At 38.1% G+C, this 134,575-nt stretch overlaps 3 protein-coding genes and 1 long non-coding RNA gene across 8 annotated transcripts; all 4 read right to left on the bottom strand.

Annotated features, from left to right (window-relative positions):
* Positions 1-46,592: 46,592 nt before the first annotated feature.
* LOC125742379 (uncharacterized) lies at positions 46,593-75,712 on the bottom strand. Of its 2 annotated transcripts, none has more exons than XM_049014319.1 (41): positions 75,509-75,712; positions 75,263-75,375; positions 75,006-75,106; positions 74,744-74,911; positions 74,405-74,613; positions 74,226-74,320; positions 74,105-74,130; positions 73,921-73,942; positions 73,797-73,824; positions 73,606-73,690; positions 73,326-73,472; positions 72,901-73,112; positions 72,601-72,704; positions 72,233-72,351; positions 71,887-72,042; positions 69,358-69,572; positions 68,983-69,068; positions 68,460-68,587; positions 68,214-68,339; positions 62,619-62,800; positions 62,295-62,386; positions 60,509-60,636; positions 60,096-60,220; positions 58,843-58,960; positions 58,495-58,701; positions 56,563-56,733; positions 56,220-56,375; positions 55,946-55,995; positions 55,718-55,844; positions 55,303-55,385; positions 55,020-55,149; positions 54,467-54,657; positions 54,208-54,298; positions 53,995-54,118; positions 52,576-52,754; positions 51,869-52,024; positions 51,633-51,769; positions 51,381-51,514; positions 51,102-51,196; positions 50,176-50,398; positions 46,593-48,733 (listed from the first exon to the last, which is right to left on the bottom strand). In XM_049014319.1, the coding sequence occupies exons 1-41, from the start codon at positions 75,673-75,675 to the stop codon at positions 48,657-48,659; spliced, it is 5,283 nt and encodes a 1,760-aa protein (XP_048870276.1). In that variant the 5' UTR covers positions 75,676-75,712; the 3' UTR covers positions 46,593-48,656. The 2 variants fall into 2 exon arrangements, with proteins under 2 accessions (XP_048870276.1, XP_048870277.1); XM_049014320.1 differs by having other exon boundaries at positions 72,901-73,109.
* Positions 75,713-75,768: 56 nt separating this feature from the next.
* Positions 75,769-95,038, bottom strand: LOC125742383 (uncharacterized). Its single transcript, XM_049014339.1, has 30 exons — positions 94,818-95,038; positions 94,619-94,711; positions 94,404-94,432; positions 94,174-94,195; positions 93,679-93,703; positions 93,433-93,499; positions 92,971-93,105; positions 85,167-85,366; positions 84,968-85,071; positions 84,770-84,888; positions 84,443-84,658; positions 83,163-83,237; positions 82,518-82,774; positions 82,325-82,406; positions 81,567-81,710; positions 80,995-81,194; positions 79,989-80,092; positions 79,724-79,842; positions 79,068-79,244; positions 78,939-78,970; positions 78,747-78,844; positions 78,592-78,614; positions 78,004-78,025; positions 77,728-77,755; positions 77,450-77,534; positions 77,184-77,330; positions 76,542-76,753; positions 76,339-76,442; positions 76,097-76,215; positions 75,769-75,989 (listed from the first exon to the last, which is right to left on the bottom strand). Exons 2-30 carry the CDS (start codon positions 94,668-94,670, stop codon positions 75,789-75,791), a joined length of 3,198 nt encoding a protein of 1,065 aa, XP_048870296.1. The 5' UTR covers positions 94,671-94,711; positions 94,818-95,038; the 3' UTR covers positions 75,769-75,788.
* A 4,753-nt stretch (positions 95,039-99,791) lies between these two features.
* LOC125742380 (uncharacterized) lies at positions 99,792-127,627 on the bottom strand. 4 transcript variants are annotated; one of them, XM_049014324.1, is made up of 32 exons: positions 120,929-121,065; positions 120,612-120,779; positions 120,296-120,495; positions 120,041-120,153; positions 113,505-113,611; positions 111,993-112,142; positions 111,583-111,797; positions 111,383-111,468; positions 111,131-111,258; positions 110,882-111,007; positions 108,845-109,035; positions 108,507-108,598; positions 108,240-108,370; positions 107,996-108,120; positions 107,430-107,541; positions 107,135-107,347; positions 106,369-106,539; positions 106,091-106,237; positions 105,526-105,575; positions 105,244-105,376; positions 104,976-105,058; positions 103,473-103,599; positions 103,118-103,308; positions 102,794-102,884; positions 102,591-102,711; positions 102,323-102,501; positions 102,020-102,175; positions 101,788-101,924; positions 101,563-101,696; positions 100,928-101,022; positions 100,394-100,640; positions 99,792-100,302 (listed from the first exon to the last, which is right to left on the bottom strand). In XM_049014324.1, the coding sequence occupies exons 2-32, from the start codon at positions 120,735-120,737 to the stop codon at positions 100,193-100,195; spliced, it is 4,287 nt and encodes a 1,428-aa protein (XP_048870281.1). In that variant the 5' UTR covers positions 120,738-120,779; positions 120,929-121,065; the 3' UTR covers positions 99,792-100,192. The 4 variants fall into 4 exon arrangements, with proteins under 4 accessions (XP_048870281.1, XP_048870279.1, XP_048870280.1 ...); XM_049014322.1 differs by lacking the exons at positions 120,041-120,153; positions 120,296-120,495; positions 120,612-120,779; positions 120,929-121,065 and adding an exon at positions 127,521-127,627; XM_049014323.1 differs by lacking the exons at positions 120,041-120,153; positions 120,296-120,495; positions 120,612-120,779; positions 120,929-121,065 and adding an exon at positions 121,216-121,322.
* On the bottom strand, positions 116,604-117,235 carry LOC125742415 (uncharacterized). The gene is made up of 3 exons (XR_007398095.1): positions 117,207-117,235; positions 116,907-116,991; positions 116,604-116,763 (listed from the first exon to the last, which is right to left on the bottom strand). It is a non-coding gene; the product is annotated as an uncharacterized LOC125742415 (long non-coding RNA).
* Positions 127,628-134,575: the final 6,948 nt, after the last annotated feature.

The following is a 134,575-nucleotide window of genomic DNA, read 5'->3' as shown; positions in this document are numbered from 1 at the left end:
TGCCCATGTGAAGGCAGCATCGGGACAGGATGCCAGCCAATGGCAAGGCACCAACACACTAACTAAAGACCAACTGAAATAAGGCCAACGGAAAGATGCCAGCTAGCCTTACAACTGTGGAAGGAAACTGTAGAATTCAGCAGAAACCTGAGAATTTGTAACATGGGAATGCACAAGCTGCACGGACACAGAAACCATGAAAGTATCCGGTTCAAACAATTTAGGAAAAAAAAACTACAATAAAAATCCATACATCTTCAATCTTAAGGCCAGCAGTGTGAGGTAAAGTTAAGTTCATGAACAATAACTATTTCTGAACTACTTTTAGTACGAAGCCTTGTAGCCCTATTTTATAGCACAATTGATTACAACTGATAAAATATGAATGCTAAGTTTTTTTGTTAATAAAAAACGTAGCCTTATATCGCTAATAGTACCAAAACATCATATCACAAAGAAAAATTGAACTTGTGTAGCCTCACAGTCTTGTAACATCCCTCTCAAACTGTGGTGGTTTCAGAGCAGTGGATGGTGGTTTAAACACACTTGTAGTATAAGCCCATTGATTACAAAGATGAAGGCTTGTCGTAAAAAGGAGATTGTCAAAGAATTCCTGTTAGTAATTTTTATACAGAAGCATTTTTCCTTAAAGATGCAACTTGGTCAGCTGACTGTGACCAGCTATAAGCTTGTTCAAACTGCAATTTTGTCTTATTTGCGTTAGTGTCAGGCAATATGACAGAACGCTCTGACAATGTAATTCACTCATGTAAATTGTTCTACTAGAGTTTGCTGTGACATACTTACTTGTCTGACATTGCATCACATGGAACTGATACATAACTGAAATTCTCGAGATAGTTAATTTGAACTTATTTGAACTTTTTTTTTTAACAGCACATTGCCAAAAGTGATCTCTGCTTGGCAGATTTATGCCAGATTCTGTCAATAGGAAGGCAAGTAAGCTTACATCTAGCTTTAAAGAGAATACTTTCTAAAGCTGAGTAGGTTTCAGTTACAGAAGTGCAGGAAAAACACTCAAACGGATGAGATAAAATGTTTTGTGTGGAGGTGGTGGTGTTGGGGGGGGGGGGGGGGGGGGCTAGTGACATTTATTTAATATTGATTTTAACTCCTACAAGCAGAAGGGACCAGTACATGCTTTAGTGCTTGGTGTCAAAGGCTGTGTATGCAATATATTTTTTGATTTAGTGTATGAAAGTTTAAATATACATACTCAGAAAATAACAGGGGTTAGCAATCTGTAAAATACATGCCACTTCATTTTTATGATTATACGACCTCACAAGTCAGGCAAGAGAGTGTACATTGCTGAATTTGAGTGGATTTCTATATATTGAACATTCCAATATTGTTTCTATTGGCATTGCGCAGGGATACTGTCTTTATTCTTTGGTGGTCTAAAATCATAACTCTTAATCAACAATGCAGATAGTGATTAAACGATTTGCACCAGGATGGATAAACTTCTTGTCATTACTGATTTTTCTGAGTTTGTACTGTGAATGAAACACAATGTAATCAACATCGCAAATGACAGCCTCTTTGGCCTATGAACTGTAGTCAGAAGTTCCAGATTCCACAGACTGGTTTAGATAAAACCATTAATGCAGAAATGAGCACCGCTTACATCACCTGAACCATGAACCCAAACATGAATATACATTTTTTAAAATATTCATCACTCATAATCGCAGACACTGTAAAATGATAAAAAAAATTATCTTTGGCACCAACGTCTACTCATGTTGTACTTTTAACTTTCAGTGAAACAAGGCAGGCTTGTCTGTATTTCACCCTCAAACGTTGTGTGTTCTTGAAATTCTCTCAAAAAATGCACATATTGTACACTTATTCTTATTTTCTAAGTAGCCAGAAAGTTTATTTGATAGCTGAATTGGATAACGAGAGGTAGACATTTGCACACCTTTATAGTCAAGTTGGATTTTGAAATTTTATGAGAGTTTAATTGACAATTCACTATTTACTTGAATTTCAAGTCAATTCTTGATTGAAAAGCGCTGCTAAAGATATTTTATTATACAAGGCCTGCGTATTACATGCCGCTCACTTTTTGCAAAAGTAATGTTTACTGAACTAAATCTTTATTTAAAGTCGTTTGGTGCTGATTTTACAGCAATTAATTTACTCATTTCAAGCTTGATTTTATAAGTGTTTCATATTTTTGATACAAATATGTAACCATTTGCAACAAGGAAACAGTCAGATCCATAATCTGAATCTTTCAGTAAGTGAAATGAAACAACATTAAAAATAGAAACAGAATCAGTAAAAAACTGCACCTGTTTTTTGTCCCTAGTATTTGTAGTATTATGTAAACCATTTAGAGAATCATATAGTGTACATCAAAACACAGTTGTACACGTAGTTGTATTAATCACGTGTCCAAATGTCATTACCTTATACAAATGTATATATAAAGTCTTACCTCGATGCTAGTAATAAATATATTACACATATCTCAAAACATTTTTAGAATAGTACGTTATACATGCAAGGCTATTGGCAGCATTGAGTAATACACCTTACAACCGTTAATAAAACAGGAGTTAATGCGCGGTTTCAAACTACCCCTTTGTCAAGGCCCACGTTGCGGTTTCAAGTCACCCACCTCCATTTTGGAGGCAGCTGAAAGAATACTAAAATAGTAATGAGTCAAGGGAAAAGGCAATGCCTGAATGTTACAGCCAAAGGATTTCTAATTTAAATATCAGCCGGGCACCATTTCAACTCCAATGAAAGGAGAACAACTTTTGAAAGACCTAGCATTGGATAGCTCCCAATTTAGCCAAAGGATAACCAAGAAAGAATGCGGATTTTTATATATATATATAAATAAATATATATTATGGGGGAGGGTTTGTGGCGAGGGAAAGGACTCTAATGCCAAAGCTTATGACCGCCTACAAAACGCGAACATATGTACAGTATATTGATAACTAATGGTGTAGCACTTAACGACAATCTTCACTTTAATCATTATGCTATCAATATGAAGCTGAATTTATAATTCACAGCCTGACTGTATCGTTCCGGTCATGTAAAACAAGGGAAATGCCATTTCTTTCGTAAGTCAAAATCGCCAGCTACTTCCAACATTGTTCCCAGATGATCCACGAACGGTTAACTTAATGGTATGTATAACGATTTCGCGGATAATAAGATAGTAACGGTTTTGTGTGTCGTTTTCTGAAGGTTCTACGATCGCCACACATACCCAAGTATGCACATACCCGATTAACGTATTCGAATAAACAGTAATTTGTCTTTAGTAGGCGTATATAATTTAAAATGTACAAAACTGATTACAAGGCGGTATTACAGCTGTGTTATGTGTTCACGGAAGAACAATGAAGACGCGTAATTACATATATACTTTTTTGAGATAGAGTGAAATCAAAAATAAAATTAATGCGGGTAGATTAGTATAATTCATTTGAATTCTCAGACCTATGTCATAAAATGTTATCCAGCGATACAGGAGACTACATGCAACTTTTATTAAAATTACGAATCACGCAGTTAATAATGTTCTATTCATTTTTTAAAATAAATACCCTCCTCTCCTCTTCAGCATTGAGAATGCAGTGTCAAAATTTAAGGTTTAAAAATATAATACACCTGGACCATATGCGTAAATTTTTAGCCTGTTCCATGAAACACATGCATTTGTTAAGCGTTTAAATAAATTACTTTAAACGTAAACTTAATGGTCATGCTCGGTTTATAAATTCCCATGTAGCTAGTTTTTTTTATGTCGAGCATAGTTTCACCGACAAGTGTTGCCCTATTTATACGGTCTATAACTGCAGGAGGCTGTGTAGGCCTAGCTATTTAGTATGATGTAGTATTACTATATAATTGTATTTGATAATTTCTTTTCATTTCTGTTTTTTTCTTTGATTCTTTGTACTTGAATACTTAGACCCCGCACCAAGTTGAAAGGTCGGCTTTAGGCCCACATCTTCAGCCTGACAGTTTTACAATTAAGTCAATGTTATCTCAATGGTAGGCATAATCAATTTCAGTTCATTTAATGCACTTTATATCAGAAATTAAATTACATTTGTACAGTTAACGTTTTAATAGGTCTAGAAATTACTGTAACATACAACATAATTTTCTCTACCTGCCATATTTAGGTGTTTGAATAGGCCTACAGAATAAACATGATGGGAACTCATTTAATATATGACAAATATTTAATAACCATCACATTTTTTGGCACTTTCTCAGTACTGAATTGGTATTTTACAATGTGATTACAGTTACAGTTTAATGTATTTTAATTAAGTATATGCCCAAGTATTTATAGGAATCATAGAATGCAAATATGCTTGGGTTGTACTCTACACAGTTTGTTATATTTACTATCTGTGCAATTTGTTTACATTGATTATTTCAAATGAGTTTTGGCACTAATAAACACTTAAAAATGTGTGTTGTGTTTGGTGTTTTTCTGCATCGTTGGGTGCAGATGTACATTCCACTGACATATTTTGTTTAATCATAAAATAAATAAACATGATCATGTGCCTGTATGGAGTGCACACTAACATACAATGGCATATAATACACATTCATGAACTATTTCACTTAAGTTAATTGTAAATGCAATAATAGTGTTTGGCATTACTAAAAAATAAATAATTCATTATAATTCTGAAAACACAACCGGGATGTCAATAATGGAAAACAATAAACAGACATGAAAATACTTTAAAAATTTAAGTAAAAAAATCTCTACATTTGTACTGTTAAACTGTTATACATACTGATATGAAAAATATAAAATGTAGTCCTTTAAAATATTTTATGTACAATTTGGAAATATAATATGAAGCAATTGATGGGGGTACAAAAGTAAAAAAAAATGCTTAAAAACTGCACAGCTATTGTATTCTCATATGGGAATTACAAACCCATCATCTAAAATGATAAAGTACTCTAGGAATTAACATGCAAGCAGAGTACTCTGATCTATACTCATCTCCAGTTCTCTCTGACATGTGTCAATTAAACTTTAATTTTTCAGGCAATGATATAATTAAAATTGTGGAAAACAAAAAAGTTTACCTTACATTAAGTGTTTTATTATAAAAACTCATTTTCATTTTGGATAATGCGAATGGTAGAAAAAGAGACAAGGAAACCATCTAAAAGTTCTTTACATAAACAATATTTCAGTATTTGAATATTAAATGTGAAAGGACATATTTCATAAAAACACAATAAAAACAATTTCTTTTAATATGCTGAACTAGATGTCTGTGACTATTAATCGACTCTCCCTAACTTGTTTACTAAACCATCACCTGTAACATTGGTGACCCGGCTACAAAGCATCATTTATGGGAATTAAAAATGCCCAAAGAGTAAGCCAGGAATCCAGCTCATTGAACCTAAAAAGTAGCTTAAAGGAGCCAGTGATGCCAAAACTACTGATCTAATAAAACATCTCAGCCAAGCCCAGCATCACTTTTGGGGTGAATTTTCAGGTGTTACTTGTAGTGAAGTGAGATGAAGCATGTAAATTGAAAGCTGAATAACAGGTAAATACCTTGAGGGTTTGAGCTCTTGTCACCCATATTCTGTGAATTCACTGCTTTGCTTAGCAAGGATGGGATGCATTGAAAAAAGGTCGAGGACTATTAGTGAAATACAACTTAGTCCAGATAATGTTCAATTGGTGGTTTTGTTGAAATTCTCAGTAAATTCAGCTGTGTGTAGAAAAGAGTGGATTCACCTCAGAGGCCCAATACCCAAGCTCTGCAATATTACATGCTTTCTCAACAACAATCTTGATTACAATGAACTTGTTAAATGTACTTTGAGTGCATCAAAGAATTTTGATGTGCATGCAGTTTCAGTGATGCCATGCCAAAGTGTAATCTGTGTTGCGTAATCTTTTAGTTTACAAATTATCAATGGTCAAGGCTGGTTCCATGAAAAATTCCGATTGCCATTAAAATATCATTTACATCAGTAACAGCATAAAGGTAAAATATATGTGGAACAATTGTAAATTTCCCAAAAATAACTCACCACTGAGACAGTAAATATATCGCTTAAATCGGATTTTATTCTTTGCATTTCACCCACCAGCAAACACTCTTTTATACATGCAGGTATATTTTTATTTAATTTCACTTCTTACAAAGTGACAAAATTTGCCACAATTGCCCAAACATAAAAATGGTTTTACATTGAAATGTTTAACATGGACTTTCTTTGTATGTGCTGTGTTAATGTTTATGAAACATTTACCATTTACACATCAAATAAAACTAAAAACTACTCATTTTCACATGTGCCTTAGGTAAATTTCAACCGCAACTCCAAAACCATGCATTAGCCAGCCTGCAAGATTAACCACAGTGATATATAAAACATTTGCACCACAAACTGGAATCAGGCCCTGAGGTAAAACTTAAGTTTAGTGGTGGAGATAACAGCATATGTTTAGCCAGATAGTTATGAATTTATGAGATTATAGACTGCAGAAGCTATAAAAGGAGTCAGTCTGAGGCAGAGGCTGTTGGTTATCTATCCAGCTAAAACCACACAGCAGATGCTTTTTCTTTATCTAGTAGGAAAAATATGCTCAAGGAGGGATTTCAGTCAGACTAGTCCCAGACATTACAGCCACCCTCAGACATACCCAGATTTTACATTACTTAGCTCGCTGCTACACTGCTTGTAGGTCATCAATAGGTCATTCCACTTGTGGAATGCCAGCTACTCAAGATTGTGAATCCCCAAACCATCCATCCATCCATTTTCCAAACCGCTTATCCTACTGGGTCGCGGGGGGTCCGGAGCCTATCCTGGAAGCAATGGGCACGAGGCAGGGAATAACCCAGGATGGGGGGCCAGCCCATCGCAAGGCACACTCACACACCATTCACTCATGCAAGCACACCTACGGGCAATTTAGCAACTCCAATTAGCCTCCGCATGTTTTTGGACTGTGGGGGGAAACCGGAGTACCCAGAGGAAACCCCACGACGACATGGGGAGAACATGCAAACTCCGCACACATGTGACCCAGGCGGAGACTCGAACCCAGGTCCCAGAGGTGTGAGGCAACAGTGCTAACCACTGCACCACCATGCTGCCCACATCCCCAAACCAGAAACTGCCTAAACAGAAGCTCAAAGCAAAATGACCCCCAAGCCACCCAAACCAAGTCAGGATCAGCAGGCAACTGACAGGCACAGAGAAAACAGACCTACTATATCCAGCAGATCTACTCTATCAATAAACAAATCTCTGATCTATGCTCCAAGAGTAACCGCAATGACCAAACAGTATGAATTACTTGATGCTAAGTAAGGTTAGGTTAAAATTGCCACCAGGCCAGAGCAGGTTCATTTAGCTGATAAGCAAATCAGGGGCAGGTGTGACACCAATACTTAAGAGTGCACATAGTCATTACCGGTGTGATTGTAGCGAATTAGAAAGTAAAAGATATTCGCTAAATCAGCATATACAGATGTGGACAAATTTGTTGGTACCCATCTAGCTCACCGAAACAATATTTAATTTCTCCTGAAAAGTGATTCAGTTAAAAGCAGTCGTCTAATGTATACCTGTATGCCCTTAGTATGTGATAGAATAAACCAATAAAATTGTGAAAAGAAATTATTTGTTGTTTATTTTACAAAGATATGCTTAAATAGTATGGACAGATTAGCTGGTACCCCTAAAGAGACTATTTATCCTTGCATTATAGTCATGCTTCAAACTGTTTAACCTTAATTAGTATCACAGGTGCCTTCAAGCTTTTTATCAGCTATTCAGCCCATTTAAAGGGAAAGAACATGCTACTCTGTTGATTGGTATCATTGTGTGCATCATACTGAACATGGACCAGAGAAAGCAACGGAGAGAGCTGTCTGAGGAGCTGAGAAAGAAGGTTATAGATGACCAAGTTAAAGGTAAAGGCTATAGACCATCTTCAAGTAGCTTCATGTTACTGTGACCATATTGCCAATATTACTAAAAAGTATAAGGTTCATGGAACTGTAGCCAACCTCCCAGGACATGGACACAAGAGGAAATGCAACCCCAGGTTGGTCAGAAGGATAGTGCGGATGGTAGAAAAAGAGCCAAAGAAACCATCTAAAACCATTCAAGCTGAGCTCCAAGGTCAAGGTATGCCACCTTCTGATCATACCATCTATCACATTTTGAACAATAACAGGCTCCATTTAAGACCTAGGAGGGTTCCACTATCAACATAAAAAGTCAGAGTGGAATTTGTCAAAATGCAGGTTGACAAGCCCCAAAATTTCTGTGAGAAAATGACAGAATGTCATTTGGACTGATGAGACAAAACAAGCTTTTTGTCCAGTCACATCAGCTCTATGTTTACAGAACGAAAAATGAAGCTTTAAAAGAAAATAACACAAAACATACTGTGACACATGGAGGGGCTCACGTTTTATTTTGGGGGTGCTTTGCTGCATTAGGCACGGGGCACCTACAAGCTGTGTAGGGGACAATGAAGTCTCATGACTACCAAGGCATTCTGGAGTGAAACATACTGCCCAGTGTCAGAAAGCTCAGTCACAGGACACAGTCCTCCAACAGGATAATGACCCAAAACATACAGCTAAAGGCACTCATGAATGGCTGAGAAAAAAACATTGGACTAATCTTAAATGCCCCTCCATGAACCCAGATCTTAATCCTATTGAACATCTATGGAAAGATCTGAAAATTGCATTGAGGAGACGCCACCCTTCAAACAGGAGCCAGCTTGAGCAGTTTGCTCAGGAAGAGTGGATGAAACTACCTGCTGGCAAATGCAGACGCCTCATTGTGAAGTACAGAGATCGCTTGTTGGCAGTGATTGCTGCAAAAGGTGGCGCCACAGAATATTTAATTAAGGGTACCATCTTTTTGTCTGTGCCATTTTCATTAGTTTAATTGTATAAAATATTCAGCTGAATAAATAACCAAAAGCAACGTCTGATTTGTGTTAAATATGGAATGAACAATAAGGGATGTCATTAAACTTTTGTCAGTTTCAAGTTATTTCAGAGGTACAGGTAGCTGTGTTTTTTTTCTGGAAGGGTACCAACAAATCTGTCCACGTCTGTTTTTGGGCCGCTGCTTTCATGCAAGGTGCGTGGTAAAAGGCACAACTACCCAGTTAACATTGGAACCGCCCAGTTCCTAGACGTGCTTCAGCGCATGCAGCCCTTTTGTTTGTGCTGACGTGCAGTTAATGTTCATAAAAGCAGCGAATCTAACACCTGCAACCAAAAACCCGTAGTGCTCCTAACAGAGTGGCTGTTCTGTCCTTAAATCGCAAAGCTGAACATTTTTCAAATGCAGTATGCATTTAAAAAAATGTCAGATAAATGGACGTAGTTAATTGATTACATGTTTGTCAAAGTTTACGTTTTTATATAAATCAAGTCAGATGAAACAATAAATAAAAAACGTAAGCCTACATATTCGAGGTTTTCCAGCTCTTGCACATCTGATGTGACGCAGCCTTCAGAATCTCAGGCTCACGCAGGAAATCTTACTGCAAATCTATATTATTCCATTATAAACCTAAAATTAGCTACATCAAAAGCACTGGGGTAGCTTGCAAACCCTGCAGGCAATTTACAAGGCAATAAAAGTGTTACATACATGTAAATGGTTGTGCTTCTGTATGTGAACTTGTTTCAAACTGAAATCTCACTCCAACCAGCTGACCAAAGCTGACAACACTGTATTTTATTTGAAATCAACTGTAAAATCCACTGTTTTCTGCTGAAGCAGATTGTCATTCCATCTGCGTTATTATTCCAACAATTATAATTATAGGAAAACATTACCTACTTTTTATATCCTTTTGAAATAATTACCCACCTGTAATAGCAAAGTGTACTGTAATGTATTATATATTTTTTAAATTTACATGAAGGGACAGGACATGCTACTCCTCTAAATTAATACCATGATATAATACTGTCACCGTCAGTGAAATATACCATAGTAATTTTAGGTCATATCGCTTACCCCTGCCAAAACAAGTGTAGTGCTCATAGCCAAATCAGTAAAATTAATGTATTATAAATTTAGTAAAATGTGTTCTCACTTAGAAGTCACATTTGTTTCAAAAATACAGAAATAAAAAAAAAAACTTTATACTAAGATCCACTTAGCTTGGTAAATTTGTTAACCAGAATGGGCTGTTGAGTGGATGTTCCCTGCCACTCCCAAATTACTAAATAGAGGACTGATTGGTTGAAGAGTCCTCACACCTGGGTATGAACAGCTGACCTACAGGTTATCACAGAAACCTGCATACACACCAGCCCTTTGACGATAACACTGCCTACTCTGCCCATAAAGTGAAGTGTCAATCAGTAGAATACTTGTTGCTTAGATGAGAGGGGCCAGATGGACCCGCTTCTGTCAAACACAGAACAGGGCTGGTATTATCTCCAGCTCTGACTATTTCACCATTTCATACCTGCTAGTTACATAAATTCAGTTTTAAAAAATTGTGTCATATGAGTTGCATATTTTCAGCTGTACATAAATATCAACGTCACAAAACTTAAAATGTTTAATATGATTCCGGTTAAATTTTCAATGGGAAGCTAGTTAGGCATACAATATATAAATAAATCAGTACAGAAAAAAATGCAATTAACCTTTGAGAGAAAATCAAGTTCCTTGATTTCCAAATGATAACTACATACAGCTGCTAAAAATAATTACAATGATAGGTTCCAATGAACCACCCAGTTCCATAGAAAGTAAGTCTCCATTTATGTGTGACATCCAGTGATAACATAAATCTATCAACAATTTACCTGTAGTCACTTTCACTTGCTTCAGTGTTACCCACAAAGTTCTAAATACCAGATAATTAACAATATCGTCATAATGGACAGCGGGCAACTAACAAGCATTCTACTATAAATGTGTGTGGGTCACATCCATTAATATACATTCTTTCTTTATATAATTTGCTATTATTTCGTTTTATTTATTTTTCTTTTATGTAATGTTTAATATAACGTTATTTTACGTTTCCCTATGCAGTGTACTGAATATGGTTGCACCAATATGGCGCTGCAAGACGACTGAACAATGCTACTTCAACCCTTCCAGTGTACCCCTAGTGGTCTAGCATCCTCAGGAAATGCCAGGTTTCTCTGTGCCACGCGCTGACCCAGAACTGTGCTGTGGGTCATGAACTAATAACCCCAGGCATCCAATTCTAGGATGCTGATTGACTAAATCTATGTTGCAATGTGCATATATTGTCAACAGTTTACTGTGCCGCTGCACGGATTGGGCAATTTTCTAGCTCCCCAGAAGAAATATTGAGAGAGAGAGAGTATGAGCTAATTTCCACCCAAACATGATTTATATTTTATATATTACACATTTATTGTGCATTTTAAATAGACACATAATTGAAATAAATAATTATTGTATATTAAAATAAAAAACAATTCCACCAGGGAGGGCATCATCCTCATGCCTCCTATTGGTCAGCTGCGGCTGCTTGCACAATAGATTATATGCTCATCAACTCCCACCTCTCCACTTCCCACACCGTAATACCCTCTCTGCTAATTTGTACCTTGTCACATCCTGCCTATCTGCCCCTCCTGTGTCTCTAACGAGCCACGCCTGTTATGCGTTAGTCTTACTCTTACCTGTTGTTCCTCCCCATGTGTAATGCATTTCAGCTGCCTCTCATTCTGCCCCCTTGTTAGCCTCTACATAAAGGTGCTTCCCAGTGCTGTGTTCCCCAGTCCTGACATTAATGTTGTTGCTCCTATGTGCTTTGGTTACTGTTTGCCCTTCCTTTTATTTGATCACCTGTAATCTAGTTTGTTTCTGTTCAGTTCGCAGTAAATAAATGCTGTTCTGTTTTGTTCAACTCCTATGCCTGCATCCTTCATCCTGTTCAACAGAACATGCATATTCCATTTTCAAATCAAAGCACAATTTTTTACTGATTGAACAAATGTAAAAATGGAATTGTTATAACAGAATTTGCTTCATTTATTTTATATAAAGGGCTTAAAACAACGTGCCTCACTGTTCTGAAATGACCGTAGCTCTGCACATTGTGAATGACTTATGAATTGGCAAATCCGCTGAAACACTCTTGCCGATTGGAAAGATGAAAAATTGACAGAGGAAAAAAGGTAGGCATTTTTAAATATTTGAAGTAATTACAGAATAGCTTTTCCATGTTGATTAATGTGCACATGCTTTACAAACGCTGGCTTTGCCAACTGGTTAGGGGGCAAAAGAGAAACAATTATAAAAATCCTCCGTGAAATGTGGTCCCAGGCGATTTCATTTAAAACAGAAGGGATGGCAGTTGACAAGACAGATTAGCTGATTTGAAAGTCTAAATCACAGGCATTTCCCCTATGATACATGTTAATAGTAACAGATTCCCCAGGTAAGTGCTGTTCACGGTATTTTCTCTGGGTCTTGTTACTTTAGACATAAAGGGGCTTGATGGAATATGGACAGCTGTGGTAGTGATTTGTTGTCCTTAGCTAGAAAAACACAAGGCTCATAGCCAGCTTTAAGGATCTGGAGAGCAGTCTTTCATACTAAATGACTGCAGGACCCTTTTTCCAAAACAACCAGGTCTGTTCATTGAGGCTCAAGCCACATGGAATTAAACTGATATGCTAATCAACAAGGTCCTGCCTCCTTTTATAGTTACCATGCATTGAGATATGCAAAATGAATTTAATGTTATAGCTTTTGGACTGCAATGGTCTTCTAAACTTCAAGAAGAAAATATTGCTTTTGACGGATTCTAAGAGACATTGTGGGTCAGGATGCAGCCCTGGAACCTGGAACCTCCACTGCTCATAGGACTGACATTCTGAAGAGCTCTAGAAGACCAAACCCTATTGGTTTGCACCTATTTGCACCACAACGTTTTTCAGCAACACTTTTCAAACATGCCTCTGAAAATAGACTTACTGAGCTATATTTATTATAAAACAATTAAATTCTGTTTGAACAATTGATATGTTGTCTTTGTTCTTTCTTCAGTTAAATTTGGGTTTTTATGATTTACAAATTTTTTTTTATTTACATTTTACTCAGCATCCTAGCCTTTTTGGAAAAGGGGCTATGTTTAAAGTATGGGTCATAAACCTTTTTTGCACTGCGACTCAATTTTTACCATGCCAGCTCAGTCGCAACCTTATATCAAGTATAGGTTATAATTAATGCTATAATCAAGCACACAATCATTGCTTGTTGCACAAATCTAATTGGATGTGCCACTGAATTTTAAATTAAGCATCTGTGGTTTGACTTCTTGGATTGGTTGAGTGTTCACTAGTTTTGTGCTAAGCATTTGCAGACTCAAGACCCGTTTATATAGGTTAATTCTAGGATTGGAGCTGGGAAATCTGATCATGGATCAGCATAGGATCTCGCTGGTTTTAAAATGGTTACATTTCCAACTCTGCCTCACAACCCTTTCAATACTTGCTGTGACCAAAATTTGGGTCATACCCCATGGGTTTGAAATCACTGATTTAAAGTATAGGTTGCAGTTGTAGCTCATACATCACTATACTGTATTTACAGCTCCCTCCACAATTATTAGCACCCCTTGTAAAGATTAGTAAAAAAGCAAAAATCCACTTTTTCATGAAGTAGCTTCACGTCACATTGAATTAATGAGAAACACCTAACCTTTAATTGAAATAAATTTAATCAATGAAAAACAAATCCTTCATCAAGAAGTTCCAACTAAAACAAATGGTTGGAACCTCTTCAGCTCAGCCCACAGGTTTTCAGTGGGGTTCAGGTCAGGGGACTGAGATGGCCATGGCAGAAGCTTGATTCTGCGGTCAGATAACCATTTCTGTGTTGATTTGGACATGTGCTTAGGATCATTGTCCAGCTGGAAAATCCAGTGAGGCCCAGTTTTAGTTTCCTGGCAGCCAAAGTCTGATTCAAAATGTCCTGGTAGCTCATAATGCCATGTACGCTAACAAGGTTTCCAGGGCCTTTGGAGGTAAAACAGCCCCACAACATCACAGAACCTCCACCATATTTTACAGTTGGGACAAGGTTCTTCTCATTATAGCCATCTTTCTTTTCACACCAAACTCACCTTGAATGTTTACTGCCAAAAAGCTCAATTTTTGTTTCATCAGCCCATAGAACATGTTTCCAGTCAAAGTTGTAGTAGTGTATCACAAACTCCAGGTTGCTTACGTTTGTTTTTAAGGGACAGAAAATGCTTCTTTTTGTCATACCTTCAAAATAATCTGTTAGCATGAAGGTGGCATCTAATGGTGGTTTTGGAGACGTGGTAACCCCAAGATTTTACTTGGTCTTGTAATTCACCAACAGTAATCCTTGGGGATTTTTTTCCTCTCTTACGATCCTCCTCACTGTATGTGGGGGAAAAATAAACGTGGGTCCTCTTCCAGGCAGGTTTGTAGCAGTTTCAGTTGTTGCCCACTTTTTTATTATTGCCCAAACAGTTGAAATGATCATTCTCAGGTGAATAGCTGTTGTTTTAATACCCATTCCCTGACTTATGAAGGTCAACACACTTCTCCCTCATTTGGTTTGTGTGTTTTCTTATCTCTCTTATGTTGATAGATGACTAAGGGAATTTGGGATCTGTGTCACCTCATGTTCGTATCCCAGTTAGTCATGGATTACAGTTTAAATGTTCCTACACACTCCAATCAACTCAAAGATGGTCAATTTACATGAGAAACATGCTTCAGTTACAGTGTGTTCACTATAATTTCCAGGGAAGCCAATAATTGTGTTTTTGTTAAAAAATAATTATTTCTCAACGAAGGATTTGTTTTTCTTTGAATAAATTTATTTCAATGAAAGGCTGGATTTTTCTCATTTTTTTTTCAGTGTGAGACGAAGCTACTTCACCAAATGGTGATTTATATATATATATATATATATATATATATATATATATATATATATATATATATATATATATATATATATATATATATATATATATATACACACACACACACACACACACACACACACATGACCCAGAGTAGCAAAAACAATGCAATCATCCATCCATCCATCCACCCATCCATCTTGAACCTTATCAAGAGCAGGCAGGGGAACTCTCTGATGGGATACCAATCCATTGCTGGAAACACACTTACACATTGGATAGTTTAGAGGTACAAATTTGTCTAACTGTGTATCTTTGGGCTGTGGGAGGAAGCCAGTACGCCTGAAGGAAACCTGTACAACACAGGCAGAATATGGAAACTCAGAGGTTGGATTTGTACCCCAAAAAACAGGAGGTGTGAAGCTACATTGCAGCTCACTGATCCATCCTTGGAAACATTTTCTACATCATTAGATGGATGCTTGAAAAACTACTGTTAAAATAAGATAACCTATATGTGGCAAAGTACTGCCGTGTTGCCCATGGAAAAGTCACATCTATTTTAGGAGCATCGCTGTTCACTCTTCTTGTTTTCAGACTTTATTTCACACTGATTTCAGTGTTATGTCACAACCAACAGCGACATGAGACCGTTCCTGATCAAACATACCTCTGAAAATGGACTTGCTGAGTTATGTGTAGAGGGCTTGGGTCTATTCATGTCAGCTTGTCAAAAGAAGGGGAATCACAAAAATAATAATAATAAAAAAGCATTATATAACTGCTAACTTTAGTTATCCTAGTTACTATGTAACATAGTACTTTCAGTTTATCTGGGTTTCTGGTTAGATTTTAGGTGATGCAAACATTCTCAGCAAACTGTCTGCACAATCAAAGACTCACCATCAGTATTCGATACTGATGGTACCCAGGGACGGATTACGGACCGGGCCAGCGGGGCCGCTGCCCAGGGGCCCTTGGGGTGCACGCTTATCAACAATGTATTTTCGTTTGTCTATTTTACAGGGCCTACATTCTTTGATCCTCTGCCTACAAGGGCCCCTGACCCTATAGGGAGGGCGTTTGGCTGCCAAGGGCCCTTGAATTGTGGTGGTTGTGGTGGTGGTGCTGGCGGTGGTGCGGGGGGGGGGGGGCCCTCGCGAACGTTTTGCCCAGGGGCCCACACAACCCATAATCCGTCCCTGATGGTACCATTTACAGGATTTGGATTTAGTACCACAACTAACTATTAATACTCCTGTTAATATATTACTGCATATTGCTAGCTACCTTCAAATACCGTGACCTCTAGCAGATCTGTACTAGAAGAACAGTATAAAAACCATTAAAATGAGCTCTAGGAATTGTTAAAATAATGATATATATATGAGAGCCAGCTTCGTAAATCTTCAGTGAACTGTCTGACTACATTTTATAGTTTGCACTAGGACCAAGTTGAACAGCAAAGTACTGTACAGAATTCCTCATGAAAACCATGAATCAGTAAGTCAGTCAAAAATGCTATATGTTGTCACATGAATTGTAAGTCACTGGTAAAAAAGTCAATTCAGCCTTAAAGGTGAAAAGAACTGGAATTCTCAGTGTTCTTATTGATGTTTAATACAAAAAGGTACTTAATTATCCATGTTACTTTTTATGTGAGAGCAAGGTTATGTAATTTAGTATCCAGGCCAGAAACGATTCATTTTGTAACTGTAGTTTAAGGATTTAATTAAAGGTAGGGTAGGCTAATAAACCTGTTTGCAACATATGATACATTTTTTGGGTCCCTACAAAGATGATTACAACAAATCTCCAATTATGACAATTATTAGATTTAACCAGATTTTGATATTTTTTTATTTTGATATTTAAAACAACAGACATTTTACTTTAACAGTAAAATGAGCAAATTATGAGTATAGACATGGGAAATCAGAGCCCCCCCACGAAAACCCACGTGAAGTCCACACAGAAAGGACCCCAGACCAAACCCAGGACCTTCTTGTTGTCAGGCAGAAACACTAATCACTGTACCAACATGCCACCCTGAGGTTGCTAAGGGACATTTAACCAAATATTAGAGGGTCTTGGGTACTGTAACAATTATATGTATATATTTGAGCCTTTATGTATAATTTTGACCCTGTGTGGATTATCAAAAATCCAAAATAAATTCAAACTTGTGCACCCAATTCTTCTTTTTAAAAATGTATGTTTAAAGATGTATGTTTCCAGCCTGGAAATAGCAAGGTTCAAATAAATCATTAAAAGCCCAAAATTAATATGACATTCATGCCACTGATGAGAATATGTAAACTGTTGACCACAAGTGCGGGTACGTGTGTGTGTGAATATATATATATATACACACACACACACACACACACACACACACACACACACACACACAGTCATACCCGAAATTATCAATACCCCTGGAATTTTTCCAGATAATGCACCATTTCTCCCAAAGAATTGTTACAATTACAAATGTTTTGATATTGTTTATTTCCTTTATGTGCATTGGAGCAACAGAGAAAACAGAGGAAAAAAAAGCCAAATTTGACATCATTTCAGACAAAACTGGGCAGGACAAAATTATTGGAACCTTCAACTTAATATTTGGTTGCACACCCTTTGGAAAAAACAACGGAAATCAATCGCTTCCTATAACCATCAACAAGCTTGTTACACCTCTCAATTGGAATTTTTGACCACTCTTCTTTTGCAAACTGGTCCAGGTCTCTCAGATTTGAAGGGTGCCTTCTCCCAACAGCAATTCTGAGATCTCTCCATAAGTGTTCAATCCGATTTAGATCCAGACTCATTGCTGGCCACTTCAGAACTCTCCAGCGCTTTGTCTTCAACCATTTCTGGGTGCTTTTAGAGGTATGTTTGTGGTCATTGTCCTGCTGGAACACCTATATGTATGACCTCATGTCATGGATTTCAGCTTTCTGACACTGGGCCCTACATTGCGGCCCAAAATCTTTTGGTAGTCTTCAGATTTCACGATGCCTTGCACACAGTCAAGGCATCCAGTCCCAGAGGCAGCAAAACATCCCCAAAATATCTTTGAACCTCCACCATGTTTGACTGTCGGTACAGTGTTTTTTTCTTTGTAGGTCTCAATAAGTTTTCTGTAAATAGTAGAATGATGAGCTTTAACCAAAAAGGTAAAGAGGCTTTACCTTGGTCTCATCTGTCCATAAGATGTTCTTCCAGAAGGATTTTGGTTTTCTGAAATACATTTTGCAAACTCCAGTCTGGCTTTTTTATGTTTCTGTATCAGCAGTGGGGTCCTCCTGGGTCTCCTGCCATAGCATTTCATTTCGTTCAGATGTCAATGGATAGTTCGAGCTGACACTGTTGCACCCTGAGTCTGCAGAACAGCTTGAATTTGTTTAGAAGTTGATTGTGGCTGTTTATCCACCATTTGGACTATCCTTCGTTGCAGTCTTTTATAAATTTTTCTCTTCCATCCACGTCCAGGGAGATTAGCCACAGTGCCATGTGTTGTGAACTTCTTCATTATGTTACACACAATGGACAAAGGAACATGAAGATCTCTGGAGATGGACTTGTAGCCTTGGGATTGTTGATATTTTTCCATAATTTTTGTTCTCAAATCCTCAGAAAATTCTCTGCTCTTCTTTCTGTTTAGTGTGGCACACACGGACACACAACAGAAAGGTTGAGTCAACATTTATCCATTTTTACTGGCTTCAGGTGTGATTTCTATATTGCCAGCACATGTTTCTTACCACAGGTGAGTTCAAACGAGCAACATACTGTATGCTTGAAATAAAACGATTTACCCACAATCTTGAAAAGCTGCCAATAATTTTGTCTGGCCCATTTTTGGAGTTCTATGTGAAATTATGTCAAATTTGGCTTTTTTTCTGTTTTTTGTATTGATTCAATGCACATAAAGGACATAAACATGTGTATGACAAAACATTGCAACAATGTGCTTGGAAAAATGGAATTTTCTGCAAAAATTCCAGGGGTGCCGATAATTTCAGCTATGAAATTGTGTGTGTGTGTGTGTGTATAGATGCACACATGTACATATATATACTGCATACATATCATCCATCCATCCACCTATCCATCTTCCAACCTTATCAAGGACAGGGTTGCAACAGGCATTGACCCTATCCTAGGATGCTCAGGGCACAAGGCAGGGGAATGTCCAGATGGGATACCAGTCCATCGCTGGGCACACACTGGATGGTTTAGAGGTGAAAAGGTCCACAACCTTTGTGGTTTGTGGTAGTTTGATGGCTTGATGTTGCTTTAATACGTCAGAATCTTGGATCATTTGCCATCATGAAGGAATCGTGAATTCTGCTTTCTGTTGGAATGCTGAAGAAGATGCCGGATCATCCTTCCATAAGCATGAGCTGAAGCTGAGTGATGCTGTGAAAGAATGATTCGAAATACACCAACAAATCAGAACGACTGAGAAAAAACTAATTTAATGTTTTGGAATGGCCCAGTCTAGATGTAAAACTAGGATTCCCAAGATGCTGTGGCACGATATGAAATAAGCAGTTATGGGCTCAAAATCCTCTACAGTGATGCAGATTGGTAATAAATTACAGGAAGTTCCTGGGTGCAAACATTGCAGATAAATGTGGTACAAATGATTATTAAGGTTAAGAGGGCAAATACTTTTCAATCAGGGGCAATGGCTTTGGATAACTTACTCCATTGAATAAACAAGACAAGCAAAAATAGGTTGTTCACTCAATTTTGCCTAGCATTTAATTTAATCTTTAAATCTGAAAGCATTTGCTACTAAAAATACCCAATAATGAGGGAATTTTCATGGCACTGTGTATACCTGTTACTGTGGGCATTGACAGGGTTTCTTAAGCATGTGACTGGTTAAATAAAGCACAAAGGAGAGATTCCAGAACAGTATTTTAGCAGTTTTAATGGGAAAAATGTTTTAAAGGTACTATATTCCCCGCTATTTCAGTTACATAATCTTCTTAAATCGAGTCCTGCAACAAAATATTTAAAGCCCCCACAATTTACAGAAAGACATTTAAAAAAAAAAAAACTAAAATCATTGTACACATATAAACCTGAACTCAACAGCTTATGCAAGGGCAATCTTCCCCTCCTTTGTAAATATTGGCAATTTAACGCAGTACACTTTTTTTTTTGTAAAACACAGGAGAAGGGATGTACATTTTATTGAATTTTTGGCTCTCGGTGAAGAAAAAGCTGAAATCCAAGCAGACTATGATACAGTCCCCCTCTGGCTTCAGTCTGATTTGCCTGACAGCTTTTCACTTGACAGGACGCCCAATGAGCCACCATGCAACTGAGCAGCTGTCCCAGGAGAACACAAAGCAAAGACAGTTTAATTTCAGCATGGGTGCCCATTGCCATGCCAGACTTTAATTCTCTTTGAATTCAATTCATTTCTCTCAAGACTCATAATCAAATGGACTACCGGGTATTATCATTTGTTCTCATTATTCGGATGCTATCTTCACCGTTCAATTTGCCCTCTTACCACTACCTTTCTACGTTTTCTTTGTTGCAATGTTATTCTGCTTAGTAGTGCTTATAATACACAATGAAGTGCACCTTCTATGAGGTAGACTGGAGACCATAATCTAGATCATAAACATGAGCATTTACTATCAGCAGTACAAGGCAATATTTATAAAGACCACCCAAATAAAGACTAGCCTTCACCCCAGATTGGAACTGAACTGAGTAGATGTCCATATTGATTAGAGGCAGTGGGGCAGAACTAAAGAATATTTTTCTTTGTAGGTAACACTTACGGTTTATTTAGACATCATTGGAAGATGCCTAAAAGGCACATCAGTTCCTTCAAGGAGAAAGAGGCCTTAATTTTATGTCACTAGTTGGAATTTTGTTGTTCAGGTTTTGCCCATCAGATTTAATGTCAAATTTCATTTGTAAGATGCCTTCAGGTTTTGAAACCAACAGAATCAACAAAACATTTAGCTACCTTTGCAATTTCATCATTACTGTAGGTGAAGTACAACTTTCTATGACAGTGTAGTTGTAAAGGAAGATATTGCACATATTTTTTGGATAGATTTGTTAGTGTTTTTCTGTTTACACACTGAGCTACTGCCATCCGCCCTTTGGTTTCACTTTTGTCCCACAACAGGTAACTATACGGCTGAATAGAACTGAAGAAGAAACTTCTTCAAAAACTATCTGGATGATCGCTCTTCAAGTACCAATAGCAAATGTTTCACGATGAAACTTCTTGTGCCTGTTTATTCTTGCATGAGACCTATCACACCTGTAAATTTAAGCACATTTCACTTCTCCAGCATTTTATGTTTTAAGTAATGAAATGTGATTGGTTGGGAGTGCTCAAATGATTTATCTCGATCAACTGAGCCAGTGAGGTGAAACTAGGACGCAAGGTTGACTTGATAGCAAGGACAATGAAGCAGTGACTCCAGCTGTGTGTAGCCTCAAAAAGTAATGAAGGCTCTCACTGATTCAATAATAATTTTAAGAATATTATAGCAAATGTAAGTGAAGCCACTTAGCAAGAGGTGGTTTCAGCTAGGGCAAAGCCCCTTATTATTATTATTATTATTATTATTATTATTATTATTAGTAGTAGTAGTAGTAGTAGTAGTAGTACTGTTGAATTTGACATCATTTAACATCATTTTACAGCCTTGTTTCTCCCAAACCTCGTCCTACACCTTCTCCACTTGCCTCTTCCAATGTCTCGGACAAATGCCAGGTGGGAGGAATCTCACAAATAGCCTATCTTTAATCCACTAGCTTTATCTAAAACCCCACTCTGGATACTTGACTGCTGTTCACATTACTGCTGCTGCCTGGTGTCATGCTGCCAGTGTACACTGCATAGTCACATACATTTTGAATCTTATTTTCATTTTATATTCAACAATCTTGTTGCAGTTTGTGCCATCTATCTATCTATCTATCTATCTATCTATCTATCTATCTATCTATCTATCTATCTATCTATCTATCTATCTATCCTGGGTGTATTTATTGTGTTGCATTTTACTTTACTGTGTTCTTTGCATATACGTACTGCACATTCTTTATACTATGGACACATTCTGGTTCTTATTTAATTTACTTTTTATCATCCTCCAAACTTCACGTCACTGCTACTGGACTAGGAAAAATCAATAATGTCTTCTAAAGTTATATAATTTTCCAGTTAGAACATGGCTCACACACACACAGGTATGTATTGTACAGTATATGATAGTGTGCTAACTCCAACTTACGCTATACTGTATCATCCAAACCTCGGCAAGCAGTGATGCAGCCTAAACTGCAAGCATTTCCAGCTAGCATAATTAAACATGTCATGTTTCATTAAGATGGTTAAGTGCCTAGCTTCACAAAATAAGCGAGGAACATTTGTATAGTGAAATATGATGCAAGTATTTTCACTTTGCATCGATTGAATGTTTGTACAATGATTGAGTCTGTGTGGTATCATGATATTAAGTTGATATTAAGTTGTTTTGCTTTGGGTCTTTGAACATCATTGTCTGATGCATAACGTATGGTGCCTATGAAACAAATGCATTTTAGCTGATGTTTTCTGTGATGTGTGTTTACGTTGCATTATCTTTTATCATGAGCTCAAGCCTATTTTTTCAACCATGAAATTAAATTCTGGCTTACATCTCTGAACAAGACATGCCCCACTGTACCACAAATACATGCAACTTCAAATATGTATGGATAACTGAATATATTATTGACCTATTTATTTTTTCTGTACATGAAACCTCCCGAAATCAACAAATATTTATTCCAAGAAGGTATTATAAACACAGCATACGTTAACACTGAAAAAATGTCCATATTGAGTAAATGCAGTTTATTTATGCTATACTGTATGTATATAAGCATGGTATGCTTAACAAAAAATTTTAAAATAGAATCTTAATTACTTTTAATTCCACTGTTGTCAGTTCATTGGCAAGGTATAAATTTGTATGGCATTTGCAGCTAGCATTTTGCTGTTTGTGATACATTACAAAAACAATATAGAGATATGATTAGAAGGGTAGAGCTTAAAGGATGCAGTGTATCTTTTTAGTAATAATGTCAAAATGTTTTAGCCATTTCATTATGATGGATTTTTGTTTGTTGTTTGTGTTTGTTTAGGATTTTTAGGTCCTAGGTAAATTTAGCAAAAACCCCATAATGTGAAAGCTAATGGGGTATAAATATTGTTTTGATGGGGGGAATGATGGCATTGTGGGTCACACTGTGTGTGGAGTTATAATGTTCTCCCTAAATTGTATGGGATTTCTCTATCCACTCCTACAGTCCAAAGACCTGGAATTAGGTGGACTGGAATATCTGAATTGCCCATAGTGTGTATGTACTGTACAATGAGCTGGTATCCCATCCAGGCTGTACCCCAGCCTGGTGCCCTATGCTGCCTGGGATTGGCTCCAGCCCCCACCTTTCTGTACTGCATAAGTGGTTGGAAGACAGTCCTATCTGTCAGCCAAGCTGGCTTTTATCAAAATCCTTACGTCCTTTGAATGGGGGATAGCCAGCCTTCATTAAACTAGTGGGAATTGGCAGAGGTCTGGAAAACAAGCATTCCAGCGACAGCCCAGTTGGCACACAGCAGTCCTGTATCCAGATGCAACCTCCCATCTGTTCATGGCTGATACCGGGAACGATGAATCTGCAATATTTTTACTGTATATGCATCAAAAGGTCTTTATTACAGTTAGTGGACAAAAATATTGAATGCCTCAGAAACCTTTGTCATTTATTCTCTTTTTCTATTACTCATCTTAAAAAACAAAATGACTTTATTACGTCAAGTGTTAATTAATGTAAGTAGTTACAGTATATCGAAACAAGTATGATGCACATACCCATGTAGAAATACAGATATGTATTTGTTACTAGTGTATCTATGAGCACACAAAGATGTCGGCTTTATCTGTGACAGCACAAGGTCTTGTTGGTTTCTATTGTTAGATTGCATTGACCTGGTTTATGATTTACTGTAATATTATAGTTAAGATTATCAGTCACAGACTATGAAAGGCCAAAATGATACATGGGTTGTTGCTGTAGATATTAGGACAGATGTGAAATCGGGACTCTCTGTATTTGGGTCACTCCCTGTTCCTTTAAAGATCTCTTACTGGCTCTTACAATATGAGCATTTCTTTGCATCAGATTTACATCGTCCCTTCAATACTCATTTTTACCTTTTTAGAATTGTTCATGTGAAGAGCTTGTTATACAAACAGATCTTGCTGCCCTTTCTAGTCATTTGTCCCAGATGACAAATGAGCAACTACTATACTATATATCAAGCTACTATATTACTAATACTAATAATAGACTATTTTGGCATGAGTGCTCAATATATTACAGCTACTGGAATACTATACTGAATACTAATACAAATTCAACTACAGTAGTATTATAAATAAATTGAAAATGAGTGTATAGTTGTATAGTTATAGTTGTATGATGTATAGTTAAACATCTTTCTGTTATACAAGCCTTATTATTGTCTTCTTATTCACGTAACCATTTATATATTGCGGATATAAAAACCAAATTCTCAAAAGCATTGCTTTGTAGAAGATTAATTAATTAAACAAATGAAACATTTTGGCTCATTATCATAATGGACAATATGTATGTACTAAAAACAACATAATCCATCCATCCATCCATCCATTTGTTATCTTCTGCTTTTCCGGGGTTCGGGTCGCAGGGACAGCAGTCTAGGCAGGGATGCCCAGACCTCCCTCTCACCAGCCACCTCCTCCAGTTCCTCCAGTGGAATACCAAGGCGTTCCCAGGCCAACCAAGAGATATAATGTCTGCAGCATGTCCTGGGGGTTTGCCTCAGGGCCTCCTCCTAGCTGGACATGCCTGAAACACCTCCCCAGGGAGGCATCCAGGAGGCACCCTAGATAGATCCCTGAACCACCTCAACTGGCACCTTCTGACGCTGATGGGCAGGGACTCGACTTTGAGCCTCACTCGAATGTCCGAGCTCCTCACCCTAACTCTAAGGCTGAGCACGAACACTCTGAGAAAAGAACTAATTTCTGCCGTTTGCATCTGTAATCTCATTCTTTCGGTCACTACCCAAAGCTTGTGACCATAGATGAGGGTAGGAACGTAGATTGACTGGTAAATCGATAGCTTTGCCTTGTAGCTCAGCTCCCTCATTACTGCAACAGAACAATACAGCATCCACATTACCGCCGACGCTGCACTGCTCCACTCGTTGATCTCCCACTCCCAACAACAAAGTGCATAGACATTTTTTTTTATACCAGTTTAGCTTGCTTTATCTACTCATCCTTATATGGGAAATAATTTTTATATTTAAAGTTGACATGATAAAATATTTAAAGCCTGGACTGTAATTGGCTCAAACAAGCAGGGTCAGCTCTAGCTATAGGCAAAATAGATATTAGCCCAAGGCCCTGGAATTACCTGCGTTGTGGAGGTAGTGGAAATGATCATAAATTTTTTTGGCCTCCGAAGTAAAGCTTTGCCTAGGATCCCAAAAAGAGGGCCTTGCAAACAAGCAATAAATTTCATTGTTTTTTTCCCACATACAGTGTTAAATCTTTTAAATTATGCTCCTTGCTTACACAATCTGATGCTGTATTGTGTCGAGGCAATTTACCATTTCAGAATTTGCCTCAGCAAGATGCCAGCTAGTGCTAGAAGCACCAACACGTTTGTCACTTTTTTTTTTGGTTTCGGTGTTTGGTTAAAGCCTGCACTGCAGATCCAGACCGAAGACAGACATTCTGGGGGAGTACCATCTGTATGGTCACCAGGATTTGTCACTCACTTGACGGCACCTAATAATAGTTTTAATAATAATTCCCCCGTAAGTCACATTTTGTTTTTTGGGTTGAGAAGCAGAGCACACTAAAAAAAGATTATGAAAGTATAGACCAGGAATAAGTCAATGTTTAATGTGTCATGAATTACTGTGAAATAGATGATAGGTAAACATACAGTTTGATGCAAGGGGTGGTGTGATGGTGCTGTGGCCAACACTGTTGCCTCATTCCTCTGGGACCAGCCTTTGAGTCTCTGACTACTCCAGTGTCCCCCCACAGTCCAAAAACATGCAAAGGTGAATTGTTATCAGCCGTTGGTGTGCAAATGTGAATGTTGGGTTGGTGCCCCATCCTGCGTTGTTTCCTACCTTGTACCCATAGCCTCTAGGATAGACTCAGACAACCCTGCATAGATTGGGTTTGATTAGATTCAATGGGCACAGAAAATGGATGGATGGACGGGTTTGATATTATATTAGACTTTATAAAATGTGATGTCCCTCCCTTTCAAAGTTATTTTCTTGTTATTGGAATTGTTTTCAGTTAGTTACTTTATAAAGGAAAAAAATGTGCCAAAAATGAAATGTATACTAAAAACAACTAAAAACAGTGGTCCATCATCTTATCACCTCAGTTTTAAAGTCACGTGGTTTTGATGAATGAAATCAATTTAGACTAAAATTCTCGTATAGCCTGACATTTCTGGAGCAACAAAGCTTTGCTTTAGCTTGGCTGCTGTCTTTTTGAAACAGCACAATCGGTGTCCGCAGAGTATTGTAATTCATCTGCCAGAATGAAGTGCAAGTATTCAGAGACAGAAGAGTGATCCTTTTAAAGCAGAATTCTGTCAGACAGGTGCTTTGGTGTAAAATAGCTTTGTTCATTATTAGAGAGCTCGGACTATTTGGTGTTGTCAGCTTTTAAACTAGACCATGAAAGGAAAGAATGCCGCGCTAGGCTTCTGGTGACTTCAAAACGCATCAAAACGTCAGCACTTTCTCAAGATGCTGACTGCCTCTTGTGAACTATTTTTAAAAATAAATACAACTTGCCCAGAAATGCATAAAACTAAACAATGGATTAAATAACGAGAGGCTACAAAACAGTGTTTGTTCTGTATATTTTATTTTATACACTGTATAATATATACGTAATATATGATTTGTGGAAGATCATATATATGATCTTTATATATATCATTTTTTGTAATATAAAATTTATATATGTTATTGTTTCAGAATGCTAGGAATATGACATTTTGCTGTGCACTGCATGTTACCTGGATCAGGAAATCTCGTTTTAAATTACACATGAGCATCTGCTACGTGACTGTCTGCGAGTACTGCATTGTCATTAATCAGCTTTTGTGGGTTACAATGTTTATAATGGCCCCCAAGCCCAGACATATTTTAAATATACAGCAGTTTGTATTTTGCTTACGTTCATCTTCATTGCAAAACTACAGTACAATACATCATACAGATTAGAATTAGTAAGTAGGTTTACAGTACCATGTCCTCGGTTTCTTTGATTACATGGTGAAACTTAAAGGATTTACAATATGCAAAGATAAACTTACGTCATCTGTGTTTACAGGGTGTCCAACCCAGCATACAGCATTACAGAGAGTTTGTGGAATTAGCTTTTGGTGAAGCGCCGGAATATTATAAGTTGATGTGAGTGCAATGCCTGCTTTGAATTGCTACAGATCGGGGACAGGGTGACCTGTTTAATCTAACCATAGGATATCTGGGAAAACCAACACATCTCAACATTGTTCATCCATCCTCCACTGTCTATGTCAACAAACCAAAAACACATAAAAGCTCTACAGCTACCAGCTGAATGCCACTTATTCTGCATAAGCCATATTATTTTATGCTCATCTGAATCTCAAGCCAACTCACACCCAAGTCCTAAAGTGCATTGATGGTGCCAGGCCAAACATTAGGCTTGATTGGGGGGGTTTATCTCCTTCCGAGGATGACAGTTCATGTCATATTCACAGTTTTATTCATTGTAGCAATATTTTTCTTTTGGCATCACTTAGTTCATAATGCCGGACAAATCGTACCCTTTGCTTAAGAAAACCAAGAAGTTTGATGGCCTTCTGTTTGTAGAGGACGTTCCATAGCCATATCAAAGACGCCGAGGATCCTTTTTGCACAGCTATTCAGTGACACACCTGTTTTTAAACGTCCACATTTTTCATTGGATTTCTCTCTTACTGCTGAATATTTAAGAGCTTTGATTCTCCAGTGGGCAGATTCCAAACATGGGCATGTCAGTCAGACTCACTTGTCACTTCCCTGCATTGTGTAACTGGATGCATGGTCAATCAAAAAGTCTGCAGAAACTTTGAACACATTACTTCTAACATTGCGATTCAGCATTCATATTCAGCAATTATTACTTAATAATTCCACATCTCCTTTCCCTTTTTTATGATACGGTAGCTTTCATTTTTAAATAATGGTTCTTCTCAGCTGGTGATTGTCCATCACATCTGACTGTCAGGTGTTATTCAGACATTTCAGTGTGTATTTATACAAAATTTGCTGACTAAATAAAGATAAGATAATTAACGTTTTCTCAAAAAGAGTCGTTACAAAACACCCTACAGACTTTGCCTCGAGCTTTCTTTAATTTGAGCAACATAATATCTAATTACAATCCTCGCCCGATCAGGGATTAACTGCCATGCATAATGAAAAGACCGGTTGCCTAATGCAAACATTTCCTGTAATGTCCGCCCTACCCCCACCATCCCACCAAAAAAATGTTCTGAACTGGAAAGTGCTATGCTTGACATTTGCATATATTCCTGTGCAGGCCCAACAAATTCCTGTCTATTCTAGATCTTCTAATGCATGCAGAGCCTCATACCTCTCTTGGACATATAGTTCACCTTCCCAGCAGCTCTTGTTGCAGGTGGTTCTGTACACTGGCGGTTCTGGTGTGTGCTGCTGAGGACCGATAAAGGTAAAGAGAAACACAAAGCTGCAGGCCTAGCAGGACTTTGCATGCTTAAACGGACACATTTATTTCCAGTGACACCAAGCAGTGCACAGTTCCACTTCAAATATTTTTAAAGGCAAATTAACATATAAAATAGGATTTTAAACATAGCCAATTATAAAAAGCTGCAAAGTAGGCAGGATTAATGTGACCCTGTAAGGTGTAGCAAAAAGTATCCCTAACAAAGTAGTTGCAGTATCACAACATTTTGCTCCCCCCCCCAAACTGCCCCCCCAAAAAATAAAAGAAAAGTAATTGTTACTCTGAATGATTTCAGCTGTTTTATTCTGCTCAAGTATTTGTCACATGATGAGTCTTGCATCTAGCGACTCGGTAGTGCAGTGGTCAGCCCCAGGGTTCAAACCTGCGCCATGGCTCCATGTGTGGAGTTTGCATGATCTCCCCATGTCGTCGTGGGGTTTCCTCCGGGTACTCCGGTTTCCCCCCACAGTCCAAACAGACGCTGAGGCTAATTGGAGTTGCCAAATTGCCCATAGGTGTGAGTGGGTGAGTGAATGGTGTGTGAGTGTGCCCTGTGCTGGATTGGCCCCCCCTCCTGGGTTGTTCCCTGCATGTCCAGGATTGGCTCCAGAACCCTGTGACCCTGAATCGGGCAAGTGACTCGAGAAAATGGATGGAGTCTTGCATTCCGGTTCTCTCTGTCTCCACCATCACAACAAAATAACATTTTAGAACAGTTACTCCCTGACTCTTTACTGAATTGCATGCTCACTGTATCTGAAAAGTAGACAAAGATATTCTGGAACTTTCCATGGAGCCGCTCCTTCTGGACATGAATCAGAGCCCCAAGCTTTGGTTAACAATCGAGAGGCAGGAGGAGTCTGAAAGCAACAAATTAGAAGAGGCATGAAGGACACACATGACAAGTTGATGTGGCCTGGGTTTTATAATTAGATGGTGCTTAAAATGATTTATAATATGCCATTACAGTAACAAAGCCCCCATTACATGCCTGACTGAGTGTTTTTTTTTTATCTGCCGCTGATACATCCACAGGTGTTGCTTTTCATGAACAGACTCGTCAAACATTTCTCTTTAATGGAGCACGGTTTGCAGGTCAGCACATAATTCTTTTAAAGCATTTCTGCTTGTCATTGACATCTGCTGTGCCATGCATGCTGCTCTGACTAAGGATTAAGGGTTACTTTTTATTAAGGCAGACTTGGAGATGAAATAAATATTAAATGAGTTGTTACTTAAGACAATTATGCGAAGGCGGTGAGGTTCCACAAATATTTGTATCGCAGAAAAATCTTCATTCTGTTCCTGCCAGGCCATTATAATTGACCTCCAAATAGAAATAATGCAGGTTTCACCCAGTGTATTGGAAATCCTTTGTGCTTTGTGGTAATAAAAGTTGAAAGCAATAAATGTATCCGAAATATTGAAAAGAACATTATCAAAAGTTATCAAGCACCAGCTCACTCAATATAAACATTAGCATGTAATCATGTTTCAAAATATTCTTGTAAGTTTTGTCTGGGGGATAGAGCAAGTTTATGGGTTAATAAAATCGCCATGAGTTGTACTGTTAAATCTACACCAAGCATAGTTACAGGACACTGATTAATAAAAGTCTGTCGCTGAAATCTTATATCAACAAATCAGAAGACATAGGTCTGAAATAGGTATTTTTCGATGTGAACAGCAGGGAATGGGCAAGGACTCTCATTCTGGGAGCCCCTTAATGGATGGATGGTACATTCCTGCTATCTTGCATACCATCAAATTGAATGGCAACACATATATATGATGTTAATGGAATGTCTGCATTTAAATACCTGTGGTGTAAAATTAACAACATGAGACTGTTAGGTTAAGTAAATTTGATTTCAAGTGTAATTGTTAAATGCTTCCCATTGGCTGCAGTTTTGTGATAATCATATAAATTTGGTGCCAGCTATAAGATCCTGCATTTTTTAATTAACTGAAATAATAGATATAAAGTTGGCGGATGAAGAATATTTTTATGACAGTTTGCAGAGTAGTTCAAATTAACTCAGTCATTGAATAGTATGTTGATTTGTACAAACTATTGTCTTGTTCTTTCTCAGATGATGTTTAAAATGATTTGTTATATGTGCATTACAGACTTTTCCATAGATATAACTAGCAGTTTTTTCAGGGTGGCCATTGCTGTAGTCACCTGAGAGTCAGAAATCGAAAAGGCAGGCATGTCTTTAACTTGCACAGAGAATGTACTTGAGATTTTCTACTAAAATTGCTATAGCATATTTCTTGTTTTCAAACTGTGAGTATGTAATTATTATATGTAAATATGTAATTATCTGTTTGACATTTGATTTTCAGTAACATTCATTTTGCTATAGTAATACTTCCTCATCAATATATGAAAAACTGTTTTTGTAATAAAAGGTTAGAGCACCATCTGCTGGTCAACAATAAAACTATCAACTTCTACTACGCAGGCATGTGTTTCCCAGAAGCTCACATTACCAACTTACACAGTTGGGCCCATTCACTTGCAGGAATACTTTTGGGAAATGCACCACAGTATGAGGGTACCAGATCAGCCAGTGCTCCATCCATCCATCCATCCATCCATCCATCCATCCATCCATCCATCCATCCATCCATCCATCCATCCATCCATCCAACACTCTGAATCTCAGTTATATTTTTACTGAGTTAATGTACTCATTCTTATTGTGCAGTACTCCACAAATCTACTCTTGTGCCCAAATGTCTATACTTATCTGTTGTATACTATACTACATGGATTAAGATATATGGTATGATTGAAGGATTTCAACATTGACATATTTTCTTTTGGCTTGTTTTTGTGTTTTAGGACACAATGAAAAAAGGAGCTTTATCCTGAGGGTGTTTGACACTGCTGAGAACTGGGACAAAGGTCAGAAAGATCCGTCACAATGTCAACTGAATGGCCACCAGGAGCCACCATCTACCTAACTGCACCTAATTATAATAATGTTTCACCAGATGGATTTAAACTGTATAACAGGAAAAAGAATAAATTATGTTCATCATCATCTATGAGACATGGTGAAGGTATGTTCTGTGCCGCCGAACCAGAAACACTAGCTATTAATAATGTTGCAAGGAATAAGTTGCACAATATATCTTGTACAACAATTCATCTCATAAGCATGAAAGTGCACAGATTTAATTTGCCAGTGTGTAATCCAATAAGTGTGTTACGATTACTATGAAATGCGCTGACTTCTAACTTGCTTTAGGCAAAACTGCGTGTTAAATAAATAGGTATAAAGTGTATTTTTTTAATTATTTCATCACTGGATTCACTTTAAAACATGACCGCAGGCAGCCCTGCAAACATTAAACATTTTATAATATAGTGCTTATAAGAGGTTTGTATATATAGTATTCTTGACTTACAGCTATATAAATCTGAAGTAAAATGGGATTTCTAATGGTAAGTGGAGGTGGCAGTGAGTCTTGGGAGTTATAATGGTTTCTTTCCTTCTAGCTGGTCCCTGGTTATACCGGTTATACAAATGAGCTTTTTTCTTACGGCCTGCAACGCAGACTAGATACATCTAGTTTTAAATTGTGTTTTGTTCCTATATAATTAAAACTGTAATTTAATATGTTAACAATTCAATATATATAACAGAAAATGGTCCATTTTATGAACCCATCAACTCAGAAAATTCTTTAATCAATTTTCAAACTATCTTCTACGTGTAACAAAATAACAAAACAAGAGTAAGATGTCTGAGACAGAAATTACTTTAATTAGATCAGTTTCAATTAAAATTGAGCTGTGGGTAATTGAAGGGGTTTAGAAACTGATTAGTGATTCGAAAATGCTTGCCTAATGTATGCCAATTCCTTCTAAAACAGATAAAACCAATAAACAGTGTAAACAGTCCACGATTATAGCATTCTCTTACGGATTACATTAAAATTAGCAATTAATGGACATCTTTACACAGAACAACCTACATAGTTGCAAGATCAACTGGAATAAATGCATGGAACATAAAGATGAGTGAGTTTCAATGGTATTTAAGTTGTCATGGTTGGTCTTGCGTAGTTCTGCATAAAATGCTGTCAACACATATTTAAGTCACACAGTCTACCTTGGCTTCAACATTTCCATTGGTGCTGGACTGTAACATGTGAGAATTTGAAGATCACCATCTTATCTTTTGTCCAGGTATTATCTGCTTAAGGGCTCTGGTATGAGGTCCATAAAAAGAAACAGGGTGTGTATGACTGTCTCTGCTCTCAGAAATACGCTTAACCGGTTCCCTCTTCCATTGTCTGTTATACATGCTATGCGCTCTTTTGTTTCTGGGAGTAAACCAAGGACACAGATTTTCACTGTTGCTGGACCTCATCAAATACTGCAAGAATGTAATAAGTACAGCTTTGATTATAGCTGTTTTGAAAAGGTCCTGTGTTTAGATTGATTGAATGGGTGTACAAAGGCTTGAATTACCTTTTATCTGCACATTATTTGCTCACAAATGCAGTGGCCATTAGACTGTGATGAAATGATCTATGACAAAAATCTATTTTGGTTTCTTCCTGCAAAGAACTACACAAGGTCTGGAATGACCTGTCTCTTTCAGAGATGGGATAGGAGTTGCAATCTTCCTTTGCAAGGTGCATTTATGATAGTACAAAAAAATACATTTTTCAAAAATCCATAAAAAAATTCTCGAATTCGAGGTTACATTTTAGTGTTGCCATCATACTTTGGATATCTGTAATCCCATATGTATGTATATGAAAACACACACTGAGCTGCACCTACCTAGTACCAGGTAGAACTTCATCTTTTCTCCTGAAGAGCCTGTAATTGTACATTCACAGATGCCTTACTGCACACAAGTGTTATTCTAAGCTGTTAATTTTGCACTTACCGAGTTTGGCTGTTCTTCTCTGAGCTCTCTCTTTAACTTTCTAATTAATCACTCTTGACGATATAGTATGTGAAAATGGCTGGAGAGATGTTGGAATCGCCATGTGGGACATCAACAATCATACCACTGTGAGGAACAGCATCTCTCACTTTATTTTGAAACTTTCGGCAGACAACCAGTAAAGGGGCAAGCAGATGTGTGTCATAACTGGAGAAGATAGCAAGCAGGGATCAAACTTAAAGTCGGCTCGCAGAGTCAGGGTCACGTTGTCCAAGGAGTCATGGTCTCCGGCGTGGTCTGTCCGGGGATGCAGACCTCACACATGGGGAGGAAATGAAGGGGAGGTTTGAGGTAGGGAATGGGGCAGGAGAAGCAGGGAAATTGGGCAGGGCAAGCAGGGTGGATTGGAGCGGGACAAAGACACAGGTAAGTACACTCAGTAAGTCTCCTTTACACTCGACAAAACCTTGCACTGACTCGAGGATCAGGCAGAGTTTAAATCTGGCAGAGTTATTAGTGATAGCTGCATGTCCGCATTTTCACGGGGGAGGTGTGACAATCCCATTGAAAGAGTGTGAATGATGCATGCCGCCCATTGTCAGACAGCAACTGAACTGCTTGAACTTGTATGCATTCTTTGCATATTGAGCAGTGTTTGTGTTAACAAGCATGGGGATCTAATACAATGGCCACTACACACACACAAAGCCCAAAGCATAATGCTTCCACCTCCGTGTTTGACAGTAGGGATGGTCTTCCTGGGGTTATAGTCATCATTCTTTTTCCCGAATAATTATTTCCCTCACTGTAACTTCTATGGAACTGAAGTCCAGACAGGGGCCAAAGCAGGTAATTTGTCTGATAAGTTTTTCATCAGATATTTCTTTCATAACTTCGGTTTCCCCCCACAGTCCAAAAACATGCTGAGGCTAACTGGACTTGCTAAATTGCCCATAGGTGTGCCTGTGTGAGTGAATGGTGTGTGAGTGTGCCCTGTGATGGGCTGGCCCCCCATCCTGTGTTGTTCTCTGCCTCATGCCCATTGCTTCCGGGATAGGCTCCGGACCCACCGCGACCCAGTAGGATAAGCGGTTTGGAAAATGGATGGATGGATTTCTTTCATATTTTTAAGGTGCGTTTTCTTACTGAAGTATGAAGGCCTACCTGACTATCCATAATTTTAATGGAATAAAATGCATTAGAAAGATGCGATGGTATTCATCTTGGTTTAGGAGTATGTGTCCTTATTAAGTAACTTTTTTTGCTTATGTAAATTAGGCAAAAGAAATAAAAAAATAATAATAAATAAATAATCCTAAGAATATTTTCTAGCAAACAATGTCACATTATTTTAAAAATGTATATTAATTAAATTGCAAGTTTCAGTGCTTTGAAAGTGTAATGAAAGAGTTTGGGGACCAAGTGTGGAACAATAACTAGTGATTCACATGGAAAAACAACCAATCCAAACCTTAATCAAACAATCAGGGTCAAAGCAAGTTCAGAAACTGATCCAAGAGATTTGTGAGCACAAAGCACTTCTAGCAAAGGTCAGAAAAGCAGGCAAGTGATCAAAATCAAGTAACGTGCAGACAAAAGCACAGCAAGTCAACAGCTGAGAAAAGAACAAATTCAGTATCTCATGAAAGGGTTTCATTCAGAGAATGTCCTCAGGTTAACCAAAGAATGAGAAACAGGCTTGTCTAGGATTCAGGTGAAGTGGAATATGGGCAGGTGGGCGTCACTTCAGAATTACTGAAAAAAAAATCACAGTAAAATAAAGCTCATTTAGGATTTTTAGTAATAGAATTGATCTAGGATAAAAAAAGTTTTACAAGGTACTTCATATGAATAAAATATATAACAGTATCAGATAAATCTCTAGTTTCCTTTGTTGCACATGGCAATTTTAAGAACATAGGCTTGTCAATGTGGTCCTAGATCCAATATGTATCCAATACACAGCCATGCGACATGAATGTCTGATTGGAATTCAAGCATTTTTTTTGCCTATATGAGTAACGACAAAAACATATCAATGTGTGCATGTAAAACTGTCACAGAGGACAGATGCAAACACATTACATTGAGATATGAGTCACTTGTAATTATGAGTGTGAACCATCAAGACAGGCAAATCTGATCTTTTTCTTCAAAAAAGTTGCTTTAGTTACACAGTCAATCTAATTCACTACAGACACATGAATGGACAGAACATCAGTGGACAGAGTACTTCTATTTAAAAATAATAAGACTAGATCTTTATTGTCACTGTAGAGAGTAGCAGTGGATCCTATTGTACATTGGTGTGAGGTGTGACTAGATATAACCTAATTTTACTGTGATACTACTGAACAAATAACACGGAGTTCTGACAGCAAGTACTTATAATACAAATGGATGTGCTATATATTGTTGATTAAATATTAGGTGAGAGACAGCTAACAGTTGGCATGTAACTGTTTTGGTAACTGTCCAATCAAAGTCAATTTATTTCAGGTACCAATGAAATTCAGGATATCTCATGGCTACTGATCCACTGCAGGCTCGCTCACCTAGGCACTCAGTTAAAGTGCAAACGGGTCTCTCTGTCTGTTGATGGACAACTGCCGCACTGCAGTTATTCTGTCACTGCAGTGATTACGGAGCGACCCAACAAATAGGATAATGTTGTGGTACAAAATACACAGACAGAGGAGTCGGGCCAAACAGGTTTATTACGAAAAAGGAAGGACAGAGGAAGTCGACAGACAGAGGAAGTCGAAAGCTGTAACCAGGTCGATACCAAGAGCCGTCCAATCCTTTCGCCGAATGCCAGGTCGTAATCCAAGAGACGGGTCGTGAATCCAAAAGCCAGAGGTGGATAAGCCAGGAGATCCGTTCCGAAAACACCGACGAACAACACCTTGGAACACACGGGGAACTTCACAGGAAGGGTGGAAGGCTCGGGGAGGGCAAGGAAGACCGACCATAATTGTGGGAGAAACAAAGATGTAAAGCGCTCAGTATATGCATAGCAAATAATACCTCACTCCGACTGACTGCTGGTGCGAGGCTTAAATACCGTTCCTGCCAATTATCCTCTGCTGTCTGTGCAGTGTTCACGAGGTGGGCGTGACAGATAAGCGCAATAAAGTCTTTAAGCTTCTTAATGGAAACAAACAAGAAAGGCTTTAAGTGTATGAGGTTGTATAGGGGTTTTCTGTGATTGCTTGTCATGTTTTAATGTTGTGTTTTGTCCTGTTTTGGGGAAACATGTAACCAAAAATTTAAATAAATTCAAGTTAGTGACCTCCTACCACTAATGTATGAGATAATGATGCCTGTTAGGACCAATATTTCGTCAGTTTATGAAACATCTCAGCATGCCTCCTACAGCTGCTCTACGAATGTCGGTCCTAGAATATCCACATACATTCAGTATTGATCAAAGCAAGATGCATATTGTGGTGGGTGGCTAGTTTCAATCCCCATCGTGCTCTTTTGGGTAGGTGTAACAGTTGGGGGTCTTCATATCAACACTCTACACCTCTGTCTATTTATAATTAGCATTGACATAAACACAGTATATACATCCTGCGAGTTTTCCTGTATGTCTTTACTTCCCAGAGGCGACATGGTATCCAGGTCAACATTTTGCACGACCTCGTACTTCTAGATTCCGGTTGGTGCATTTTTTATAGTGCTGAATGATGCATATCTGGCCGACCAAGAGCTGAAGGACCAAACATGCAGCTCTGTGCTGATTGAGAGAAGAACAACATGATGGACTTCTTCTCTTCAGTTTTTGCTTTGGGAAATAATTCTGCCTGCAATATCTAGGCACAAAGATAGTGACCTCATTCTCAGTGTAGCTCTTATTTCAGTTTCCTGTATCATGATTTTATGTACAAATTCATTCATTAGGCAGTAGGACTTCCACTGAGGTCTTAGTGGAATAAAAAAATAATAAACAAATCATAAAATCAATGTCAACTCAAGTTAGGTGCAAAGTCACTCTTGTTAACCAGTCTTATTACCACATATAATCCCTCTTAAAGTAATCCAATCAAACACTGCTGCTTCTAATTACTAACAAGCCCAGGGAAATAAACTATTGGTTCTAGGGAAAGATACTGGTAACAATCATTATAATGACACAATAAAAGAAAAGAATCTTATTATCCCTGGTCATCACTCTTTGTGTGTGTCGTTTTGGAATACTTCCAGTGTAACCATAGAAACTGGCATTGTTAGTTGCAAAAAGGTCACGACAAAGGACAGTAGACAAAAAATCAAAATGTGCAATTAATAATAGTAACGCTATGGTATTATTGTATAACAACACAAATAGATATTAAATCCACATTGTGCTACTTTTACCCATTTGAATTCCCAGAAAAATGAAACACTGTAAAGGGCTTAAATATAGAGGATTTTGTGTATTCTGGTTGATTCTGTGCTTGTGTGTCCAAGTGCCACTATTCTAAAGCCATAAGACTGACATCATAGACTTGCCAATAGAAATGGCACAAGAGCTAAGAGGTAACCAGCAGCATCTAACAGGCAGATACCTTAATGAAACTGGTTTTCTTGTATCATTCATGGTGAAGTGACTGCTCACAGCTTGCAACTTTACTGGCTTCTGTTGTCTGAAAATCACAATTATTTTGGAAATCTGACATATTCCCAAATTCTCTATTTTAGAACAAATGCAACAATTTTTTGACAGATACCACAAAAACACAACTTCTTAATGCCACTGTCCAGATAACTATATTAAAATTAGAGCTCTTATTTGTTCTGTTACTGGACTAAATGAACCTGAAGAAAGCTGAGTATGTTTACTAAATCCAACATTTTCTGGAACATAAAATAGATTTCAAACAGATAAGCCGCCATCTGTGAAGTCTTGTGATTTTCGGTATAAGCAGACTGAAATCTCACACCACACTCCTCCTGTAGTTTGGTGCTGGCCAGGACCCATGGGAGCCCTGAGTTAGCACTCTGAGAACCAGATAATTGTCATACAGAAAGAAGCACCCAAAAGTTATCCCGGCTAGCTACAGATATTATGCTAATTGAGAGGCAATATAACAATAAAAAAGACGTAAGATCACAAGGACAGTTAACGTTTAGATGGTTATAGAACACACTGCAATTTCCTGATCTTTTGTTTGCTTTAGGGAGGAGGATTGTCTTATTGGGTGCTTACATGTTTTCAAGTGAGTATATTGTTCCCATGCTTTCTTCCTATTACTTTATAGTCCATCATTGGTTTTTGAAAATAAATTACCCATTACACCATTCAGCACTGTGATCCACAGCCTCGCCTACATTTTGAACTCTTGTCTAGAACGCCCTACACTCCCAACAAAGACACGATGAATGTCTTTATTAAGGGATGTTGTAATACAGTGGTTTCTTGCAGAAGTCATGCTTCATTTTTAACAAATTTGCAAAGTTGCTCGCATGGATGAGTGACATGTATACAATTGTCAAATCCTGCCATGCACCATTCCTATATTCACTGATTACTGTAATCCTGGTGCAAAGGCTATGAATCTCAGCAAGAATGTTATTCAGTATCACAGCTCCTGGAACTACCAGTAGGAATGTCAAGCTCATACCAACACACAGCTGAAATTCCTGTAACACAAACAACCATAGCAACATAAAAAACATGGAACAGTCTTGAAGCCTGGCTGTTATTTTTACATGTTACAAGTTTTCAACAAAAGTTTGCATAAATGACTACACTCATGTAGTCAACCAAATCATTAATGTAAAATAAATGTAAAATTGTCATACACACACTGGCACAGAGCTGGGAAGCAGGGACAGGAGTCTAGGGAGTTGGGTGAACAAGAGGTTTATTCAGGGTAAGACACACTCGGGAGCATGGAACAGGCAGAATCGTTAATGACGTTAATGACCGAATCCAGAAAACGTTCATAGAAAGGCACTTAAATACATTGGACTAATTAAATACAACTAGAAACAGCTGATAAGAAGATTCCACATGAGGTAAATGAGGGGGCGTGGCACAAAGGAGGATCGGAACGAATTAATACTTAATTTAGCAGTACCTGTGTTGTGTTAACATGTAACTTGACGTAATTTGTTGCTGGCTTGTAGGGGATCAAATAACTACTGTAATGCATTATAGTTGAATGTTTTAAGTAAAGAGTTACGCACTTTACAAATAGGGCCGGCATGGTGGTACAGGGGGCAGCATGGTAGTGCAGTGGTTAGCACTGTTGCCTTACACCTCTGGGACCTGGGTTCGAGTCTCCGCCTGGGTCACATGTGTGTGGAGTTTGCATGTTCTCCCCATGTCGTCGTGGGGTTTCCTCCGGGTACTCCGGTTTCCCCCCACAGTCCAAAGACATGCTGAGGCTAATTGGACTTGCTAAATTGTCCGTAGGAGTGCATGTGTGTGTGAATGGTGTGTGAGTGTGCCCTGTGATGGACTGGCCCACCATCCTGGGTTGTTCCCTGCCTCATGCCCATTGCTTCCAGGATAGGCTCTGCACCCCCCGCGACCCAGTAGGATAAGCGGTTTGGAAAATGGATTGATGGGTGGATGGGGCACAAATAATGTAGTAGTACCCATTTACTTAATAATAATACTTAATTACTGATCCCCATGGGGAAATTGTCATGACCTGCTCGTCCAGTCCTCTTGTGTTCCACGCAGGGACGGATTATGGGTTGTGTGGCCCCTGGGCAAAACGTTCGCGAGGCCCCCCCCCACCACCACCACCAGCACCACCACCACAACCACATCAATTCAAGGGCCCTTGGCAGCCAAACGCCCTCCCTATAGGGTCAGGGGCCCTTGTAGGCAGAGGATCAAAGAATGTAGGCCCTCTAAAATAGACAAACGAAAATACATTGTTGATAAGCGTTGCAAATTGTTTTGGGCTAGGGGCCCCACGGGCCCCCTGCACCCCAAGGGCCCCTGGGCAGCGGCCCCGCTGGCCCGGTCCGTAATCCGTCCCTGGTGCCACGCCCCCTTCTTACCTCATGTGGAATCCGTCTTACCCCTGTCCGGTCATTGATGTTTGTGCTTGCGTGGTTTTTGTAATTTCTAAATAAATTCCCGTTTACCCAAATTCACTATGTCTGTGCTGCTTTCCCAGACGTAATCCATGACAGAATTACCAGATTAAGGAAGAAGACGTCTTCCCTCAGTGAGGCGGAATATATCGACCTCGCGGATGCGGTAACGTACAGGCTGTGTCAGGCCGAGGTTCGGAAGGACCCCACAGCTAGAATCTTCGCTTGCCGGTCAAGGGACATTTTGGAGGGGATGTCCCTATCCGAAGACTCGCACCTTGTAGGGGTGGTGTGCGGAAACTTACGGTGGCTGAGAAGCGGAGTTGATAATGAGGCAGGTGCACGTGGACTGTGGGATTGCTGCATGCCTCACCTTCATGCTCGCCCAAGCTATTCTCTGCCCCCGCAACTTCTGCCCATAAGAAGCAAAGAGACCGTAGGCGGAAGGACACACCGGGTGTCTGGGTGGAGTCCGTCTCTTTTTCCGCTGTTCCCTCTGCCGTGTGTTCGGAGGAACCCCTCCCGATCCTAAAACCAGCGGTGTTCACACTGGAAGCCGCTTCCAGTGCCCCGGAGGGCTTTCTTGCTGCTTTGCTGCCGGCACCAACAATGCACCCCTTCGCGAAGTTGCGCTTGGCTCTTTAAGGGGCCAGGGCAGTTTGGGATGCCATCCCGCGGGTCCCTGGTTTCCTTAAAGGGGCAACGCCTGCTGCCGAGACACAAACCCCAGCTCCAGTCCCCGTGGTTTCTGTGCTGGCGGTCGATGCACCGCCCCCCGCGGTGCCGGCTCCACCTGCGTCTGAAGTGCCAGCTCCACCCACCAGCTGTTCCTGTGCCTGTTGCTGCTTCACCTGTGCCCGACACCCGTCTGCCTGCTGCTGCATCGCCTGCGCTCGTTTGCCTGCTGCGGCATCGCCTGCGCCCAACGTCCACCTGCCTGTTGTGTCTACTCCACCTCCTGTGGTTCCTGATCCTCTGGACGCAGCCCCTGCCCTTATCTCCTAGGAGGTCCCGGACCATCGGGCCGACACTCCACCTCCATCTCCTGGGGGGAGGAGCTTGAATGGGACCCCTCGGGGATATCCCTGTTGACTGCCCTGATGAGCCCCTCTGGTGGGTTGCCCCGATCATTAACCCAGCATGGCAGATTCTGACCTGGTCCTCGACTCTCTGTGTCCAGAAGGGGGAGAGAACACTTACGTAGGGGTCAGGTCCCGCCCGCCCTGCCCCCTGGTTCACCTTCGGTCCCCCTGGCTTTGGCTCTGCGGTTGCCCGCGGGTCCTTTGGCTCCAGCTCGGTGGTCGCCTGTAGTGCTCCCTGCTTTGGCTCGGCGGTCGACTCATTGGTCGACAGCACCTTCACTGGCTGTGGCTGTGCCTTTGCCTGCCACAGCTTTTGCTCCTTTCTCACCTCCTTTGGTGTCCCCTTCGCCTCCCTTCTCGTCCTCTCCGGTGTCCCCTTCTGCTCCCTTCTCGCCTCCTCCGGTGTCCCCTTCGCCTCCCTTCTCGTCCCCTCCGGCTGTCCCTCCATATTTCTCTGTGCCCCCTTTGTTGTCCCCTCTGGCTTCTACCTAGTGGTCGCCTAGGGTCCCTCCTGCTCTGGCCTCGTGGTTGCCTGATGCCCCTGCGGCTCAAGTTTTCCCGGCAAGCCAGATCGCTTTTCGCCGAGGAAAAGGATGTGCTGGTGCGCAAGGTGAAAAGGCATGAGCAAGTCATCTACAGAAGCCACACTGTTCCACTCAAGCCTTTCGAGGTGAAGCAGATGTGGGATGAAGTGAGTGTGTCGTTTTCTGGCACCAATATATCACCTGCGCAGTGCTGAAAGCGGTATAATGATGTCAGAAGACGAAGAAGCTTGCTGCTGAACGAGAGCAGAGGCTGGGAAAGGGGACTTAATTATGCTTTTGTGTTTTTTATTTTAACTTTAGATCTGCAGTTCGCACAATATAAACAAAAGTGCAATCTTTGCTCAAACAAAACATAACCTTTAGTTTTAAGGTGTTTTTAAATGTTCTAATAAAAGGCAATAGGGCTGTTATTTTACTACATCTCAATTTAGATTCCAGGCTATAGACGATTCAATTCATCTTTTTTTTTCACTCTTGTCCTGTCCGGCAGCTATAGCAAGCAGAATCATGATCTGAATGCCCTGCTGTGCCAAACATGTTTGCTTTATCATGAGGGGCTCTATAAACTCTGTATAGGCCCCTCATGTTGATCAATGCTTTTTTGGTTATTTTATTTACTTATTTCATTTTTAGCACATGTAAAATATTGCAGTGGCTGAGATGGCCGAAGAGGAGGGACAGATTAGAAGGAGGGAAATAAAAGGAGTAAGTGAGAAACATAAGTCAAGAGTGATATGAGTAGAGTAGAAAACACAATCTCCATTTGCTGCATCTGTAAAGGAGAGGGAAGGAAAAAAAAGGCAAAAGATCAACAGCGTCTGAAAGAAGTGCAGAAATTGATCAATTCAGGAACTAACAAAAATAAAGAGTGAAGAAAGTAACACAACTATACAAGTATATAAAATCTTTGTGTGTGCTTGGAGGAGTACGTGCAAGTATATGTACATGCATGCTCAATTGTGTAGGGGAGATGGAACATGGAATGTACTAAATAGCAAGGGTGGGATGCCGCAACCACACCCCACAAGAGCCAGAGGTCGGCGGAGACAGGCCCAGGAGGCCCAGGACGTCTGCAGCCCCCGAAGAGCACGGAAAAGCCAGGGGCCCATGTCCCAATCACAGCCGTGCCCCTACTCCAGCCGGGGGAGGAGGGAGGTCCCAGATGCAGCCCCCACAGGCAAAAGGGCATGAGCCCCAGAGAACCAGAGGCAACAGGCAGCCGACCCTGTGAGGGGTGCGGCCGCTCCTGTACGAGCCAAGGCCAGGGCCCCTTAGACCCCAGACCAGCCCCCTGTAGAGAGCCCCACCCATGCCGGAGAGGCTCGAGCCCCCCCCACCCAGGCCACCACCCCAAGGAAAGGGGCCAACAACCATGCCCAGGATGCCAACCGTGCCCATGACGGAGCAGCAAGCCCTGGACCCAGGCCCCCACCATCCACACACACATCCCCACAACATACATAGACACCCATACACAGAGACAAAAAGGCATAAGCCCATCTACTCCGGACTGCCCTCCGATGTACGGGAGAACGGATGCGACTCCCAGCACCAGCCAAGCGACCACCCAAGCGCCCCCCCCCGCCCCCGGCAGGAAGCAGGGGTGTAGGAAGACCCACCCACTCTCCTTCCCCATGCACCTGTGTGAGAGGTAGAGTGTTGGATGCGTGTGGTGATGTATGTGACTGTATGTGGTGTAGGGGGTGAGTATGACTGTTGAGAAACTAAGATGAATTAAAAATTGACGGGGGAAGCGTAGAGGAGCGCTGCTTGTGAACAGCTCTCCTCCACATCACCCCCCCCCATGAAGACCCTCAATGTATATGGTGTGAGTAAAATTGAGGGGTGGCAGCAGCGCAGAGGCGAGTGAGACCACCAGCCTCCCCAAATGGCCCTCCCCAAATGGCCCTCCCCACCGTAGTATGCACGGCTTGTGCCCACCCCGAGATCCTACATGTGTGCGTGGCATGTTGTTGAATGAGGCGGGACAGGGGTTGGGATTCATAAGCCCAGGGGGCAGATTACGCACCCCCTGGCAAAAGAGAGCCAGCTAACCAGCTGGCTCAGTAGGCACCCCAGGCCCCCCACCGCCGTGTGGGAAGGAGTGGACCCGGGGTCCCTGGTGACAACACCCCAGGGCACCGCCAGCGGCAAAAGCCGCCCCCTCCCCCTACCTCGAAGCGCAGCCCACATTTGAACAGCCACTCACTAGACAACAAAAATGTGGCAGACTAGCCCAGGCCCGAGACATGCCACCCCCAACACTGCGCAGGCCGGACGCTCAGACATGGACCGACCCCCCCCTGGCGTCACCCCGGGGGTAGCACAGGCCACCCCGGCGCAATGAGGCACCCACCGAGGAAATGGCCAGGCCCCCGGGCTCCAGAGCCCCAGACCCCATACCCAGGCCTGCACCGAAGAGGCCAACCACCCATCCCTGGGCCAGCCCCCGCCACCACCAGCACTCCAGACCCCAGGCCCCATGACCACCAGTTAGCACCCGCCCAAGCTCCCCCCCACCACCACCAGCCAGGGCAGACACCCAGACATCACAAGATGGCAGCCACAGCCCCCCAGCCCCAAGAAGCCACTAGACGCCCATAGCTTGAGGGCCCAACCCCGCCACCCGCCCGGATCCCGAGGAGATGAGGCCACAGCCGACCACCCCCCCATATAATGGAATTGGTCAGTGCGGACCAGAGAGAATCCAATTCACCTAATTGTTTTTTCGGAAGGGAGCAGACATTTTCTCCAGACTTATGTGATCTAAAAGTAAATTTCTATACTGAGTAATGCATAAATTATTTTTATTATTTTTACGATTCAGCTCTTCTGCCAGCTGATCCCTCCCTGCCCGAACTGCCGGCATTTACTCTTCTGTTGGCATGGGCACCGTTCAGGAGTCCTCTAATGTGTCCTCATTTAAGTCCAACAGACATCCATCGCACGTGACAATGTTATGCAACATACAACATTCCACAGAGAATGCCGTGACCTTCTGAGGGCTGCATTGTAAGGTTCTCCCTGACTTATCTAAATATCTGAAATGCATTTTCAGCAATCCAAATGTCCTTTCAGTTGATGATTATGTGAAAGGACCAGTTGATAATAAAATGTATATAAATGAAAGATAAAATGAAATACCACCAGTGCACTTCGAGCGCGTATCTGTGTCATTCACGAGCGTTGTGCATCTACATTTCAAAAATGTGCCACTTAAATACCATTTAATAACGTGCAATTTGTGCCGAAAATATGTCAGTAGTGCATTGTTCATGTTCACTGAACATGTAACCCAATATTTGTCTGTCTGTTTAACTTTGAACTGTACTTCAGCTGTGACAATACTTTTTCGACACTGAGATTGTCTATTGATTGTGCACCTGTCTTTCAATTCAACTTTAAACTATACCTCTGTCATCTTAGCACATGATGCATCATCCTCCTTGCCATTTGAGAGCATCGGTATGTATGTTGTCCGGATGTGTCATCTGACTGTGTTGTTATTAATGTCGTCCTGATGTGTCGTTTGTCTGTGTTGTTTGTCTTGTAGTCCTGCTGTATTATTCCTCCTGTTGTTTGTGCTGTTCCGCATTTTGTCTTGTTGTAACATTTATAGGTATTCAACAATCCACAAAGGTTATTTTTGTCAAAATCAAGTTAGGATTTCTTTACCTTTTCTAGTCCTAGATAGTCACGTAGGTTACCTGCATTACCTGCACATCTTGTGTATGAAAACGTGCTACACAAATAAACTTTGACTTGAATTAGTCTACTTGAGATGTAAAGGACAGGGAGAATAATAAAGCAGGACGAGATGCAAAACACAGACAAACGAAATCAAGACAACATTCATAACAACACAGTCGGATGACACATCAGCATGACCTGCATAACGACGCAGTCGAAAGAGGAGGAAAATGACACGTTGAAATTACACTCACAGTCAAATGACCCATCAGGATGATATGCAGAACGACATAGTCAAACGACGAGGAGAACGACACATGAAAATGATATGTTGGCATATTTGGTCAACATGCAATGTAACAAACGACACGGAGTACTAAGATGAGAGAAGTACAGTGTAAAGTTGACAGGCAAATGTTTTGTCAATTAAGCAATCGACATAAACAATCTCATTGTCAAAATATATTTATCACAGAGTCGAATAGACACAGAAAAATATTTAGTTTCATAGTGAGCTATTGACATATTTTTGGCATATATGGGAATCCCATATGCATACCGACATCATACATAGGAACGGTATAGTGATCTCATGACTTCGAAAGTCATGTAGTGTGAACATAGCATTACAGACATGAATGCTAGCTAGCATTTCTTCTCTTCCAAACGAGGTTAAGGTAATGGAGCGCAGATCAGCAAAATCCCCATGGTCAATAGTACTTTAGAAAAAGGGTTAGGGCTGCCAACCGCATTTACATTTAGATGAATAAAACAAATCTTTGATATTAAAAAACAATTAAAAAAGAAATCTTTGAAAATAAGAAATACAATTGAAAAGAAATCTTTTTCTATTTTTCTATAAATCTATACATTTATTTGCCAACACCATGATTTTAGTAATTAATAAATACGTTAATGATGCATTATAATACTTTCATAAAGCATTATAAACACGCCTATAGATATTTATAAAAAGGGATAACACATTATTGCCATGTTTATGTCACGCCCTGGATAGCTGCCAACTTGCTCGCTCCCTAATGTGGCTCTAATGCACCACACCTGTTGATCAGTTGTCTTGCCTCTCAATTCAGCTACCCCTCGTTAGTTCAGAATAAGAGTTTCTCCCAGTCCTATGCTCCCCAGTATGGTCACTGATGTCATTCATTTTCTGAACATGACAATTGATGCATTATGGTTGCCTTATGTAGCTCTCATCTACAATGCACTATAGATACCTTTATAATGTAGTACAAAGCACTCTTAATGCTTATACTGACCATTATAATGATTATAAAGGTGGATTATAGATGAGAGCTTCATAAAGGATTCATAATGCATGATACAAGTGGTTATAATGTGTTATGCTTTTTGATAAATATTTATAATATTTATAATGTTTGATAAACATTTATAATGCTTTATGAATGCATTGTTTGTTATGAATGTGTATAAATTACGTGTTACCATTTATTTATCTATTGATTTATTTGATTATGTCATGTTTTTTCCTCCATAGTCCTACTTCATAATAGAGTTTATTGTCATGAGACATTAATGCAAGCACTCAAACATGGCATAATTTCTTGATCAGATACTGTTTCACAACGCTTCAGAGAAAGTACTACCAAAGTATATAGTGACACTAGAAATAAGCAAGATAACGATGCATAGGACCCATTAATACAAAGCAAACTGATAAACAATCTAAATCTCATAATGACAATATTGTATTTTCACAATGGACAATGAAAAGTTGAAAAAAAAATGTAACATTTGTCCATTTCATAATATTTTTATTTGATGTACAAGTTATAACTTAGTTGATAAAGATATAATTTTCCATTAAATAACCACTCCTTTATATGTTCTCAATATGTATAAATTTTTTTTTGTATATAAAAATCATTTTTGAAATCATTTACAACTTTTTCACTATGATTTCACTGAGTATACATGAAATAATTATCTTCTAATCAGTATGTGATCTGATTGTTGGAAAGGTTGCTGTCCAATGTCAGATGAAAGCACCTGTTATACACTGGCTTATTTCTGGCATTTATTCAGTTTTATACAGCCAGATAATCTACATTTTCCAGAGCATTTCAAGTCCTCTGTATATCGATCATTACAATTTTTTAGCTCTGAAACTCATATCTTTCCGAAAAAACAACAAATTGGTTTAAATTTACAAAATGTCCCTTGAGCGACAATTTAAATTTGAAAAACTATACAATAATATAGCTACATTTGCTGTAGCCAATAGTAAACATATAGTCATTGTTATATTCCCCAAATTGTTTAATTCTCTAGATCTCAGGATCATCTTTCCCCGTTACAGGTTGCAGATATTTTTTCCTGTTATGAGTAATGCCAGTAAAGCTCAAAGCATGGGTCCAATTATTTGAAAAGTCAGCCACGTGTTTTTCCACAATCATTGAAATGACAATTACATTACGATTAGTGTGTTTATCACTGTATGAATTATATTATAGTAACAGTGAAGAGAAAAAAAACCATACATTACATTTTATTAGCTATTATGTCATCTCCTTGCATACTCATTGTAGAAGGACAGTCATTCCCAAGACAAATAAAATAGAAAGCAGAATCTGAACTGATTTTGTTTGCACTCCACCTAGAAAGAAAGTAAGATAAAGATGAACTATTCACTTCAGAACAACAATAAACAGGAAGAGAATATCTATGGTCTTATATTCCCTAACATAAAAAAATATAGAACTACTTGCAAAAACGTGAAAACCATACTAATAATATTAAACCAGCCACATTTTATTCCAGATTTCAATGACCTAAATTGTCAGGGTGGCAAAAATCTAATGTAATTTCACTGGCAATGTTTTTTAGTTAGAAAAATAATATAGCATGTTACATAACTGTTTTATCTGGAACCGTCTTACAAACCAAACTGTGTACTATGAATGCTTTTGTAATCAATAAAATTATGTCACAAGTGGACAAGACAACTACAAAGGTAGGATAGTCTCACAAGCATACAGGATACACACACACACACACACACACATATATATATATATATATATATATATATATATATATATATATATATATGGAGTATAATGGCACATGTATTCTTACTGCAAATTTTCGTTATGGGTGTTTCGGTTCTGTACGCGAATGTACCGAACAAATGCAGCAAATACGGAATCCTTGTGTGTTTCCCCCGGGCAACACTCAAAACGGGCCGGATGAAGCAGCGTGATTATACACATGTGCTCCTACGATGTCCTCCTATGTGAAGCTGGAAGTTGTTAATGTGAATACTAGTACAGCACAAGTATTTTTAACAATGCTGCACTATATCGGATATTTATTTTGTTATGCTTTGCATTTTTTGAGACATTATTTGTGTTGCACGGATATGAAACTTTAAGCTGCTAATGTGAATACGGTAAAGATCAGGTACCGTTAATTTTCTTAATATGCACCTTAATGGACATTCATTTAATTTTTATTTACTTAAGAGAATATTTTTATTTACTTTTAAGTACTTTTAATTTTAGTTTTTTATTAGTAGTTTGCAGCAGTATTGAGAAAGACATTCATTGTTCTGTAAAATACTGTTTAAAGCAATAGAAAAATAAAGAGCAATTTAAATTAAACGCGAAAAATGCACCTAACTGTGACTTCAAAACTGAGGTACATACCTAACCGTGATACAGTACACTCTCTCTCTCTCTCTCTCTCTCTCTCTATATATATATATATATATATATATATATATATATATATATACACACACACCTTACTCTCCTATATACCTTACTTTACCTTGCTCTCTCTCTCTCTCTCTCTCTGTATATATATATATATATATATATATATATATATATATATAGAGAGAGAGAGAGAGCAAGGTAACATTTGATGCATTGGAAAAATCCATTCAAGTCTGACGCAATCTAATTGTTTCACTTATTACTGGAATGCAGGATGAATTCTTAATGGATATTGCATAGTTGATTGAATACTGAAATTTACACCTGTCCTGTACTCCCGCAATAACACAATACCAATTAGTAATAAATAGGTCCTTACCCGGTAATGTATTTGGGACTGCTCCTGATACGGTTGACTTTGTAGTTGTTTGTGGTCCAGTTGTAGAAGCAACCTTTCCCCCAGTTAGTCCCAGGCCCAGAGTATTGAGATCTGACTGATATTGCTGTTTGATCCAATCTTGTATGACATTCACATTGTCATATGTTTTCAATTGAGGCAAATTTGAACCCAGTAGGCTTTTCACCTCTTTCACAGTAAGAGCCTGGAAAGTTATAAATCAGATTTAGCAAACTTCCTAAAAAGTAGTACTAAAAAGTAGTCTTACATTAAATACAATTGGTAAATACATAGCTTAGGACCGTTTATGGCCCTACTTTAACAATCAAAAGTGTACAGTCTGAAGCACATGGTGCAGCTTTTTTAAGGTGTGGCCAATCCGCTTTTGCTAGTTTCATGGTGGCAAAATAGCTGCAGCACCAAGCACATGGTCCAGAATGATTGTACTTAGTCTCGTAATTAGTCATAGGCGTGTTTGGGCCATAACATATTGCATGTTTGTGTGCTGCTGCATTCCCTATGTGTTTAACAAGGAGTGTCTGCATGCTGTGCAGCAGCCTATGTAGCCACACACTGCAGGTATGATGTGAATAACGTGCCCTTTAGACAACACTGTGACCAATACTGCGTCCTTCAAATAACTGTGACAAATATTGCACCACAGACTTCAATCGCTTTCCACTGCCTCAAGATAGAAATGCGGCAACAAAGCATCTGACTCTGCCTCATTGTAAGACTGACACACCCATGGGTGTGCAGATGGGTGCAAGTATATTTGTGATTTAAATGACATGAGCACTGGATGGGAAAATAACAGCTGCATCGGGTTCACGCTAGAAAACACGCTTGGGTCATGCTTGGCACCACTTTGCACTGAGTGTAAAATAGCCCTTAATGTTTGTACGTACCAAGATAACTGATTTATCCAAACTTATAAAAGTTGGCAAATCCATGTTAACCGATGATTTAGACAAACTCCTTACGTAATCTATCGATGAACCACCTAAAGTCAGAAAGAAAATAAAATTCTTTACAAATGGTCAAATAGTGTTTATCTGTAAGCTGTCTCATAATATAGAATTTTCATATCAAGTTACTTCATGGATATATATTTTTGAGTAAGCTATTTAATTTCATGCAATAAGATAACCACATATTATTCAAGCCTAAGAGACATCCACACTCACCTAAATATGGTTGTATTTCTTGGTAGGTAGTCAACGATGTGGTATTGTCTCTTGGAGAGGCACCCACAGCTATTGTGAAAATTTCATTCTTCTGTTGAAGTGAACAATTCGATATATCTAAAGGATTGGCATTTCTGGAAGTGTAAAGGGTGAATTATGAGCAGAACACATTCATGGATAAATTGCAGTATAAAGTAATGTTTCTGTCATCAGAAATGGGACTGAATAATACAAGTTCATAGTAATTCCTACCGCAGGCTTATTATGGTGATAGAACTGAGAACATCAATGTCAAGAGAGCACAAGACTGTTCCTCCCATTGAATTCAGTTCAGGAGTCCCCAAGGTGTTACCTTTAGTACTTAAGTATTTTGTAATAATGGCGTTACTCTGAAAAGATTAATGGAGGGTATTAAATGGCATTAAAGAACACAAGTAATAAGAAGCTGTCATAAGAAAACAGTAAAGATCTTAAAGGAGAATTTTTACCTGAAGAGGGTCCCATGCTCCATCAGACGAATTCATCAACGCAGACAGAGTGTCGATCTTTGTGATGTTCCACTTACTGATGTCTTCTAATGAGGCCACACGGGAAATTGATCCCAGCAACTGAACCTGTTCTTCTGGAATGCTTGAAGGATATGCCTGTAAAAGAACCTAACATTATGTTAATGCTGCGAATTAAAGGTGTTTTAAGTTAAATTTATTTAATCATCATCTTTTTAAAAATCTTTTGATAATAGGGTCAATGATAGAAACAATTGGTCATTAGCAAAAATAAAGCTTACTCTACAAATTCCAAAAGACACATTTATGCAGTGTCATAATAAATGAAAACCAACTTCTAAATTAATGACTAAACTAAAGATTGCAATGGCTACATTATATCTGATTCACTAACCTAAGGTTCATTTAACTACCAAAATAATTTTGATGCAGTTTTTGACTTCTTTATACAGGTAATTTTTATAGGTCTTAAATCACTGGTTAAATTCATTGAGCCGTCTGTTTACAATTCCATGAATAATAAACAATTAAAGACACTTCTATTGTATGCTAGGAGTGATAAATTCTAGATATGTTCCAAAGTAATAAAGTTATAATCAATCTACCCACTTAAGAACATTCGATCATTTAATCAATTAAATTGCCCGTTTAATCTGTGATACATCCACACACATTTTGTATGACTTCACCTGATTTAACTTGTCCAAAACTACCATCTGAAAATTCTGACTGTAAACTTTTTCTGCGAGAGCTGCCAGATTATCCACTGCAGTTTGAGGACTCAAACAGGAAGTGAACTGTGTGATGCTATATGCAAAGGGGAACGTTACATCACTTATAATGACAGCGTTGATGGGCGCTGTGCAGCCTGAAAAAAATAAAGAGGTTATTGTATTGCTAAAATAGATCTATAGATATAATATTTCCTGAAATCATTACTCCTGATTCGAGATGCAGCAGGTTACTTCATAGTGGAAACATGCAGTTTTTAAAAAGAATAATACTGTATGCAGTGCAGCAAACAAAACTGCCTGCCAGATGGCTTTTTTAAATCAATTGTTACTAGTGCTGAAAATACAAAATGTATTTTGTTGAATGTGAATGGAAATTAGCATTGTCCAAATTATGTTGAACAAGAAATCCCTGCTGTTTTGTTATCCCCTCAATACAGACAGTTCTTGACTCATAGAAGTAATAATCAGTTCCACAAACCCTTACTTAAGTCAAATTTCATGTGAGATGGATTTAGCCCCCCATACAAAAAAATACATAAACCAGAAATATACTAGCAACATGTACAAAAGATCCATCCATCCATCCATCCATCCATTTTCCAAACCGCTTATCCTATTGGGTTGTACAAAAGATCATCAATTAAATAAATGAAAAGATAAGGTTCAGATATATTTTCAGTGTATGATACCTTTTTGCGTTTAGTAAATAATGGTAAGATTTCGTTTACTACTCAAGAACAAATCAAAAACTAATACTGTATGTTTCCTCAAAAAATACATGAACTGTCATGATTGATTAGATTAATGAACATGGAATCATTACTTAAATGCTTAGTAATTGGTTAATGTATTAAGTATGCATTAAGTATGTGTGTACTACTACATTATTCATGTCCCCTCAAGTGTTACCCTATCTTCCAACCATTTATCTAGTAGAGGGGGATCTGAGGCCTATCCCAGGGCAAAAGGCAAGGAAGCACAGTTGCTGGAATGCCTGTTTATGACAGAGCACGCAAACACATACAATGTTCAATTTAAATAAGCCTTTCACCAGATTGTATATCTGTGGACTGTGGAGTACGCAGAAAAAAATAAACTTGAAGAAGTACATAAACCAGTATACAAACATTGTAAACAAACTTAGCTTTTCATAAGTAAAATTTTCAGTATACACTCTGATCCATTGAAAAACACAATAACTTCTGCATGACATATCAAGATTTAGACATCTTAATCAAAATATATCTAAACTATGTACATAAAGTAATTATGTATTCTAGAAATGATTACTTGTAGGGTTTGGAAAATTACACTTGGTAAATTACATCTGCTAGTACTTTGTTCAAGGACAAAAGAGCTCTCTGAAACACAAACCTGCATCACGTTTGAATCGGGAGGACTTCTGGATTTCTGTAAACAGGTTTTTCAGTTTAAGCCTCTCTGTCCCAATGCTTCGCAGATATACCAGGAATGTTTTCAGGAAACTATTTATGTCAGACTGGAAAAACACAAAAAGATCAAAATGGTTCTGAAAATGTAACAGAATAGAATACATTTTACATGAAATGAATATTAATAGGGATGTACAGGTGTGAACTGGTTCCAGAAGATGCTTGTGAAATACAGGGGAAGAATGCCCAGGTCCTCCAGCGTCTGTATATTCCATGATGAAACATTTCTAGGAAAAAAATAACAAAGAAAGCCATTGATCATCAACAACAACAACAACAGACCAACTGAATTCTGCCTATGAGCCAGCAGGTAGTTCTTTACACCAGTACTTTTTTATATGAAGTAATAGCTGACTTCCCTTAATATGTATTTGAAAGCAAAGAGGTTTACATACCCATATTTGGTTGCACCAGTAAACAGCAGATTCTCCATAGCTGTGACTTGGTCCATTGAGAATTTGTTACAGTTCTTTAGTTTCTCCAGGATCAGTGAATCAGAGTTCTGAATATAGGACCCATTAAGTGTACAGACCATGTTCCCAAGTACCTGCACATTGTTTGCACTGAGGCTTGTGCCTGAAATGCCCTGTAATTTCATAGGATAGAATAATGGTATAGAATACCTGTATTGTCATTGTACATGTACAGTGAAACTGTGTGCTTTCCCACTAAAGCTACATATTATATATATTTTTTAAATTATACATACAATATATAGTATAAAGCTGAATAGCGAACTCGTGGATAAAAATTAACAGCACTGTAAACAGTAGATAGTTTGGGGAGCATTTATATCATCACTCTTCCAGTTCCCAAGGCATTTTTACTGTTTCTTGTTAAAGATCTACCCAATACTGATAAAAATATATGTAATAAATAAAATGGAATTTATATGGTAGTATGTACATGTATAAAAAATGTTGTTGCAAATAGCTCCGTACTACTTACAAGGCAGTGTTTGGCATTCTGCAGCAAATTGGTTTTTATGAATGACAACATATCTGACAGGACGTCAAACTTTGCTGCTCCGACATTCGTAAAATATGAGGTACAGTCTGATGTCACATCTGTTTCATAACTGGTAACATATTTCAATGATCAGTATTAACACTTTTTAAAATGATTTAAATAGTGTAGCATGATACAAAATGTTCTGTTCATTTTATTGTCAATATCAAAGCTCATATAAATTTGTTTTCACTATTAAAGAGTATTTCCTCATGTCACTTACTTGTAATACAACAGCATTTCGGGTGGGTATTCTGCAAAGGTATTTAGCTGACTCACTTTGATGTAATTATACATGCAGGTTAACTGCAAAAAAAGTTGAACAATCACTTTAAGATCTCTGTTTACAACATAAAATTCTATTTCACTACTGTGCAACAAAGTTTGCATGTACATTATTATATTTCTATAGCTATACAAACGGCAGAAAAAAATGATACTTTTTCCTCTGTATTTTGGTTTTGCAAATACTAACTTTGCATGTATATGATGAATAGTCTAGTAATGTGTACTTACATAAATGGACAGTATACGTATGCGGAAGTTGACAAAAACTAGGATGATGAATGTGTGCATGTGAGGATATGTGTTGAACTGTTTGCATGGGTACACACGGATGTACTGACTGCCAGACTTACTTGGGTTTCCTGTAGGACTACATTTTTTCTCTTTTTCTGACAAGCTTTGATGATTGTTACAACATTTTTGTTTGGTATTAGCTGTGCTCGTGTGCATGTAAATCCTTGTAGAACGTCTGGGGAAATGCTAGAACAGAACCGTTTGATGAATCGCATGTCACACACCAAACTCAAGCATGTGGTTATAATAACTGGCATAATTTCACACAAAAGACAATTAAAACATACTTATCAAGGGTGCTTATCCCATTTGCTACTACGTCAAAGAAGAAAATTGCCTGTAGGAGATCAACAAGAAATACAAAACATCAACTCACAAGGTGATCAAAATCTTTCCTCCCAAAACTGCTTAAATGCTTTACTTTCTTACAACTATTTCCATGTATAGTTTACATTCAGCATTTAAAAATTGTTCTTACATTGCAATAGTTACACATATGAGTAATAAAATCAGGAATTAAATGTCATAATGTTAATATAGTTCATTTACTGATTTAGGTACCTGGTCAGGTTTCCATGTTTTCTTGTTAATTAGTTCTATCGTATTTGTTTGTGTTGAAACTGAAGAAAAATCTAGGAGAGATCTTGGGATTTGGGTCGCCATAATATCAGGGACATTCATTAACAGTGACTGTGTGTTCGTACTTATATTAATTATCTGTAAAAGAAAGAAAGATGCTGTTGTTTATGATTGGCAATAACCATACCCACTTCTCTAAAATCAAATAAGAACAATAATATTCATCTTTTAACCAATCATCCTGGTCAGAATACAATGGAATTTCTGATTTTTAAAATACAGTTCTTTGATGTTATATCCGTTGAAAGATACAGTACATACATACCTGACTAACAAAGGTATACTGTATGATTTCTGGAGCATTCATGATATTGCTGAGGAAAGTTGCATATTGTGATATTTGTAAAAGTTGGGAAGATTGTATATTTCTGAAAATCACAGAAGGAACTCCTATTATAAGAGTTCCAAGTTGTAGCAGTTTCTGACCACTGTCTATCTGTTAATGGAGAGGGGAAAAAAATAATTTTCAATCAATTCTGGATTTTCAAATGACTTAAATGCACACAGTAAACAATTACATTGTAAAAATTTGCTTGTAAGCGTTTTGAAATGTACCGTATGTAAGTTCAAATTTAATAATACATAATAAATTCAGAAAAATTAGGGCTGTAATGGTACACGTATTTGTCACTGTTGTACTATTTGGTACACCATTTTTGGTATGGTATGCACAATGAAATGAATGAATAGATTTGTTGACATGGGCAGAACCTAAAGTCACAAGTAGATGTTCAACACAGAAAGTTGGGCTAATTGTAGCTCTGAGTTGGTTATGGTTAATACTAGTTACAGTCAGCATTATCAGCTGTCTGGGAACATTTTGGTTTCCCAATAAATTACCAGCACTGGATAGGGAGTAGCAGAAAAATTCAAGACTGTCCCTCGGCTCTGTTATACTGAATTCAGATATGTTGCTGGAAACATCCAGCGTACTAAATCATATGAGATGATACCATCTGAGTATGTGTACTACTGGAGCAAGACAGAAAGTTTCTTAGTTGCATTTTAAGTGCTTTTGCCAGGAAATTCAGACTGGACAATCAGTCAGTCAATCAATAAATCAATCAATCAGTCAACCAACCAACCAACCAAGGGGTGTCTATTGCTACAGACATAAGATCATACTCTGTCGTAGAGAACATAGGATTTAGTCAATAATGATTATGATTTTATGTTTTCGATTTTTTTTTATTTTATCATACATATTTAACAGTGTGCAAATAAGCAGTTTTGTTTTTCAGACTAGGGCTGGGACAATTATTCGACGTAATCGACGATGTCGATTATAAAAATTGTGTCGACATGGAATTTCAGTGTTGACATGTGTAAAACTACGTAAATGTTTTGTGACTGCAATGCACTACGTCATAAGCTAAACGTATTGTATGGGAAAGTATTTTATCCCCTCAGGAGTACGTTAACGCTGTCCCTTTAAGAACTGTGCAAAAAAAACAGTCTGTTTATAACTGAACTTTACTGTCCACCTGATGATCCACTTGAGAGCTACAATATTTTATTCATTGGACCTGCGGCATGGTTTTCATTTTCAATACAAAGTTATTCCGCTAATAAACCGGCTAGTCGTTTCATAGCTGACAGCGTTAAAACTATATCAGTTCTAGACTTAATTTGGCTGAATATAGTTTTGTCTAATATCGCCAGTGCCAGCAATGCCGCACTATTTTGTAAGGCATGTACTGGCTAATCATGTAGCACTTCTCTCATATTAATGAGTCATCTCCCACCACCATGCAAAAAGGAGATTGTGTGTGGGAGATGGTGAATTGTTGTATTAAATGACTAATAAATGTATCATCAGATCAAGCAAAAAATTAGTTGTTAGATTAGTCAAATAATTGAATAAAATAATAGTTTAAAAAATAATCGTTTTGGACAGCACTAATTCAGGCACATAAAAAGGCATTTTGCCTTTGGTTTGCAACTGTTTCTAAAGGTGTTTGTATTTGCAGCTCTAATAACAAATGTTTTCCTGCTTTACTGAAACTGCCAAAATTGAAGTGTGTACCAAACCGCTAATTTTTTGTGCTTTTACGCCCCTTTTTATTTTAAGATACAAAAGCAGTTCCAGCTACAGTTGTATTTTCTTTAAGTACAATTATTCATTTGTATTTCAGTTTTAAGGACTAACATGAGATGTATCATAACGAAATAAAAATAAATAAATAAGAAATAATACCTGGAATTGTTTGAGAAGAACTTGTATAACGCTTGCTGCCTGGCCTTGGTTCCAGCCATTCACAGCACTTAGCGTGCCCAAGGATGACATAAGGACATTTGGTGGAGCTCCCAAAATTTGTGTAGTGGTAAATCCTGCACATTCCTGGCCCAGAGCTGTAATCATATTTTCACTGACCGGCAGATTTCCAGCCAGGGCTGTGGTAATCTTTGGGGGAAAGGGTGGGGATTTATTTCAGAATGCTCTTACATTCATTAAGAAAAGTTTGATGCTATTGATTTTATTCACTCTTTAAGACAAGTAACAAATGCATTGAGAAAACAGAAGACAGTTAACTGGGATTCCCACCTCAGGGTCAATCTCACCACAGGCCTGATTTATGGTCTGGAGAATGACCAAAGTGTTTTCTATGCTCAGTTGTGAGTATGATGTTCCAGGGGCAGTACAGCGGAACTGCAGCGGAAGTCTAATGAGGATAAATCAACATTTACTCATTCAGTAAAACAGGATGCGTTTCAGAATAAGAAACTGAAGATACGTTTCTGTGTGGAATTGTTCCATAGTTGTTACATGCATTCTGTACTTAAATACAGTATCAAACCATCCATGTTAACTATCGAATATGTAACTATTAAACTTTCATATTTAGGAAAATAGGAGCCTTGATAAGACTCATGGTTTCTACAAAGTGTTCCTCTATAAATGCCAATTCAGCCCCAGTATACATTTCAGCATACACTCCTCTAAAGGCATACAGGGTAGGTGCTTGCTGTCTGTAAATTGCTCATGGTGTGTGATTGTGTGTATTCTTGCTTCATCTTGCTGAAAAAGGCTCCAGACTTGTTACACTCTGTATTATTTGTGTCGTTATGGTAGTTGAATGGATGCACTACAGCAGACCCCCTGTATCCCTGGGTGATACGTTCCACGATCTGCTGCGGACAAAAGCAAACCATCTGCGGACCCCATATATAACGGGATTGTGTACATATGTGGTCAAATTTATTTGATAAACTATGCATAGTAAGATATTACCAGCATTAAAAACAGTAATAATAAAGTTTATTGTGCATTCTTATACAGTACTGTACTCTCTCTTTCTCTCGAGTGAAAGGGATTCTGATGTTTTAGCCTAATTCTTAGGAGTCAATGGAGCAATGAAGAAATATCATGTTTCAAAGGATGACAGATCAATGAAAATCATGCTTTTTATACCCCTCTCTTACACATTTTACTATTTTTTTTCTGAGTGTGGATAACTGACACCACAGTTTCTGAAACTGCGGATATCGCAGAACTGCTATAATTCCTCACAGTGAGTTGTCTAAATGCGGTTACTATTTAGGCTGCATTTAGTATTTTAATACGTTTTATTTATGCCAGATGGTAATCCTGATGTCTTTGCAGTGTCCTAATTCAGGTCATTAATTAGGTGTTTGATTATGAATCAGTCAGCAATATAAGTAGTTTAATTTTGGGATTAAGCTGTATGTGCCTGTGGTTTTGGTGGGTTGGAAATATATTTGAAAAGATGTACACTTTAAAGAGTATAAATGCAAACTGAACAAATACAAGGTACAGTAATACTTTGTAACACTTACAGCAAAGGGCTGAAATTGGGATCCTGTTGGTAAATGAGTTCTGTGAAAAATGATGAAACATTCTGAGGGAAGCTATTTACACTGAAAAGCTGGAGGTTTGCAGGGTTCAGCATAAAGACCTGGAGCTGTAGAAAAAAAATTGAATATTGGTTTTACAAAGCAATTAGCTGTTAGCTTTGTAATCTGAATAATAAAAAAGGGTCTAGCTGATCTTCAGCACATTTCATTATATTAAGTTCAAAGTCTGAGTAGCAAAGCAAATCTCACTGTAAAGCATTATGTAGCTATGTTTATTTGACCCAAATAAGAAAAATAATACTACAGAGATGGTTTCCATGTTTGGGGCATTTGTTCATAGCAAGGACTGCAACAATTATACTACTGTAAATTTGCAGTAGGCAGGTAATTCATACCTTTGTAGAACCAAATTTGTTAAGGTCATCCAAAGTCATGAATTCGATAAATGGCCCAATGTAATTGACAAACCAGGCAGTGGAATTCAGCTTTGGGTCATTAGCCTTGTAACATTTGGGCTCCTCTCCTACAAAATCAAATTATGAATAAATTAATGTGCATGAAAAGCATATGGACATTTTATTAGAAGACAGCAAATTAAAAAACAAAACAATAAAAAAAAACAATTTTTTTAGTTAAATAATTTATCTTCTTCTACACATCTTCTCCAACATGATTTCAACTAAGCCTGGACTAAACTAACTTGGCTATAAGCTCCATGCCCACCTGGTCTAACACACAACAAACTAATTAAGCAAATTCTTTTATAATAAGCATAAGCAGCAAAATATACATGGCTATTATGTGCTATCCCTTTTGTTAAATAATTATAGCCATGTTTATAATGCATTTTGAATGCATTATTATTTGTTATAAATGCGTTTAGAAATGAATAATAATAATAATTATTATTATTATTAATAATAATGAGAATAATTATAATATAACAACAACAAAAACAATAATAATAATCATCATAATCCGGGGGGCAGCGTGTGGCTCTGTGGGTTAAGCCTGTGTGCCTTGAGCAAGGCCCTTAACCCTCAGCTCCCTGGGAGCCCCAGCAGAAGGCTGCCCTTCATGGAAAGCTTACTCTACAAAGAGCAATTTGAGGGAGGCATAAAGACAATTTCCCCATGGGGATCCATAATTTATATTATTATTATAAATGCATTTATGAATTACTAAAAACATGGCCTTAAGTAAAGTGTTACCACATTTTTTTATTCGTAATGAGCATAAGTGTCACGAACGAGCAGAACGGCGACCGTGCGGGCAGGCGTGCAGAAGACTAGGCAGGCAGGCAGAACATGGGGCAAACTGGGGGTTTATTGTGGGGCTAGGGCTAGGGCTAGGGCTAGGGCTAGGGCTAGGGCTAGGGCTAGGGCTAGGGCTAGGGCTAGGGCTAGGGCTAGGGCTAGGGCTAGGGCTAGGGCTAGGGCTAGGGCTAGGGCACTGACGCACAGCAACATCAATGACGGACAGGGCAAACAGGTAAGACCAGGACTTAAATAGGACGGGACTAATCAAAGTAAGTGGACAAAGCTGGAGACGATCAGGGAAGCACATCAGGGGGCGTGACACACACGAGGAGCCGACGAGCCGGGTCATGACAATAAGCAGTTAAATGTTTAACAAGTTTGCTTCAAACTTTCCATGATAAAACATTAAAAATATGAATGAATAAATGTATTTCTACTCAACATGAATGTATTAAATATTGTAAACAAATATGCATTTTCTAAATATACTTATTTAAATTTTACTGGAAAACTTTCTCAGTTAACAGGAAGCTTTGACATTCAATTATAATGCAAGAAAGTTCATTCCAGAAGTTTTCCCCTTATAAACACTTATAAATGTTTAACCCTGAGCTTCTCAGCTCTCCTTAGTTTGGATTTCATTCAGGATCTTTCTTTTCACTACAAAGCATCAAGAATTATACCCGTGGCAAGAAATCACTTATACAATAAATGAACACATTGTAAGCATATATAAATGATACATAAATTTCATAATTACATTTTATGAGTGTTTAATTTTTTGTATAATAGTACAAAAAACATCACTTTCTAGAACATTTTTATTTTAAACAAGAAAATGTGATTTTAAAATAACATTAGATGTACTGCAAAAATGATTTATACTAAGGTACCAAAATCAAGACAAATACGGATGACTCACCTATGCTGAGATAGCTCCTAATGGTGTTAAATACATCTGCCTGGTTGAAGTCTGTGCTGCTATAATTGAAACTATTTCCAAGAACTGAAATACTGAAAGAGCACATACATAATATGTTTAGCAATCAGACATCACATTTTCTGAAAGCTGCAGAAATGACTGATGTCACAATGTTTCTCAATCTGGTCCTCTGGGCCCTGCAGAAAGTCCACGTTTTTGCTTGAGCAAAAATATCGACTGCCTGGCAGGGAGCAAAAACATGGACATGGTCCCCTAGGACTGGACTGGGAAACACTGGCTGAGGAGAAAAAACTCAGTGCTTACAAGTTCTGAAATGCAAGACAGCTGGCATTGAGCATTACGGTGGAGCTGATGAGATCCTTGCTGAGATATCCCAAGTACTGATTCAGGGTTAAAGCATTAAAGCAAGCGTTATTTGCGCTGCTTATGGCTAAAGGCCAAACACATGGTAAGATATTTTGTCTCACATTATCAGGCATCTCTTCCTGTTAAAAAAAATATATATATATTACAAATGGATCAATATTTGAATTTCATAAGCTTCCCAGAATTAATAAAGATATATTATATATATTACTAGCTTCTTAACAGCCCTATTTCAAAAATATAAATATAGATATATTTATGTATATGTATATATATATGTGCGTATATACACACACAGTGGAAACCTCTTATGGTGATCAGATCTGTCTGGGTGAAATTGATCACTTTAAATGGATGATCATTATAACCAATTTTTTCCTCTTTATGTTTGAGGTAGATTACCATCCAATTGACATTTGTATAGTTATTGCATGAATACACAGTAATAAAACGGAGAGCGTCACTATTTACTTACGATTTCAAAATACTGTTCAGCTGTTTCAAACACTTTTCAAATTACTGTACTGTACAAATAAAATTTCTGAACAACGTAGAATTCAAATACGCTATAATATAGTACAGTACTGTACAGAAATATTCAGTTCAACTCAATTTTATTTACACAGCGAATTTTCACAATGTGCTTATTGTAATTTCGGTGCTGCATCTTGGTGGCTTGTTTTTGGCAGTTTATCATAAGTTTTCATGAGTCTATATTTGTCATTGAGAAGAAATTACTTTCTTTTTTCTGTCATGTTTTTTTTTGCATGCCAATTTAGCTTCTGGTAGCTAGCAGGAAGCAGATGGGTTATCGCAAGTCAAAGTAGGACTACTAAAGCAAAGTAAAATTGTTCTGTTTAAAAAGACCCCAAATGAACATTGCAAGTGGACTACTTGATTACTATAAGTGAATAATTTAACACTAGAACTGCCAAATCTACGCAAATTTGCGTAAATTCCCTGGGCCTAACACCTACTAGCATCCCTGCTGAGAGTTTCTTGGGCCATTGTCCTCCTGCTTTTGTTGTGCAAACACACCCATTACCTGTGAGGCCTGGCACATTTGCATTTTTTTACTCAGAGCAGCTAAAATCCAAGGCAGGCTAAACCTCTGTGTGTGACATGGAAACCTTCACAAAAGTCTGCCATATCTATACCAAATATCCCACATGCTGACTGACCTGCAAATATGAAAGACACACATTCACAAAATATATGGAAGCACAAGTCTGTTTTATTTATAAAAAAAATTGAGTGTTTCAAACTTTGCAGTGTTTGCAGACCCAGTGACCATCATCCCTGCATTTGGCGCAAGTGAATTTGTAACACTTTGCACTGGTAAACCTGCTGCGGTTTCTGTTGCAGTTCTCCTGTACCTGACACTGAGTTGTCCATACAAGTCCTGGCACAGCAGCAGCCTTCCTCTGTCCCCATAGCCTTTTGTGGCATAAATTGGCAATGGAGTTCCTTGGCTAGATGACTCAAAAATAATCTTCTTTTGCCTTCCCACCCTGTACATGCCTTGTACAGAACGTAGGAATTTGCCACCACCAGGTCCAGCATGTTGTAAAATACAGCTACTGGCCACCTGCATGTTGCTGCTCTTACGGAATACATGCGCGCCATTTGGTCCAACACATTTACACCACACTATAACAGCAGAGAGAGAGAGAGTCATGAGTGTATTTGCTTTTTTTCTACCTTCTTTCTATATAGGCCTGTATAGTACATATCAGAAAACATTGTAGCACTGATGTAAAATTATACACACATTCACATACCTTCATGTGGTTATAGTCTGTTATCGTGTTGGGTTTCCTCTTTCTGCCTTCACAGATCGCCACATCTTGGTCCAAGGAACTCAGAACACACACAATCTTGTTTTTTTAGGTGCATAAATTGTCAAGGAGACACTGCCACTTCTAAGCACTGACGCGGAGAATTCCTCTTGCTGTGCAGTGTCCTTTGAAATTGGAGGAAGTTCATACCAAACTTTATTCCCTGTGCTCAGTAGTGTTGTTTTGCGCTGAAGCAGTCTGTGTGACAGTGCCAGTGAGGTGAAGAAATTGTCCGTTGTGACATTTCTCCCGTCATCCAGAAATGGCTCCATCAGACTCATGACCATGTTCTCTGCCAGCATCTCCCTTTTCTGGTGACTGGGGTCCTTCCCCAAGTTAGGGGACACGTTGCAGACGTATTTGGTCTCCAAATCCGTGGCCATCCAGAACTTGATCCCAAATTTGTCCGGCTTGGATGCGATATACCAAGTGACATGGAATGGATCCACATCTACTCCACGTTGTCTTTCCACCGGTGTCCCTCAGGGCTCGGTTCTTGGCCCTCTCCTATTCTCCCTCTACACTAAATCTCTTGGCGAAGTTATATCCTCACATGGCTTCTCCTACCACTGCTATGCCGATGACACTCAACTCATCCTCTCCTTCCCTCCCTCAGACACTCATGTCTCCACTAAGATCTCTACATGCTTGGCAGACATCTCATCTTGGATGACCACTCACCAGCTAAAACTCAAAACTAGTAAAACTGAGTTGCTTTACATCCCGGCTGACTCATCCCCCCTCCAGGACCTTGCGATCTCCTTTGACAACTCCCTGATCCGTCCTTCGGTTTCTGCTAGAAACCTTGGAGTTACCATAGATGATCGGTTGTCATTTTCCTCACATATCACCAGTCTTTCTCGCTCTTGTCGGTTTCTCCTCTTTAACATCAGGAGGATACGTCCATTTCTTTCCACCCAGGCTACCCAGATACTCGTCCAGTCCCTCGTCATCTCACGCCTTGACTACTGCAACTCGCTTCTAGCGGGTTTACCACTGAGCGCCATCCGTCCCCTCCAACTGATTCAGAATGCAGCTGCTCGTCTTGTTTTCATCCTTCCCAAGTTCTCCCACACCACTCCTTTGCTGCGCTCCCTCCACTGGCTTCCTGTAGCTGCACGCATCAGATTCAAAACACTGATGCTCGCATACAAAGCCAAAAATTCTCTGGCACCATCCTACCTAAAGGACCTCATCACACCCCGCTCTGCACCACGATCTCTCCGATCCTCCAGCACTGCTCGACTGGTCCCACCTCCCCTCAAGGCACAAGGAAGACACGCATCTCGGCTCTTCTCTGTCCTGGCACCTAATTGATGGAATGAACTCCCCCTAGATGTCCGAACAGCTGAATCCTTGAATGTCTTCAAGCGACGACTCAAAACTTTTCTTTTTCAGAAATACCTGACGTAGAACTTCTATATTCTTACTCGACTCTTTTTCTGGTGTGTGTTTTAAAAAAATAAAATAAAATAAAAATTCTGCACTACTCAATGGCGTTCTCAGAGATAGTATTCGTAGCTGGGGTCCTTATTGAGCTAGCATCGGAAATTCATTGCAGAGTCTCAAAGCACTTATGTAAGTCGCTCTGGCTAAGGGCGTCTGCCAAATCCTGTAAATGTAAATGTAAATATACTGCATGGACAATGAACCTTGGTCGAGAACAGCTGTACATCTATGTTCATGTGTTCTCCTGGAGTGAAACTTTCAGCACAGTTCTTGGTGAAGGCTGGCAGAGAACGTGGTCATGAGTCTGATGGAGTCATTTCTGGATGACGGGAGAAATGTCACAATCGACAATTTCTTCACCTCACTGTCACTGTCACACAGACTGCTTCACTTTACTGGGCATGGTGAATAACGTTTGCCGTGAACTTCCTCCATTGGCAAAGGACACTGCACAGGGAGAGGAATTCTCCACGTCAGTGTTTAGAATGGCGCGCATGTATTCAGTACGAGCAGCAACAAGCAAGTGGCCAGTAGCTGTGTTTTACAACATGCTGGACTTGGTGGCGGTGAATGCCTACGTTCTGTACAAAGCATCTACAGGGTGGAAAGGAAAAAGAAGATTGTTTCCGATTCTTCTAGCCAAGGAACTCCATTGCCAAATACAGGGATGATGGTCACTGGGTTTTCAAACGCTGCAAACACAGACTTTGAAAGATAGACAGACTGTGTGGGACAGTAACCACTGAGACAAAAGGCAGAAAGATGACGAAGAGATGAACCTGGAACTGAGGCACGGATACATCAATTTTTACATGAACAGCCAAACATGCAAAGCTGGAGAGATCACACCAAAACAAAATTCACTTTTGGTGTTATAATTCAGTGATGGCCAATGAAAATGAAATGACATTTTATTCTGTATGTGTATGAGCATGTCAAAAACCATGGACCATGACTTCACTCAGCTTATGACATTTATATACAAACATGCATTGGAGACTGAAGTGTTAGCATGTTTTCATTTTATTCATTTCATTCTATTAGCAACTTTTCATTCTATTTTCACTCAATTTGTTTTATAAATAACACAGACTTGTGTTTCCATATATTTTGTGAATGTGCGTCTTTCATATTTGCAGGTCAGTCAGCGTGTGGGATATTTGGTATAGATATGGCAGACTTTTGTGAAGGTTTCCATGTCACACACAGAGGTTTAGCCTGCCTTGGATTTGAGCTACTCTGAGTAAAAAATGCAAATGCGCCAGGCCTCACAGGTAATGGGTGTGTTTGCACAACAAAAGCAGGAGGAGGATGGGGCTGAAGACCTGCGAAAATCACAGCAGGGGTGACAAACACCTTGGGACTCTCAGCAGAGAATAAAAACTCGGTAAATCTAGTGTTAAACCGTATTTGTACAGGAATGATTCTGTTCCAAGATTTTTGATCCATATAAGCAGTTGATCGCCATAACTGTGAACACTGTAAACTATGATGAAGATATTCCACTGTGTGTGTGTGTGTGTGTGTATGTGTCTGTGTATGTATGCATATTTGGTTAAATTTCAAGTAATATGCTCATTGTATAGAAAGAAAAGTAAGCTGTAAGTAACAACCCAGCCTGCACTACCCCTTAACCCCATTGAGATGATTTTGGATGAAATGGATAGTAAGGTCACTCCGGTTTCCCCCCACGGTCCAAAAACATGCTGAGGCTAATTGGAGTTGCTAAATTGCCCATAGGTGTGCATGTGTGAGTGAATGGTGTGTGAGTGTGCCCTGCGATAGGCTGGCCCCCCATCCTGGGTTGTTCCCTGCCTCGTGCCCATTGCTTCCGGGATAGGCTCCGGACCCCCCGCGACCCAATAGGATAAGCGGTTTGGAAAATGGATGGATGGATGGATGGATAGTAAGGTCAAGGCTACAGAGCCAGATAGTGAAATTAGTGCATGTACTTCTCTATCTGTTTAAAGAAGAATTTTCAGAGATACAGCTTTAATAGAATGTCCAGGGTTTGATCAGCTGTAATCACTGTAAAAAGTAGCTATTTCGATGAGTCTTAGATTTAGCCTGTTTCATGTTACATAGGTTGTGTTCATCATTTGTTTAATATTATCCGTAATTGCCATTACATAATACAATACATAATCGTATTTCTTTTGTGTAGCACTGTAAGTGCTTAAATTGTAATAAACCACAAGAAATTCCACAAGTTTGACTGGCTGCATGTACGTAACAAAACACCTACGGTTTCCAGGAAATCACATGTCCTGTTGTAGCAATTAAGAAAAGCACATAGCGCAGCATTACTGCCAATAATGTTTGGTCGCCTGAGAAGGCTGCCAAGGTCAGAAGGAGGCATGGAGCTAATTAGCTGTAAAATAGAGAAGACATAAACATGATCAGAACAGAGGAACATTCATTTCCCATAATCCCTGATAGTACAAATATAAATGCTAGTGCAAAACATCTGTTTTTATCTATTTTCATTTACCTGTGATTTCTCAGACCCTGGCATAAATGAAAGTATCGTACTTAAAGTTGGGAATGGAAATCCAAGGAACAAGCCATCCAGGAATGAGTAGAAGCTGTTGTTTGAATAGCAACGCAGTGGAACTGGTCCTGGGAGGGCAATGAAAATTAACTTTGCTGTTTGCAGTAGATGCATTTTTATTTAAACAATGGCAAATAATGTGGCTGTTAGTGTTATTGGCAGTGGCTGTTAGTGTTATTGGCAGTGCTATACTTGTTTTGATAACCAATACACAAAGATAAGCATCCAATGCAATGTAATATCTAACTTCCTATAATCCAGTCTGACGAAGGTGCATTATACAAACACAGACACATTTATGGTGTTTTAACTGGAGAAAAAGAATGGCCTTAAAGTCATTATACTAAGTTATAAGTATAGCACGAGTGACTAAATCAGTCATTAAATACAAAACAAACAGGGCGTTTCATTTATATGGAACCCCTTCATAGATGAAGAGTGTCTGCACTCAGTACCGTAATACCTTTTTGTAAACTCAGTATCTGATTGTAGATTTCATTTTGTGTCCCATCTTGCAGGGTAGAGCGTACAGAGTTAAGCTGCTGAATTCTGAAAATTACAATTCGTAAAAATACAATGGACATGAGATTAAGGCAGTGGGAGAAAAAATGTCAGTCCTAATTTAATATATATTTTACACAAAATAACCATAATTTCTTTTAGCTGGATATCAATTTACAGATTACTTTGTTGTCATTCATCACTACCTGTATAACCCACTGCACCATACGCTGCCCCCAATCAAACTAAATTAATGATATTTGCACAACTGATAATGGGTAAAATTGCTAACATGCTGGAGATGTACTAGAATGAAAATAAAAAAACATAAACTTACAGTGCTTGTATAGTTGCGCAGCTCCTGTTTTGAAAAACATTAAATAACGGTGCCACTAAATCCTCTGTCATGTTTGTTAGCAGGGGACCAATTCTGAACTGCAGCCAGTACAAAACCTCATTGTCACTAATGGACTGCCCTGAAAGTATGCCTCTGTCTAAGACTTGCTGGAGCATCGCAGAGAGCACAGAGGATGGGAATGTACTTTCTTGACCCTGAAAGTGAGAGATTTATAACATCTGTATCAAGCATGGAGATGTTTCCTTTTGCAGCTCAAGAGAGTTCATGATGAATAAATCAAAAATATAGACAGGAATACATGATAGTATACAGTCAGATTACAAATATATTATGTCAGGATTGGTCCCTGTTTTGCACTGTTCTGTATAGCCATAAATTAATGTGCATGAAAAGCGTATTGACATTTTATTAGGAGACATCAAAACTAAAACATAAACATAAAATATATATATATATATATTTGTTTATTTGTTAATTTATCTCTTAGTTTATCTTCTTCTCACAAACCTTCTTCTCTAAAATGGATTCAACCAAGCTTGGATCAACATAACTTGCCTGTAAACCCAATGCTAGTCTGGTCTAACACACAATAAAAAACTAATTACACAAAATACACATGGCTACAATGTGCTATGGCTTTTGTTAAATAACTAAAGCCATGTTTATAATGCTTTTTGAATGCAGTTAAATGTTGTTTAACAATTTCCCTTCAAACCTTCCATGATAAAACATTAAAAATATGAATAAGTTTATAAATCTACTCAACATCAATGTATTAAATACTGTAAATAAATATGTATTTTCTAAATATTTTAATAAAAATTTTGTAAATTACCAGACAGCTTTGTCAGTTAGTAGGAAGCTTTGACATTCAATTATAATGCAAGAAAGCTCATTCTAGAAGCATTTCCCTTATAAACATTTATAAAAGCTTCTCAGCACTACTTTGCCTGAATTTTGTGCAGAATCTTTCTTTTCTCTACAACAGCAAGAATTATAATCATACCAAGTAATCATTTGTACTAAAACATTTGTAATAAATGTTTACACTGTAAGGACATACAAATGATATTCGTAAATTTCATAAAAACATTTTATTACCTGTTCAGTTTTTGTATAAGTAATCATTTCAATGTTTGGCCATCAGGAGTCGCTGGCCATCCCATTTTTCAAACAGTTCCCAGCTTTGGCATTGTTTTATTCCCAGTGTGTTCCTTTATTCTGTGGGCTACTGTGTGGCTGAATTGGCTAAGTGGGTGGCTGCAAGCTTAGTATTTCCTGTGTTGTGGATTCAAGGCTGGCCAGAGGCCCGTGCCCTTGATTCTGTTCCGTATGCTTGTTAATTATGTTTCCTTGTGCTTTTGTATGGCTCCTTGTTTTGTAACTTGATCAGTTGTCTCTTTTTGTATCTAGTTATGTAATTATGTCCTGTTTCACCTATGTTCCCTCTGTCACCATTACAGCCATAGCCTCAGGTGTTTCATTGATTGTGATTACCCTCACTTGTTCCTTATTGTCCGTAGTCTTTTGTTTTGTGGTTGATTAGTTATAGCCTGCACCTGTCCCTTATTGAAGCCCTTGTTATCATGTGGATTTAACTGCCTGCCCTTACTCTATTCTATACACCTGTTATCCAGTAACCTATTATCCCCAACTGGGGAAAAGCCAGCATTTGTATTACCCTAGTTACAATGTCAGTATAGTGAGGATTAAGAGATTTAGTTGTCCAATATGACATCACTTGGTCTTTGGTATGACTGTTAAACAGCCATATAAAAATATCACTTGCAGCATATATTTGATCTGGAATTAATCTACGTCATAAGTACTTGAAATGCATTAACTTGCATGTGATCAGCAATTATAAATCTTTTCAGTACCTGTCCAATATGAATAAATAATAAGTGATCCAGAGTGGATAATGACTCAGTGTGGTGAGCTCACAATTACATCTTAACAGTTCAGATTTGGATTCAGTAATTATGTGCCCCATTTGTATATATATTCTCTGTATTTACATAATAATCTGCTGGTTTCCTACTCCTTTCATAGTTGATAAAATTCTCCTAACTGAATGTCTGGATTTCCTGCAAATGATTGACATGCCATCTAAAGTTCCTTCCAGAAGTCCCTGTATGTTTTGTGAACTGCAACACCACCATAGAAAGTGGCATCCTGCCCCAGTTAAAAGATATGTATGTTTTAAATGGACAAAAAAAAATCCATTCTCTTGAACAAAACCATTGTCCAGTTTTTGTAATTTGGTGTTTGAAAGACATTGAGGTGCAGCAGTAATCTGAAGGACTCATTACAGAGTAGAGCAGGCATATCAGCTGTTCAGCATATATAAACTGTTGAGTAGTATTGTTTGAACTACAAATATAATCCAGAGAAGTGCAATTGCACATATAAATTAGACTATTGAAACAGGAATCATTCTTAGAGAAATTGCTTTCCTTAGTATAACAATGTAATTATGCAAGCATTTTTGTATCTGTATTTGCTTACCTGTATGACTTCGCTGAAAACAGAGAAGAAAGTTGCTAACTGGAAATCATTCATGTAACTCATTAAAAGATCGACATCTTTAGGGTTCTTCAAAAGCCCGGGAGTACAAGCAACCTCTGTTAACTGTTCCAAAGTCAAACCACCCAGGGCATCCAACTGAGGAGCATAAAAAGATATCAGTGTTAAATATGAAGCTAAACACTGAACTATCTAACCAATTACTGGCAAATAGTCTGTATAATAGAAGGACAGTTAATGTTTAGATATTTTTTTTCTATTCTAATAATCTGCGTTTTATTCTGTTAAAACTGATTCATTCACAAGTTATGGCTTCAGTAAAGCATACCGGGGAGAAGCTACTCAGCAACCTCTGCAAAGCTGACACAGATGCAAACACTGAAAAATTGCCAAAATTGCTCCCAAGCCATTCTGCATTGCTAAGTGTGTTAGATACGCAGGCAGCATCTGAAAAGAACGACACAATATTTTTGTGTACAGATGGAATGGTTAAGCGAAAATATGCAATGTAATTATAACAAATGAAATGTAAAAAGTTGTGTAGTATGTTTTGCATTATCATCTAGAGAAATGTAAATTCTAGAATGCTGAGTATATATTTTTCTTATAACTCATATTATGTTAAAATTAATCCAATAGTTGGGAATCTAATTATTCATTAATGAAAAATATATAAAAAACTACAATAATACATACCTGAGCTATTGGACTGGGACAGGAATGCCATTATAAAATCCTGGAAAACTAAAAGCTGCTGTTTTTCTCTCATTTTTAAAAATTCATTATTGAAGCTCTTCACACTTAAGGAGAAAAAAAGCTTTTGATTACTTGCCTTTGAAAATTACATTTCCTTTATATATATCAAAAGTACATTTGCTAGACATATATATTGTAAATGTGCTGGTCTTAAAAGGCTGCTGCATGTCACATTACAAAATGCCTTTGTAACAGTGAAAAATGCTTTATTGTGCTGTACACAATAATGGCTATACATACACAGCCTGGTAGGTCTCACAGCTGAAGTTCTTTGTGCTGAGACAGGATAAAAACTCTTCAGACACTGATGGCAAGAACGGGTGAAGTCTCCTCTGGAACCACTGGTTGATAAAGCTGATGTTTTGGAGTTGCGTATTGCTGAAGTTATTAATTCTGACTTCTTCGATTGCATCCAGAACTGATGTTGCTATGGAATTATTGATATGAGTCTGCTGTAAAAAGGAAAGATGTTATCAGTGGGAGACCTTAAGGCCACCAAAACCAGCCTTTAAAACCATGGACTGCAGTATAGAAGGTAAAATAATACTTTTCAAATTGCTTTAGCTTTTAATACAAATTTTTATCCTTTTTGAATTGCTTTTCTCCCTCATTGCTTTATCTAATGCAAATATTTTCTTTAAGTGAAGCATAAGAATGCAATTTACCTCAACTGAATAGGAATCCAGGGCTTCATCCAAGACAGAGGAAAATTTGGCAAAGAGAAGTTTCCAAGTGGCTACTGAGTAATTCATGCTACTAGCTAGTTCACATGTCAAGAGATTGACCAGATTTTCCTTTGTGAATTCTGCTTCCTTCGAGGAAATAAAATAAATTGACACCAGGTAATTAATAATGCTCTTGTAAAAAAATGAGACAATAAATATATTCAGAGAGTGTTGGAGCTTGGTCCAATAAAATCTGTGCAAAAATTTAAAGGAAACCTACTGAAGAACAGACATAGTCTGCAATGCTGACATTACACAGCGTTCCAGAAGCAGTCCCTGATGTCACAGTTTGTGTAAATGCACTCCTATGAAAAAAAACATGCCATGAAATTATGAAAACAATTGAAACAGATGTCAAGATGCTCATATCATATATTCCAAAAATACAAAAAAACGGTTAACAAAACCCACCAGTCAAGTTCAGCACAAACACTTGATTCTGAAAATCAATTACATTAGAATTTAGATCATAATTAAACTCAAGTGAATGATCAGTTTGTACACATGAATGTAAAGATGGCTAAAATAGACCTACCAATTACTGGTGTGTCTTCACACTAAAGAAATAAAACAGAGAAAAAGATCTTCCATTTAAAAAATCTTTTAGTTAAAAACAAACCATAATTCTCCATAATCCATAATGATTTTTACAGATAAAGTACAGTTATTGGGAAGATATCTGAGCACTAAAGTGCTACGGGGAAAACTGAAAAACTTACCTTGATAATAGGGGACGGCACACACACTTGATGGATAAGACATGGAACAAGTCAGAAAGTTTAATACGAAACAGAACTTACAACATGCAAAATTCAAATATAATAGATGTATGTCACCTACTTGCAGCTCTATCTATTAGCAGGACCTTGGTCAATTTAATGTTATAGGTAAGTGCTTCAGGAAGGGAGCTTATGCTTTTGTCGAGCCCCAACCATCTAAGAAAATATGAAATGAAATGACTTATTTTTGCCAGCATCTAAGTATTTGGTGAAACTCCAATAAAGATGTAGTTTACTTACATGGCATCATATGAGTCGCAGCTGATGTTCCTGGGGATGACATCCAAACTGCTAGGTTGAAGGCTAGGCATCAGCACCAGCAAATAGCTTTGGAACCAAAGTGCAAAGTCGTTTGGTAGAAAGGTATAAAATCCAGGGGCCAGTGCTGTCAAGGTCAGGTTTAGCATGATATTCCTTACAGCAGAGTTTTCGATGACGGTTAAGTTTCTCTGAAAAGAAGAGAAAAATTTGATTTTGAACAGTGTCCGCCTAATTCCATAAAGCCACGAATGTCATGGAAAAAAAAGACATATCAGAGCCAAAGTCTGAGAAAACGAAATCTGCTACAAACTTATTTACCTTCTTTGTAGCCTGAATAAAATTCCCAAAGAAGTTTTTGAGTTCATCTGGAGAAGTCAAGGTTTTGAAAACATCAATCACAATGGTTTCATTCTCTAGAGCGTTATTAAGGGGATCAAATAATAGTTCCACTTTTTGTTCTGGAGACAGGAAGTCCAAAATTCCCAGCTATATGGAAAAGGAAGGAAGAAAGAAAAAACTCAAAATAACACAGCAGTTGCAATCTACATTGGAAATTCTTCTAAAACTGCTGTTACTATACCATTGTAATATTAAAGTTCTTCAGGTCTGAGTAGCTGACATATTTGGAGAATTTTCCTAAATTGATGGACAGCCAGACAGCATCATCCTTCTCTTTGCAGGCTAAAATGCACAGGAATAAAACTGCAGGATCAGCACATTTCTTTATACACCATGAACATATCATCACTCAGAATGATCAACTGCAATTGATGTTGAGACGATGAATAAGTATATATAAAAATAAATGTGTATCCAAAACCTGTGCATATTGATTACCCTGATTATTGTTTTGGCTAATAGAATGTTTGAGGTATTCCACCAAAACTCCGATAATTTCCATGATATTTTCATTCGGAATTTCGTCGATGACTTTGTTCAATCCAAAAATACTGTAAAAAAAACAGTGCTTTATGTTCTGTGCTCTATCTACTAGACTCATTTGTTTAGTTTCACATTCTCCAAATGATAATCAATCATAATTCTACATATTTTTTTTTAGAATGAATTCGACAGTCCACTCACATGACTTGGTAATCAGTGCAATTGACGTAAGAGAGTGTAATGGAAAGCATCTCTGCATTGAAACTGGGAAGGAGGACTGTCAGCTTGACAGTGAACCAATCGTCCCACTCTTGGTTATCAAACTCAGGGAAATAATTTCTGATGACTGTGAAAGTCCGATTCATCATGACATCCCGTACTGCAGGTGTGATATCTGGAGGCTGGACATGCACAAAACAGGAAATTACAATTTCCACTCCAGAAGCATCAAGCTATTGCATTTTGTCATATTTCAAACGCTTCAGTGGATTTTGCATTTACAGCTAGAGGTGCTCACCGCTGGACTTTGGGCCAGTTTCGTCAGAAATTCATCGACGTTCTGGAATGAGTTACCGATCTCCAGTCTGTTAAATACAGCTTCAGTCTGATTTATATTAATTTCTCTAGCCCTCAGTACCACTTCTGCTATTTGGGTGGGTGATAGTAGAGGCAGTGAATCAAACTGTAAATAGAAAAATAAAAGAAATAGTTATTGTTTAAACAGTAGGAAATGTAATTCAAAACAGAAATTCTCAATCAAATATTAGATGGAATCTTGGTTTCACTTACACCAGAGAAATTGCTGTTGAGGCTGACAAGATCTTCTAGAGGTGCAAAGACAGAAAAGGCCCCAAAGTTCTTCTGAAGCCAATCTAAGCTGCTGTTGGTATCGGAGATACAGGAACCATCTGAGGCAAAAAAAAAGATATAATGAATCCATAAGTTTTATAGCATCTACAACTTGAAAAGCACATTTTTGTGAAACACATGTAGTATGACATATTAAGAACTAGGACGTAACATAAACATACCTAAAGTGTCATTTCTTGATAGGAAGGGGTAGATGAAAAGGGTATACACAGACTGTCGTTGCAGTGTGTTCATACATGAAACTTGGTCACTCAGAGCCTTCACACTTAAATGCAATAAAAAATACAGTAAGCAATACCATAATATTTACATTTTCAAGCTTTAATGCTGCACTGAAAGTATTCATGACAAGGACTGTACATACACAGCCTGGAATGTTTCACAGCTGAAGTTCTTTGTGCTTAGACAAGAGAGAAACTCTTTAGACACTGATGGCAAGAACGAGTGGAGTTTCCTCTGGAACCACTGATTTATGACATCAACATTTCTTAGGGATGTGGAGTTAAATTTGTCAATTGTAATTTCACCGATCACATCCAGCACGTTGGAGATGGACAGACTGCTGAAGCTGATATTCTGTCAACATAAAATTTAGATATTATTTATTCTTATTGTCATTAAACTAAATATGTCTTTTCATCCATCCATTTATCCATCTATGGTTCTATCCAGTCATACATACAACATCTTTTCATAATTTCTTATCCCATACAGGGTTATAGTAGCTTTGAAGACTATCACAGAAGTCACAGGTAACAAATAAGGGGACACTCTGGATAGGTTGCCAGTCTACTGCAGGACATATAATCACAGACTGTGGTCAACTTATACACACCAATTTATGTGAACATGCTTTTAGACTTGTAAGGAGAACCGGAGTATCAGTAACAAACTTGTGAGAACATAGAATGTGCAAACACCACATATAGAGCTATAGACTGGAATTCAATCCTGGAGATGTGAGGTCACAATGCTATCCATTAATTATTAAAATGACTTTGCTCACCGGGTTGTAATACAAGTCTAGAATTTCATCCAGTTGTCCTGAAATTTTTTGGAAGAATAACATCCAGATTTGTTTTGAAGAAGTGCAGTTATTCTGCAATTTGCATTGTAGGAGTTCAACAAAATCATGTTGTGAAATGCCTGTCAACTATACAAGAAACAGAAAATCTTAACATTTCTCAATGCATTAAATTTGTGAATGAATCTGTAAACCTAATTGTTTACAGAAAAATTGTTGTATTAAAAAAATCTTTGAACATTTCATACCGGCATACAAGCATATTCTTCAATACTGTATTTGCAGAGTGTATTTTCAATGTTATGGTTAACAAGCTTGTTACATATCGCTTTGCTGTAAAAATAAAATAAAACAAAATTTTTAAAGTCAACAAACGGAATCTACAACAAAAAAGCTGAAAGAAATATATGGATATTATCTAGAAACATAGCATAACATGTAGCATAAACACAATTAATATATAGAAGAATCAAAATTTTTACAAATATAATTAATATTTATTTTACTCAGTTTTGAATTTACTCACCTGTTGATTGCACTGCAGATTTTCGACCCTGAAAAAAGTCAACAAATTACTATTTTTTTTCTGGAACTACGGTTAATTTTCCTTTAACTTGCTAATTTTCTGTTTATATTTTATAATAAAAGGGCAATCTTGTACTTTCATGTAATATATCTATTGTTGAAATAGAGCAGTACACAAGAAAGAGAGCAGTATATAAACCACATCCTACAGTATTTATATATCACATTCAGATATGAAGCAGCCAGTTGCTAATATATGTGTCTAAATGAAACTTACCATTAACCGTTGTCACAAGGCACTGAGGATAAAAATCAAAATTCATAGCAATTAAAATACTTCAAAGTAAAATAGACACACTGTGTGATATTTTTTTCTAAAAACAATATTAATTATTTGCAGCACAGGGCAAAAGTCTTACGCAGACAAAGAAAATTATGCCTAGATGTTCATGTTAGAGAAAAACTATTCTATTATGCCTGTCAACGTCTGTTAGTCACAGTCTGCTAATAACTGAACTTTACTGTTCACCTGATGATCTCTTCGCCAGTCGAGAGCTACAATATTTTATTTATTGGACCTGCGGCATTGTTTTCATTTACAATACGAAGTTATTCCGCTAATAAGCTGGCTAGTTGTTTCACAGCTGACAGCGTTAAAACTATATCAATTATATACTGAATTCCGAAACAGTTTTGTCTAATATCGCCGGTGCCAGCAGTGCTGCACTATTTTGTAAGGCATGCACTGGCCAATCATGTACCACTTCTCTCATAAATATTAATGAGACATCACCTACCACCCTGCAAAAAGACTTTTGTACAGTACAGTAGGTGCATTTTACCATAGCTTACAATGACACTTTACCTTTTCTGTGGCCACTGGGCAATCTACAGTACGTAAAAAAAATGACCAATTAATGCAAAATCATACATGCAGTCGATACAACTTACAGACTTCATAAGCAATATTTCAATATTCATAATCATCGTTGTTAATAACAAATAGGTTTTAACACTAACCTTGTGGCACTGAGTGAATTAAGTGCTCCTTTATTTCAATGATAAATGACTCTACATCAGTAGACACTGCCGACAAAGCCACATCAAGGTTCATAAAGCTGAAGAGCAAAAGAGATGAGATCAGTGTTTATTTTGCTATAAAGGTATGTGAAACAATTAAAATCCAGAGGACATGTTTGCTGTGTAACGTACATGGTTCTGTAGGAGTCACAACTGATATTTACCTGTAAAAAGGTAAAACAAAATGTAATATGCAGATTATTTCAATGAACAGTTAATATTCTATAATGAATATTGTATACAGATACTGATTCAGAATACCTTCTGAGCTAAAGAAACAAGGTATTGCAGGCATTTTTCAAAATTTGTCTCCTTTGGTGATTCCAGGAAGTACTGAAACACTGTGTTGATGACGACACTTGGATTTTCCAGTTCATTATAGGGAAAAACAATCAGCTCCGCTTTCTGGTATGGTGTTAGAACATCTAGGACTTCCAGCTAAGAGAAAATTATGCTTGTTATTATAATATTATTGCTTCAATGCGCAAACATTAATGAAAAAAAAAATAATTTCATGGATCTCCAATTACACTAAAGCCAGAAAAATAAATTCAATACTGAGCATTTACTTTTAATATTATCATACATTCAAACATATTTATTGTGCAAACAATGAGATTTTGGTGGGAAATACAATTCCCACAACAAACATTTATTTTCTTTTTAGTATAAATTGCTTTAATGATGTGATGAAGGCTTCTGTGCCAGTTTAATTTATATATATTTTGTTTTGACATATTTTATGTACGTGGGTCTTGATGTTAATACAACATAAATTCTTCATTGAGCGGTGCTTAAGTTTTGTCAATACACAGTACTCAGCTATATCATTTAATACATGCTATGCATGTGCTCAGACTTTTCAACGTTTATCCATTTTTTTACAGTTTATCTGTTGTGCTTTCAAAAATACTTACTGCTGAGAAGTTTTTGTATAGCTTATAAAAATCCTCTAGATGTGCAAAGATGGAAAATGCACCAAAATTCTTAATCAGCCAGTCCTTACTACTGCTTGCTTGAAAAGTGCAGCTTGGATCTGTAATTAACACAAAATTTGAGAAAACATAAAAGTATCCAGTATAACATAATTAAGATGATATTCTTAACTGTACTCATATTTTCATATGAAACAACTGGTAGTGATTTGAAATGACATATTCCCATTTTTAAAGAAGCTGCTACCTGAGATGTCTTTCCGTGACAGAAAAGGGTAAATAAAATAATTATAGATAAACTGTTGTTGGATTTCACCCATTTCTGAGATGTGATTACTCAGGTCCAGTACACTGCAAGTAAAAAGAAAATTAGAGAGAAACTGGGGTTCTTAACAGAAGATTTCTTAGAACACAAGGTAGCTGAAAATAAAAATGACGTGATACAACATATATTTATCTATTTAGCTAAAAAAAAATATAAAATGTTCCAGTATGTAAAGTATACTACTACTACTACTACTACTCCTCCTACTACTACTACTAATACTACTACTACTACTACTAATACTACTACTACTACTACTAATAATAATAATAATAATAACAATGTTGATGTTAATATTATTTGTCATGCATTTCCATACTACTAGCAATAGTCTGCAGATGTGCCTTTTTCCAGCATGTGTTTGAAGAATATACAGTATTATGCGAAAGTCTTAGGTAGACATAGAAAATGTTTAAAACTGTTAATCTTCTTAGTAGATGTACATTTGCGCGGAAAAACCCCCAAAATTTAGCATTAAAAATAAACAGTAATGCAATAAAAAATGAACATGAATTTCCTTTGTTCTTCAAAATGTGACTGATATCTTATTGTATGACTAGATGAACACCTCTTCAGTTCCCAAACCTCTCCTCAGGGGCACCTCAGCCATACTGGGCATTCAATACATTTCACCACCAGCTCAATTAATTAATTAATTAATCAATCAATTAATTTTGTTAAATGATTCAAAGAGGTGCTGATTCACTAAACAAGATGGGGTAGTGGTCGAGTAGAAATAAAGTACATAGGTGTATAGGATGGTTGCTGCAAATTATGAGGTGACTTTAGGAGATGTTTGGAAATGGCTAAGCTGACACTTTGCCAGACATAATATTATAGTTTTACACTAACGTGAAGATCCTTTAAACATTATTTTCTTTGACTGCCTAAGACTTTTGCACAGTAGTGCGATGCTAAGTATACATACAGGGCTTGAAAAGTCTCACAGCTGAAGTTCTTGGTACTGAGACAGGAGAGAAACTCTTTTGACAGTGATGATAAATGTGGTCTGAGTTTGATTTGGAACCAGAGTTGGATGAAATTCACATCCTGAAGATTTTCCTCTGTAAAGTGTGTTTGAGGCAGTCCAATGATGTCTCTTATGTAGGAGCCGACGGACATAAAATTCTGAAAGTATGTTAGAAAATTATAAGTAGATTATAAAGTCTGTCTTTTGGTTGACAAAACCTTTTAGATGTTTGACCAACTTCTAGCATATACCTGTAAGAATGATGCAAAAATACTAGAGATGGAGATTTCAGGTCCAGAGAGTACAAATCCAGACCAAGATTTTGTTTCAACCAGCCAGTTGGGTACTCTGTGACTGTGACTCTTTATGCTCAACTGGCTGGTTGAAGCAAAATCTTGGTCTGGATTTGTACTCACTGGACCTGAAATCTTCACCCCTAAAAAAATACTTTCTATACATATAGGCTTAACTAGCATAGGCTTAACATTATACTGTATTAATAATAATTAAATATAATTAAAATTTCATACCAATGAGCAGTAATTTTCCAACAGTGAATTAAGAGCTTTGGAGAGTTCAATGAGTAATGCCACAATGTTTTCTTCAGTAAGGCTCAAATTAGCATGGGAGGCGCAATAAAAAAAATAGGCCATGTTTTCAATTGCATTGGGTACCTAAAATGAAAAGTATACGGTGAACAATCATGCAAAGTTAAAGGATATGTTAAAGTAATTATTAACCATGATATATATAGAGGGGCGGCATGGTGGTGCAGTGGTTAGCACTGTCGCCTCACACCTCTGGGACCCGGGTTCGAGTCTCCGCCTGGGTCACATGTGTGCGGAGTTTGCATGTTGTCGTCGTGGGGTTTCCTCCGGGTACTCCGGTTTCCCCCCACAGTCCAAAAACATGCTGAGGCTAATTGGAGTTGCTGAATTGCCCATAGGTGTGCATGTGTGAGTGAATGGTGTGTGAGTGTGCCCTGCGATGGGCTGGCCCCCCATCCTGGGTTGTTCCCTGCCTCGTGCCCATTGATTCCGGGATAGGCTCCGGACCCCCCGCGACCCAATAGGATAAGCGGTTTGGAAAATGGATGGATGGATGGATGGATATATATAGAATATCAAAATGCATTAAAGTTAAAGTGATGCTCAATGTATGTTATGTATGCCTTGTGAAATAAGCTGGAATTGTATATATTTGCTTTGAAATTGAAAACAGAATTCATAATCTTACTAAACATGCTTTCTACAATTTACATTCCATTTTGTAAAAGGTCAGTACTCACTGAGCAAGACACCCCTACAGAAGAAATACTGCAAACATCTGCTGGGCCAGGCAGTTCGTGATCAGCAGAATTATTTAAAGAGCTGTTGTATGAAATGATTAATAACCCATTAACAATACTGTATCAAACATTTTCTTTGAGTAACTGGTATCTGAATATACAGTCTACATCACAGAACGATTTTCATACTTACAAAACATGGTGGAAAATTTCACCAAGTTTTCCGGAGATCACGGTTTGATTGTGAGGTAAGAAACGTTTTAAAAGTGGTACTGCTACATGCAAGAACCAGTCATTAATATCAGTGATGTCAAAGTGGATCGGTGGTGGAGTGGGCGTGGTGTTATCCCCATCAGTAATGTTTGTAACAAAGTGACTGGCTAGTTCTGATAAAGTCCAGTTCATTATTGCCTGGGTGAGTGTAATACTCTTCATTGAAGAAAAATCTTCCTGAGAAAAGTATAATTCAAAATGTAAATATTGTATTATAATGAAAATGTATAAAATACTGAGATGAAAATTCGGAAAAATATTACTATTGTACTATTAACATTATTACTATATATGTTATATGATAATTACATATGCTATATATACATTTCCTATATAATTAATATTAAATACTAAAAGAATGCAATGTCTACCTTTTGCACTTTTTGTTAAGTTGTAGTGCATGACCATTAGCAAAAAAAAAAGATTATTTTAAATCTGACAAGATTTATAAAATGCATCATAATTGATATTGTAGTTATTGTACCTGGCAAACAAGTTTTTAAGGCACACAGATGCTTGTCATATTTATTCCACTATAAATAAACCATGATATTAATCACTTTACCTGCTTAGTGAGAGACACAAACTTCTTGACAAAACTCCCCACTGGTTTAAAGAAGGTCAGAAACCCTTTGATTCTCTGAAAAAAAAGGTTGTTATTTATACATCTTAAACACTGCTTAAGAATTAATATTTTGGTATTAACTGGATGTTCTAAACAAAAACATACTTAAAACTATGCAAAAGTGATAATACATTTGAACTGTTGAACATTATGTATAAAGTTCTACTGTGTCTGCTATTCATCAGTACATATCTCTGTGCCATTTGAGAGCTTTTCTGATTCGTGAAATCTCAGTACAGTTACAATGACGTTACATTCTGATAAACCTATCGTACAGTAAAAACATGTATGGCAAAAATGCATTTTAATACAGCACACCCAACCTAACAAACATCATAGCCTAGCCTAGCCTACCTTAAACATATTTGGAACACTTGCATTAGCCCACAGTTGGGCAAAATCATTAACACAAAGCCCATTATATAATTATTGAAAAATGTACTCAAAGCGAAAAACATTTACCCATTGTAAAGTGGAAATATCGTAACACGGACCATCATTACCCAGGGATCATCTGTATATACACCCTTATATAGACAGATCTTTGGACTGCATTTGATATGTTTTACTGGGAATGGGTTTGTGCAACAACATTTTTTAAATATTAATTTTGTTGAATAAAGATTGTTTCCTTTTTTTATTTAAATGTAATATAAAAGTCCCATTAGGATAGTTGTCATTTATTCCATTATTCATTATTACTTTTTATGTAAGATATTATTCATTATTAATTTATTTTTATTAAGTGTAAAATAAATATATTATGCCCAAAAGAATTAAAGCTGGTATATGCTAGCTAGCTAAAGTGTATGAATTGCAAGACACAAAAAAAACTGCATGTTTTTAGAACAAGTATTACCACATCAACCAAATATCAAATCCTATTGATTATTATCTGGTTAAATTGTCTGATCTGATTTAACATTAATTTGTATATAATTAATTTATATATACTCTGTCACAATTAATTATCAGTGTTACATTTCAACCTCCTCAAACTGACAATATACCAATACAAGACATTAATTAATGAAATATTTTCATGTAGAGAAAAATGATTCAATGAAATAATAAAAAAAATGAAATGATATTCAAATTTACTGTGATATAAAAACATTCAGAGTAGAAGTGTCAATATATATTTCTTACAGCAGGAATACATTTTGCACATTAGTTCAGTGTTAATGACCTTTAACAACATCCTAATTCTGTCAGCATACCTTCTGAAGTCTCCTTTCTGCAGTAGTTGCTGATACTGTGGTAGCCAGGGTTGTGGTCTGTGGGGTTGTTGAGTCAGTCAGATCCTGGTTTTCCAGGAGGGGGTTTAACATGCTCTTAAACACCAGTCTGAATTTGTTATTATCCAGACCAGAAAGCTCTGGATGCAAGAGAAGTTCAGCTTTTTGCTCTGGAGTTAGGATATGCAGAACCTCCAGCTGCAGACAGAAACAATAAAAGATGAGTATTTTCCACCTAAAACTGATATTTATATAGAACTGCATAAAAATGGAATATTACATACAGTATGTCATTTTATAACTACTTACTCCTCTAAAGAAAACGTTCAATTCTGTTAAGTGTTTAAAGCGAGCCATGGCAGAAAATAGGCCAAAATTCTTCAATAGCCAGTCTTCACTGCTGTCTTCTGGAGATGCACAACCTGTACCTAGTACACAAAAAACACTTTACATTTTTGCTCCTTCACTCTTTAACTCAACAAACATACATACATAAATGAACCTCACCTTCTGTACTGTTCCTAGATAGGAAAGGATACATGAAAGACATATAGATCCACTTTTTCCTTACTGAGTCCATGCCTGAAAAATGTTTGTTCAGCTCTTCTACCCTGTCAGAATTGAGAATATCACGTTAAAGCTGAGTTTTTCTAAATGAAATAATATCCTACAGTATGTATTGCAGCTTACAGTATGAAATACATACACAGTCTGGTAGGTCTCACAGCTGAAGTGTTTGGTGCTGAGACATGATAAAAATTCCTGGGATAATGTTGACAGGAGTGGCCTGAGCTTCACTTCAAACCACGCTTTGACAAAGTCTGTATCATTAAACCTATCGGTTTCAGGGTTCAGATTCATAGCATCAAACAGCTCAAGGATGGACCCATGGCTAAAGCTTGATCTCTGTTGGAAAAACATACACAGGCAAGACGAGTCACATTTCTTCATGCCAGAAAATCAGAAAAATTTGTGAACAACAAATGACAAAGCATCAAATATATTAAAAGCATATGAAGCAGGGCGTTAGGGCCCTTTCTATTCTATGTGGCACCGTAACAGAAACAGAAAAGGGTGCAAAGACAGAGACAACCAAGAATACTCTGGCCTTGTCTTGATGTATTTCAACTAACAGACACTGAATGCATCGCGCGTTACTGGGTGGAGCATAACGCCATAGTGTGACTATGCTGATTCCTGCCTGAACACCATCCTGCTGCAACAACCACCCAAGTGACAAGCATCTGCCATGTCTGTTCAGACAACCAGGTCTTTCCAAAGGGTGGCTAGTGATATGGTGCACATTTACTAGCTGTTGACAATGTTCCCCTTCATCCAAGCACAGATGACAACCAGAGGAGAATATAAGGAACATTTTGTCTCGAGGCTGGATTCTCAAATGTCAAATGTCCATTGGGCCATACACTGCACACATTGCAATAAAGGGTCTTGCTGAAAATGAACAGGTGTCCAGAGCAAGGGAAATAACAATGCAGCATTAACATGCAAGTCGTGTGTGACTCAGTCAGCCAAATCCCGTCTGCTCCAAATTTGGCCTGTTTGGTGCAATGAATGACCTGCCTAACTGATAACCATTCTCTACTTTTAATTGTGTAAATATGTGTTTTTTTAGTGCCAGTGATTACCAAAAGGTTTGCAAAAATTCATAGCAGCATACACTGTAACATATAAGCTTCTTTGGACTATGCAGTAGATTGTATAATCTTTTATCAGCAATGCATTCTAAACTTTCATTCAATATTTACTCATATTACTAACATAAATTCACACAATATCTATTGGTTAACCATTTGAACCTTATCCATTTTTGAGCATTTTTCTTTCCTTTGAATTTACACTTATTACATTGCATGTACATGAATTAGCCACATGTGCCTTATGGTTTTGTTTTCAGGACATTCTGGGCTACTCAGGTATGTCATAATTTGATTTGTAAATACTGACATAGTCTTTTTGATCCTTCTTATGAGGAAAAACTACTTGCGCCTATTGAAATTTCTCCATTTTTAGTCTGATCTAATATAATAATTTGCAGGCACTACAATTACAATCTTATAAATGTTGAGATTAGAGTCTCTATGATGGGGACCTTTCTATGGTTTAGTATTATGAAAGACTACATGGTTAGTACCAGGTGGAAATGAATACAGTGCTTATAGTAATCAGAATAAATGGGTTCAATTGTAATATGAAAGGTACATGGTGTGGATTAATTGTCCCTCAAAGTTTAATGCTTAAAGCACACTTTACAAGACATGTCTGTGTCATTTAGGAAAAGTTTTGTGAGATTTCGCAAAAGTGCATGCTTATCTTTCAAACACTGATTTTTTATTTTTTTCCCTCAATGTCCCTCCCGGGACTCGGTCAGAGTCTAATGCTGAATGTTTATCGCTGTTGTTTTCTTGTCAATATACACAATGATTGGCAAAGTGAATATATAAAAAAAAACGTTTAGTCTGCATTTTACTCCCAAAACAACAAACCAGCACTGTAGCAGGTCATTGTGTTTACATGTAGGAGGTGTTCAAATTACAGGATGGGCTGGTTCTGTTTGAACTGTTTTGTCGGAGCTCGACATCAAACGTACACATTAAAACTTCTGTGAATAAATATTGCGAAAATATGAAGTAATTGTCCATCTAATGTGAATGATATCGATATTGTATAGATTAGGGGTGCTTTTTCGTGGAAAATGTTTCAATTATATGCCTCATTACACACAGAATTACTCACATGGAATGCACAGGATTATTTTAGTGCACAACGTTGGGATTTGGAGGACCGGATCGAGTAATTGAAAAGATATACAATTCACGTCTGTACGTTATACCTATTGAAAGTTACGAGCCTCAGATTAATGGATGCGAAAATCAATGCATTTTGCGTTTGCCAGTTGTAAGAGTCAAGCATATTGGTTTGTTACAGTGTTTTTAAAAAGCCAAAAAAAATCGAAAGCCAAAACCCAAACAGTATTTTGCTGGACACACATTAAATCAAAAAGTCCATGTTTTCCTTCGAATCAAAATCATAGCGTCTTGAATTAATTAGCTACCTTGTACGACCTTTAGTGTTGCCAGGTCCAACAAAAATCTCCAGAGTCTGCTTAAAATTCTGTTCTGAAATTAACCCCAGTACACTGTATATCAAAGAAATAAACTGATGCACATGCATTTACATGTATGTAACCGTTTTATTATCCTGTAAATAGTCTGTTAATTTTTCAAACTGACCCAACACTTCTGATATAGCAAATTTTAGGTTTATAATGGAATAATACAGATTTGCCATAAGATTGCTTGCATGAGAGTCTGAAAGCGTGAGCGTCACGCCAGATGCGTTAGTTTGACAGGTCAGTCAAGCACACATACTAGCCTGCCGAAATAAGCATGGACATCCCAGAGAAACATCACCTTAATGGCAACATATGTCTCTAAAATCATAATATATGCCCCAGACTCAATGGTACCTTCACATCCATGCAATTTACCCATGCAGTGGGCACTGATGCACCCACACACTGTACCATCATAGATCCTGGATTTTGCACCTTTCACCGATAGCAATCTGGATGGTCAGTTTCTTCTTTGGCACGGAGAACTTGATACCCATTTTTCCCAAAAGCAAGCTGAAATGTGGACTCATTTGACTACAGCACCACAGTTCCACAGTCCATCTGAGATAAGCATAGACCCAGAGAACTCGCTGGTGTTTCTGCATAGAATTGATGTATGGTTTCCTCCTTGTGTAATACAGTTTCAATTTGCATTTCTGGATACAGTGATGGACTATGTTAAGTGACAATAGTTTTCCAAAGTACTCCCGAGCCCACACATTCAACAGTGGTTTCTGACCTGTACATTATGCACTGAAATGTCTCTGTATTCTCAGAATCTTTTCACAATATTATGTAATGTAGATTTTGCAAGTCTTGCATTGAGGAATATTCCTTTTGAACTATCAATTTTCTCACAAATTTTGGCACAAATGCGTGAGCCACAGCCCATCCTTGCCTGCAAAGACAGAGCTTTTGATGATGCTACTTTTATACCCAGTCACAATATCTCACCTGCTACCGATTAGCCTGCTTAACATGTAGTCTTCCAAAGCAGTGTCAAAGGAATATTCTGTGCATTTATTTTAACTTTATTCCAAGTTTTGTTGAGTGTCAACAAAATTCTAACTCCACGTATACAGACAGTCCTCTACGTACGAATGAGTTGCGTTCTGAACGGCCGTTCTGAACTTGAAATGCTCGTAAGTCATTACTCAACATCATTTTAAGGGTATATGCAAGTACAAAGAACTAGGATATGCTGGAAGTTCGCACACTACGCTGCTGTGTGGCGGGAGTAGCGGCCAGAAGTCGTACTAGGCGGAATTGACACGTAGAATGAAAAAATTGATGTTGCGGACAGAATAAACACAATTTGGACTTACAGTCCTCTTTGGTCATATGTCTGAAAGTTTGTAAATTGAAAGTTTGTAAGAAGATGAGCGTCTGTATTTCTAAAATACAGTTAAGTTGGTCAGTACAACGGCTGAAAATCTTTTCTTTGTACGTTTGTCAGTTAAAAGTTCACATGAATTAACATATTACAGATTTTTGTCTTTAATGCATTTTACAAAATCTACCAACTTTTCTGCAAATGGGGTTTCTATTTTTAAGCAATAAACAATTAAATAACAAAAGGAACAATTATAATAATAAAATATTATGTCTTATAAACCAGGCACTTGATAATGAATCATTATTTGTGTTAACTGGGTTAATTTTGATACCACAATGTGACCCTAAGAGAACATTATGACTCCTATGTGACCCCAAGAGTTTGAGCAAAACTTATCGGTGTTAAGGGTGTCATAGAATGAAAATCTGACTTTATCTTGGCATAGCAGAATAGGGAGAGTTCAGTACATGGTATTGACATACTGTGATTCTCAGACGTTATTGTTCTCTCATTTAAATATAAATCCTGCCTATGTAAAAGAAGGTGCCAAAACGGGCTGATTCAAAAATCCTAGACTGTTATGTAACAGTCTTAACTACACCCTCAAAGATAACATACACTAGCCCACTTTCAAGCCCAATGGATCTGCACGACCTGTGACATTTTTTTCACTCTCAATTGGTATGTATGCACAGTTTCCACAAGTGCACCAGGCAAGGAAAAGTATGTACTGAATGCAGTACAAAGGGCTGAATGCCCTTTTGGGAAATGTACCCTGAATTTGCAAAGGCGCAGTTGAGAGTTGAGTGACTTAAAGGGCTAAGCCTCTGTGCTTATGATCAGAAGGCAGCTGATTCAAGCCCTGTCCTAGACAGAATAGTTACATGTCGGTGACCTCTTAACCCCCAGCTTCAGGGGTACTGCACATTGGCTGAGCCTGTGCTGTGACCCCCGAACTATGGAGAGTAAGATGGGGCAGGTGAAGAGAAGGATTCTGATGTATTTGTTAAAATGGCAAAGGATTTATCATTTGAACAACATTGCAAAGTCTGTGATACTGTCATCGACAAGAGGCTTCTCTACTGCCTGTAGCATACTTTTGATTAGTTGAACAAATATCTAATCGAGACTGAAGTACAAAAAATTGCAAGCAAGAGTCAATACAATACAAACAACACATTTAGAAACTGCTCAGTTTGCTGTTTGGAGCTCATACAAATTGCATGACAAAACTAGCATCGTAAAATCATTTGCTGACTGAGATGCACAATTATAATGTTCTTGTTACAATGCTAAAAACACAGGTATGAATATGGTAACGTTGTACCTAGGCTGAAGAGGGAGTATTGCAGTTACAAGTGACAAAAAAAAAAGTGTACACTACAAAATAATGCTAAAAAGTACAGTATGGTAAGTGCATAAACCAGTAACATATAGGTTTACTATCATTATCAAGTATTACATACAGTTCATAGTTGTACATGCTATACTTTTACATGACTGGCAGTACAGTAGGTTTATGTTAACATTAGCATTACCACAAACATCTGAGTAATGCTTTGTGCTGCGATTTTACTAGGTGACTCTGTTTTAATTTTATGGGAGCAATATCATAAATACGGTCCATTGTTAACCGAAACGTCATTATGAGGCACATAACTGTAGGGATGTTTGTTATATGTGAGTCTTCGCAGTGCTTCACTGTCAGCCAGCCAATAAGAGCAGAGCTTATCAACATATTAATGATGCCATCAAAAAACGGGAAATGGCCTATTTCATTCTATTGCCATTCTAATGGTCTGTTTCATTCTAGCACTCTCATCTCGTATGTACGATTTCTCCGACATGATTTGAAGGCAGGGTTAGTTATCAGAAACTCATAAACAGTGCTGGTAGAAAACCCCATTTATCACTAAGAAGAGATTCAGTAAATCCCCAGTATTTACTTCTATGGGTTATTAGGATGTATTTCTGAGAGAAGAGAGGGTACAGGAGACTGACAAAGGGCATCATCATGGACCTTGAGGTGTGCTCATTGTTCCACAGTGCAGGCCCTGATATGAGTGGTGGAATCTCCTGATTTGCACATAATTGCAATATTTTCTGCAAATTCAACATACATAATGCAGGACATTAATGCACTTAAACTACCATATTAGTGAAGATGAACTGGGAAGATACATTTCACTTTATATATCCATCCATCCATACATTTTCCAAATCACTTATCCTACTGGGTTGCGGGGGGTTGCGGGGGGCCTATCCCGGAAGCAACGGGCATGAGGCAGGGAACAACCCAGGATGGGGGGCCAGCCCATCGCAGGGCACACTCACACACCATTCACGCACACATGCACACCTACGGGCAATTTAGCAACTCCAATTAGCCTCAGCGTGTTTTTGGACTATGGGGTCCCAGAGGTGTGAGGCAACAGTGCTAACCACTGCACCACCATGCCGCCCCTCACTTTATATATTGTAACTATAATGGCAATTGTTTACAAATAAAAAAAATCAGACTGTATACAGTGTAGGTATAAAATCGCCTCGTAATGTGACAAGATGTCACACCTCGGACCCTGATATACCCGTCCCCCCAATGTTAATATGAAACCTACATCCCTGATAACCACAGAAATAAACAATTTGCAGGGGTAAACATGCATGTTTTCATCATTGGCAGAAGAATTCAAGAAATGAAAAGTTACACTGCAGGATTATTCTCATCAACACCAAGAAGACAAAGGCCAGACCATGCACAAGTACAAAGATGAATCAGAAGAGTTTTGGAACAAAGTTTTATGGACCGATAAGGTAAAGCTTAACCTTTATCAAAGTGATGGGAAGAAAAAAGTGTACAGAAGGAGCACTCCACTTCATCTGTGAAGCATGGAGGAGTTAATGTCATGGCTTGGGCAAACATGGCTGCCTCCGGAACTGGCTCCCTAGTCTTTACTGATAATGTAATTGTGGTAGCAGCAGAATGAATTCTAAGGTTTACAGAAACATCTTGACTTCCCATGTCCAACGGTGGGCAAGCAGAAATACAATGACCCAAAACACACTGCACACATAACCAGGAAGTTCATCAGAAAGAAAAAGTGGAAAGTTATAGACTGGCCAAGTCAGTCTCCTGATTTAAACCCAACCGGGCATGCATTTGGCCAATTGAAGAAAAAACTCAAGTCAGAAATGGCCCCAAGCAAGCTCTAACTGAAAGGCGCTGCAGCGAAAGCATGGTAGACCATTTGAAATGATGTGATCAAGAGTGTGGTGATGTCAATTGGTTGCCAACTTGAGGCAGTTATTGCATGTAAAGGATTTAGGACCAAATACTAACTTTGGACAACTTAGTTTTGCTTTTCATTTGTCCCAGTACTTATGCTCAGTTGAAATTGGAAATGTAAACACAACAAATTTTAGTCTCATCATGTTCATTTGACCTTAAACGTAAATTCTATGAAAATGTAACAAAATTAACGAACTGTTGAATACTATCCAAATTTTTTTCCTTCTCACTCTATATTGTTTACCCCAAGAAATACTGAAAGATGGGAGTCACTGTTTTAACAATTACAATTGCAACATGACGGGTTATATGATTAATTGCCAAGGTGTACCATTAATTATGATTAAACAATTTGATCATACCATGCTAGCTTAAAAACATCCTTGACACCTTTCGCCCCTTGCTGACACTGCAGAGGATATGAGTACTTCTAGGAATGCCGACTTAGCCAGCCAATTTTACTCTGTCTTTCTTGATGAGCACTTTGCTGCTATGAATTGCTTGTGAAATTCCTAGTGGAATTCCTTGTAGTGGCCCTTTTGTACATGGGTATAAGAAAAACTAAATTAAAATGATTGATCCTGTTGCTAAAAAGTGTCATGCGAGCAACTTACTGGCTCCCCTTGCTGCTAGAAGCTTGTGGTGACTAACTGTGCTGGTGACTACAGTTACAGTTTGTCTTGGATGGTGGCTGACTAGGTTGGGGCCTTGTAAAAATACTAAAAAAGGGAAATTTAATTAAATTAACTTACCATAAATGAGTAGATATCTAAAGCAGTGTCTATTATTCCATGGAGATTCCATATGTGGTCTTTGCTGCTGAAAGGCGTGTTAAAAGACAGTCCAATACATTGTGAAAAAGTGTTGATTGTAGAATCTGGAAGTTTCTACAGAAAAGGGTAATGGATTTAAAATAAATTTGAGTGGGAGTTCATTTTTAATTATTGCAATTAATTTCAATTAATTAATTTAGTAATATAGAACTAAACTTAAGATACATTTTTTCTATATAGATAATTGGGTTTTTTTCTGAATCGGCACGCTGATCTTTTAATCTAATATTGGTCAATATTTACAAAACATCAGTGGACTACAGAAGCGATTTGTTGAATAAAAAATGCATGTAACTGTTTATATTTAGAATATTGCAATAATAAGTAAGTTTGCTTAACCAGTTTTGCTCATAATTCAACTAAGAGAATAATCATGCTCACCATGAAGCAGGCTTGTTGTGAAACACTAACGTTACACATTCCATCAAGGTTGTTTTCATAACTCGAACTGAAAAAAATCAAATCAAAATCGTCTTCGTGATCCAGAATAACCAGTCTTTTGTCATTTGCTGCCTCAAGTGCGATTAAAAACTAGTCTTTCGCATTGCACTAACATACTACTGTAGCTCTTGCTTCGAGACTCAAAATGTGATAATTATATTAAAATAACCTAACATTTTCACTTACGGAGTTGCACCAAGACACCAGGTTTCTGTAAGATGAAAATACACAGACAATATATAATCATTATGAAAATATTTTTAAGATAGCTATAAACATTATCTATATTAATCATTCTGGTATTAATTTGAGGGAGACCCGGTGGGAGTGTGAATCACACCTTACAAATTATACACTAGCTCCAAACTCATTATGCCTATTTTTGAATAACCAGATTTTAAAATCATGAAGAAAGCAAAAATAACCTGCTGAGTCAAACCCATTCAACCCCCTATGACACTGGAAGAATTAACAATAATCACATAAAAACAACAAGTGCTTATTATAAACATATTTTTTTCAGCATTACCCTTAACTAGACTGTTGTATTTTTAATAGTTAATTTGCCTACTATTATATACATTTAGTCATGTTAGTTACACTGTCATTCATTAATAAACATTCCCTGGCATTTACACTGCATTTTAGTTATTTATAACATCTTCCTGTTCATGTCCTTACCATTGGCGTTTGTTGTGTTGCACTGTGGAAAAGAAACTTGTTTAACTTTGATAAATTCTCATAGATGTCAGTTGATATACTCTGCTTTGATAGCAATTTGAAAACTATATATATATATATATATATATATATATATATATATATATATATATATATGTACACACATTTTTTTCTATATTTAAATGAAAAAAGGCAGCTTTGATTCCGACTATTAAGAATAGACAGCTTACCTCAACAGAGAGACTTGTCTTGATGGAAACTGAAATGGGATAAAATTAGGTATGAAAATGTGCTCTATTTTTATTTTATATAAGTTGCAGTATATATATATATATATATATATATATATATATATATATATATATATATATATATATATATATTCATTTTCTTACAATTATAGTCCATGATAATTTTCAAAATACACAGTGAAAATCCCACTCACCAAGTCCAAGGATTGCCGCATAAACAGGGAGGAAATGGTAGATGTGGCTCATTTTAGCTATTAAATAGCTTCATTGGTTACTGGGAAATAATCCTAGAAATAAAAGGTTGAATTAATATATATGTCTATTTAATGTACACAAAATGTATTAAACATGACAATGCATTTTCCTAGAATTTGACCGGCTGAACGAACTTACCTAATTTAAAAATCAATCACAATTTCCAGTCACTCTGTCTCCTTCAGTACGTTCCAGTAAATATTTCACTTACAGGTGATCTGTGTAAAACATTTGAACGTGTCCACAAATATGTCCCTTAAGGTATTATTAACGTAATTACAACGGCCTACTGCCCTACACACCCACTCAAAGAAAAAAGATCATAGCAACCTTTGTCGTTTCATTGGTTTCAATATTTTCCTTTGCGTCTCACTCACGCAGGTAGTTCTGAAAAGCAGATGCTGTAATACCTTGTTTGTCTGGTTTTACCGGGTTTACCTACATGTGTAGTACATCTGTTGTGAAAACAAGGTATGTGACATTTTAGTGTGTTTGAACTATGTCCCAAAGCGTGATCTTGTTGAAACATTTGTAAAAAAAAAAAAAAGAAAAAAAAGAATGATTTCTACTCTTGGTGATTACATTCATCATTTTGATGAAATTGTCATTCCAAGTTTGAGCCATGGGCTGTTACAGCTCATGGATGATTTGTTACAATGTCCTGTTCTGACCAATTAGGCTTGCAATTTTCTGATCAGCATATCAGATTTCTATATTAATTTAAAATAGCCCCTGTAACAGCTAATGTAACTCAGTAACTCGATATTTGATTATTTGTCATGAATTTAAACAACGGTTTTATTACCTGCATGACGCTTTCCATGATTCAAGTGAAATATGAGACTAGATATCAGGAAACTAACTTGAAAGCAAGTGTTGACAAAAAAAACTGATCTTTCCACTGATTCACATTCACACATCAAATAAGTTAATAATCGTAGACTTCTCGCAATCATTAACTCCTTGTTGTCTTCTAATATCTCTGGGGTTGTTATTTCTTTAGATCCAGAGAAGGCCTTTGACATGGTCGAATGACGATATTTATTTGCAACATTGGGAAAATTTGGCTTTGGGTCCAAATTTATCTATTGAACTTGTTTGTTTTATGCTTCCCCTAAAGCTTCAGTAGCAATATCCATAAGACATTGTTTTTTTTTTCTCTCCAAGGGGAACAAGACAGGGGTGTCCCTTAAGCTCGTTGCTTTTCGCCTTAGCCATACATCTATATGCCATTAAACTCAAATCTCATTACAGAAGAGGAATAGAACACAAAGTTCATTTGTATGCAGATGATTTGTTGTTATATATTTCTGTACCCAAAATATATTAGATCCACTGCAAACATTAGGTAGATTCTCAGGATAAAAATAAAACTTTTCTAAGAGTGAATGGTCCCTGCTTAACCACTCTGTTTTACAGGTGGTAGATACAAATTACAGTGTATTTTAACATTTATACCACAAATGAGGTACAGATTCACTGTTTAAAGATTTAAATGCATGATGATTTCTTGTCATAACAAAACAAATGCATGTATTTGCTGTGTTAGTATAAGAAAGTGCTGTACCTTATAGTGGATCATACAGGGAATGTGTACAGTACTTACCAGTACCAGGCATGAGGATTACTGAAGAACTGGAAAAGTCTTTTGGACTGATTAGTCAAAATTTCATCATGCAGGGTGTTTGTACACCAAGGTTGGATCCTCAGTGTATGACACTCGGAAACCAGTATATGTGTATAATATGTGTCTGTCTGTCTGTCTGTCTATCTATCTATCTATCTATCTATCTATCTATCTATCTATCTATCTATCTATCTATCTATCTATCTATCTATCTATCTATCTATCTATCTATCACTTATATGTGTGTGTGTGTGTGTGTGTCTGTGTGTGCACACGTGGTGTTCTTTCTACAAGGGAAATGAAATATTTGTCAAAAAGTTCTTCACAACTGTTCCTGTAACTGTGTTGCACTCGTTCAATGGAGTTTAAATCTGCAGACATTGCTGGCCATATATATATATATATATATATATATATATATATATGTACCTTCTTACTGTTTCCTTGTAATGTCTGGTAATGTCTAAAAGTATGGTTTTAGTCATTATCTGACTGTAGGATGTACCCCTGACCAACTGCATTCAGACCAGAGGGTATTGCATGGTGCTCCAAAATGCTGTGGTGACCATTTTGGTTCAGAATGCCGTCATGCTATGTAGGTCACCATCTCTAGCACCAGCAAAAGAGTCTCAGACCATAAGACCTTCCTCCTCCATGTTTGATCAGTATCACACACTGAGGAACCATCCTTTGGACCTCTCACCGGCACAAAAATACCCTACATGATGGACCAAAGATTTCAGATTTTGAATCATCAGACCTGAAATAATATGTTTTCTAATAATGGCATTCAACTTTTCCTATAGAGTTTCTGACAGTTGTATGACTTAATTCACTGTGACTTGTCATGGCCATTAACATATTAAGTGTGTTTCCTATTTGCATATATATACATACACACAAACACACAGTACCAATGAAAAAGTATGGACACACCTACCCATTGAAATTTTGATCTGAAATGTTAATACTTTATTGACTGCTGTGGTGAAATTCCCATTTTCACCTACCCCATCTTACTCTCCATAGGTGAGAGCTAGCTTGGCAGCCACCTGTAGTGGGGCTGAGTTAAGAGCCTTACTCAAAGGAGTACAAAGGTGCTGAGGTTGGTCTTGAACCAGCAACCCTCTGATCAAAGGCACAGAGGATTAGCCTAATGACCCACACACGGCCCTCAAGACACTTATCGATGTCGACAACTTTGTTGGAACTGTTACAGCTCATTGAAACAATGCTTCATTTCCCCAGAAAAGTGATTCAATTAAATGCAATTGTGTAATGAATATCTGCCTTTAGTAGTAAAACTCTGATAGGAAGAGATCTGGCAGACCTATAGTCACAACACAATCAGAATACAAGCTGAGAGTCACTATAGCTTATGTGATAGGTACCTCACAGGACAGCAGTTAATCTTTAGGAATTACAGTTGCTTAGATGTTATTCAAAATTGCCCTTATGTATTACATTAAATTTCCATCTATCGACTGGCATGAAAGTGGAATACAGCATACATACATTTTTATGCTCTTCGAGCCATTCAGTGAACACTGATGCCCTCTAGAGGATTGTTATCTTGGAAGTTTGCACTGCCATATGGAAAGAAACTCTTCATGCGAAATGAATTGTATTAAGCGGTGGGTTCACATTGATTTACATTAACCATGCCTATTTATGCTTGACATGCCTATAGACTGCTAGAAAACGGCCTTTTACTAGAATCCAGTCCATCACATATTCTATATATACAATATATATATACATAGAAAAAATATGAACATGAATGATTACCATGTGACACTTCCATTGTTCAGCGGAGCACTATTTTTCATAATGGTCTACACTAATTCTGATGGTTTTTATACCATAGACATACATGCAGCCAATTGATTCAAAGTTGCTTTTCTGCTTTGATTTACTTCTTGGTTATACATGTGTCCAAAATGGTTAAGGAATGTATACTACGTTAATGATTGCCATGCCAATATTGCCTTAGCCACTATTATTTAATGAAATATCACGAAATTCAGCCATCTTTCTCACTGATGCTCCTGCCAAAGGTTCATCTACCTATGGTAGTCAAAATAATGGATGACATAACCAACCAAGAATCTTCCCTAAATGTAACAGGATGTTTTTAAAATGAAAAGGAGAAATGTACAGTATGTTGCGATGGGCTTTCATATATTGTATATGTAAGTAAAGGTGGTTAGTTGTGTATATGAAACAAATATACAGAATGTATGAGAATATAATATTTGAAACTGAGCAGAAATAACAGTGTAACAGAATATAACAGAAATAAATAGTACATGTGAATGTAAATAATTGTGTGCAAGGAACAAGATGATAGTGAATGTAAAACTGGTACTATTTGTGAATGAGAATAGTGGTATGTGTGACAAAGTTTGATTGCAATGGAAAGGAGTTTGACTATAGAAAGGTACTAAATTCTCAGTTACTGATTGGTTATCTTTGATGAAGCCCGCCTTCCCAATCATAATTGATTTGACAAGATGGTGGACCAGGAACGATTGACTGAAACCAATGGTACAGTGGTCGTTAAGGGCAATATGCTGCCAATTCAGAAAACACTTAGAAATTCTTAAAATACATGCAAAACAAAATGCTGCAAATCCAGTTACAGCACAATGGACATTCCTGGGGAACAAGGAAGCAAGATGGACCATTAGGGCTGGGTGGTATATCAAAATTTTACAGTATATTGATATCCTTTTGTCATATGTTAATTTAGGCCTCTATTAAAGATTTTGAACTGAGACCAACAGTATTTCTTCCTGGCTTATCAACACAAGAGCTTCCCTGCCCTGTGCCCATATCCTCCAGGACAGGCTGCTGAACCCCATGACCCTGAATAAGATAAGCTGGCACAGAAAACGGATGGATGGAAAGTATCAAAGGAAATAAACCACAGCAGTGTCCTATCCCACATTTTAAAACACACACAGCATAGTCTCCCAAACTGTGCTGAAATCTCCCTTGTTTATAATAAGCTTAATTATTAGTCATCTGAGTACCATTACTTGAGGTGATTCTTGGTCTGAAGTTCTACATCAAGCACCACCTTACATCTTATTCATTAAGAGTTTTGGAGGGAGAGGGTTTGGACCCCATCACAGGCAGCACAGGGCACAGGGTTGGGGTACACCCTGAATGGCATGCCTATCCATGGCAGAGATCCCACACACACACATACGGCCAAACGCACAATCATGCAATAAAGGAAATTTACAGGCGCCAGTTTGCTTAACTGCATGTAAACTCTACTACTACTGCTACTGCTACTGCCAGAGCTACTGTACTGAATTAAGTTATATGAAACTTCTGTGTCTCAAAATTGCTCCTTCTGTGCCCCATACTTCCTCAATATGCAGATAGGGAAAATGAAGGGATAGCTAAAAATACAGATATTTCATGATAGAACAACAGTAATAATGCAGGTATAATACGTGGAAAGACAGTGATGGTTGAAGTTAAATGTTTATTTTATTGAAAGAAAGGAAAGGTTTTTTTCCATAACAAATTTTGAAAGAATGTGTTTTTTCGAAACTTCTAATATCTAAAATTGGATAGATGTTATATTATGTTTATTTCATAAACCTTTACAGGATTACTTAATAGATTACACACTTAACAGAAGACTAAATAGTGTACTATCTAACCATATAATGTGTAATTGTACTATATAATTGTCAGTGAAAACAATGTCAAAATACCCCCTTGCCCGTTAAAATCATAATAAAAATCATGTGTGAAACTTAAGAACACTTTAAAGAGTAGAAAGATCAAAAAATTAATTTACTCATTACATTTCAGCATAACAATAGGAATGTATTCCTTCTTTTGTAGGTACAATTCCACATTAAAATCACCATAACAATTGCAAAGAAATTATGATTATCCCAATAAGAACAGTTAAAGCCCAATGTGTTGGTGCTGAGTGCATTCCTCCATTATTTGGGTTTGCTATCCCGTTGCCTGCAGAATGAGAAGAAAACAAAAGTTATTTGTAATTCCACCAATATCATGTAACACCTCAAATTTTTAAATACAACTACACAAATGTTACCAGCTGTAGATGCATGTTTTGTTGTTGATGCTGCTGTGCTTTTTGTGGAGCTATCTGCAGAATTGCCAGCTGGTGCGGCTGTTGGAACAGATGCTGATTTTCCTCCAGTGAGGCCAATTTTCAGAGTGTTCAGGTCAGATTGAAACTGATTTGCAATCCATTGATGTAGTATTGAAACACTCTTAAACGTTTTCAGATCAGGTAAGGATGTACCCAGGAGGCCTTGCACTTCTTTCACGGTAAGATTCTTAAAAAAGAAAATGATACTTGCATTAATCACAATGTTTTTCTTGGCAAATGAACAATTCTTTATGCTAGAAATATATATATATATATATATATATATATATATATATATATATACACACATATATATATATAATATTCTTATATATTCTTTGTGCTATATATATACACACAGTATATATATACTGTATATATATATTACTGATGATTCATATTTATCTTTAAGAAAAAGGTGATGGAATATCATTGGAAGCATATTTAAACTTAAAATGAAAAATGTAAACTAACCATGATAACATCCGTGTTAAGGTTTTCGAAAGTCAATATATCCATGTTTATGTTCATGACAGAGAGACTCCTTATGTCTTGCAGACCCGCACCACCTATAATTGCAAAATTAATTTTAGTAAACAGCTGTATAAAGGATTATTTACAGTACTCAATCAGTACAAAGTGTGCTATATTGATGTGTTTTGGGTATGCGTAATGTGACTGCCTTAGTAATATTTATGACTGATTACAATAAAAATAAAAAATGAGTAAAATAGCCACGAGGTTTTGGCAGTGAGCCAGACCAGGCAGAGAGGTGGTATTTAGTTTTCTTGCCTCCTTATTTTCTTTAATATTTAGAAAGTTGTGTGCCCCTAAACCCTCTTTTGAATTTAATTGAATTTTTGTTTTGCTAAACAATGATCCATTGTTCATTTTTATAAATGTTTGATGCTGAAAACCTTGGTTTCAGATTTCCAAGGCGTTATGCCTTCTACAGGAGCGATTTAGAGGACAGTCAAATTAATGGTTATACAGGATTGAAAATATTTTTATTTATATTGTCACTAGATAAACTTTACTTTCACACACAAATAAGCTTGCATAGACCATGCACTTATATATGTATTATGTAAGAAATAATTATGTCTTACCTAGATAAGGCCTGCTTAATTGATAATAAGCATCTGCTTTACTCTTGTAAATGCTGAAGAAGGTGAGAGCCTTTTGGTAGAGCAGATTCTTTTGCTGAGTGGTACAAGATGATATATCTAGAGGGTTGGCATAGCTGTTGGGAAAAAATGGTAAAAATTTGCATAAAGTGTCTTTTGTTCAAGTATAATTCAACATTATCCCATTATTACAGGGACATTTCTTACCCAAGGCTGCTTGAATTTATGGTCTCAAGGATACTGACATCCAGACAACACAGGTTTTGTCCACCGATTGAATTCAGTTCAAGTGTTCCCAGACTTTTGCCTGCAGTTCCTAAGTATTTTGTGATGATGGCCTTACACTAAAAAACAAAAAGAGCAACATCAACAACAACAGCAGAAACAATGACAACAACAATAATAATAATAAAGAAGCAGAAGAACACTGAATTATCACCATATCTGGTCCCCATTGTCCGAGAGACGGGTTCATCAAAGCAGACAGTGTGTCAATTGTAGTGATGTTCCATTTATTGATGTCACCTAATGAAGCCACATGGGAAATTGACCCAAGCAATTGAACTTTTCCATCGGGAAGACCTGAAGGGTATGCCTGAGTGACAAGAACAACAACATTACATTGTTTATATACATTTATGGTTCCTGATCATCCTGATCATGGTTCATAATCTTTATACTGACAGCAATAAATCTGTCAATAAATGCAATAGAAAAAAAAAGACAAATTGAAATTCATTGCCTGGTTTAATTTGGCGAGAATAGCATTCTGAAGGTCTGTAGCAACGACTTTTGTTGCCAAGGTTGCCAAATTGTCTGTCACAAGGTTGACATCCATACAGTTGAAGTCCTTCAATCCAAATCCGAACGGGAAAGATTGGTCGTTTATTTGAATCTGAGTAATGCTGCTGCCATTGCATTCTGTAATATGGCAAAACAAGCATAGTTAGCATTTATTGAAAAATGTCATATAGAGTATATATTTTGTAAAACAAGTTAAATAACCTTACCTGCATATCGTTTACTTCTAACAGGATTCAGCATCTCAAACAAATTTCTCAGTTTTTGTATGTCAACTCCATTTTCACGTAATTGTGGCAGGAATGACCTCAGGAACTGTTGTTTCACAGACTGTTAAAAACAAACAGCATTGTTGGTTGATTCTTAATTATTGATACCATTAAAAATTAAAAGTTAGTTTTTAAAAACGTACATTTACGAACATGCTCCAGAATTGCGTTGTTAGGTACAATGGAAGTGGTTCAAGATTGTACAGGGTTTGTAGATTCCACGATGAGGTATTTCTAAAATGGAAAAAAAACATATATATTAAAAAATATATGTTTTAAAAAATATATTAGAATTATATGCATATATTTCATACTTCCGTGATCTATTTTCATAATTTACATATTGACATCTTTGTCTATTTAAATGAACAAGAATATACTTTACTCCATGACCCTGACCAGCAGATATTGAAAGATTATTGGATGATGGAAAATATGCTTTATATAGCAATATCAATGTTTAATACCCGTATTTGGTTGCACCAGTAAACAGCAGATCCTCCATAGCTGTGACTTGGTCCATTGAGAAGTTGTTACAGTTCTTTAGTTTCTCCAGGATCAGTGAATCAGAGTTCTGAATATAGGACCCATTAAGTGTACAGACCATGTTCCCAAGTACCTCCACATTGTTTGCACTGAGGCTTGTGCCTGAAATGCCCTGTAATAAATCACAAAATTTGTTGAAAGTCTGGTAGTATTACTTCAAACAATGAGCTTATATAAATACATTGTGATTCCTTCCTGATTTAGAGGTACACACAAAAGTAGCCAACTATGCAGTTTTTACACAAATCAAAGACATCGAATAAAAGTATTACTCACAAGACAGCTTTTCGCCTCATCCAGCAAAGTAGTATCTAAACCGAGGACTGCGGAGGGGATACTAAAATCTGCTGCTCCAATTGCAATGAAATATGACTGGCATTGGTTTTGTCCAACCTTTGAATAGCTACAAAACCAAAAATACAAAACTTAAAATTCACTATACATAAAGTGCTATGGCAAATACTCTGCATTAATAATTATTAGTTTTCATAAAGTATTGAGATTGTAAAAATTATAGATGCACCAATACCATTTTTTTCAGACCAAGTATGAGTACCGATGCTCACTTTCTGGTACTCACCAATACTGATACCAATTACGGCTGTGCAATGTCTAAAAATAATATACAATATTTTAACCTAAAAATATTGGCAGAAATTATGATATTGAAATTCCCTCCCACTGCAGCACCAAGTGGGGCACTTCATTGTTTGCTAAAAATGTGAAATGTGAAAGCCTGGACAAAATGATATACAGACGATATAGATACACAGATCATTGTCTCTGTGGAAAACGATGGTTTGGTGAGATAATAATGATTTAAAATCATGTCACTTTAAAACCTCCAAAGCAGTGTTTCACAAATTTCTTATACTATGTGACACTTGAGAAAGCATCATGCTCTCCGCATACCACCTGACTGATACTGGGTAAGAGCTGCTGTTGTTTTTACTACACAAAGTGTCACGATCAGGGTTGAGCGGACAGGCGATCGTGCGAGTAGGCGGGCAAGGATCAGGCAAACAGGACTGGAAGCCGAAAATCAGGGCAAACGAGGATTTAATCGGAGACGAAGGTACGAACGTCGACTACCATCAATGACAGACATCGAACTCTGATAAGACAAGGACTCAAATAGACAAGACTGATTGAAAGTAAACGGACACAGCTGGGTACGATCAGGGAAGCACACGTGGGTAAGCAGGGGGCGTGGCACACACGAGGAGCGGACGAGCCGGGCATGACACAAAGTTTATCGCTTGACATTTTCTCTCTCTGTGCCAGTGCTTGCTGCACATTGGGTTTTTGCAGACTGTTGCTGCTGGTGGCATTTTCACGATACTCGTGAAACTCTTTCCTATGTTTAATGTTTAGATGTTTAATTTAGATTACTTGTGTGAACCTGACTTCGAACCTCCTCTTGATAGTTTAGTAGAGCATAGTTTGCTATGTTTTGGATTTCGTTGTTAACTCTGAAATATTTCTACACCGCAAAAATGTTGTCGTGTTTATTTTGCTTGTTAATGAGATCACTAATATGTCATTACGTGGTATACGTGATTATAGACATCAGCTCATTATCGTAAGGATGACTGCGAGGACATTTGCAAGGTATCGGACCTGATACCGATATTAGTATTTGTATCAGTGCATCCCTACCAAAAATAATGCATTATATTATGTAACAATTACATTTTTGAATTTTAAAAATTAAAAAAATCAGTTTGGCACTGTAACAAATTATACAAAACAATATAACATGCAACATAACCAACTTACTTATAATATAGCAACATGTCTGAAGGATATTCTGTAAAGTTAAGCGATTCCACATCTTGAATGTAATTGTTCATGCAAGTTAACTAGGAAAGAAAGACATGATATTTAACAAAAACAATCACATTTTGATCAGTTAATGATAAATAAAGTACGAGGCCTCATACTGTCAATTTATATGTGTCATATTACATGTAAAATAGCTTGTCTCAATCTGCAAATCAGTTATTTAGCAAAATTTCAATTTATATTCAAATAATTGTACACTTACTTGCGTTTCAGTTAGCATCACTTTGTTCCGGCCTGGTCTTAACCTGGAAGCTTGGATGAGCTGTATAATTTTGGAAACTTCAAGATGGCTCACTCCACTGCACGTAAATCCTTGCAGTATGGAAGGTGCAAGTCTGTAATAATATGAAATGTTATTTAATCACTTTTAACAATAGTTATACAGTATATGGTAATTGGAATAACTGCATTAATAACAATAATAGTCAGTATAATAAATATCTAAAGATTTAAGATCTGTTTTGCAAATGATTAGCATACTTACACTTCAACATTCGCGGTAGCATTTGCAACTGTCCCGAACAACAGAATAGCCTGCAAATGAGAAAAATCAGAACATGAGATGCTGTGGTCAAAACATTATAATAAATTTTATAAATGAAGTGTTTAACATTTCCAGTCATTATTAGTCCAAACACTTCACAGTATAAGAGAGGTAAGGACAGCACGTCGCTGCACCCATCACACAACAAACCACCTCAGGGATGAGAACCTGAGTGCAGCCGTGTGACAGACGATACCTCAGCACCACACTAGTCCAAATGGACCAATGTGTGATTTTTCCAGTGGCTGGAGTGCCAATCCTGCCACCAACCCCCCAATTTCCCTGTAAGTTGGAGGACCTCCTTACAGGGCTGGATGTAGATTAATGTCATACCCAGGACAAAGCAATTACAGGATAAGGGCCTTGCTCAAAGGCCCAACACAGTAGAATCACTCTGGACATTCAAACCAATAACCTTACAATTGCTGGCACAGATCTCAGAGCCACTACTCCACCCATACCACAGTATTAAAAAAAATAAAAAAGAAAGATTATGTTGAATTACCTGTTCTTGATCCCATGCTTTCGCATTCACTGTAGTTACTTGAATATTTTTTTCAGATAAAACCAACAGAGGTAGCGGTATTTTCGAGGCCAGTGCATTAGGAACATACTGTATTATTTTATTGGGGTCTTGACTGATGGTGATAATCTTAAGGGAAGTTACAAAAGCAATACTAATCAGAATATAAACTGAAATATAATTACTACTCGTGTATATATATTTGCTGAAAAATACAGTTTCTGATATTGAAATCAGTATTTCGTTAATAATTGGCTTACCTTTGAAACATAAACATCCTGTACAATTTCAGGGGCTTGGATCATGTTGTTGATAAAATTTTGATTTTGAGACGAAGAGATGATTACAGATGTGGGAATGCTGTCAAATATTGTTGATGGAACACCACTTATTAGACTTCCCAACGACACCAAGCTGGCAGCACTGTCAATCTGTAGATGACAAATTTGGATGAACATTATTTGCTAAGTATTTATTCATTGTCTATTAACAGATATATATTTGGACAGAAAGTGTGGATATGCTAGTGCATCAAAATTTATTGTGGTCTAAAACCACATTTCAGTTTCATAGTCCAACCCCTGTACACTAGATACACTCCAAGTCCAGGGTCCACAACAAAACTACAGTACCTGGGTCAGGACACTCGCCAAATTGGTTACCATTCTATGCGTAATGGGGTAGACGAGTGGATTTTTAGTGACTAGGATTAATCCATCGCAAACTAAGCAGTATAAGTTTGTTTAGACTATGCAATTGATATAATTATTTTATGAGCAATGCATTGTAAACTTTCAGTCCATTCTACTAATAATACTAACATTAACATTGTATCTATTTATATATTTGTTTGTTTACAGAACTGTTCAGAATGAAGAGGGGAAAGAAGCTGAAGTACATGGATTTGTTCCTAAACACAGTTGGTGTCATTCTCAGCTACACGCTTTTAGGACTTAAGTGAATGGGAGAACTGACCGCTAAAAGATGACCACAAATGGAACATAGTGTGAAAGAAAATTACTTTACCTTATAGCCCCCTGCCATGATGGCATGTATGATTGTAGTGGTCTGGTCCAGGCTCCAGCCACTGGCATTACTCAGTGTTTGTAGAGAGGACACAAGAACACTGACTGAAGTTGAGGAAAGTTGTGAGACTGTGAGCGCAGTGTTCTTCTGTCCTAAATTTACGATGGTATTTACATTGACCGTTTGGATATTTTCTACTAAAGCTGCAGCACTCTGAAAGGAAGGTGTTCATAGTTAGTTTGTAATCATGACTATAAACACTCTCTCTATATATATGAAGAAGTAGAACCCTCACCTCAGAATTATTGCAGAATATATTCAGTATATTCAAAATACTGATGCTCTGAGTCTGATTTTGATTCATGTACACTGATATTGGGACATCACAAAGAAATTGGCCTGGGAGCCTAAAGTATGACAAATAAAACAAGCACAAAGAAAAGTGAAATTACGTATTATTATTATTATTATTATTATTGTTATATGACAAACTGTTACAGTTAGTCCTGTTGACCCAAGAGTTTGAATTTACTAAAATTAATTTAGACCGTGTAATGATTTTGTAAGCTAACTTTATTTTTGTTTAAGGCTAAAACTATTTGGGTCAATATAATTGTAATAATTCATTAATGTTATCTGTACTTGCTTATGAGAAGAGAATACATACAGAATTAATACAGATTATGTACTCTAAAATTATCCAAATAATCATCGTTTTCAATGAACAGACAGCAATATAACTGATAAAAAGGAGAGCTTTGCCAGGACCCAGGATAAAAACTAATATTAGACATGCTTGCTTTTAAAACTTTGCATTTTGTGAATACGATTATAAGCATATACTTATTTAAAATTACTTACGCCAATGGATCAAAATTAGGGCTGTACTTGTAAATCTGGGAGGTGCAAAAAGAGACGACATCCACAGGTAGTGTTTGGCTGCTAAAGAGTTGAATATTTTCAGGGTTCACCAAGAATAATCCCATCTGTCAGAACAAACAGTAAGTATATTATCTTGCTGAGACATTACTCAAAACAGACATTTACATATATTTTGAATGTATCGATCATTTATTTGACTGAGTATAAAAGGAAAACAACATACGTCATTAGTGGGGACAAATGAGATGAGGTCATTCAAAGACATGAATGAGATGAATGTATTGAGGTTATTGAGGAACCAAGCAGTTGAATTCATTTGTGGATCAGTAGAATCATAACATTTCGGCTTTGTGCCTTTAATGAAAATAAACAAATACCAATATAATACACATGTAATGATTAGTATTCAGAATAACACTTAACATTTCTGAACAATACATTTTTATGAAATGAAAAACAAACAAAGCAGTGTTCTGCAAAAATGATTTACCTGAGTTCAGATAGTCTTTAATAGTACTGTAGACGTCATTCTGGGTAAAGTCTGAGTTGCTGTAGTTGTAAATCTCTCCAAGGTAGGACACACTGAAAAACAATAAGCCAATAAAAGTAAATATACTGATTAATCAACTCCAATAAAATTCTCAAACAAATCAGTGAGCACCTGAACACATGCTGTTGAAAAATTCAAATTCTCCAGAAATACAAGAACTGAAGAACCATCCACTACAATAAATGTTCTGCCTCTATTAAAATTACTATGAAAATTCCCAGTCTGTGGCAGTTTGACCGTTTCTGCATAGCAATAAGCTTTTTAAAAAAAGTGCTTACAGTTTCCAAAATGATGGACAGCTGGCAGTTTGTATTTCAGGGAAACTGATCAGATCCTTTGTAAGGAATTTCAAGTAGTCTTTCAGTGTGTTGTCAAACCATGCATCAGCATCTATTTGTGTCTCACTACTCAGGGCTAAAGGCCACACACAAAATAAGATTTGTTGTCTCAAGAAATCTGGAACATTCACCTGCAAAAAAAACAAAGTTTTTGTCAAAAATACAGAACATTACACTATGAAACAAAAACTGAGACACATCCAGCCTAAACCACTCACACAAAATCAGAACATAAATAATTTACGTATTAGTACTACAAATGACACAACATCATTTTTTTTCTGGTCCAATCCCGAAATAAAAATTTGAATATCTGTCGATACCAATACCAATCTGATATTATTCCCCCTTTATCAACTACTAAGCATTAAATGAGACATTTGTATCAATACATTTAAATTAAAATGGCAAATAATCTGATTTTAGTGTTGCAGCCAAATTAAATATAATAAAGAAATGAATTATAAAAATATCCCTGACTATCCATTCCTAGTCAATAAATCTCCAGTAGAAAATATAGCTACAATGGAGCACAGACAAAACTTTTAAGTAGCAATTAAACTTTACAAATAATACAAGTCTGAAGACATGTAGTCTGTACAAATTTTGTGTTCAGACTTCAACACTAGCCTTACATACATTGAACCCTACAGTTTTGCTTTTTTCTTTCATCAGCATGAAGTACAGTACAGTAATCCCTTTACATTTGCGAGGTTTGGGGCAGGAAGATGCTCGCGTATATGAAAATTCGTTAATAATACTTGGGCAACCCTAATCTCATCGTCTGCTAGCCTGAAAGATAATATAAAAAGTCTATATATTACCAATTTATAAACAAACAGTACTGCACTGTACACTGCAGATGTCAAATTACTTTACCATTTCTTATCAAGCCCTTTTTATATAACATACAACAAAATTGTGTACAAAGATAGTACTGTATGCACTGAGAGCACTACATTTTGCACCCATTATTAGAAAATGAAAAATTTATGAGAAGCCTCTGGCTGCGACCTGCAGGAAGGCGGGGTTGGACATCCAACCCGGCCTACATCCAACCCGGCCTACATCCAACCCGGCCCTTCCGTAAAAGTGAAACACCATGTCCATGTCCAACACATCTTCAAGTGGAAGCAAAAGTGTGAGCCAAAACGAACTGAACGATAATAGCGGCCGTTATGTCAGTGAGTTAAAAATCCTTAGTGCGTATCCCAGTAAAAGTGTGTATCTCAAAAGTGTTTCTTGAGAACGTCATTGTGACATGCGTAAATCAAGAGCTGCAAAGTGGTTGCTGAACATAATCCATGATTGACAGGCTCAGGTTGAATGTGGGAGGAGTTGGATGTCCAAACCCGCCTTCCTGCAGCTTGCAGCAAGATATACTTGAAATTAACAGCATTGAAAAGTTTAAAAGTTACCGCAAGAAAAGGGAGATTCCAAGGTCACAAAGACACATGAGTGAGGCTGTTACCAAAACAATGATGTGTGGCGTACCAAAGCCAAGACCTTTAATATTAAAGATACAGAATTCATTTGTTCTAACAAATATTGTTATTAGTATTAATATTTCTGTAATACCTGATTTTCAGTATTGTTTTTGGCACACACATCGTCTATGAGTTTCTGAGATCTTTCTTCAAGCTCCAAAAATTCTACCAAATCCACGATTGTCATATGCACGAATATGAAGGGGTTACGGCATTTCCACACAGCCGACATAACACCTCCAACACACAGACGTTGCTGAGCAGCTAGCCATCACCTGACTCATTTCTGTTTATGGTATGTTGCGCTAAGGCTATGAGCATATCCACAGTGGTTCAAACTAGATCTATCTGATGAGTAACTGGATCGGTCTGTAACCCCTCCTGCTGAAATCCGATCCAGTCTTCATTGTTAGTATTGGCCCGATACCAATTGTGGGTATGGGACTGGATCTGTAATTAGTACTTTAGCTAAGTATTGTCAAGTACTTACATTTTCCAAGAGGTAGCTGATGCTTTTGTAGTTTGTTAATAAAATACAGAGATCTGTGATGTTTTTAACAAAATTGGGCTGCTGAAGCAAGATTTCCAGCTCAGATTCAAGAATGGAGTTGATCAGCTGTAGAACAACAATAACAAGTTTATGACTAGGGGCAGTCTGCCATGGTCCTGTGTAATGCAATAGCATTGAAATATACAATTGATTGCTACACCAGAATGTCAAATTCAAGAAAAAAAATACCTTAGGCTGTTGTCTTATTGGCATTAACAAAAGGAAGTTGGTTAAATCAGGAAATCCGAAATCATTGAAATATTTTTTCAGGAACAAATAGAAACTCCCATTTGTGTAGCAGTGCATTGCACTTGGTTCTGCAAACAAACAACAGTTAGAAATTCTTGGAAAAAAATCTCTCTCTATATATATATATACACACACACACACACACTATGATTAATACTTCATATTGGTATGAATACATCTGAATTGCCAGACCTTGGAGTAAGAGCATTATGTTATTGTAGATTTCTTTCTGTGTAGCATCATTCAGTGAAGAGTGAACTTGGTTAAGTATATCAACACTGAAAATTCAAAAGCAGGAAAACATAATGAACATTATAAAAACATACACAGCATTGAAGGAAAACTCTTCACCTCAGAGTTGCAATAAAGGTAAAGATTATTTCAGCACTTACGCTTCCTGGCTTATGTTGCAGTTCCTGTTCCTCACAATGCTAAAGAAAGGAGCTACTTGAGACGAATTCAGACTTGGGAGCAAAGGTCTCAGCCTGAATTTAAGCCATAAAAGAATTTCGTTGTCTGAGACAGAGGGTGATGACAAATTCCCTCTCTCAAAGACCACTTGGAGCAAAGTTGATTTTATTTCTTGGCTGTAGTTTCCTTCATTTTCCTGCAATCATCAATCAACAAATAAATGAACAAATGAGCATTTTATTAAATACAATACAAACAAACAAATAAAAGGGGCAACAACATATATATTTAAGTAGCTATACTTGCAGTTTTCAGCAGTAAGATAACACACTCAAATATATAGTTCTCATTCCATTTTTACTTTCTTGTAACATATGATGACAGTGTATACCTGAATAACTGGAGATACAATGTCAAAGAATGGTCCTAAAAAGGAGAAATTAATCATTGCCATAATTTTGGAGATATCATCTGGTTGCTTCAGTTCCCCAGGAATGGCTACGAGCTGGGCCAACTGTGTCTGACTGAGAATACTAATCTCCTAAAAACAGATAAAAGCACATAAAAAATATGATTACTTACAGTGTAATATATGACGGAGTTTTAGAGCCACTATTAATAAAAATATAAAACCTTGAGAATAAAGTCGGAACTTTCAAGATTAAAGTTGTAATTTGCCAGAATAAAGTCATAATAATTCGAGAATAAAGTAAAAATAAAGTTACGAGAAAAGTCATACCTTTCGAGGATAAAGTCGTAATTTGCTAACATAAAGTCATAATAATTCGAGAATAAAGTTATAAAGTTATGTAAAAAAACCCCGCAATATTTCAAGAATAAAGTTATTCAAAACTATGCAAAAAGGTTCAGAATCGTGTAAGGACTTTGCATGGCAAAATGAGGGGGCTCATATTCGATATTCAGTATTCTAGCTTTAAGAACTTTTAACGGAAGTAAGGTGGGGCGTTTTTAATGACAGAATTGTGATGTCCAGTACACAGACAACGGTGCACACCGATTATTTTTGCGCTTCAAACCATTACGTAATTTGTGCAAAATCGTGTTAATAGCTAATATAACAAGTCCTTTCAGCTGTAATGACATGGTGGTTTAGCATTTTGGGCTCATGGCGACTGTTGCACACCCATTGGACTTTCAGAATAAATTTCTCTCTAATAGTTATCAATTAATACATTGTATGCATATTATATGCCATTGCAAGTTTTTTTTATCATAACTTTATGACTATATTCTCAAATTATTATGACAAAATAATAGCAAATTTCGACTTTATTCTCAGGGCGGCATGGTGGACCAGTGGTTAGCACTGTTGCCTCACACCTCTGGGACCCGGGTTCGAGTCTCCACCTGGGTTACATGTGCGTGGAGTTTGCACGTTCTCCCCATGTCGTCGTGGGGTTTTCTCTGGGTACTCCGGTTTCCCCCCACAGTCCAAAAACATGCTGAGGCTAAGTGTACTTGCTAAACTGCCCATAGCTGTGAGTGTGCCCTGTGATGGGCTGGCCCCTCATCCTGGGTTGTTCCCTGCCTTATTGAATATTACCTCCAGGATAGGCTCTGGACCCCCCCCCCCCCCCTCCCCCCGACCCAGAAGGATAACCGGTTTGGAAAATGGATGGATGGACTTTATTCTCGAGAGGTATGACTTTTTTTCTCAAAACTTTGATTTTATTTTCAATTTATTCTCCAATTATTATGTCTTTATTCTGGCAAATTACAACTTTAATGTTGAAAGATTGGAATCTATTCTCAAGATTTTATTTTTGTATTTTTAATAATAGTGGCCATAAAACTCCGTCGTAGTAATAAGACACAAAACTAAATTTATGAATTATGAATAAATTTTGAAAGAGTTTGTGAAAAATAAAGGAAAATACTATACCCCAGTGATATTGAAGTCCATTAAATCTGAATAATTGATGTATTTAGAAAAATCTCCAAAATTGATGGACAGCCACGCAGTATCATCACCGATATTCTTCTGGCAGGCTAATAGGCATGGGTAACAAAATGTTTATATTTGTCATTTAAAACCTAGCAGGTGATTAGCAAAAAGCAGCAAATGTCATACTAAATGTTAATGACTTGAACAATTTCAGATTGTTACAATGCTACCTGAATCATGCTTTTGGAAAATGGCTTCCTTGAGGTATGCAACCAAAACTGGGGTTATTTCCTTGATTTGATCAGATGTCATATCTGGGAAGACCTTGTCCATTCCAAAAACACTAGAAAGGAAGACAAAGTGCAGATGAGTGCTTCACTGTTCTTCGGTCCATCTGCCAGACTCAGTAGTTTGTCTACATTCACATTAACTCAAAGAGACAAAATGCATCAAAATTTTCACAATGAAACCGGAAAATGACTCACATGACTTGGTAATCAGTGCAATTGACATAAGAGAGTGTAATGGAAAGCATCTCTGCATTGAAACTGGGAAGGAGGACTGTCAGCTTGACAGTGAACCAATCGACCCAGTCCTGCCTATTAAATTGTGGGAGATAATCGCGGATGACTGTGAAAGTCCGATTCATCATGACATCCCGTACTGCAGGTGTGATATCTGCAAGCTGGACATAGAAAAAGCAAGAGATTAAATGATTCGATCAGCATTCATGTATTGAGTATTGTTCTGTTTTGCAATCTCCAGTTGATCCACTTGAAGGCACTCACCTCGGAGCCTTTGGCCAGTTCCGTCAGGAATTCATCAATGCTCTGGAAAGGGGTTATTTCCTCCAGGTGGTCAAACACAAGAGCTATCTGTTCTGCGTTTTTCAGTACACCGCAGCTCAGTACCATGTCCGCTGTTTGGGTTGGTGTCAGTGCTGCCAGTGATTCAAGCTGGAAAATAGTACAAGAAAGGGAGGGTGGTGGAGATGCATAATCACATTCAAAGCAGCGCAACGTGGTGAAACTGAAAGAGTGTAGGGTCTTCAGTGTGAATTTTCTAAAAATAAAGGGAGAATAGTGACTGAAAAACAAAGGTATCGCACCCCTGTAATATTGAAGTCCATCAGCACAGAGTAATTGAGGTACGTGGAGAAATATCCCAAATTGATGGACAGCCACTCAGCATCATCGTGGATATTCTGTCGACAGGCTGAAAGATATGAGTAAGAAGCAATTTGCATCCAGATTCGGAGTACGCTTAACATACTGTGAACCCAATAAAACTGACAACTTAGCATTTAAAATGGCAAAAGCAGCAAATGTCACGCCAAAGCATATAAACATGGAAAATTCTGGCTGTTCCAACCCTACCAGCAACATCGTTTTGGCCAGTGGAATCCTTGAGGTATGTGACCAAAACATTGGTGATTTCCTGGATTTGTTCAGATGTCATTTCTGAGAAGACCTGGTCCATTCCATAAACACTATAAAGGAAAAAGTTGTAGAGATGAGTGCTTTGCAGTTCTCCGATCCTGTTGCTAGACACTATTATTTAGCTACATCCACATTGCCCCACTGAGAATCCAGTACTTTTCACGACTTATAACTTTCATAAATTAAACTGTCGATTAACTCACATGACTTGGTAATCAGTGCAGTTGACGTAAGAGAGTGTAATGGACAGCATCTCTGCGGTGAAACTGGGAAGGAGGACTGTCAGCTTGACAGTGAACCAATCGACCCAGTCCTGTGCATTAAATTCATGGAAATGACTCCTGATGACTGAGAAAGTCAGATTCATCATGACGTCCCGTACTGCAGGTGTGATATCTGGAAGCTGGAGTAGAACAAAAGAGGAATTTCACAATTGCCTTTGCTCTATATTGTTTTGAATACTTCAAAGGCTGTTTGATTTTCACTTGAAGGCAATCACCTCAGGATTTTTAGCCAGTTCGGTCAGAAACTCATCAACATTTTGGAAGGAGTTATTTTTCTCCAGGTTGTCAAAGACAGCATGCATCTGGTCTATGCTGTACCCTACACCAGAGCTCTGTAACATATCCGCTGTTTGGTTTGGTGTCAGTGCCACCAATGAATCAAACTAAAGAATAGAAAAAATGAAAGAAAAGAGGAAATCATTCATTAAAGTGCAAGGAAGTTTAACCAAAGGCAGATTTACTCAAGATTATTATTAGGGAGAACGTGTGTTTCACTGCAACTTACGCAGGAGAAATTGCTGTTGAGGCTGACAAGATCTACCAGAGGTGCAAAGACAGAAAATGTCCCAAAGTTCTTTTGAAGCCAATCTAAGCTGCTGTTAGTGTTGGAGACACATCCAGTATCTGAAAGAGAAAGAACACCTGAGCCATCTGTCTTTTTAGCATTCTTCTGAAAGACAAACACCAGTGTGTGGCCATTCACAAACTCTGGATGGTGCCAATACCAGCATCTTTAAAACAGAGAAGAAATGTATAATAAATGATATCTTAGAATGAAAGAGATAAATACCTGAAGTGTCTTTCCTCGATAGGAAGAGGTAGATGAAATCAGTGTAAACCAACTGTTGTTGTGCCGTGTCCATGGATGAGACTTGGTCGCTCAGAGCCTTTACACTGAAATGGAGACGTTAATTCCAGTAAGTGTGACCATTCCATTCAAAGGTTAAGATAATTTCCACTACCATGGAAAGCACCCTTGACACAGAGGGTCAGGTTTGTACGTACACAGCCTGGTAGGTCTCACAGCTGAAGTTCTTTGTGCTGAGACAGGACAGAAACTCTTCAGACACTGATGGCAAGAACGGGTGAAGTCTCCTCTGGAACCACTGGTCGATAAAGCTGACGTTTTGCAGTTGCGTATTGCTCAAGTTATTAATTCTGACTTCTTCGATTGCATCCAGGACTACTGAGCCGATAGAGCTATTGATCTGGTTGGACTGAAGGAGAGGAAGGGTAGCGTCTCAGTGAGACCTTGGCAGTGACAACTGGCAAAGCTTTTAAAATGGACTACTCTTGCTTACAGGTTATCAAGGAATATCTAGTAGCTTGTAAAGTGGAGATATAACCGATAGAGAATGCATTAGATCGGCTCGGAATTCGGTGTACCATATCTGAGTATGAATCCAATGCTTCATCAAGGACCGCAGAGAATTTGGTGAAAATCAGCTTCCAGGTTAATAACGGGTAACTTAGGCTAGTGGCCAGTTTGCACTGCAAGAAACTGATCAGATTTTCCTTTGTGAATTCCGCTTCCTTTAGGAAAAAGAAAGAAAGACAACAGAATTAGCCTTGTACTAGAGGCAATTTAACTGCTGTTTCAAATGTTTGTGACATGAGCACAGAACATGCTCCAGGTGCTGCTAATACATTTAGGAATATAGTGGAAAGTGACATACTGGGGAACAGACAAAATCAGCAATGCTGAAGTTGCAGAGCATCCCAGCTGCGCTCTGATGTGCCACCAACTGGTCGGATGGAGATCTATGGAAGAGAGTCAGGGAAAGTACGATTTTAAATAAAGTCCACATTCAGTGGTGCGATACCAAAATAAACAAATAAATAAATAAATGTCAAGACGTATTCACTCTTGCTCTCAGTTGAATTGTAAAGCTTCCAACACAAGAAAGAATTCTCACAATTACAGAGCCTCTTAAAATTTTTTAGAAAATTCTCAAATTAAATGCAGAAAAACCTACCCCTGAAGAGCGGAACAAACGTCTCTCTCTGGAAAACATAGAGAAGACAGAGTTAGTTTTAACATAATAGAGATAATCAAAATCAATTTTGCTTGCTACAGTAATTATTAAAAAAAAAAGCTCTCCAAAATGAACTCACCATTGATCGGTGTATCTTCGCACTGGAAAAATATGAGAAAAAGCAAAGAACATGTTACAATGTACAAAGTCATTCAATTGCTTTATTTACCTCTGTCATCTGTGTATGTAAATGGAAGAAGCTCAATATCAAACTATGAGACTGAATATGCAAAATTCCATAATTAACTTACGTGACCAGCGACAGGCAGCGGTGTGCACACTTTTTTGGGTAAGGGGAGGAGGGGAGGATGAAAAAGGCGTCAGTGAGAAAGTCTTTTTTAAATGTTTGATAAACTGATATTTATGAATAAAGGACAATTTAAAATTACAGCTCATTGCTATGGATCCAACATCCACAGGGTTAAAAGAATTCCTTGAACACCTACTGTATGGAGCTCTTTGCATTAGCAAGACCTTGCAGGATTCAATGCCATGGGTGAGGTCTTGTGGAAGAGATTCAATGCTTTGGTCAAGCCCAGTGAATCTGAGTGAGCATTAACAGAATAAAAGGGTACCATGAGTCTTTGTTTGTAACATGTCAGGTGAAAGCCTTGGTCTGTAAAACACAGGACGTCAAGGTAAGCCTTAACATTCTTACATGGCACGGTACGACTGGCAGGTAATGTTCCTGGGGATGACATCCAAACTGCTAGGTTGAAGGCTAGGCATCAGCACCACCAAATAGCGTTGGAACCAAATTGCAAAGTCGTTTGGTGCAAAGGTATCAAGTCTGGGTGCCAGTGCTGTCAAGGTCAGGTTTAGCATGATATTCCTTACAGCAGAGTTTTCGATGACGGTTAAGTTTCTCTGAAAAGAAGAGAATAATTTGATTTTGAACAGTGTCCGCCTAATTCCATAAAGCCACGAATGTCATGGAAAAAAAAGACATATCAGAGCCAAAGTCTGAGAAAACGAAATCTGCTACAAACTAATTTACCTTCTCTGCGGCCTGAGCAAAATCTTCAAAGAACTCATCTAGCTCCCTGTCATCTGGAGACGTCAACAAGCTGCTGAAAACAGCAGTCACGATGGTTTCGTTCTCTAGAGCGTTATTAAGAGGATCGAATAACAGTTCCACTTTTTGTCCCGGAGAAAGGGAGTCCAGAATTTGCAGCTATATATGGACAACAAAGAAAGAATGAAAGAAAGAAAGGTTTTATTTCAGGGTATCGCTGAAAGCAAGAGTGCAACAGATTCTACGTTTTTAGACACTGGAACCCGGCAAAAGCCCTTTCAAAAAGATGTCATTGTACCCCAGCAACACCAAAGTCCTTCAGGTCTGAGTAGTTTGCATATTTGGAGAAATTTCCCAAGTTGAGGGACAGCCACTCCACTTGGTTTTGGGTGTTTCCTTGACAGGCTGAAAGGCAGAGAGAAGAAAGGTTTTTCACGCCAAGTAATGACTCCCATCAAGCACAACCAACTCCGTATAACTGTTAACATTTCAATACTGGAAATGCTACCCATGCTGATAAAACGCATCGGTCATTATCCAAAAACACAACCATTTACATGACTGCAGGTTTTTCTAAACCTACCAGGATCGTGGTTTTGGAAAATGGCTTCCTTGAGGTACGCGACCAAAACCTTGGTGATTTCCTCGATTTGTTCAGATGTCATTTCTGAGAAGACCTCGTCCATTGCAAAAACACTATAAAAGAAGACAAAGTAGAGATGAGTGCTTTGCAGTTCTCCGGTCCATCTGCCAGACTCAGTAGTTTGGCTACATTCACATTATCTCAAAGAGACAAAATGCATCAAAATTTTCACAATGAAACCGGAAAATGACTCACATGACTTGGTAATCAGTGCAATTGACATAAGAGAGTGTAATGGAAAGCATCTCTGCATTGAAACTGGGAAGGAGGACTGTCAGCTTGACAGTGAACCAATCGATCCAGTCCTGCCTATAAAATTCATGGAAATGACTGAGGATGACTGAGAAAGTCCGATTCATCATGACATCCCGTACTGCAGGTGTGATATCTGGAAGCTGGACATGCACAAAAGAGGAAATTACAATTTTGCACTCCAGGTTCATCAAGGTATTGCACTTTATCATTTTTAAAACACTTCAGTGGATTTTGCATTTGCAGCTGGAGGTGCTCACCGCTGGACTTTGGGCCAGTTCCGTCAGAAATTCATCGACGTTCTGGAAGGGGTTACCGATCTCCAAGTGGTCAAACACAGCATCTATCTGGCTTGTGTTGTTCAGTGTACCACAGCTCAGTAACATCTCAGCAGTTTGGGCTGGTGATAGTGTTGCCAGTAATTGAACCTGGAAAAGGGCAAGAAAGAAGTCAGATTTGTAATTACACTGACGGCAAAACTCTGTACTATTATACTTAATATAAATTGCAGTGAGTTTAGGGTGAATGTTTTGGAACCATGAGTAAAGTGACTAGAGGGAAAAAATAGGTACTGTACCCAAGTGATGTTAAAGACCTTCAGCTCAGAGTAGTTCACATATCCAGAGAAATTTCCTAAGTTGATGTACAGCCACTCAGCATGGTTTTGAGCATTCAGTTGGCAGGCTGACAGACATAGCAAAGGAACAATTTGCTTTCAGGTCAATAAATCTCAAGCTGAATAATGAACCCATTGTAATTACAAACTTTTCAAGACGAATGATAGTAATGGTGTTTAGAGAAAGCAGAGTATTAAATTGGCAAATGCATCCAGTTGAGCAAGTAAAAAAGTTTAATCTATCCTACCTGAATCATGCTTTTGGAAAATGGCTTCCTTGAGGTATGCAACCAAAACCGTGGTTATTTCCTTGATTTGATCAGATGTCATTTCTGGGAAGACCTTGTCCATTCCAAAAACACTAGAAAGGAAGACAAAGTGGCGATGAGTGCTTCGCTGTTCTCTGGTCCATCTGCCAGACTCAGTAGTTTGGCTACATTCACATTATCCCAAAGAGACAAAATGCATGAAAATTTTCACAATGAAACCGGAAAATGACTCACATGACTTGGTAATCAGTGCAATTGACATAAGAGAGTGTAATGGAAAGCATCTCTGCACTGAAACTGGGAAGGAGGACAGTCAGCTTGACAGTGAACCAATCGACCCAGTCCTGCCTATTAAATTGTGGGAGATAATCGCGGATGACTGTGAAAGTCCGATTCATCATGACATCCCGTACTGCAGGTGTGATATCTGGAAGCTGGACAAACACAAAAGAAGAAATTACAATTTCCACTCCAGCATCATCAAGGTATTGCATTTTTTCATTTTTAAAACACTTCAGTGGATATTGCATTTACAGCTGGAGGTGCTCACCGCTGGACTTTGGGCCAGTTCCGTCAGAAATTCATCGACGTTCTGGAAGGGGTTACCGATCTCCAAGTGGTCAAACACAGCATCTATCTGGCTTGTGTTGTTCAGTGTACCAGAGCTCAGTAGCATCTCAGCAGTTTGGGCTGGTGATAGTGTTTCCAGTGATTGGAGCTGGAAAAGGGCCAGAAAGAAGTCAGATTTGTAATTACACTGACGGCAAAACTCTGTACTATTATACTTAAAATAAATTGCAGTGAGAACAGGGTGAATGTTTTGGAACCATGAGTAAAGTGACTAGAGGGAAAAAATAGGTACTGTACCCCAGTGATGTTAAAGACCTTCAGCTCAGAGTAGTTCACATATCCGGAGAAATTTCCTAAGTTGATGTACAGCCACTCAGCATGGTTTTGAGCATCCAGTTGGCAGGCTGACAGACATAGCAAAGGAACAATTTTCTTTCAGGTCAATAATTCTCAAGCTGAATAATGAACCCATTGTAATTACAAACTTTTCAAGACCAATGATAGTAATGGTGTTTAGAGAAAGCAGAGTATTAAATTGGCATATGCATCCAGTTGAGCAAGTAAAAAAGTTTAATCAATCCTACCTGAATCATGCTTTTGGAAAATGGCTTCCTTGAGGTATGCAACCAAAACCGTGGTTATTTCCTTGATTTGATCAGATGTCATTTCTGGGAAGACCTTGTCCATTCCAAAAACACTAGAAAGGAAGACAAAGTGGCGATGAGTGCTTCGCTGTTCTCTGGTCCATCTGCCAGACTCAGTAGTTTGGCTACATTCACATTATCCCAAAGAGACAAAATGCATGAAAATTTTCACAATGAAACCGGAAAATGACTCACATGACTTGGTAATCAGTGCAATTGACATAAGAGAGTGTAATGGAAAGCATCTCTGCATTGAAACTGGGAAGGAGGACTGTCAGCTTGACAGTGAACCAATCGACCCAGTCCTGCTTATTAAATTCAGGGAGATAATCGCGGATGACTGTGAAAGTCCGATTCATCATGACATCCCGTACTGCAGGTGTGATATCTGCAAGCTGGACATAGAAAAAGCAAGAGATTAAATGATTCGATCAGCATTCATGTATTGAGTATTGTTCTGTTTTGCAATCTCCAGTTGATCCACTTGAAGGCACTCACCTCGGAGCCTTTGGCCAGTTCCGTCAGGAATTCATCAATGCTCTGGAAAGGGGTTATTTCCTCCAGGTGGTCAAACACAAGAGCTATCTGTTCTGCGTTTTTCAGTACACCGCAGCTCAGTACCATGTCCGCTGTTTGGGTTGGTGTCAGTGCTGCCAGTGATTCAAGCTGGAAAATAGTACAAGAAAGGGAGGGTGGTGGAGATGCATAATCACATTCAAAGCAGCGCAATGTGGTGAAACTGAAAGAGTGTAGGGTCTTCAGTGTGAATTTTCTAAAAATAAAGGGAGAATAGTGACTGAAAAAGAAAGGTATCGCACCCCTGTAATATTGAAGTCCATCAGCACAGAGTAATTGAGGTACGTGGAGAAATATCCCAAATTGATGGACAGCCACTCAGCATCATCGTGGATATTCTGTCGACAGGCTGAAAGGTATGAGTAAGAAGCAATTTGCATCCAGATTCGGAGTACGCTTAACATACTGTGAACCCAATAAAACTGACAACTTAGCATTTAAAATGGCAAAAGCAGCAAATGTCACGCCAAAGCATATAAACATGGAAAATTCTGGCTGTTCCAACCCTACCAGCAACATCGTTTTGGCCAGTGGAATCCTTGAGGTATGTGACCAAAACCTTGGTGATTTCCTGGATTTGTTCAGATGTCATTTCTGAGAAGACCTGGTCCATTCCATAAACACTATAAAGGAAAAAGTTGCAGAGATGAGTGCTTTGCAGTTCTCCGATCCTTTTGCTAGACACTATTGTTTAGCCACATCCACATTGCCCCACTGAGAATCTAGTACTTTTCACGACTTATAACTTTCATAAATTAAACTGTCGATTAACTCACATGACTTGGTAATCAGTGCAGTTGACGTAAGAGAGTGTAATGGACAGCATCTCTGCGGTGAAACTGGGAAGGAGGACTGTCAGCTTGACAGTGAACCAATCGACCCAGTCCTGTGCATTAAATTCATGGAAATGACTCCTGATGACTGAGAAAGTCAGATTCATCATGACGTCCCGTACTGCAGGTGTGATATCTGGAAGCTGGAGAAGAACAAAAGAGGAATTTCACAATTGCCTTTGCTCTATATTGTTTTGAATACTTCAAAGGCTGTTTGATTTTCACTTGAAGGCAATCACCTCAGGATTTTTAGCCAGTTCGGTCAGAAACTCATCAACATTTTGGAAGGAGTTATTTTTCTCCAGGTTGTCAAAGACAGCATGCATCTGGTCTATGCTGTACCCTACACCAGAGCTCTGTATCATATCCGCTGTTTGGCTTGGTGTCAGTGCCACCAATGAATCAAACTAAAGAATAGAAAAAATGAAAGAAAAGAGGAAATCATTCATTAAAGTGCAAGGAAGTTTAACCAAAGGCAGATTTACTCAAGATTATTATTAGGGAGAACGTGTGTTTCACTGCAACTTACGCAGGAGAAATTGCTGTTGAGGCTGACAAGATCTACCAGAGGTGCAAAGACAGAAAATGTCCCAAAGTTCTTTTGAAGCCAATCTAAGCTGCTGTTAGTGTTGGAGACACATCCAGTATCTGAAAGAGAAAGAACACCTGAGCCATCTGTCTTTTTAGCATTCTTCTGAAAGACAAACACCAGTGTGTGGCCATTCACAAACTCTGGATGGTGCCAATACCAGCATCTTTAAAACAGAGAAGAAATGTATAATAAATGATATCTTAGAATGAAAGAGATAAATACCTGAAGTGTCTTTCCTCGATAGGAAGAGGTAGATGAAATCAGTGTAGACCAACTGTTGTTGTGCCGTGTCCATGGATGAGACTTGGTCGCTCAGAGCCTTTACACTGAAATGGAGACGTTAATTCCAGTAAGTGTGACCATTCCATTCAAAGGTTAAGATAATTTCCACTACCATGGAAAGCACCCTTGACACAGAGGGTCAGGTTTGTACGTACACAGCCTGGTAGGTCTCACAGCTGAAGTTCTTTGTGCTGAGACAGGACAGAAACTCTTCAGACACTGATGGCAAGAACGGGTGAAGTCTCCTCTGGAACCACTGGTCGATAAAGCTGACGTTTTGCAGTTGCGTATTGCTCAAGTTATTAATTCTGACTTCTTCGATTGCATCCAGGACTACTGAGCCGATAGAGCTATTGATCTGGTTGGACTGAAGGAGAGGAAGGGTAGCGTCTCAGTGAGACCTTGGCAGTGACAACTGGCAAAGCTTTTAAAATGGACTACTCTTGCTTACAGGTTATCAAGGAATATCTAGTAGCTTGTAAAGTGGAGATATAACCGATAGAGAATGCATTAGATCGGCTCGGAATTCGGTGTACCATATCTGAGTATGAATCCAATGCTTCATCAAGGACCGCAGAGAATTTGGTGAAAATCAGCTTCCAGGTTAATAACGGGTAACTTAGGCTAGTGGCCAGTTTGCACTGCAAGAGACTGATCAGATTTTCCGTTGTGAATTCCGCTTCCTTCAGGAAAAAGAAAGAAAGACAACAGAATTAGCCTTGTACTAGAGGCAATTTAACTGCTGTTTCAAATGTTTGTGACATGAGCACAGAACATTCTCCAGGTGCTGCTAATACATTTAGGAATATAGTGGAAAGTGACATACTGGGGAACAGACAAAATCAGCAATGCTGAAGTTGCAGAGCATCCCAGCTGCGCTCTGATGTGCCACCAACTGGTCGGATGGAGATCTATGGAAGAGAGTCAGGGAAAGTACGATTTTAAATAAAGTCCACATTCAGTGGTGCGATACCAAAATAAACAAATAAATAAATAAATGTTAAGACGTATTCACTCTTGCTCTCAGTTGAATTTTAAAGCTTCCAACACAAGAAAGAATTCTCACAATTACAGAGCCCCTTAAACATTTGTAGAAAAATCTCAAATTAAATGCAGAAAAACCTACCCCTGAAGAGCGGAACAAACGTCTCTCTCTGGAAAACATAGAGAAGACAGAGTTAGTTTTAACATAATAGAGATAATCAAAATCAATTTTGCTTGCTACAGTAATTATTAAAAAAAAAAAAAGCTCTCCAAAATGAACTCACCATTGATCGGTGTATCTTCGCACTGGAAAAATATGAGAAAAAGCAAAGAACATGTTACAATGTACAAAGTCATTCAATTGCTTTGTTTACCTCTGTCATCTGTGTATGTAAATGGAAGAAGCTCAATATCAAACTATGAGACTGAATATGCAAAATTCCATAATTAACTTACGTGACCAGCGACAGGCAGCGGTGTGCACACTTTTTTGGGTAAGGGGAGGAGGGGAGGATGAAAAAGGCGTCAGTGAGAAAGTCTTTTTTTAATGTTTGATAAACTGATATTTATGAATAAAGGACAATTTAAAATTACAGCTCATTGCTATGGATCCAACATCCACAGGGTTAAAAGAATTCCTTGAACACCTACTGTATGGAGCTCTTTGCATTAGCAAGACCTTGCAGGATTCAATGCCATGGGTGAGGTCTTGTGGAAGAGATTCAATGCTTTGGTCAAGCCCAGTGAATCTGAGTGAGCATTAACAGAATAAAAGGGTACCATGAGTCTTTGTTTGTAACATGTCAGGTGAAAGCCTTGGTCTGTAAAACACAGGACGTCAAGGTAAGCCTTAACATTCTTACATGGCACGGTACGACTGGCAGGTAATGTTCCTGGGGATGACATCCAAACTGCTAGGTTGAAGGCTAGGCATCAGCACCACCAAATAGCGTTGGAACCAAATTGCAAAGTCGTTTGGTGCAAAGGTATCAAGTCTGGGTGCCAGTGCTGTCAAGGTCAGGTTTAGCATGATATTCCTTACAGCAGAGTTTTCGATGACGGTTAAGTTTCTCTGAAAAGAAGAGAATAATTTGATTTTGAACAGTGTCCGCCTAATTCCATAAAGCCACGAATGTCATGGAAAAAAAAGACATATCAGAGCCAAAGTCTGAGAAAACGAAATCTGCTACAAACTAATTTACCTTCTCTGCGGCCTGAGCAAAATCTTCAAAGAACTCATCTAGCTCCCTGTCATCTGGAGACGTCAACAAGCTGCTGAAAACAGCAGTCACGATGGTTTCGTTCTCTAGAGCGTTATTAAGAGGATCGAATAACAGTTCCACTTTTTGTCCCGGAGAAAGGGAGTCCAGAATTTGCAGCTATATATGGACAACAAAGAAAGAATGAAAGAAAGAGAGGTTTTATTTCAGGGTATCGCTGAAAGCAAGAGTGCAACAGATTCTACGTTTTAAGACACTGGAACCCGGCAAAAGCCCTTTCAAAAAGATGTCATTGTACCCCAGCAACACCAAAGTCCTTCAGGTCTGAGTAGTTTGCATATTTGGAGAAATTTCCCAAGTTGAGGGACAGCCACTCCACTTGGTTTTGGGTGTTTCCTTGACAGGCTGAAAGGCAGAGAGAAGAAAGGTTTTTCACGCCAAGTAATGACTCCCATCAAGCACAACCAACTCCGTATAACTGTTAACATTTCAATACTGGAAATGCTACCCATGCTGATAAAACGCATCGGTCATTATCCAAAAACACAACCATTTACATGACTGCAGGTTTTTCTAAACCTACCAGGATCGTGGTTTTGGAAAATGGCTTCCTTGAGGTACGCGACCAAAACCTTGGTGATTTCCTCGATTTCTTCAGATGTCATTTCTGAGAAGACCTCGTCCATTGCAAAAACACTATAAAAGAGGACAAAGTGGAGATGAGTGCTTTGCAGTTCTCCGGTCCATCTGCCAGACTCAGTAGTTTGGCTACATTCACATTATCCCAAAGAGACAAAATGCATCAAAATTTTCACAATGAAACCGGAAAATGACTCACATGACTTGGTAATCAGTGCAATTGACATAAGAGAGTGTAATGGAAAGCATCTCTGCATTGAAACTGGGAAGGAGGACAGTCAGCTTGACAGTGAACCAATCGACCCAGTCCTGCCTATTAAATTGTGGGAGATAATCGCGGATGACTGTGAAAGTCCGATTCATCATGACATCCCGTACTGCAGGTGTGATATCTGGAAGCTGGACAAACACAAAAGAAGAAATTACAATTTCCACTCCAGCATCATCAAGGTATTGCATTTTTTCATTTTTAAAACACTTCAGTGGATTTTGCATTTACAGCTGGAGGTGCTCACCGTTGGACTTTGGGCCAGTTCCGTCAGAAATTCATCGACGTTCTGGAAGGCGTTACCGATCTCCAAGTGGTCAAACACAGCATCTATCTGGCTTGTGTTGTTCAGTGTACCAGAGCTCAGTAGCATCTCAGCAGTTTGGGCTGGTGATAGTGTTGCCAGTGATTGGAGCTGGAAAAGGGCCAGAAAGAAGTCAGATTTGTAATTACACTGACGGCAAAACTCTGTACTATCATACTTAATATAAATTGCAGTGAGTTCAGGGTGAATGTTTTGGAACCATGAGTAAAGTGACTAGAGGGAAAAAATAGGTACTGTACCCAAGTGATGTTAAAGACCTTCAGCTCAGAGTAGTTCACATATCCGGAGAAATTTCCTAAGTTGATGTACAGCCACTCAGCATGGTTTTGAGCGTTCAGTTGGCAGGCTGACAGACATAGCAAAGGAACAATTTGCTTTCAGGTCAATAATTCTCAAGCTGAATAAAGAACCCATTGTAATTACAAACTTTTCAAGACCAATGATAGTAATGGTGTTTAGAGAAAGCAGAGTATTAAATTGGCAAATGCATCCAGTTGAGCAAGTAAAAAAGTTTAATCTATCCTACCTGAATCATGCTTTTGGAAAATGGCTTCCTTGAGGTATGCAACCAAAACCGTGGTTATTTCCTTGATTTGATCAGATGTCATTTCTGGGAAGACCTTGTCCATTCCAAAAACACTAGAAAGGAAGACAAAGTGGCGATGAGTGCTTCGCTGTTCTCTGGTCCATCTGCCAGACTCAGTAGTTTGGCTACATTCACATTATCCCAAAGAGACAAAATGCATGAAAATTTTCACAATGAAACCGGAAAATGACTCACATGACTTGGTAATCAGTGCAATTGACATAAGAGAGTGTAATGGAAAGCATCTCTGCATTGAAACTGGGAAGGAGGACTGTCAGCTTGACAGTGAACCAATCGACCCAGTCCTGCTTATTAAATTCAGGGAGATAATCGCGGATGACTGTGAAAGTCCGATTCATCATGACATCCCGTACTGCAGGTGTGATATCTGCAAGCTGGACATAGAAAAAGCAAGAGATTAAATGATTCGATCAGCATTCATGTATTGAGTATTGTTCTGTTTTGCAATCTCCAGTTGATCCACTTGAAGGCACTCACCTCGGAGCCTTTGGCCAGTTCCGTCAGGAATTCATCAATGCTCTGGAAAGGGGTTATTTCCTCCAGGTGGTCAAACACAAGAGCTATCTGTTCTGCGTTTTTCAGTACACCGCAGCTCAGTACCATGTCCGCTGTTTGGGTTGGTGTCAGTGCTGCCAGTGATTCAAGCTGGAAAATAGTACAAGAAAGGGAGGGTGGTGGAGATGCATAATCACATTCAAAGCAGCGCAATGTGGTGAAACTGAAAGAGTGTAGGGTCTTCAGTGTGAATTTTCTAAAAATAAAGGGAGAATAGTGACTGAAAAACAAAGGTATCGCACCCCTGTAATATTGAAGTCCATCAGCACAGAGTAATTGAGGTACGTGGAGAAATATCCCAAATTGATGGACAGCCACTCAGCATCATCGTGGATATTCTGTCGACAGGCTGAAAGGTATGAGTAAGAAGCAATTTGCATCCAGATTCGGAGTACGCTTAACATACTGTGAACCCAATAAAACTGACAACTTAGCATTTAAAATGGCAAAAGCAGCAAATGTCACGCCAAAGCATATAAACATGGAAAATTCTGGCTGTTCCAACCCTACCAGCAACATCGTTTTGGCCAGTGGAATCCTTGAGGTATGTGACCAAAACATTGGTGATTTCCTGGATTTGTTCAGATGTCATTTCTGAGAAGACCTGGTCCATTCCATAAACACTATAAAGGAAAAAGTTGCAGAGATGAGTGCTTTGCAGTTCTCCGATCCTTTTGCTAGACACTATTGTTTAGCCACATCCACATTGCCCCACTGAGAATCTAGTACTTTTCACGACTTATAACTTTCATAAATTAAACTGTCGATTAACTCACATGACTTGGTAATCAGTGCAGTTGACGTAAGAGAGTGTAATGGACAGCATCTCTGCGGTGAAACTGGGAAGGAGGACTGTCAGCTTGACAGTGAACCAATCGACCCAGTCCTGTGCATTAAATTCATGGAAATGACTCCTGATGACTGAGAAAGTCAGATTCATCATGACGTCCCGTACTGCAGGTGTGATATCTGGAAGCTGGAGAAGAACAAAAGAGGAATTTCACAATTGCCTTTGCTCTATATTGTTTTCAATACTTCAAAGGCTGTTTGATTTTCACTTGAAGGCAATCACCTCAGGATTTTTAGCCAGTTCGGTCAGAAACTCATCAACATTTTGGAAGGAGTTATTTTTCTCCAGGTTGTCAAAGACAGCATGCATCTGGTCTATGCTGTACCCTACACCAGAGCTCTGTATCATATCCGCTGTTTGGCTTGGTGTCAGTGCCACCAATGAATCAAACTAAAGAATAGAAAAAATGAAAGAAAAGAGGAAATCATTCATTAAAGTGCAAGGAAGTTTAACCAAAGGCAGATTTACTCAAGATTATTATTAGGGAGAACGTGTGTTTCACTGCAACTTACGCAGGAGAAATTGCTGTTGAGGCTGACAAGATCTACCAGAGGTGCAAAGACAGAAAATGTCCCAAAGTTCTTTTGAAGCCAATCTAAGCTGCTGTTAGTGTTGGAGACACATCCAGTATCTGAAAGAGAAAGAACACCTGAGCCATCTGTCTTTTTAGCATTCTTCTGAAAGACAAACACCAGTGTGTGGCCATTCACAAACTCTGGATGGTGCCAATACCAGCATCTTTAAAACAGAGAAGAAATGTATAATAAATGATATCTTAGAATGAAAGAGATAAATACCTGAAGTGTCTTTCCTCGATAGGAAGAGGTAGATGAAATCAGTGTAGACCAACTGTTGTTGTGCCGTGTCCATGGATGAGACTTGGTCGCTCAGAGCCTTTACACTGAAATGGAGACGTTAATTCCAGTAAGTGTGACCATTCCATTCAAAGGTTAAGATAATTTCCACTACCATGGAAAGCACCCTTGACACAGAGGGTCAGGTTTGTACGTACACAGCCTGGTAGGTCTCACAGCTGAAGTTCTTTGTGCTGAGACAGGACAGAAACTCTTCAGACACTGATGGCAAGAACGGGTGAAGTCTCCTCTGGAACCACTGGTCGATAAAGCTGACGTTTTGCAGTTGCGTATTGCTCAAGTTATTAATTCTGACTTCTTCGATTGCATCCAGGACTACTGAGCCGATAGAGCTATTGATCTGGTTGGACTGAAGGAGAGGAAGGGTAGCGTCTCAGTGAGACCTTGGCAGTGACAACTGGCAAAGCTTTTAAAATGGACTACTCTTGCTTACAGGTTATCAAGGAATATCTAGTAGCTTGTAAAGTGGAGATATAACCGATAGAGAATGCATTAGATCGGCTCGGAATTCGGTGTACCATATCTGAGTATGAATCCAATGCTTCATCAAGGACCGCAGAGAATTTGGTGAAAATCAGCTTCCAGGTTAATAACGGGTAACTTAGGCTAGTGGCCAGTTTGCACTGCAAGAGACTGATCAGATTTTCCGTTGTGAATTCCGCTTCCTTCAGGAAAAAGAAAGAAAGACAACAGAATTAGCCTTGTACTAGAGGCAATTTAACTGCTGTTTCAAATGTTTGTGACATGAGCACAGAACATTCTCCAGGTGCTGCTAATACATTTAGGAATATAGTGGAAAGTGACATACTGGGGAACAGACAAAATCAGCAATGCTGAAGTTGCAGAGCATCCCAGCTGCGCTCTGATGTGCCACCAACTGGTCGGATGGAGATCTATGGAAGAGAGTCAGGGAAAGTACGATTTTAAATAAAGTCCACATTCAGTGGTGCGATACCAAAATAAACAAATAAATAAATAAATGTTAAGACGTATTCACTCTTGCTCTCAGTTGAATTTTAAAGCTTCCAACACAAGAAAGAATTCTCACAATTACAGAGCCCCTTAAACATTTGTAGAAAAATCTCAAATTAAATGCAGAAAAACCTACCCCTGAAGAGCGGAACAAACGTCTCTCTCTGGAAAACATAGAGAAGACAGAGTTAGTTTTAACATAATAGAGATAATCAAAATCAATTTTGCTTGCTACAGTAATTATTAAAAAAAAAAAAAGCTCTCCAAAATGAACTCACCATTGATCGGTGTATCTTCGCACTGGAAAAATATGAGAAAAAGCAAAGAACATGTTACAATGTACAAAGTCATTCAATTGCTTTGTTTACCTCTGTCATCTGTGTATGTAAATGGAAGAAGCTCAATATCAAACTATGAGACTGAATATGCAAAATTCCATAATTAACTTACGTGACCAGCGACAGGCAGCGGTGTGCACACTTTTTTGGGTAAGGGGAGGAGGGGAGGATGAAAAAGGCGTCAGTGAGAAAGTCTTTTTTTAATGTTTGATAAACTGATATTTATGAATAAAGGACAATTTAAAATTACAGCTCATTGCTATGGATCCAACATCCACAGGGTTAAAAGAATTCCTTGAACACCTACTGTATGGAGCTCTTTGCATTAGCAAGACCTTGCAGGATTCAATGCCATGGGTGAGGTCTTGTGGAAGAGATTCAATGCTTTGGTCAAGCCCAGTGAATCTGAGTGAGCATTAACAGAATAAAAGGGTACCATGAGTCTTTGTTTGTAACATGTCAGGTGAAAGCCTTGGTCTGTAAAACACAGGACGTCAAGGTAAGCCTTAACATTCTTACATGGCACGGTACGACTGGCAGGTAATGTTCCTGGGGATGACATCCAAACTGCTAGGTTGAAGGCTAGGCATCAGCACCACCAAATAGCGTTGGAACCAAATTGCAAAGTCGTTTGGTGCAAAGGTATCAAGTCTGGGTGCCAGTGCTGTCAAGGTCAGGTTTAGCATGATATTCCTTACAGCAGAGTTTTCGATGACGGTTAAGTTTCTCTGAAAAGAAGAGAATAATTTGATTTTGAACAGTGTCCGCCTAATTCCATAAAGCCACGAATGTCATGGAAAAAAAAGACATATCAGAGCCAAAGTCTGAGAAAACGAAATCTGCTACAAACTAATTTACCTTCTCTGCGGCCTGAGCAAAATCTTCAAAGAACTCATCTAGCTCCCTGTCATCTGGAGACGTCAACAAGCTGCTGAAAACAGCAGTCACGATGGTTTCGTTCTCTAGAGCGTTATTAAGAGGATCGAATAACAGTTCCACTTTTTGTCCCGGAGAAAGGGAGTCCAGAATTTGCAGCTATATATGGACAACAAAGAAAGAATGAAAGAAAGAGAGGTTTTATTTCAGGGTATCGCTGAAAGCAAGAGTGCAACAGATTCTACGTTTTAAGACACTGGAACCCGGCAAAAGCCCTTTCAAAAAGATGTCATTGTACCCCAGCAACACCAAAGTCCTTCAGGTCTGAGTAGTTTGCATATTTGGAGAAATTTCCCAAGTTGAGGGACAGCCACTCCACTTGGTTTTGGGTGTTTCCTTGACAGGCTGAAAGGCAGAGAGAAGAAAGGTTTTTCACGCCAAGTAATGACTCCCATCAAGCACAACCAACTCCGTATAACTGTTAACATTTCAATACTGGAAATGCTACCCATGCTGATAAAACGCATCGGTCATTATCCAAAAACACAACCATTTACATGACTGCAGGTTTTTCTAAACCTACCAGGATCGTGGTTTTGGAAAATGGCTTCCTTGAGGTACGCGACCAAAACCTTGGTGATTTCCTCGATTTCTTCAGATGTCATTTCTGAGAAGACCTCGTCCATTGCAAAAACACTATAAAAGAGGACAAAGTGGAGATGAGTGCTTTGCAGTTCTCCGGTCCATCTGCCAGACTCAGTAGTTTGGCTACATTCACATTATCCCAAAGAGACAAAATGCATCAAAATTTTCACAATGAAACCGGAAAATGACTCACATGACTTGGTAATCAGTGCAATTGACATAAGAGAGTGTAATGGAAAGCATCTCTGCATTGAAACTGGGAAGGAGGACAGTCAGCTTGACAGTGAACCAATCGACCCAGTCCTGCCTATTAAATTGTGGGAGATAATCGCGGATGACTGTGAAAGTCCGATTCATCATGACATCCCGTACTGCAGGTGTGATATCTGGAAGCTGGACAAACACAAAAGAAGAAATTACAATTTCCACTCCAGCATCATCAAGGTATTGCATTTTTTCATTTTTAAAACACTTCAGTGGATTTTGCATTTACAGCTGGAGGTGCTCACCGTTGGACTTTGGGCCAGTTCCGTCAGAAATTCATCGACGTTCTGGAAGGCGTTACCGATCTCCAAGTGGTCAAACACAGCATCTACCTGGCTTGTGTTGTTCAGTGTACCAGAGCTCAGTAGCATCTCAGCAGTTTGGGCTGGTGATAGTGTTGCCAGTGATTGGAGCTGGAAAAGGGCCAGAAAGAAGTCAGATTTGTAATTACACTGACGGCAAAACTCTGTACTATCATACTTAATATAAATTGCAGTGAGTTCAGGGTGAATGTTTTGGAACCATGAGTAAAGTGACTAGAGGGAAAAAATAGGTACTGTACCCAAGTGATGTTAAAGACCTTCAGCTCAGAGTAGTTCACATATCCGGAGAAATTTCCTAAGTTGATGTACAGCCACTCAGCATGGTTTTGAGCGTTCAGTTGGCAGGCTGACAGACATAGCAAAGGAACAATTTGCTTTCAGGTCAATAATTCTCAAGCTGAATAAAGAACCCATTGTAATTACAAACTTTTCAAGACCAATGATAGTAATGGTGTTTAGAGAAAGCAGAGTATTAAATTGGCAAATGCATCCAGTTGAGCAAGTAAAAAAGTTTAATCTATCCTACCTGAATCATGCTTTTGGAAAATGGCTTCCTTGAGGTATGCAACCAAAACCGTGGTTATTTCCTTGATTTGATCAGATGTCATTTCTGGGAAGACCTTGTCCATTCCAAAAACACTAGAAAGGAAGACAAAGTGGCGATGAGTGCTTCGCTGTTCTCTGGTCCATCTGCCAGACTCAGTAGTTTGGCTACATTCACATTATCCCAAAGAGACAAAATGCATGAAAATTTTCACAATGAAACCGGAAAATGACTCACATGACTTGGTAATCAGTGCAATTGACATAAGAGAGTGTAATGGAAAGCATCTCTGCATTGAAACTGGGAAGGAGGACTGTCAGCTTGACAGTGAACCAATCGACCCAGTCCTGCTTATTAAATTCAGGGAGATAATCGCGGATGACTGTGAAAGTCCGATTCATCATGACATCCCGTACTGCAGGTGTGATATCTGCAAGCTGGACATAGAAAAAGCAAGAGATTAAATGATTCGATCAGCATTCATGTATTGAGTATTGTTCTGTTTTGCAATCTCCAGTTGATCCACTTGAAGGCACTCACCTCGGAGCCTTTGGCCAGTTCCGTCAGGAATTCATCAATGCTCTGGAAAGGGGTTATTTCCTCCAGGTGGTCAAACACAAGAGCTATCTGTTCTGCGTTTTTCAGTACACCGCAGCTCAGTACCATGTCCGCTGTTTGGGTTGGTGTCAGTGCTGCCAGTGATTCAAGCTGGAAAATAGTACAAGAAAGGGA

The sequence above is a fragment of the Brienomyrus brachyistius genome, chromosome 5 (assembly GCF_023856365.1).
Source record: "Brienomyrus brachyistius isolate T26 chromosome 5, BBRACH_0.4, whole genome shotgun sequence".
NCBI classification, from domain to species: Eukaryota; Metazoa; Chordata; class Actinopteri; order Osteoglossiformes; family Mormyridae; genus Brienomyrus; species Brienomyrus brachyistius.
The sequence above is the reverse complement of the archived record's forward strand: the minus strand, read 5'-3'. Positions and strand labels throughout refer to the sequence as shown.

Excerpts from the sequence above, each read along its gene's own strand:
- LOC125742379 (XM_049014319.1), bottom strand. The coding sequence starts at position 75,675 with ATGATGAATCGGACTTTCACAGTCATCAGAAATTATTTCCCTGAGTTT. Across the intron at positions 73,473-73,605 it reads CAGACTATGTCTGTTCTTCA|GAAGCAGAATTCACAAAGGA; the intron begins GTAGGTTTCCTT and ends ATTTCCTCGAAG. Across the intron at positions 55,150-55,302 it reads GAAATGCTGTTGTATTACAA|TTATGAAACAGATGTGACAT; the intron begins GTAAGTGACATG and ends ATATGTTACCAG.
- LOC125742383 (XM_049014339.1), bottom strand. The coding sequence starts at position 94,670 with ATGAGCCACATCTACCATTTCCTCCCTGTTTATGCGGCAATCCTTGGA. Across the intron at positions 93,500-93,678 it reads TGGTGTCTTGGTGCAACTCC|TTCGAGTTATGAAAACAACC; the intron begins GTAAGTGAAAAT and ends GATTTTTTTCAG. Across the intron at positions 77,331-77,449 it reads AAGAATATGCTTGTATGCCG|TTGACAGGCATTTCACAACA; the intron begins GTATGAAATGTT and ends TTTCTTGTATAG.
- LOC125742380 (XM_049014324.1), bottom strand. The coding sequence starts at position 120,737 with ATGCTACTGAGCTCTGGTACACTGAACAACACAAGCCAGATAGATGCT. Across the intron at positions 107,542-107,995 it reads CCTAATTTTGATCCATTGGC|GCTCCCAGGCCAATTTCTTT; the intron begins GTAAGTAATTTT and ends GTCATACTTTAG. Across the intron at positions 101,925-102,019 it reads GACAATGGGGACCAGATATG|TGTAAGGCCATCATCACAAA; the intron begins GTGATAATTCAG and ends TTTGTTTTTTAG.